The 117894-nt window shown below is 45.0% G+C and overlaps 2 protein-coding genes across 2 annotated transcripts; one reads left to right on the forward strand and one right to left on the reverse strand.

Annotated features, from left to right (window-relative positions):
- Nucleotides 1–8312: 8312 nt before the first annotated feature.
- DIPK1C (divergent protein kinase domain 1C) lies at nt 8313–32654 on the forward strand. The gene is made up of 5 exons (XM_044382828.3): nt 8313–8504; nt 8734–8997; nt 16829–17620; nt 21902–22066; nt 24682–32654. Exons 1-5 carry the CDS (start codon nt 8313–8315, stop codon nt 24898–24900), a joined length of 1632 nt encoding a protein of 543 aa, XP_044238763.2. The 3' UTR covers nt 24901–32654.
- On the reverse strand, nt 25654–108646 carry CUNH18orf63 (chromosome unknown C18orf63 homolog). Its single transcript, XM_026496559.2, has 16 exons — nt 108513–108646; nt 106694–106772; nt 103945–104001; nt 101133–101244; nt 100497–100538; nt 98879–98955; nt 93005–93114; nt 92089–92185; nt 91891–91976; nt 90266–90449; nt 80866–81885; nt 62811–62909; nt 62664–62692; nt 61273–61343; nt 27829–28020; nt 25654–25931 (listed from the first exon to the last, which is right to left on the reverse strand). The coding sequence occupies exons 1-16, from the start codon at nt 108644–108646 to the stop codon at nt 25654–25656; spliced, it is 2667 nt and encodes an 888-aa protein (XP_026352344.1).
- Between the last annotated feature and the right edge of the window lie 9248 nt (nt 108647–117894).

A 117894-nucleotide genomic window follows, 5' to 3' on the forward strand; every position in this document is an offset into this window, starting at 1 on the left:
GAATGCACAACACTGAGAGTGAACCCTCACGTGGACCACGGCTTTGGGTGACTTTGAAGTGTCCACATAGGTCCCTCCATTGTAACAAATGTACCGCTCAGGCCAGAGGTGGGATGTTGATGATGAGTGAGGTTGTGCACATGTGGGAAACCCCTGTACCTATCCCTCATTTCTGCTGTGAACTAAAGCTGTTCTAAAAAATAGTCTAGTTAAAAAAAAAAAAATCCAGTGCTGGGTGTGAGAGAGGGGCGGGACCAAGGATCGCCCTGGGCTTCTGGACCAGGGGGTCACAGGGTGGACTGTGACTCATTGGTGGATGGACTCAGGGCTCACAGAGGAGTGTCCTGAGCAGAGAAGGTGGAAGTTACCTGAGACGAGCAAGGCCATGAGAGGCCTTCTGGGGAGCCGGGCTCAGAGGGCATAACCTCTTCTATGTAATAATGCGAAAGCCACGGCTAGCTGTCAGTGGTACTTGGACAGTCAGGATTCATGGGGGTGAGGGGAAGTTAGGGTGATTTGACACCCAGGCTTCTCCTGTGCTGACATTTAGTGACGCTTGGTAAGAGAAATAACTCCAGGATTACAGTATTTTCAGGACACTTACTTGGCAAAGTAGCCGAAGCCTCGGCACTTCTCTGGTTTTAGCAACTCAGACCCATCGGGAAGCTGAGAGCCTTCTCCTTTCATCTGCAGTGAAAAAGACCTGCTTAATTAGGGGAGCAGTTGGAGCTACAGACCATTCCAGGCTTGCTTTGCAGCGAAGCACTGCTCTCTGAAAAGAGTTGCATGTCATTTGCCAAAAGGGAAATAACAAATTCTGGAATGTCCCCTTTTGCTAAGGACCCTTGTGTAAGAGTCTCCCTGCCAAATAGCATGATACATCTTTTCCCTGTGAGGTGCTTCCATGTAACAGAACGGTCTCGATAGGGATCGCTCACATGTGCTCGCATGAAGACAGCACCGTGTGGGAAGTGTCAGCTGGAAAAAGGGGATGGGGCAGGAGGGAGAAGGACCAGCATCCGCACGGTTCCTCCCATCCCTCTTCTTCCACGGGAGGGAAATCCCAACCAAGCAGCTGTGTCTTGAGTTGAAACGAAAATACGAGAAGAGAGGCCAAAAAAGGTTAGATATTTCCTAAAGTGTGTCCCGAACAATGTGGCGCAACCGTAGGTGGTTAGGGAACCCCAGAGGCTTATAAACCAAGGCGAGCCCTGTGAGGAGCACAGTGATTCATTTTGTGCGGAGATTTCTGGCCAGCCTCAATAAACAACAAAGACATCAGCAAAATAGCACAGTGAAGACTGCAGTGAGTGGTTCCGGGTGTATTACATTCAAAACGGTACAGGGAATAATGCTGAGTGTCTGTAGGTTATCAGTTCACTGACCTGGACCAGCATCGCTGGTGTTCGAAGACCAAAGAACAGCACAGCGTGCCTCTGTTCCCAGAGCTGAATTTCTGGAGCACCTGCAAAGGACTCGGTGCTCCATTTTCTCTTCAGCTCCGCTGACAAATCCACGACGAGCCACGGTTTCCCCTCTCAGGCAGCCTCTTTCCACAACCTCGAACCAAGCAGTGCCACAAAGAAGAGAGGACCTGGACTCCGGGTTCCAAAACGTGATTCTATCATCAAAGGACCTACTTGCAGGACCATGAAGACGTGGTCACCTGCATCGTAGGCCACTTCTGGTCCTTGACAATGAAAGTGAAGAGTCTCGATTAGGGAAACGCACTTTAAAATCACAACGAAATGCCGTGTTACCCTCACTGCAATGGCTATCACCGTGCAAGGACTGTTGGCCAGGATGGGGAGAAACTGGAACCCTCGTGCATTGATGATGGGAGTATAAAATGATGCAACCACTTTGAACAATTTGGCAGTTTCTTAAGCTAAACATAAGTTTACCCTAAAACCCACCAATGCCATGCCTAGGCGTTCAAGTAAAATGAAAACATATGTCCCCAAAAGGACATATACATAAATGTTCAAAATGGCATCACTCACAACAGCCAAAAAGTGGGAACAACCCAGCTGTCCAGCAACTGATGAAGATCTGCAGAAAGGACAACTACGCACGAATACAGGGGCATGAAGTACTGATACACACACGGCCTAGATGAACCTCAGAAGCAGCGAATTCAGTGAAAGCAGCTAGGTGGGAAAGACGCCTATTGTGCAAGCCTATTTATATGAAATGTTTGGAAAAAAACCTAATCCGTGGAGGCAGATTTGTGGTCGCCTGGGGCTGGGGATGGGAACAGGCAGTGAATGCAGACGGGCAAGAGAGATCTTTCTGGGGTGATAGGCATGTTCCGAACTGGATGTGGTAATGGTTGCACGACTGTAAATTTACCCGAAGTCATTGAATTATATACCGAAAACTCAGGGAATGTTATGGCATGTAAATTATGCTTCAATAAATCTGTTACATACTAATCATGCTGACCGGAACCCAGCAATCTGAGAACTCATGAGGTAGAGGGTGTCTGGTCTAGGAGGCTGCCTGCCCTTAGCATGGAGGAAAGTGTGTGCTCTCTTTATATGGGCAAGAGCCATTGTCCCGAGTTTCTGGGCAGATGATGGGAGATTTCCTCTGGCCCCTGGAAGATGACAAAAACGAAAGGGTGAAAACATAATCCCATGGCTTGGCCAGCTGCCCCTCCATCACTGTGGCTCACAATCAAGTCCTTTCAGAGACCCTGGGTACACTCGGAGTGCAACACCTAGCAGGTGCTCCTGGGATCAGCATAGGTTTGGCACCGACAGCTGTAGACCCGTCTTCTGAAGGGGGTCCCTCAGGGGGTCTTGGGGGGTCAGAGGGGCACGGGGGGGCAGAGATGCAGCATGTCCTCCTGCAGAGAATTCCATGTCGCAGAGTGATTGTTCCCGCCAAAGGAGGGCTGAGATCCTGTTCTTTCACCTCAGTATCTTTGACACCAAGGTAATGGTGCTTAATGGAAGGAATGAGTGAGTGAATGAATGAATGAATGAATGAACGCCTACCATGTTAAGCATTATTACAGAAAAATGAGCAAGGCTGCAGGATCACAGAAGACAAAGAACTAGCACTTATAAAGTGGTTCACGGCGGCCCAGGGCTGCGTATCTCAGATGCCTAGCACCACAGCAGCCGATGAGACCGGAAGCTATCGATACCAGAGCTCTGGGGTTTGGTTCTCCTCCAGGAATTCATCTCTTTAAATAACAGTGCTTTTTTACTATCTCTTTAAATAATGCCTCGTTGTCTAAAATCAAGTTAGAAATTTGACATAAAAAAATTAAATACAATCACCTGTCCTTCCTCTAATCTGGAGATAACACTGTAAACAATTTGATGTCTCTTTCCATAAGTTTTGGTGTACATGCAAAAATATATGGTATGCACTAAAAAAAAAAGCCTCAGATGGGACATAATGTTTTGAAACCTGCTTCTTCACTCAGTGATATATTGTGAGTGTCTGTACTGGTCAAGACTCTTTCTATTATAAATGACAGAAACCAACCCACACTGGCTGAGCCACAAAGGGAATTTATGTACTGGGTAAGTGAAAAGTCAGGTGCTCAAATGCAGCCCTCAGCCATCTGTCCTGGCGGCTGGCCTTATTCTCCTGCGTATTCTTCCTGCAGGGGTCCCTGGTGCCTGCATCTCAAGGAAAGAAGCCCACTCTTTCCCACCAGTTCCAGCAAGAACAGAGTCCCCTTGGCTCTCAGTGGCCTGTTGGAGCTTCACCCCTCTGGTTGGGGAAGGGGCTGCTGTCATCGGCAGGCTTTGTCTCAAGCCCACCCCCCACCGTAGGTGGAGATCAACCCCAGGGACTGAGTGGGAGAGGGTATGATTCCCCGAGGAAACGTGGGGCATGTGATGACAAGGGAGGGGAAAATGACAAGTTCTCCTGTGATCCCTCTCCTGGCAAAAAGACTTCACATCCCAGTTTCTGATGACGGCATACATCATCCACTTAAGGGTGGTGGAGGTCTATCTAAGCAATCCCTAATACACATCTAGATTACTTCCAACTTGTTGCTGTTCTGAAGTGTGTTGTAAGGGACGTCCTGACGCATCGGCTTTGCCCAGCTCCTTCATGAATGCTGGATTCTCCTAAGTCAGGGTAAAACGGTTATTGAGCTTTATAAACTAGACGACCTGAGGACTCTAGGCAAGACTGCAAAAGAAGCTATGCTTTCGTTTTTACCATCCTAACTTCCGTCCCCTCACACCCCAGAACCCTGGCCTCTGGTTGCAGAGGATTCTCAGAGAAACCTACACCCTGATCCCTGACCCAGGCTGGCCCAGACACAGGATTGCTTCTCCTTCCTCTCCAAACACAGCTCACCTTTGAAAACTAGGGCCGACCTCACTTCAGACAAGAGCAGGGTAAGTATGTGGATACAGTGTAATCCAAACGACAGTGTAGTTAACCTTTCTGAAGCGTAGAATGTGTTTGAAGGGAGATTTTTTTTCAGTGGGGTGGAAGTTTGACTATCTGTTCTTTTCTTTTCCTCCCTCACCCCACAACCAGATAACAAGTGACCGGAAACACACCACTTTCTAAAAGGTGGCCTCCCCTTTTCTGTAGTTTGCCATCGGGCAAACATGGCAGCCACTGCTGGGATGGAAAACAGAGACAGATCATAGGAAAGCATGAGTTAAAATCTTGTTCCGGTGATAACTTTTGCAAATGACTGGTAAAGGTGACAAATGTTTGATACGTTCTTGGCCTGTGGCAGGACACATCAACAAATGATTGTGACACATACGGAACATTTTACACTCTCCCTTCTGGAGTGGGCTAGTCCAACATCGAAACAGGAATTAGAAGATCAAGCCTAGAAGCCTCTAACACTGTCACCGCCACTAACAGACCCTCTGAAAGAGGTCATGGCCTTTTCTATGAGCTATTAAATAGTAACATTCACTCGATCCACCTGCCAAGTTGCTCGGAGAATCATATAGCTAATGTATGTGAGTATGTCAAGTAGTATACTAAAAATAGGCTTGCTTGTCGTTATCCAAGTCCTTTTAGGAAAGAAAATATTTTTATAAGCTCAATGTATGTGGAAATGTAGCAGAGTCGTGCACTTAGAAAGCTATTTATCTAGTATAATCAAAGTCGGAAAACGATAGAATTTTACCTCTTTTTCTCCGGTAAAGGCCTGTGAGTGAAATCTTCATGCTCTTTTCTTGGTGACAAGTTCAGCTGTCAATAGATGAGTTCAGAACCCAAAGGATGTGTTCAAACATATTCCCAACCCTGTGATTTGTATGGATTGCTCAGTTTAGCCTCAGGAAATCAGAAAGAAATACTTCTGTGTTAAAAGCACTTTCTCGAGAAAAATTCCGCAGGGGTCTCAAAGTTTTCTGACCTTTCACTCATTTCTTCAGCAGTTACTCCTTGTATCCGGAACCACATTAGGTGCTGGGGTTACAACACAAAATAAGGCAGTGCTTACCCTCAAGTAGCCTCCAGTCTGATGGAAGAAATAAATGAACAAACACAGTCTAGTCCGAGTGCTTAATTAAAACAAGCAAACCCAGATCACATGGTGTATCTCCTCCGCTCTGCGGGTGCCTGAGGCCTGGGCTCAGGGCATGGGTCCTGGACTCTAGAGCACGGGAGCCTCTCATCTGCTTGTGGACTTTTGCCCCAGCCGGGGTGGGGGGGGGGGTTATGCGGAGCAGAAATTTCATCTCCCTCAAGACAGAGGAAAACTACCCTGTGAATTTCTGCCTGAATGCAGCATGGCTGAAGGGGTCCCTGGGCCCAGCCATTTCTAATATTATGACTCGTTTTCAAAGTTTGGGTAAGGGAGTAGGGGGAAGTAGTTCTTGGGTTTCGTACAATTGTTTTTAAGGGGTCAAAGCCTATTGAAATCAACCTGATATAAAGCAGGCACTGGGCCAAGCCACTCCCCAGCTCTGCCCATCCCTTCCTCCGGACCCACGAAGGCTGCCAGTCATTCTGAATCACGCAGCTCGCTTGCAGAGCCCTGCTGATGGCACTCGGCATGCAGCAGGCAGGGCTCTGGGAGATGAGAACTAACTTGTTTTTCTTTGTTCGTGAAGCCAAAGCTTCACATTCTGTTGTTCATGCAATCATGTATTTGTTTATTTTTTGCAGCTCTGGGGGAATATCTTTAGTATCAAGGGTACAGCTGGCCTGTAAGTCACCTTCATGTGAATACCCAAAAAAGCCCCCTTTGGACAGGTAATTCAAAAAGCCCCCCTCTGTGGGGCCCACTGGGGAAAAGGGTTTGGTGAGCTGAGCTCTGGTGGACCTCAGCTCCATTCACCTCTCCACGGCTTTGTTCAGTGTGCAAACTGCACAGCGGGACGGCAGCCTGCATAGTCCTGCATTCTGAGGATTTTATTTTGGTCTACAGAGTACTGTAGCTTCTATGTTAAAACAATGCTGACTATTTAAAGGATCTCTTTATTGTGGGGTTATAATTTTGTTCTTCTGTTTTTTCTTTATAAAATGCCAAAAGAAGTGTGATTGACATTTTTAAAAACTTACAAAAGTAAAAGCTGCCTTGCAAATCCTAATGTTGTTAACTCTGATTTCAAGTTCTGTTTCCCTTCTGTGATTTTTATTCCTAGGTTGTAAAGAGTAAGTGTTGACACATCTTTACCTCATTCTTCTTCCTATTCCTGTCCCAGACACCCAAATTCTTGGGAAAAGGAATCAATTTTACACCATCAAGTCAAGACTTTAAAGCAAGATCCTCGGATGACGTCTGGGCTCCACAACTCTTTCGAAGTGAGACCACAAAGTTTCGATACAGCCAGCTTACCAAAATGTACCCAGCACTGCTTCTGTTTGGGGGTGCCCTGGGAAGTGGGAGAACAGGTCATTCAGAAGGGACCCCAGCAGGTATCACTGATATTAACGGAGCGACCCCAGATCCGAGGGTCTGCTGCATCAGGGAATACTGGCCCTGTACCTCAAGGGCTCCTCCAGCGGTATTTGTTAATTTGATGTTTCACAATTCCCTTCTCCCTCCCAGCCATGAAGGTTAAACAGAGAGTGGCAGAACAGGCAAGGTTAAGAAGCCAGTTCTCCAGGGATAATCACAGAACGCTTTATCAGGCTGGAGTAGTTCCTGTTATTCCTACACTCGGGAATGGAATTCAGGCAGAGAGCGGGCAGGAGGGCGAGGGCTATGGGCTGGCACTTGATAGGCGTGGAGTAAGTTTTTACAGTGAATGCATGAGCCACCCAGGCCGGGCGGCTTTCAGAGGCCCTCAGCTGTGACAGTTCACCTCCTAGGACACCACCCACCTCCTAGACTCTCCTTAGGGGAGAAAGGCTTTCAGGGAACGGAGGAGCAGCTCAGGGAGGGGTGGAGAGGGCTGGCAAGAACCAGAGACAGCTCTGTTGGCTGAGGCGCCCGCCTATTTTATGTAACGACTGGGATTTGAACATGGAAGCATGCTCCCCCAGACGATGTTACAAATATACATAAATATAGAGTTAGACACATTTAGTGAAGCTTGCTTTCTCCTAGCCAGGGGTAAGCGGAAACGTTTAAAGAGTGGGGCACTCTCTGTCCCTGGAAAGGACGCCCTGGCGTTTCTTGGCATCCTCGGCCACAGCGGAGCGATGTAGCATGCTGCCTGGGGAGGTGGGCTGGGGTGGCCAAGACATCCCGAGGGTCCCGACCCCTGGCTCGGCGCACGCTCAGTGGTCTCACCCCCGGGAGGGCACGGAGGAAACTCAAGTTGGTTTCAGGGGAGAGAGGAATTTAGCAGAGGGGGTAAATGCGCGGTGCGGGGGATCGACAGCAGCAGAGAGCAACCAGGGATTTGCCTGGGGGGGGGCGGTGTAGAAAGAGAGTGCCAGGCACTGAGCGGCCGCCCAGAGAAGGGGGGAGATCTCTTCTGAATTAAAGAGGTGTTAACAGAGGAACCAGGAGTCTGAATGGGGGGAGTTTGAATCCATGAAGGTTCTGCGGATTCTGTTTAAGAGGGGGAACTGGTCTTCTTGGGGGAAAAGGTGCAAAAAAAAAAAAAAAAAGTGGAAAAGGTAGCGGGGTGCGGCGGGTGGAGAGGGCGAGCATTGAGCGGTCCCCGGGAGCGGCGAGCGGACACCCTTTTCCCCCGTGCCCCGGCGGGCGCGCAGGATGTGGCCAGCGGCCACTCCACCCTACCCCACCCCCAGAACGGGCCGGGCGCGGGCAGTCGGGCCGCAGGGCCTCCCCCTCCCCTAGAGCGGCCTCTCCCCCGCGCCCCCTCCCCCGCTGAGCCGCGCCGAGCCGCGGAGCCGCCGGGAGAGCGCGGGGCGCGGGCGGCGGGTCGGGGCGCGGACGGCGGGTCATGGCGCGGAGCCGGCCCCGGCGGTGCTGGCGGCGCGGGCGGTGCGGTTGGTGCGGGCGGGGCGCGCTGCTGGCCTGCGCGGCGTGGACCGCGGGCTGGGTGCTGGCGGCCGCGCTGCTGCTCCGCGCGCACCCGGCCGTCCTCTCCGAGCGCTGCACAGATGAGAAGAGCCGGCGCATCCTGGCCGCGCTGGTAGGTCCCGCCGCCGCACTGCCCCGCGCCGCGCTCCCCGCGGGGCCTGGGGTGGGACACCGTCCGAGGACCCCGGGAGCGGGGGAGTCGGGCGCGGTCGTGGCACCCGGGGGGGGGTCCCGACACGGTGCGTGGAATGTCCGGTGCATACGACCCGTCTCTGCCCGGGAGTCTGTGGGCGTGCGGAGGCGTCTCTCCCCTTTCGCCAAAATTGGTCCTTTGTCCCAAGATAGTGGTCCTGCCCAACTGCTCTCCTGCCGCCCCTGAGCCCGTGCTCGGAAAGTTTGCAGGTCTGTTCCGAGTCTCCCGGCAGCCCCTCGGTGCCCGCGTCCCGAGTGGTGCGGCCGGGCTCGGGGCGCTGGCGAGGGCGAGGGCCGGTGGCGGGGCTCGGGACCGGCGGGGACCACGCCTCTACTTCTCCGGTGCTCTCGTTCAGCGGCTGTTCTACGATTCCAACCTGGGGGCATCTCGCCGAGCCCAACGCGGACGGCTGGTAGGGCCCCTGTCTCCCTGTGCCCCAAAGACGCGGCTCTCCCGGGCGCGGTTTGTGGGACCCCAGGCAGAGTGAGCTCAGGGGAGCGGATCCCCGCACACCCCGTCCTGGGCTCAAGACAGCGGTCTCCTAACAGGCGTGGGCCTGAGTGGTCCTAGCTGGGCTGGGCAGGCTGCTGTGTGCACTGGGCCCCAGATGCTCATCCATTCATTCCAATCGTCTCTGTTTGGTCCGGAAGATTATGGGCGTTAGGAAGACTTGGAAAAAGGTGGGAATCCCGGAAAGGAAAGGCGAAAAGGTGAAGACAGCGGGCAAAGACTGCCCCTTTGGTTTCTTACGCGACTATGCACTTCCTAAAACAGCGGCTGTCTATATAAGCATTTGCTGTGAAAGATGATCTGTTTTCTAAGAAATCTTCAAAAAACGCATGGGAAGTTTACAGTCCAATTGCTTACATATGGGTGGGTTTTTTGAGATTGTGGGTTTTCAAAATTTCATAGTCTAAAAGTTAAAAAAAATCAAGTGAGATTGGAAAAATTAAAGAAATGAATGAAACTCAAATCGTATTCCCTAATTGAGCCTGACGTGTCATCATGAATTGTTCATAATGCAAGTGAGACCCTCATCACTGATTCCCTCCATCCTATCTCTCAATCATCTACGGACTGTTCCACTGAAGTTCTATCAAGTTTTCTTTAACTTTCAACAACTCATCAACTTTCTCAGTAACTCATAAAAATTCCTTTTACAAGGCTTTTTTCACCTCTGTTTTTGGGGGAATGATTGACTAATTTTATACTTTTTTTTTTTAAAGATTTTATTTATTTATTCGACAGAGATAGAGACAGCCAGCGAGAGAGGGAACACAAGCAGGGGGAGTGGGAGAGGAAGAAGCAGGCTCATAGCGGAGGAGCCTGATGTGGGGCTCGATCCCATAACGCCGGGATCACGCCCTGAGCTGAAGGCAGACGCTTAACCGCTGTGCCACCCAGGCGCCCCTGACTAATTTTAATGAACAAAAAGTTTTTTTTTTTCCAGGATGGAATACCTGTTTACAAAAATAATATAATAATCTTTTACCTTAAAATAAAAACTGCTATTTTCATTTATTTATCTTTGGTTAAGTGGGAAAAGGATTAATGGAAATTATATGGCCTAATATAATTTAGGTAATTGCTAATCATAACTTTCCCAGCATTCCAGCTAATAAATTAAAACCGATTCTGGTTAGAGACTCTACCAATATATCTAACGGCAGCCAGCTGGGGTTGTTTTTAGTCTGACATGAAGCTGAAGACATGGGCTCTGCTTCTGAAGGCTCTCAGTCTTGCCTACTGCCAAAAGAACAATTTGAAATGCTGCCTCTCTCTGTCTTCCTGAAGTTCATCCAACATTGTCTCAGCGAACTGATTTTTTGGGGAGCATCATGTGGCACCCTGTTCGAGGCCCTTATTTCTCACCCGTGCTCAGGGCTTGGCTTTCCCTCCCTCTCTCCTTGCCTCGTTCCTGTTCCCTTCCACCTTCTCCGACCTGGATTTGTGGGTGTTAGCCCCACCCAGCAGCGTGGATCACTGTGCCCAGGACACAGGGTCAGAACGGCACGGACAGCACGGCAGTCTCCACAACTCAGACTCTGCTGGGCCCTGGCTGCCACGCGGAGTCTTTCATTGTGGCCGCCCAGGACTCAAGCTGAATCGACCCTCTGTCTCTAGGCTCCCAAGCACTTTCAATTCATTCTGCCTGGCTTTTGTCTTTAATAAGAAAACTGGCTGTTATTTTTCTGACTGCTCTCCAGACCCTCATTAGCTTTCCCTCTGAATACCCAGCACAGAAGGAGTGTACTACAGCTGAGCCAGAGGGAGCCCTCTCCCTCCCTGGCAGAGCCGGGGGGAGTCATGAACTCCTTCTGGTGTCCCAGGCCGCCAGTGTGGCAGGTGCCATTGCTGGCCTGCAGGGCTGTCTGCAGACAAAGGTACAGAGCTTCAGGAGCTGGGAGCCGGCCTGCTGGCACCCCCAGGCGGCACCCCTCCTGCCCAGGGAGCTCAGCGCACTTCATGGCCCTGGAAGAGGGGAGAGTTGGAAGAGCCAATTGGAATTGTTCCAAGGAGTCGAGCCCTGGAGTCCTCTAGCTTTGGAGTTTTTGAGTCAGGCTGCTGTGCTCCTCTGTGCCGTGGCTTTTCAGCACATCTCATAATCAAGACATCTGCAAGCCCTCTTCAACTTCTCTGTGAGCTTTCTAGAGCCCTTCTTTTCTGGTGAGCTGGGTCCTGGGCTATCCCAGGCTGGTGAGCGTCACCAAGCCTGGCGCCCCGTGCCGCGGGCAGAGAGAGGTGTGCTGCGGGTGCGCGCTGTGCTTGCTCTGGGCAGGCCCTGGGCTAAGTGGCTTTCTACGCATTAGTTCATTTCATCACTTCGATAATCTCTTCGAAGGTTGTGCTTATATTCTCCCCACTTCACAGATGGCAAAACTGAGCCCCAGAGACATAAGGTCACTTATCCTGATTCACACAGTTGGTGCATCGTGGAGACAGTATGGGACGCTGTGCAGCGTGATAGTAGAGGCTCTGTGACAATAGGTGGCTTCCCCAATAACGAAAACCTGAGTAACCACTGGGCATTCTTCATCCTTCCATTGCGTATCATTTTCAAGGCATTTCAAAAATATTCCCACAGGCTCTGTTATTCAGAAGGCTTAGCTCCCTTTTGGCTCTCTTGGTCTTGATGTGATTTAATTTGGCTGCCTACAGTAGAGATTGCTTTTTCATAGGGCAGGCTTACCTTTCTTTGCTGTGGTAGAACCATGGCCCCAGTGGGACTACGGCATCCAGAAAGATTTTATAGCAGGGAATGTCTCTATTTTCCAGAGTGCTCTGGCCATGTTTGTAATGTGTATCTTCTAAGCCATCCAGGGGTCAAGAGGGGTTGCACAGTGGGCAGGCTAAATGCTCTGAGATTCTCCAATGCACAGCTTACTGCTCAGGGAAGGAGTTCTGTCTTGTGCTCTGTTACTAGCCACGTAGAGACTTCATGCTCCTTAAAAACGAAAACAAATACACAAAAGAAAACCCAGCCGTAGGCATGACCTCTGAGACCCCATCAGCAGTTTAACAGACTCGAGCGGACAGGTTTTGTTTTTGCCTGAGAACCACGATAGGAGCTGGAGAGAGTCTAAGCAACGGCCGCTAAGACATCCCTACCAGAACTGAGAATTCTGGGAGCGAGCGTCTGTATGTGCGCACATAGTCTAGAAACACAAATCCACTGTGAGTTTAAGTAATTAAAAAATGCCCATCAATGACAAGGTGACTTTGTTAACTTGTTCTTTTTTTCAGTTTATTTTAAAATGTGATACCTGTGCATTTTGTATGTGCGCACATTTGGGCACAGAAGCGTACCCGTCTTCATGCTGGCAACACCCCCTCGTTCTCAGAGTAAAGTGACTTTAAACACTGAGCTCAAGTGAACAAACCACTTCTATTGAGTTAAAACATAGCTACTTCCGTAGGACATGCTGCTCATAAAATAATTTCACTATTGCCTCTCGCGTGATGGCAATTTTTAATTAGCTCGTAAACCTGTAATTTGTCCTTGAAGTTTCTGGTGCTTAAATGCTCTGTTAATTCCTCTCCGGTTTTAGGAGACACAGACATGCCAAAGGTCCTGCAGATCCCCCCAGCGCTAGTAGCCACGGTGCTTGGATTTTACAGTCTCTGTTAGAGAGTAGGAGCCGAAATGCCACAAGCACACCATCCTAAAGGATGATGACAAAGAGCCGCTTTGTAATAACCACACTGTGCACACCCGGCTCTAGTGTCAACCATCCCCTATGACGAACGCCGTGACGGGGGTACTGGAAGTTAGGTCATAAACTAAGACCTCCCCTGTGGTAGCTGAGGCCCTCTGGGGTCCTGGGCACCTCGCTCCACTTCCTGGCCTCTCTGATGCTCGACACAGCAGCCCCAGAAGCTGTCAGCCCTGCAGGAGTCACACTTCTGCGCCAATGTGGTAAACTTCAGAAAAACAGCCCCAAATAATGCTCCCCTCTGAAACTCATAGGCTCTATGCCCAATTCGATGATTATACCGTTGTTCAAATGTCTTACAACTCCTGTTTGGAATTGCCGTCGAAATCTGCAGGGGCAAAATTGTATAGATTGTAATTCGATTCGAACTTGAGTTCACCAATGCAGGATAGTTTTGTAGAAAACACTGTGCTGTGGGGAGCCAGTGGGAGAGATGATGGCTCAAGTGGGTCTGGTGGATTGGGAGCTGGGGGCAGAGGACAGAGATGACGATTCCCAGGGGCAGCCAGGCTGTCCCCCAACCCATGCCCCTGGGAAGGCTGATCTGGCCCTTGCAGGGTAGAGGCATTTTTGTCTGGCAGAGACATGGCATTTTTTCACAAGACAGCCCAGTCCGTCACATAGAGGTGCTTGGGCTAACTTTGCTTCCCACGCTCCGGAGCCGTATCTGGCTCTGTGAACCCACCACGCTACTTTGCACCTCAGGCTCTTTGCACAGGTTATCTCCGGCAGCGGAACTCTCCCTATCTGCTAGGCACGCTGCAGTTAGGCTTCCAAAATTAAGCTCAGGTGCGTCTCTCCACGAGGAAGCCTCCCCCAGCCTTCCGATGACCAGGGCTGGAGAGGGTGGGAGAGAAGTAGCATTCACTGAGACCACCTCTGCCCTGCGACTTTGGTTGACCTTCACGGGTCTCCCGTAACACTGTATCAGCACCCCAGGCTACAGACCTGGAAACAAGCCACCAGCTCGTAGGGGGCAGAGCTAGGAGGCAAACCCAGGCTGCCCCAGGGCCCCGCCTGGCTTCGTATCTATCCTGGACGGATCATACTCTCTCTCGTCACAGCTGCCTCTGTGACGTGACCTCCTCTAGTTGGGTAGTGGCTCAGCTCACGTACAGCCAGGGGAAGTCGGGAGAGTGGCAGTGTGGATTTAAAGGTGTCCAGGTGTGGCTGAAGCAGCAAGGCCTGGCCCGTGGCCGTTCCCAGGCCCAGAGGAGTGGAGCGGTCTCCTTGGCCCACAGGAGTCTCTCCTGGCCAGTGGCAGTTTCGGCCGCAGCTCGGGATGAAAGTAAAGGCCCTGGGCCATCGTAGGTGACGCCCTCCACACTTGCCACTCACAGTACAGCGGACTGACTCCCTCCGCCTCCTCCCTTCTCCCCGGCTTCTCCGGATTCTGAAGCTCTCAGCTCAGGATTCACCCCCTCCCACCAGACTGGTTCTGTCCCCTGCTTTTCTTTTCCTGTTCTGTACTTCATACAAAAGCACTTTTGATTAAATTCTAAATGTGACAACACTCCAAAAATGTTTATGGAATTGAAGCACATAATTTTGGGTATCATACTTAAGGGAATTTGGGGGCTTTATAAGGAAATTTAAAAAAAATAATTTTCTGATCAGGTTTACTAAAGAAATGTGAAACTCTGTAAATACCAGTGAGCATAGGGAAAAAGCCAGCAACAAGTAAAATGAATGGCCCACGTTATTTCTGTCACTCGTACATTTTTGCTCCTGGTTGTCCAAAACACCTCCCTTCTGAGGCTCTCCCGCCAGGTCTCGGGGATCTGTGTCTTACAGGGGGCGATGTGGAAGCGATTCTAAACAGAGCGTGAGTGACTCAAAGGGTCCCAATCCTTTCAACACCCATTTCTTGACCCCAAGCTGTGGAATTAAGAGGATGGTATTTTACCAGCATGTGTTACGTTAAACTGCAAGACGAAAACAGCATCAAGTGTGTTCGTTAACACAGTGTCATCACAGGTGTCAGCTTGGCACTCCCAAGCTCTGGGGTCGGGTTCATGACCACGCACATGTCTCTGTCATTGGCATCCTTGTGCTTGACGAGTGTGACACACTCACCACCCAACGTGATATACTAAGATCGAAAGCCCACGAAGGAGAAATGCTCCCAGGAGCCTCCTTCAGCAGAAAGCCCCAGGATCAGGTCAGATGGCGCGGCTGGGGTCTTTTGGGCTCTCGTCCAGGTACTGCCTGAAATGATCCCGAAAATCCAGACACTTGTTTTAAGAACTGGGACTATTTCTTTTTAATAAGCTTTCTGGTAATGTGTGCTTTGAACAATTACGCTAGAGTATTTATAAAGGTCCACAATCCTTTAGCACTTTGGGGCCAGGCATGCTTTTGAAGTCATACTTTTTTGGACATTAGAAAAATAATACAGATCATATACCTTATATTTTGCATATGAAGCAGAACGAGTAATCAAACCAAGAAATAATTCTGCAGCACAATGTACAGAAATTCACACCAAGTCGAGTACATTTAGACTATGAAGAGCCTCACAGCTCTTCAGTTGGGTTCTGGTACCATGTGAGGCCCACTGAGTCACGAAACAGTCGTAGTTTTCAGAGCTTTTGGGATTTTGGAATTGTTGCTATATCCAGGCATGGGAAGGACATTGTCTGACTTTGAGCTGCTTATAATACACAGCCGACCAGCATGAAACGACCAGAGTCTCTGAAGAACGTGTAATTACACACCTGGCCGTTATTGGAGGGCCATCGTGATGCCTTGCACTTCAATAGGTTAATGGTTTCCACACACTTTCTCACTCAGCCTGTCGGAAAAACGAGCAAGGGAGGCAGACAGGTGATGCAGGGAAGGAATCTGAGGCTCACAGCGGTGGGGTAGTCTGCTCAGGATGTCACGGCCCAGCCAGGCCGGGGTCCCAGCTTTGTGACCCTCGGCCCTGTCCTGTATTGTCTGCACTGTGCGGGTCACTCAAAGCATGTTGTACTGCACGAGCTAGACTGAAGCAAACAACACGGCGGTCCTACCCTTGTCTACCACCGGATGAGAACAACCCTCCCCACCCCAGTCTCCTGGGCAGAACTTCTAGGAAGAGAGGTCTGCACCTACGCACATGGAAGAAAGACGCATCTGTGGGGGAACAGCTGGTGGTAGTTCCTGATAAAGACGGGTCTAGGGGGTTAGGTTTCTTGAAAGATTAAAACGAAAGAACAGAGTAACAGCCCTCCATATTACTTTATTCTGTGCAAGTTCTGTCCTCCCTCTTCAACCGCGTCCCAGCAGGACCACCAGCCAGGGCCTGGCTGGACTATCTTCTTAGGGATGTTTGTGATGTGGTGGGGGGAGATCACTGGTCCCCTCCTGGGGAACCCATCCTAAGAGCCACTGAAGTGTTAGGAGAAACATCCATCCGAGGGCTCCTGGACCCTCGTGGCCACCGCCAGGAACCAGACGCCCTATGCTTCTGGAACGGCTCCTGTGTTTTGAAGTTGTCCCTGGTGCCTCTCTCCAGTCCTGCTGACACAACCAGCCACGAGGCCTCTTCTGACTCCTGTTTCCTATACAGGGCGCTCCCCTGAGCCCCTGGCATCCTCCCAGACCTGCTGGCCTTATAGGCCGCACCACTTGGTGTCAGAAACAGCAGGCTGAGGGATCAGGCCTGCTAGAAGGGTGCTTACTGTGGCTGGCCTGGAACCAGGGGGGCTCGCTGGGGAGCCCCCTTCCGAGATCTGACTTAGCCATTCTGGGATGGTGGCGTTCAGAGCTCCCCAGGGCAACCTGCACGTGTGGCCAGCATGCGAGCTGGCCAGCCCTGTCTCTGACAGCTGAGGGAAGTGTCACCAGCTGGTGAAAGGCTTTTCCCAGCATCACGTGGTGGGACGGGGGCGGGGAGATTCTGCATCTCCCCTCCAGAGTCATGATTCTGAAGACCTGAGCTGGCTGAATGTCATAAATTTGAGACACTCCTCTAAGTCTCTCACTGAGTTACCCACTGGCGCAAATAGCCTGCGTGATTCACGTTCGTGAGGTTTCTCTCAACAGCTGATTAAAGCATCCTGCGCACAGGAAGCAACCTGGCCCCTTTCCTGCCCCGGGCCAGGGTTGGCTCGGCCCCTCCCGCCTGGTGACCCATTGTCCCCTTCCTTCCAGTGCCGGGAGTACAAGGGCGGGGTGCTGGTGGGAGACCTGTGTGAGGACCTGTGTGTGGCGGGGAAGCTGCTGTACCAGCGCTGTCTCTACTACGAGAGGGGCAAGAAGGTGCTGCAGGCCGACTGGCGCGGCCGGCCCATCATCCTCAAGTCCAAGGAGGAGGCCTTCTCCAGCTTCCAGCCACTCAGCCTGCTGGAGGACGCAGCCGACGAGGGCGGCCAGGGCGTCCCCGAGGCAGAGCTGCTCCTGCTGGTGGCCGGCGAGGTCAAGAACGCCCTGGGCCTGGAGCTGTCCGGCGGCAGCCTGGGGCCGCTGTGGCCGGGCAGGCGCGGACCTCGCTGGCGGGGGCAGCTGGCCAGCCTGTGGTCCCTGCTGCAGCAGGAGGAGTTCGTCCTCTTCAGCCTGCTGCAGGACCTGAGCCGGCACGCCCTGCCTGTGCTGGGCTCCTGCGGCCACTTCTACGCGGTGGAGTACCTGGCCGCTGGCAGCCCCCGCCATAGGGCCCTCTTCCCCCTTGATGGGGCTGCAGGGGCGCCCCGGGGCAGCCGGGGCCAGGCCAAGGCCGTCAGCGACATGGCGCTCAGCTTCCTGGACATGGTGAGCCACTTCGAGGACGACTTCTCTCACCGCCTCCACCTCTGCGACGTCAAGCCCGAAAACTTTGCCATCAGGAGTGACTTCACGGTGAGTGGTATGGGGAGGGGGTGTGTGTCCTGTGGGGGGCAGAGAATCTAGGAGAGGGTTTCTGAAATCTGGGCGGGGGGCACTGCCACCTTATGCAGGCTTCCAGCCTGGACGAGCCAGACCTGCCAGCGCACCTCCTTTGGGGTGTGAATGAGAGAATTTGGGGAACACATGCACCCTGCACCTCCCCAGGATTGGGAATGAAAATGAAAGTTTGTCCTCCCTGACGGTGCTTCTGGTTTCTCCAAAGCAGCTTCTTAGACCTAATTTGAAAGCAAACTCCTGCTGCGTGCAGAAAACCATCTTTAGGAGATGAGGAGCCATGGAGGATGACACAGAAAGCTGGCCTTTGGGGGCTCTGGTACCACAGCTAGCTGGAGGTTGCCGTTTGCATACTGCCCGTGCTCTGTGACAGTGTCAGGCTTTTCCCGACACTTTCCTCCTGGAGAGGTTCTAGTTAGTTCCCTTCCACGGGTGAGACATCCAGAGGGACGGCTGGAGTTCTAGGGCCTTCTCCCAGGGGACAGAGCTGCCCACGTGCAAGTGTCTGTTTCTGTGCTGTTCTGTAGAGGGTGGTGGAGTCCATCTCCCGCTCTGGGCAGTGCAGCTGTACAAGGACTTAAACGTGCCAGAAAAGCAGCAGGAGGGATTTCAGTATTTTATTATAAGATGACCCCCTCCCGCTTCCCCCCAGCTGGGCGAAACCCGAGCATCAGATTAATGCTGTGGTGACCCGGGTGCCCTAACACAGGTGTCCTTCCCCTGTGCTGGGACAAGGGCTGGGACCGCCTAAGAACAAGTAGATGTGGGTGTGGGGTGGGCATTGGGGCGGGGGCTGTGTCCTGGTCCTTCCTTCCCAAGCTGCAACAAGTTAGCTCGTAACTGCGAGTGCTGGCCAGTGAGGCCGACTTGACTGCAGCCACCCCAAAGGGCTGGTCATTGAGGGTGCTGGCTCATGGCAGAACAGTGCTCTTCAACCCAGTTAAAAACATAAAGGAACAAAAAGAGGGTTCTCTTCTGCCAGCCAAGGGCTTTCATGGCAGGTAGCATAGGAATGCCTTTTTAAAACAGCCTGAAATCTAGAAAACGAAACTTGACCCCTGTATCAACCCCTTCTCCAATCAAGCCTTTGTTACCGTGAAGAGCATTGTGGCAACTTGCCCAAATTGCTTTGTCCTAATGCCTTCCTTGTCCCTGGCTGCCCCAGAGGGATTGATCAGCCGGGGGTGGCTCCAAGTGTGGAAGGTAAAGAGTTGAGAGGTTCCGGAAGGCTCTGGGAAGTTCCTGGAGGGTCTGCGCTCTGGGTGGTGAGCTCTGGAGGAGTTCAGCTCCATCTGCAGTATCCTGAGCTCCACAAGATCTCTAGACATGGTCCAAGCTGTGAAGGGGAGGGGCACTCCAGGACTCTGCCAGCATATTTTTTGGAGGTGAAATCCTGGCCAAGCTTCCCTAATTCATGAGCAGAAAGTTTATGTAATGGACGTGAAGGACCATCATTCTCTTTCTCAGAAAAGTCCTGGGAACTTGGGCACCCCAAGGCCCTGGGAAAGGAGGTGTGGCGCGTCCGCTCACACCACTGGCTTTGGCAGTCATGGGGCCAGTGCTCATCTGACACCCGTGTCTTTATCCAGCAAGTACTACGGAGTGTCAGCGAGTGGAACTCCACAGGGGCAGTAACGGTGGAGGGAACTGCGAAGCTGACTGGGCTGGGTTCCCAGGAAAGGCTGTAGGAAGGAGGCTGACTGGTCTTCCCCGGGAAAAGGGCAACATGGCATGTTGCTGGCTCGTGCACAGCACTAGGGTTGTGCCTTCTAGTGTCTCGTGCATGATAGGCACGGAATAGCTGTTCAATGAAATAATAGCTGCACTTTTTGACCTAGCCCCAGCCTGTGTGCCCTGTGGACTGTGCTGGGGCACACAGGCCCTTGCCTCTGCCTGAGCTCTTCTCCTCTTCTCGAGGGTCCCCCTGGCTAACCCTGGCATTATTGACCTTACAGACGCTGAGTTTGTTAACTTCACCTATGATTTCACAACTTTAAATGAAACCCAGCAGTGTCAGCATCGCCAGAGAACTTGTTAGAAATGCAGATTTTCTGCCTCCCCCCAAGACCTGCTGGGTCCGACACTCTGGGGGTGGGACGCGGCGACTTGCAGTCATTCCCTCGCTCCGGGACCCCAATTACAGGCCCTGAGAATTTATCCAGCGCTTGCAAAGGAACAACTGAGAAACACCATTGCTTCGAGCCCCCAAATCATGGCCAGCAAGAGCTCCTTTCAAACAGACATGTGTCCTACGTGAGAGCCACACTTCTCAGTGGGGAATGAAACAATTCTCATCAACCCTTTCTAGTCTGATGCCGGGATGAAGTCTGATGAAGATGTGAGTTATGTCATTTCATGCAGGAAGAGTGTTAGGATTCTCCTGATATGATTAAAGAAACCATATGCAGGTCTTTCTGTTAGCTTGGTTACTGTTCTTATTTTAGGTGCTTGGAGTTATGCTTACAATAGTTGTAATCCATTCTGCACTATACGCTAAAAATAAAAAAAAAATAAATCTGGCTCTCTCTGGGAGATGAGAAGGGAATAATCAGGAATGGGAGTGAGAAGTCACAAGGAGCTGAAAGTGTATGTAGGGGCCCAGGGGAGGTTGCGGAAATTGCCAGAAAGTATAGAAAGGAGGGAGGCTCTATAGTCCTGATAATAAATTATAAAGACGATAGATTCATGAGCACAGCCTAATATATTTTTAGTGTATTAGCTAAGGCTAAATAGCAAAATTAGTTATTTCTTTTGGCTAAATAATGAGAGATGAAAAATTGATTTAAATTGTAATTTCTGTTTGCTGTGCCTGAATTAGTAATTAGGCAAAGCTCTTAAGTAGGGAAAAGTTCCCTGTTCTTTATGTTCATTATTCTTCATATATTTTGAAAGAAACTATTTTTCCTCTTCTGTTTTACTGAATCATCCCCCAAGGAAGTTTACTGCCTCTGGCATCACTCCTCAGTGAACAGCAAAAACCCAAAGCGGGGACTATAGCTTCTAACACTGCCGAGTTGCGGAGGAAATGGACCCCAGCCAAGGAGGCCTTGTGGAGATGTTACCAAAGGCAGAAGGAAGGGCTCACGTTCAGAGAATGGCCTGTGAAGGCTTGTGAGACGCCCCAGACTCCATCAAATTCATCAAGTGTTCCAAAAGCTTTTTAATACCTCGAAGCTATGAACTGCTTGATTTGGGCAGACTCCAGGTTTTATCGTTTGAAATCATCTTTTCTTGTTTTTAAAATTCAGGTGGTGGAGGGAAATCTGCATAATGTAGATATTTTTCTTTTTTTCTGGTTTGGAAGCCTAGTTGGTTTGAAGCCAAGAAGATAAATCTTGAAATTCCAGGGGGTCAATTCTGGGCTCACGCTGACAGCGACAGTTAGTATTTGATGCTGTTGGATCAGGGTCCATATGCATCAGCCCTAATGCAAGAGGTCTGACGCTGCCTTTCGCAGCCACGTTTCCGTCCAGTAGTCCGTAGGAAACCAGTGGACTCAGGTCACCTCTCGGGCACAAGGAGACAGCGTAGGTCCTGCCCACCCACTTTCACTGTCACACCCACAGACCTGCCCCAGGAGGTCGGTTTCTTCATTGTTGATATTCATGGGGATAAACTACCTGGGTCTCACAGCTTTTATAATGCTGACCCTTGAAGGTTGGAGGCCAAAGTGATACAGCAATGGAGGGGGAATTAATTTATTTTTAAGACATTTCAGATATTCTACTTTTTGTTTTTTTAAAGATTCATTTGAGAGAGAGAGCAAGTGAGCATGGGGTGAGGGTCAGAGGGAGAGAGAATCCTCAAGCAGACTCTGCACTGAGTGTGGAGCCAACCCGGGGCTCGATCCCAGGACCCTGAGATCACCACCTGACCAAGCATCAGACCCTTAACTGACTGAGCCAGCCAGGTGCCCCTCAGAGATCCTACTTTCAGAGCTGAAAAAGTGTTGAAAGTTGAAAAGCGATACTTCTAGTTATGGTTCCAAATCCTAGGCTTTCCCCAGTGACAGCAAAAGTCCTTATTGCGGCAAAAGCCTTGCAATATGGTCAGTGCCGGGTGCTTGTGTGAATAAAGCACGTGCCCCCAGCACGGATGGGCTCCTGTTTCTGGCAGGCAGAGCTCTGTGACCCCACACCCTGCAGGTGCCTGCGCTGCCCACAGGGAACGGAGGCGCCCCGGCTCCCGCAGCGTTGAGCCTCAGCGCCCTGTGACGGCCATGTGCTGTGTTGGTTACAGGTGGTGGCCATCGACGTGGACATGGCCTTTTTTGAACCTAAAATGAGGGAAATTCTCGAGCAGAACTGCACGGGAGATGAAGACTGCAATTTCTTTGACTGTTTTTCAAAGTGTGATTTGCGCATCAACAAGTGTGGAGCAGAACGAGTCAACAGCAACCTGCAGGTAGGGGCCGCCCCGCTGGGCTGGGGACATCGCGTTCTCCGGGAGCGCGCGGCACTCCGCTCCTGGGGCCCAGGTCACCCCTTCCATGCCACCTGGGCTCCATGTGCTCAGCGGGTACAGGGACAGTAGGAGGCAGTGTCGTCTGCCCCACGGGGTTGTCGGCCAAATGACCCCATGGGGGTCTCCTGCATGCAGCAGCCAGCCGACCCCATTGCTGGGCTCCCCGTCTCCTAACGTATTCCTTTTCTAACTTAAAATTCTACTCAAAAAAAAATATCCCTGCCCCAATTGACAGAGCAAAAGAACAGAATTTTTTTAAATTTCAGAGACGGACATAACGACAGGTAGCTCTCGGGCCAGCAGAAGTTAGCTGGGTTATGCAGGAATGGTGCCGGTCAGCCCGGTAGCTCCAATTTCACTCCTGCCTAAACTAACTTCCAGAGGGCTCAAGTATTTACTCACAAAAAATAGGATGCTAAATGTACCAGAGAAAAACTGGGAGAATTTAAAATATTACCCGAGAGTAAGGAAGGCCTTTCTGAGTATGGAACGCAGCTCAAAGGCCACAGGAAGAACACGTGACCAATTTCACTATCTTGAAAATATCCATATAGTGGAAACAAAACAAAAGAAAATCCCCCCCCCGTAAATACGAGCAAAATTTAAAAGTTAAATGAGAAAATGGGCAAAATGCTTGCAATTGCTGGTACAGGTCAGGAGAGCAGGGGACAGAGGGGTCCTCATGCACCCGCTGCTGTCGAGGCTCAGAGAGTGTCCCCCAGCACTGTCCTTCCCCACCGGAGTTTCTGTGCCATGGCTACTCCATGTGCCAGGACCAGCGTCCAGGGACTGGGCAGTGGGAGCAGGGGCATACACAAAGCCCCGTCTCCAGCCTCAGTAAGGAGCACTGGAGGATTTCCTTCTCCCTCAGATCCGTGGAGGTGTGGTCCCCAGGAACGCACCTCAATAAATCCCTGCCTACAAACCTCCCTCTTAGAATCCACTCTCCTGGAAGCCAACCAAAGCAAGGGGATGTCCTGACAATATAAAAAGTGCCTGCGAATTAATATGAAAAAGGCCAACTATCTTATGGAAGTGTGAGCAAAGGACATCAACTTGACCATTCACTGGAAAGAAAGCACAAATAACTTTCACCCTGAATGCTAAGAACAATTCAAATCAAACCATTTTCACCCATCAGTTGGCAAAAGTGAAAGATAACGCACGTTCGGTAGGCAGTGGGGGAGGTGAGTGTTCTCGCCATACCTTGCTGTGGGAGTGTATCTCAGGACAACTTTCACAGGGTCGACTGGGCAACATCTACCAAAACAAGAAATGCACATACCTCTAGGCCCAGAAATTTCATTTCTAGAAATTTAGTCACATATGCAAAGTGAAAATGGCATACATGAAAGAGATATATTGCAGCATTGTTCATTATAGCAAAAGTTAGTAAACAGCCTCAACTTCCACCAACAGGGAATAGTTAAAAAATTTATGATCTATCCACACATTTGAGGTGCAGTCACGAAAGCAAACAGAAGATCCTTGTAAGAATCAACATGGAAGGCTCCCCCTGGTATTTGGTTAAGTGAGAGTGGAAGCTGTAGACCAGTGTGTAATAAACTGCCTTTTGTGCAAAGTGGAAGGAAAGAAGCAGCATGTACGGGCTTGTGTGCACGTACTCTGTCTAGAAGGATATTCAAGGAAGGGGTCACCTCCCAGAGCCAGGAGCAGAGTGTCTGATGGTCAGGAGCAGCTTGGAGACCCAGGACTTACATATGGTCTGTCCTTGGGGACATTTAACATTTTTGCACGTGGATTATCAATTCAAAACAGAACTAAGGTAATTTGTTTTTAAAAAGAATCGTCGCCATTGCAGGGAGTGGGAAACAGAAGTCGGTTGCTTGTCTTCTATGGAAAGTGGCTTCACAACACTGAGGCCTCTGTTCAGTGAATCCGAGACAGTGTGACTCAGAAAAGGAAAGCACATTAATTAGTCCTGCATGGCAGTCGCTCCCAGCAGGAGGGACCTGTGAAAGCTGTGGGAAAAGGGCCGTGCATTTAAGTGGAGGATTTAAGGAGACCTGCGGATTCGGGGGAGTTTCACACCCTCTTAGAATTCTAGGCTGTGAGATGGTGGCTTAATTTTTCACTTCAGCTCCTGAAATAAACGGGTTCAAAGTCCCTTCCAGGACAGTCTTTTCTCCACGCATCTCAACATGCGATCGTGTTTGCTGACAACTTCTCCCCACACGTCACCAGACCCTTGGAACAACCCTGTCAGGTGGTCATCGCACGTTCCGGTGACCCACTTATGGCCGAGCAAGTCCTCAGTGACGTGGTGACCCAGCCGAGGGGCCGCTCCTTACGCGGCACGTGCTGCCGTGCACTCCTGCTCCCCTCTCTCTTCAGAAGTGTATTCAGTGACCCAGGCCTCCCCGTCTGCTCCGGGGCTGGACGTGGGGCTTGATTCCTGGTGCTGAGCGGCTCGGGTTCTGCACGGGAAGGCCCCTTAGGGATGAGACCATCCCTGTGGGAAGAGGCCTCCCCGAAGGCACAGGGGTGTGGGGGGTTGCCGCCCTGCACTAACCGCGCTGTCTGCTGTCCCTCAGGTCATCTGTGACAAGATATTCCGCCACTGGTTCTCCTCGGGTCTCGGGAGCTCAGGCCTATCCTTCCCGCTGCAGCAACAGTTGCGGGAGGCGGTGCAGGAATGCGCCGACCCCCGGCGCACCGCACGCAGCCCCCCGAGAGCAGCCTCCGATGTGTTCTGGAAGCTTCGGCGCCTCCTTCGAGCCACGCAGAGAGAACTGCAGGAGGCGGAGAAGTAGTGGCTACTGTGGCCTCGGGCGGATTCCCTCCAGTTCACAGTTGCAAGGAGGAGACATTCCTCTAGGCAAACGACAGCCCCCGCCGGTGTCCCCGTGTCCCTGTGCTCTCCTGTGGAGCCAGAGGTTGATGCTCTGCGGACTCCACACCGGCGGCCATGACAGGCACTTCTTCTCTCTTCTCCTGGCCTCATTCACTCTTGTTTGGGGCTGCCACCCTGGCCTCGACCCGTCACCCCTATAAAGATGACACGAGGGAGGAGGGCGCAGAGTGGTTCACTTCTGGAGCCTTTCAGTCAGGAAACGGCACAGACCCTGTGTGCCGTTACTCTGAGGAACGTGCTGGGCTCCATGGCCAGAGCGGGAGCGTTGCAGCTGGCCTCCCTGCCATCATTCCCGCCTTCCAAAACATGCACGTGAGTGTGTGCACATGAGCAAGTGCAGGTGTTTGCATAGGTGCACTGGCACGAGTGCGTGTGCATGAGTGTGCACGAGTGTGAGTTGTACCAGCGTGTGCATGCCGACGGGAGTGTGAGCAGGTGAGTGTGGGAGGCTCTGGGGTAGGGGAAGGCGGTTTCCCCAGCTTGCCTTCTGGGTCAGCTTGCCTGGCTGCAATTTGAAATTATACATAATAAAAAACAAAAGTTCCATCTTTAGGACACATCACTTGTAATGAGAGGCTGTGTAAGGACAGCATATAGCAGTTTTCGTCTGGAGGAGCGCATTGATTTTATGGATTGTGTTTTAGGGAGCGCTTTACCGCTTGCCCCAGAGAATCTGAAATAGCTCGAGTGCCGAGGTCAGGCATCGACTTCGGGCGGGGTCAAAGGCCAGCACCTTCCTGTCTATGAAATGAATACCAAGTCCTAGGCGCCACGCCGGGCTGGCGATGCCGACAGCGGAGTCCTGGTAAAGCTCTCCTGCAGGGGCCGAGAATCGAGGAAGCCTCCTTGCGGTCTGTCCCCGGGCAGACGGATGAAGCCACGGGGAGCCAGCCAGGCGCCACTGGGAGGGAACTCGGTTGTACTGCGCACCTGGGGGCAGCAGGTGCACCACAAGTGACTGGCTGGTCTCCCTAAAAGTAAATTAAGAAAGACGCTAGGAGAGGAGAAGGAAGTTGTTGATGGCTTACAAATCAAAGAAGACAAAGTGATCTGAAGTTAAAAAAAATCACAGATTGACAAATTCCAAGTGATTTCTCTTGTCCTCGCCCAGCCCCTTCCCGTGGAGACAAAGGGGAATCCCGTACCTATGTTCATCTGGATGCATTTCTCCAGGCCCTGCCCCGAGCCCTCGCCTGGGCTCACTTGGACCGTCTGCGAGGGAGAGAAAACCGAAGGCCCCACCCCCTCTGAGTTCTGTGACTCCCGAGCACTCCTGTTTGAGTGCCCATGGCCACCTGCAGTCCCACCCTCACCTGTCACCACCGGCACTCTAATCGTGTGTATGAATGACTTGCTCTGCATTTGGTCTTTGGCGGGAAGAAAAAGCTGTGACAACCACTTTTGTGGCAGAAGGTATATTAAAACTAGTTTGATGCACAGCCCTTGGACTAGTAGATTCTACAAGAAGAGAACTGGCTCCTGTCTACTGGGTGGAGACCCCTGTGTGTCCAGGGCTGTGCTCTGTGCAGTGGTTTTCTGCAGTGGGGAGGGTCCCTGTGAACCCTGCGAACCTGCTGGTCAGCTTCTGTCTGGAGCGAGGTTTGCATGAAACGGGATGTGAAACGAAGGGTGAGCGAGCAAGCGAGGGGCAGGGGCTCTCCGTCTGTGTCCCTACGACAGTTGGCTTCTGCAGTGGGACAGCAAGCGGGTCTCCTGTGGGCTGACCCTGGGATTGCAGCCCTTCAGTAGCATTGGCTCTGAGCCAGCTGACCGGGCAGCAAAGCTGGGTCAGGAAAGGGAAAATGTTCCTTTTCATTTAGACCAAAATGGAAGCAAATGTTTTTGTTTATCATGGAGACTATGCAACATGTAATTACCCAACACAATGGTTTTCTTGTTGCTGAAAAGGAGCAGTTTTATCCCTTTCCCCTGTATTTGACCACCCGTGTCTCTCTGTCACACATACGCACACGCACACACGAGCTCCCCTTTCCCATCCACCTGGAGAATTCCGTGAAACAGCAGTCACTCCTAAACTATCTGTGGTGGGTTTTCTTTTTCTTTTTGAACAATCTCAAACCCTTGCAAAACCATGCTTTCATATAATACAATCAACAAACACGGCTGTGTCCGCATTTAATATTTTTAATGTGACAAGTGAGATTGTCTCTTGCTGATCTGATTGAGCAACTGCCCTACTTGCAGGGGAAAGGCCTACATCAATGATTCTGTGTTCTGTTTAGTGACACGCAGAGTGGAGAGAACTCTCCCGGGCTGTGTCCTCAGAGCAGGGAGCCCAGCAGGGGCGGGCTCCTCCTTTTTCAGTTTTACCCAAATTAATGCAAGTGGTGCTCCATCCATCTCCAGTCCCACATTATGAATCTGTTTTCACCATGTTTCTTGATAAAATATGCTTAAAATTTCTTTTGATGAAATGACTCCAGATTGTATGCCTGTTGGGTTACAGCTGAGACATATTGTAACTGCCCAGAAATTAAATTGTAGGGGCTGCTGACCACATGAAAAGACTGGTCAGGAAGGGGTTGGATGGCCCCTAATGTCACGTGGCTACAAACATTTCTAAACCATGCCAGTTCTCATCTTCTCACAGGGAGGGAGTAGCAAGCACTTCACAGATGTGCCACCTCCGAGAAGTCCCCCAAGTCTGCCCCGGCACCATGCTCAACAGCAGCCTGCCCGGCCGCCCAGGATGAATGCCCAGGATGAAACTTTGATTTGGAAGCTGTTCTTTGAGCAGCTGGGGGTGGGGGAGTTCGGCTGGAATTTTTGGAAGCTGAGGACCATATAAAGGGGCCGTCCCTCTTACCGTCCGGGCACTGCAGTGGGGAGACAGATGCCAATCTGATGGCAGCACTTATAAGCTGACCCAGCTTTCGGACTCTGGAGCTTGTGCCGTAGTCTTGGTCCTGATGTTGGTCCTGACCCTCCCGGTGTGTTTTTCCAGGGGAGTGCACCTCATTCTGCTGCAGAGCACTGAAGCCGAGCTTCATGAGAAATCCTACAGGAAGATGTGAAGCGTAGAGCAGATGCGTTTGCTGGGGTCCCCACTCTGTTTCTTGATGGGGCCCCTGACCTGGTCAGAAGTTCCAGGAGCTTTGCTTCCTGTCTTTAGGGTACGTCTCGGAGCTGTGGAACATGCTGGTCTTCCTCTCGAGGTGCCCTGGGTCCACCAGCGTCCCCTGTGTTCACTCGGCATGAACTCTGGGATCAGACCATCTGAAGTTCTCTCTGAGTAACACCATTTATCAGTGTGTGACATCGGGTAGGTTAGTTCACTCTCTCTGCCTCAATTTCCCGATCTGTGAATGTATTAAAGGTTGGAATCCCTCGTCTGGGGGGGTTGCTGAGGACCGAATGAGGCCCTGTGTGGGTGTGTGGGCATGCCTCAAGAGCTCTGTCACCCCTAGTTATTTTCAGCCACTCGAAGCCACAAGGCTGGCTTTGGGGGAGGGATATAATGTCTGCCGTTTCTCTCCCCACTTTTCCCTGTCTCCTTCCTCAGCAAAGGCTCCTCTCCCTCTTTGTCTAATGATCTGTGAGCTGTGAGGACAGTCCCTGGGTCCTGGTCACACAGGGTGGATCCTAACCCAGGGCTTCTTGGCCAAGGGGGCCTGGGCCCCCCTCACGTCCAGGGGAACCAGAACCTCAGGTGGGTGCGGGCGTATGGCCTTCCATAAAGGACGTCAGCAGACGCTGGTACACATGCCCCGGCTGGAGGCTGGTAGAGAGCTTGTGCGGCAGACTGTTTGTGCCCCACCCAGAATTCCTGTGCTGAAACCGAATTCCCCGTGGTGCTGGTGCTAGCAGGCAGGGCCTTTGGGAGATGATTAGGTCATGAGGGTGGAGCTCGAGTCATGGGATTAGTGGCCTTATAAGAAGAGATACCCGAGGGCCAGGCTCCCGGCCCTCCCCTCCCCATCTCGGTCCCCTCCCCTTCCCGTCCTCCCCCTTCCTGTCTGCCCTGTGTCTCCTCGATTGGCCCTATGAGGACGCAATGAGAAGGCAGCTGTCTGAGAACCATGAACAAAGCTCCCACCAGGAACCGAACTGGCTGGCACCTTGGTTTTGGACATTGAGCCCCCAGAACCATGAGAAACAGATGTGTGTTGTTCAGAAGACACCCCATCTGTGGCATTTAGTTACAGCAGCCCGAGCGGAACGGGACGGCCTCCCAGCTCTCGCTCCTGCCTGAAAGCTGTTCTCAGCAGTGCAGGTGTGCCTGCCAGGAGCCCTCCAGGCCATGAGCGGAGCAGAGCCACGGCTGCCAAGGGCGCTGCTCCCACTTAACCCTGGGCACAGGGGCAGCAGCAACTCAATGATCAACGGCCATGAAGAAAAGAGCTAGCTGCTCCCGGCCCATCTGAGCACGATGGGAGGGTTTGCATGCAGCACGGCTCCCCCTCACCTGCTTGGCCCCCCAAGAAGACAGCACATGACACCCAGCTAGCACCTGGCCACCACGTGTTGGGAGGCTCTGACCCTGCAAAGGATGCCATGTGTATACACTCCTTCTCCCAGAGGGTTTATTTGCTCTCAACCCCCTGAGCTTGTTAATGCTTCAAAAAGGCATTTCAGCCAGGGCTGCACGCAGGGACCAGGGAGGAGCCAGCCCTTGGCTGTGTGTTTAAAAACCACACTGGGGTACCGGGGCTCAGGGCCCCACCCTGATTTCGACGTCCTCTTTTTTCCCGTAATAGAAACAGGAGAGGGGCAACATGCTGCCGTAGCTATCAAGCAACTCTGCACAAACGAGCAGTTCTGATTTTTAAAGTTGATTAACATGAAAAGATCACAATTGTAGCATTTACGGAGTCAATTGTGAAAAGAAACACTGGAAATTACAACCGCATTGGCAAGTGCGAGGTGTTTGGTCATTACAGTTCTGGGTAACAATGAAACAAAACACATCTCAAGAACTTTCTGGAGAAAAGCACCGTGAGAAACACCCCGTCTTCCCCTTTATGTTGTTCCAAAGCAGCTGATGATCTGGGTCGGTTTTCACAAGAGGAGTGAATTCCCTCAGAGCCACCTTAAATTATTTTTTCTCTAGCCCTGCTTCCTTTTTTTGCTATGTGTCAGGACAAGCAAATGGACAGGCTTTTGAGTTGAAGTCAGTTGTGCTCATGGAAGCCTCTTGAGCCTGGAGCCAGACCTTGGGTTAAGGTTCTGCTTCTCGTGCTGGCTAGTTGTATAACTTTGGGAGCCAATTACCGGCTGCCTCCATCTTCTCTCTTGCGAAATGGAATACCAATGTTCTCCAGGGAACGAATGAGATAAATACGCTAAAAGAGTCTGGAACTTGGCAGGGGTTAATGCACAGATCAAAAGTTTCCCTCTGAAATGCATGATTTTTAATCCACATTAGCCATTTAAATCAGCCCCACATGGCCCATGCTGCTGAAGGGAGCTCCCTAAGACTAAGGACAGAGCAGAAGGGGGGCTGGCCAGGTCCGAGGGACGTGGCCCTGTATGGGGCGGACCAGAACAGAGCTCAGGGAGGCATTCCATGACAGGCATCGAAGGCACCCTTGACTTATTTGTAACTCCCCAAAGGCATTTTCTCTCTCATCGTTTCAGTCTACAGCTGAGGGAACCCTGTCTCTTATGTCAAGAACAATGTGCCTGGTCTGTAGAAAACACACCGAGAAGTTGAGCTGTTCACGACTTAGTTTATGATTATGATAAGGACTTCTACACAAGCAGCCTGGGCTGTAACTACTATGGGGAGTTGGGAAGAACGCTTGGGTCCACCCAGAGCAGGGTCTTAGTAACAACAGCAAGAGCCGCAGGGGTGATGTTGCAGCCCTGGCGTCAGCGTAGCTCTGTCTGAACAGGATTGCTTGATACCGAGAACCCTGCAACAGTGTTTTCCCTGAGTTGTCCAAACACCTGCTTCAGAATCCTCTGGAGACCTCTTCAAAATGCACATTCCAAGGTCTGCAATCACAGTCTCTGAGCCCCTAGTTAACAAATTCCCGACTGGTGGTCCCCTGGCATTGCTGCCCTGAGTCTCCAGCTGCCTGGCTTCGCAGAAAGTGCCATGTTGTCCCCATTTAGCTGGGCAGTGGCCCCTCTGACAGCTCCTTGCTCCCTCAGTCTGAGTCCAAGGAGAATGCCCCAAGCTGATGACAAGGACACGAGGTGTGTGATTTGGGGACCAGCTCTTTGACTCTCTCCCACTCCACCTTCGTTGCCAAAGCTGGAGTTACCCCGAAAGAAATCTCTGGTCTGGGCGAGCAGAATTCTCAGATATTTCCCGTGGTCACGTTTAAAAACACAGTGAAGCCGTGTGGCCATTTTCAGGAGCTGGAGAAGGTTCTCCCGTGCATGCTTCTGCTCCTCTTCTTACTTGCATGACCGCATCTCACCCCTCATGTTTCTGAAGATGTCGGTGTTTTGCTCTGGTTTTCCAGTGGCGATGATGAACGACTCGGAGGCTCTCGTGCCCTCCGGCCTGTGCTTCTGAGCAGGGCAGCCCCTGGGTGCTCTGGAAGCGTCGCTTGTCTGGAGAGGACCCAGCTGGCCTGGCTGAGACCCAGCCACCACCTCACCTTCCTTGAAACCGAGTCTCCAAGGCCTGCACCCCATCTTCTGGGAGCCTGAGCGCGCAGGCCAGGCTCTGTCCATCGACACGGCTCGGGAGACTTCAGCTCACCCGCTGGAGGGCAGGACAGTGACCTACAGCTAGAGGCCCTCTTTCTACAGCAAGGGTTGAGAAAAAAGAGGCAAAGAGCAGAAGAAATGGAGCTTGTACTTGAAGAGTGAGGTCGATGCAATCCAAGTTTTTTCCCTTGTGGTACAATATATCCGAGATTTACCATTTTAAGTGTACAGTTCAGTGGCATTATGCAGCTTGCCGTGTTGTATGGCCATCGCCACTGTCCGCCTCCAGACCTCTGGTAGCATCCCAAACGGACTCTCTGGACCCACCAAACACAATCCCCTGCCCCCAGCCTCTGGCGACCAGCCTCCTGTCTCCCAGATCTGCCTACGCTAGAGACCTCGCAGAAGTGGGATCCCACGCTTCTTTTTGTGTCTGGCCTATTTCACTCAGCGTCACGGCCTCGGGGTTCATCCCTGTCACAGCGCGTCAGGATGCTGTGACTTTTTACGGCACTGTAGTTTTCCGTTGTGGGGATGTGGCACCACCCACAAAGTTTTGTCTCCAGCCTGGTTGTGATTCACTTCACCAGGCTTGGGATCACGGATCTGAGCCGAAGTCTGATTCCACTGCGGGCCCAGTGCGTGTGAGCGAGGGCAAGTCCCCGAGCCTACGCTACCAACCCCGGATAATAGTCCCCACTCGGCATCAGGCAAGATGGAAGAACAAGGTCACAAAGGTCTCTCCCAGGGCCCCTTCCAGAACCCCAAGCTCAGTGCGGGCGCACCTCGTCTTACCGCACTTCACGGATGGTGTGTTTTCTACAAGGGCAGCGAGCAAATCTATTGGTACCATTTTTCCAGCAGCATTTGTTCACTTCCTGTCTCTGCATCACATTTTGGTAATTCTCCCAGAATTTCAAAATTTCTAATTATTATATTTGTTACAGTGACCTGTGACCAGTGCTTATCAGCTACTGAAAGCTCAGATGATGTTTAGCACTTTTTTAGCAATAAAATATGTTTAATTAAGGTTTGTACATTGTATTTTTAGACAAAATGCTGTTGCACACTTACTGAACTGCAGAGTGGTGTTAACATAAGTCTTATATGCACTGGGAAACCCCAAAATTCATTTGACCTGCTTCACTGTGATATTCGCGAGGTCACCGGGGTGGGCCTCTAGTTTGTCCCGGGGTTCCCCGCTCTCCTCGGGCCTGAGGCAGAACAAGGCAACATGTGGCAAAGCTGTCGTTCCCACTTTGCACAGGTACGTGGTGCTTCGTCTTTGAAGATGAGGGTGCAGGAGGAGCCGACCCTGGGCCTGGGGGCCTGACAGTGTGGCTGGGGGCCTGAGGGCTGAAACTCTGGGAGTCACCGCCGGGTCCAACTGTGTGAAAGCCCGCCGAACCGAGTCAGGATGAGACCGCGGGGGCCTGGGCCTGCACGGTAGCCTTGCAGGTGGAGGAAGGAGCGTGTGCTTGAGCCACAAGGAGTGGAAAATGGATGGGATTTGGTGGCCGGTTTGGTCAGGGCTGGGGCAGTGTCTGGGGACTCCCATACAAGTGGGCGAAGGTCCTGGGGTTCACGGCGGGGCAGGCAGGAGAGGAGCAGCTGTTGGCGGTGCCGGAGGGGCTGGAAGACTGAGCTCCGTGGGCTGAGCGCATCCAGGGGGAGTGGATCTACACGGCGCACGAGAGGAAAAGGGAAGAGCAGCATGAGTGTTCGATCATCCTGCAAGGGAAAGCTCAAGGAGTTGAGGGGGACGGAGTGTGCTCCAGAGGTGGGTAAGGCAGTCCTCTTCTAGGATGCCAAGCCTCCCTCACAGACGCATGCGTGCCAGGAGCAGGCAGGACTTGCAGAATCATGCCCTTTGTACCCTGTTGGGCTGCATCTCACTCCCAGCATCAAGCTCCTGGATGGAAGGAGAGCGCGGGAGCGACCGCAGGATCTAACAGGGTCTAGTGTTCCACTGACACCCGCACGTGTGATACCACCGAACCCCGACAGCAGCAGGGAGGGATCGCTAGTGTGCTCGTAACCTGAGCCATAGGCTGCAGCCCAGAGCGGCCCACAGCTTCCGCACCAGGGGCCGTCGGGCTGCTCTGCCTCCAGAGCCCGAGCGGATGGGGGCAACTTCTCACAAGCCAACAAAGGAATGATAGTTCTGAAAGTGCCCTGTGCATGCTGGCGGGGAGGCCTTGCAGAGCGCCCCTCAGAGACTGAGGATACTGTGCAAGATGAGTTCTCCCCCGTTTCCATTGGCAGGAAGAAACCAGGCAGCGTGGCCAATGGTAGTGACCCTGTCAAGCGACGTTCGTTCAACGTCCCCACCCACCGCGGCTGGGGTCCTGGGTGCCTCCCCACTCTCTCTGAAGGCTGCGGGCTCTCCTACTACACCCCCACCTGCCCCAGCCCCTCTCACTGCCCGCGTCCTCAGCTGCCCCCTCCCCGATGCCCTGGCCGGTATGGAAACACTGGGGACAGGAGGCTGCTTCGCACCAGAGTCTGGGCATCGGGCCACTATGACAGGGCTGAGGCCCCAGAGCTCATGGTGTGGGACAAAGCACAGGGCCAGGGGCTACAGCATCAGGGTCTGTGGCGGGGGTGCTCAGACCTGCCCCCAGTGCCGTGAGCGCGCAAAAGATGGGGGTGACGCCAGTTAGGGCGCCAGTTTGTCCCGCTGGGACCCTTCAAGCCGGTTTCAAAAGATGTTCCTAGACCAGTGAAGGGAACAGGAGAGCTTGGCCAGGAGGTAGCTGTGTGGGGGGGAATGCAGGGGAACACGCTGAAGGCCCCCTTCCTGTGACTATGGCCTCCCCCCCAGGCTCTGTTTGGAAGAGTGTCACAGAAATAGAGGAGGGGACACCCAGTGCCGGTGGGGTTCTAATTCTGGAGGAGATGCCTTCTTTGCAAGAAAAAAATCGATAACCTCCAACTCATTAGAGAGGGGCATCACAATCATTTAGAGCAGAGGTTTCAGCTACCACAGATAGCAGTGAAAGGGCAAAGAGGCAAAGCTATTTATAAGAACCCGAGGCATGGTTTACCTGAGTTGTAAGAGCTGCCAACAGCCCAGAAGCAGGAGCATGTTACAAATGCAACCTCTTCACTAAGAACATTTTGTAGCCGGGAAAACAAATTACAACATTTTGCTTTCCATAATAAATTTATGCAGCCTCTTGGATGGAAAATGGCCAAATTATCGTCTTTAATAGTGTAACGACACACAGCTTTAAAAGTAGAGCAATCTGGTCATTTCGGAGTATTTACCATCCAGTTTGCTAAGGACATGAGTGTGCACCTTGTTTGGTTGGTTCTCCTGGGATCCAGGAGCAGCGTGCTCGCCTCGGCTCTGACCTGGGGGAGGTTTTCTCCCTCCTTCAAGGAATGACAACTTCCAGAAGCATCTCTGTTAAGGGCATCCTCAGATCCGCATCTGCAGCAATGACTCTGGTCTCCCCACCCCCACTGCTCGACTCCCTTTGGGGTCAGAGCCCCAGATGCTCACCCTGCCCTTCATGGCATCAGTGTCTTGCACTCCACCACCCCCGAGAGATGTCCTTGATAAATCCTCAGTGAAAATGGCAAGCTACAGAACAAATGGTCTACTACAATTCAATTTGTTTCCATTTCTAAAAATCGAAGTATAATTGGCATGTAACATTGTGCAGTTTACGATAAACCATATGTCGATACGCTCCACATGTCTATTGAATGTGGTTACCATCCCAACCTCGCTGACACCCCTGTTGTAGTACATAATTACCATTTCTTTTTTGGGGTGGGAACAGTTAAGATCTAGTCTCCTAGCATACAATTCAATTTTTGTTAAAGGGAAAAAAACCCACATCTCTTGGGGTGTGTGTGTGTGTGTGTGTGTGTATATATACGCAAAGATATGTATTTAAACCTGAAAGTATATAAACAACTACTGATGGTGACTATCTCTGCAAGAGGGTGGGAAAGATGGGTACCTACTTCATAAACTATATTCTGCTACATTGTATATTTCTCCTTTTCCGTAATGATCATTTTGGCCATAGAAAACGAATGACAATGTATTTTAAAAGTAGAGGTTTTCAAAGTCTTCCAAGAGTCCGTTTTCAGTTTCCCAGGGAAACTTATTTTGAACTGTTAAATTTAATAAGATTATGGGCCAAGGCCTTGGGAAAAAATACAAGTCTATAAAAATCAAGGTTATTTTTGCTCAGATCCTTCGTTCAGTTCTGTGAGTTGGGAAGCAAAGCAATTCTGCTCTCACATTCCAAATGCATGCTACCTATCTTCAAATGACATCAGCGGTGCATTGCTATTTGTTTTCATGTAAGGGGGTTGATTTCATGTTTTCTGAAATTTAGAGTGTACTTGTAATTTTTTTTTTTTTAAAGATTTTATTTATTTATTCGACAGAGATAGAGACAGCCAGCGAGAGAGGGAACACAAGCAGGGGGAGTGGGAGAGGAAGAAGCAGGCTCACAGCAGAGGAGCCTGATGTGGGGCTCGATCCCGTAACGCCGGGATCACGCCCTGAGCCGAAGGCAGACGTTTAACCGCTGTGCCACCCAGGCGCCCCATAGAGTGTACTTGTAATTATGACCCCACACAGACACTGCTTCTATGACAGAATGCTCATCTGGAGAGAAAATTGCAGTACGGTGGACCCCTGAGCAACACAGGTTTGAACTGCCTGGGTCCACTTATATGTGGGTGTTTTCCTACATATAGAGACAGTGCTGTAAATGTATTTTCTCTTCCTTATGATATTTTTAATACTTTCTTTTCTCTGGTTGATTTTAATAATACGGTGTATGATACATATGACATACCAAATATGTGTCCATCAACTCTATGTCCGTGGGAAGGCCTCTGGTCAACAGTACGCTATTAGTAGTTAAGTTTCAGGGGGGTCAAAAGTAAAACACGAATTTTCAACTGCACAGGATGTTGGCATCTGTAACCCCTGCATGGTTCAAGAGCCAACTGTGTTTGAACCTAATGCTCATTCTTGAAATGCTTTAAAAATTCAAGGCACTCTTTACTTCAAGTTGACTAGGTGAAATTTGACTTTACTCTTGATAATGCTTCTTTTTTTAATGTTTGGTAGCTTTCTGAAGTATTTAATCTATTTTATTTTTTAAATAAGTAAGCTATAAACCTAAATATAAATAGAGACAAATTATGTGTCTTTAAAATCCCTCTCTCCACAAAGATGGGGCAAGTTTCTGGCTGTTATTAGAGAGTCATTGATCAAGGGCATTCAAGTTGTTAAGTCTTTTCTTAACACTTTCAAGATACAGTTAGAAAAAAGCAGGAAGGAAAGTACGCTTGTAAGATTTGTGACAGTAATTCACCAAAAGTATCTCTGGGGGTCTTTGATACTTTATGTTGCTTTGGTTTGGTTTTTGATTTTTCTGCTTGAGGATACGTGAGAATTATATTAACTCAAACTACAGGCAAAGGCTGTGGTGACAGATCTGCAATCCTTTTTGGACGGAGGAGAGGTTATGACTAAGCACAGGAGTTCTGGTCCAACATTAGCTTGTGTGCAGGAGTCTCCTGGAAATGTACATATGCACATCTGTGTCTCAGCCATACCATTGTTCTTGGATCCATCTTCGCAACTCTGTTCTCCAGAGTTTCCTGGGACTGTAACCTCCCCACAGGGGAACCACAATGGGAGGGGCTCACAAGAGGACAGGAAGCACCATATGGCCACTTGGAAAGTTCATGGTAGGGTGGGTGAAGAACTTTCTACGTGAGGTCAATGGTGCAACTAATTTTCAGGTCCATCAGCAAGGGCGTCAGAAGACAGCTGTTCCTGCTGCTGCTTCCCAGGGTCCATGTGGGCTCATAATAAAGTCTAATGTGGGCTTTCCTTGGAACATCCAGCCCTAAATCCCTGACCAAGTTGTCAATGTGGCTTGATTGAACGGCTGAGTCTGAAGATTAAAACAGGAGGTTCATCTTTAACTAAAAAACCAGAAGGTTTAGGTGCTCGCTGTAAGGAAATAGCTAGAACGTGTTTGGTTTTGAGAAGGAAGCTATATCTTAGCTATTCATTTATCCATCAATCGATGCATCTATCATCTATCCCTATCTATGAATGATAGTGGTTTCTTACAAAAGAAGTAGCTTGCGTAGAGTTTGAGAAGACAATATTAAGATGGTATTATTTTTGGGAAACGACATCCATGGAGGTGTTGCGAGTATAAATGACACTGGCTAGTTTGGGAATTGGGGGGGGAGAACCATTCACAGTGGGGTGCCAAGTCCGCATAGCCACACCGGTGGGGCCCATCAGCCAAAACTTGCAGAACATTCGGTGCTGGGAATGACACAGTTAAGAGTCAGGGAACAGGCGTGGAATCCTCCCTGACCCCTCCACCCATTACGGGAGCTCCCTTTGAAAACTCAGACTTTTTGTGTGGATTTGAAAGGACAAATCACATTCCCCCACGTCCCCCCAACCCTTCCTCCCACCCCCAAGCTGAAGAGGATGGCCCAGCCTCCTAGGCCTTTGTAAGCACCATTTTGAAGCTTTACTGGGGTCTTTGTGAAGTCAAGACAGCCATCCTTAGGAGGGAGATGCCTCAGAAACGGGTCCAGTTCTTGTTCTTGGCAGGCCCACGGAAGCAGAATCTGGAAACGTTCGAGGTGGTGGTGGAGCTGAGCAGATGCAGGCGCCCATGGTGCCATGATGCACTCACAGCTTCCTAGGCATTGTGACCTGTGCCTTCCTAGGCATTGTTCTTGGGAAAATGTTAGCATTCCTCCACTTGGCTTTGACAGCTACTCCTTGTCAAGGTTGAAATGGGAGTGTGTGTGCACACACATGTACGTTGGTACCAGCTCGATGTCTGGGGGAAAAGGATGAGGAGGCGCTGAGGGGGCCACTGGGGGGAGCCCATATCCACCTAGTCTGTTCTCGAATATCCTCAGGGCATATCTGGAAGGCAAACTCCAGCAGGGGGACAGGAACCAACCACTGGGGTGAGAAGCCATCCTGCTGCCCAGCAGCTTTGTGATGGGAGGAGTGGCGATCTTAGTGGTTTTTGGGTGCTCTCTTCCCCTTGGACTTATGGCGGCTGTGTTATCTTGCACTGTTGACAAATCTCGCTCGCTACCTGGTAATTCCCCTTAGTCATTGTTCTAAAACCTTGGGGGACTCTACTTCACTTTCACGAGGTGGCAGCGTGAAAAATGGAGGGCTGGGGCAGAAAGGCAGGGAAGCAGGCCTGGGAGAGGAGTGCCTGGAGTTCTAGGGAGAATCCTGATGGGGACAGGGGACCAAGAGAGGGGCAGCTGCCGAGGGAGCAGGGCAGCCCCTGGCGGGTGAACGGAATTTCACATAATGAGTGGAACCACCTGGGATGCCTGCGTGGCTTCGTTGGATGAGCATCTGACTCTTGATTTTGGCTCAGGTCTTGATCTCCGGGTCATGAGATTGAGCCCTGCCCTGGGCTCCACGCTCAGCACAGAGTCTGCTTGAGCTTCTCTCTCCCTCTCCCTCTGCCCTTCCCCTCCTCAAATAGATAAGTAAATAAAATCTTTAAAAAAAAAAAAGAGTGGAACCACCTGAAAACCTTTTGTCGACTAGGAGGGGACCCCTACCGTCAACTAATGGTCACAAATAGCTTATAATACTGGGTAAATTGTTGAAGGCCAGAAAAATCCCCCATGTGAAATCACAGAGAAGAAAGTGAGTATTCATGCATTGTTGGTAGAATGAGCCATTGAAGGGATTCTCACAGAAAGGACCCAATTTCTAGTGACGTGATAATAAGCTCAGTGGATAATGGGAATGCAGTGAGCTAGAGTATCTCTCTGCTTCTTTTGAGCACTTGTGGCTTTTCTCTCAGAGAAAAGCAGCTAGTTTTATAGCCACGTATTATAGTTCTATTGGCTTCTATTTTTTTCCCACTGAAATCATATGCCAAGTAATTATTAATAGCTCAGTGTCAAGACGGGAGGAAGTATTGATCCGAAGAAAGCACTTTTCTCAATTGCTACCCGCTTTGGAAATTGAAATTGACAGTAAGCCTTCTGGTTCCTTGCAAGAAATACACGGGAATCAATAAAAGAAGGCTCATCCGGGGCTAAACAAAGAAACTGGTTGGGAAAGAAAAGCTAAACCAGGAAATGAAAAGTGGTGCAGACGGATGTTGGGTGGACAAGAACACGTCCAGGAGAGAGGCTCCCCGAGCTGGGAGAACCTGTCGGGATGCATGCTGTAACGCGGCTGGAGCGTATCAGCTGTTCATCAGGGATGGCAAAGTAGCCTTCACGTGTGGGTGCCGTGGGCTCTATCCTGAAGACCTGTCTGCAGATTCCCTGCCTCCTGGGTGGAGCTGGTGCACTGGTGAGCTGCGCCCTCCACTCCCAGAAGGAGGGAGCCTGGAATCTGTTACAGCAAAACTCAGTGATAAGGGAAGGTGGACGGGTGCTTCCCGCAGGTCTGTGAGGGAATTCTGCTGGTCCCACATGATGCTCGGTGGATGATGTGCGAGCCGTGAGGCCAGAGGGGCTGTTTCCACACAGTCCTAATAGGTCCCACAATTCCATGCTGGCTCAAGTAAGCCCCGTGCAGCCATCTTCCTAACACCCACCAATGATCCCTCCATCTTTTTCTGCTTTAAAATCCCCACTGTCTATAGAAGAAGTTAGTGTGAGCTTTTAGAGCTAGTCTGGGTTGAATGGAATCATCCTAGCTCTGCACCAAGCCATGTCATTAAAAAAAAAAAAAAAAAAAGACTCTTCTTTAGAGCGATTTTACGTTCACAGCAAAGCTGAGCATAGTCCAGAGTTTCCATAGACTCCCTGCCCCACACACGCACAGCCTGCACCACTATTTGCCCCAGACGGTACACTTGTTACAACGGAGGGACCGACACTCATGTCACCATCATCAAAGTCTGTAGCTTGCATTAGGGTCCCTCCCCACTGTCAGTTTGGACAGGTGTACAATGAGCACCCACAGAGCAGTTTTATTTCGTCCCTGTACAGCCTGTTCGCGTGGGAAGAAGGCAGCTTGCAGGGAATGCAGAGGAGGGTCAGGGTCAGGGATGTGTTAGAAATGACCACAGAAGAGGGTAGATTCGAGTTTCCCACCCCTGAGGGAGCCTTGTAAAAAGACTGGTGGGTGACAGGACGGCATGGCCAAATGTAGATTCAAAGATCAGGGTTCTATGTCTGTTTACTTCTATATTCCCAGTACCTGGCACATACTAGGTGCTCAATAAACGCATGTCAGGTGACCGAGCCAGACTCAACCCAGAGAAGAGGGAATTTAAGTTGAGTCTGATGAAGGCTTCCCCAGCTGTGATTGTTATCAGCCTCTGGAACTGATCACAAAATCCTGTATCCGGAGTAAATCAAGTCTCTGGAGCTGAGCCCAATTCAACACAGATTTCGTGAGTGTTAGAAATGCGGGGCATTTGGGAGTAAACAACCGGTATACTTATATTATCTTATCCAATCTAGGAAAGCAGCAGATACACAGTTCGCTTTAAAGCAGAAGGAAGCAGCGCGGCTGGAAGTGAGTAACCGCGGAGGTGTGCCCCGCAGGGCTGCCACGGGCTGGCGGAGAGGAGGCATCCCAGGAGAGCACGTGGGCAGGCCCCACCCCAAACCTTCCAAAGCAGATCCCTCCACAATCTGCTTTTTAAAAACAAACCTTCCCCATGTGATTCTGAAGATCAGCCGGTTGGTTGCCAAAGGCCAGCATAGAAAATACTCGAGTAGGACGCCGTAACAACGGAAGAAAGCTCATCAGTTTACAGCGGTGTTGATGTTCTTTAGAGGCTGGGGCCAACTTCACGCTGGTAAACTGAGGCGGGTCTGCTGGAGTGGGTGAGGTACGCCCTGCACTCACAAGTACACCCTGCACTCTCCCATCCTCCGCCACCTGAGGATTAATTCCCAGTCCCGAGCACTGCCCTCCAGAGAAGCCAACACCCATTTCAGGGAGATTACGCTATCCCCTAATCCGCCTGCTTGGTCTCCTGCAGCCTCTGAACCAAGTACCACCAACTGAGTGGCTTTAAACAACACACATGGATCTCCTTACATTTCTGGAGGCCAGAAGCCCGACACCAGTCTCACAGGGCTGGAGTCAAGGTGTTGGCAGGGCTGGTTCCGAGGGAAAACCCCCTTCCTCACCACCTCCTGCTTGTAGTGGCCGCCACATTCCTAGGCTGTGGCCGCTCCACTCTCACCTCTGTCCACCTGGTCACACCCCCTCCTCTTCCTCAGGCCGATCGCCCTCTGCCTACCTTATAAGGAAAGACACGTTTGCTGCTGTGTAGGGCCGCAGGCCCAGGGTCATCTCTCCTCTCACGGCCCTGAGTCTGCTCCCATCTTCGAAGTCCCTTCTGTCATATGCGGAAGCGTTCACAGGTTCCAGGAGTTAGGACGTGGACATCTGAGGAAGTCACCAGCCAGCCCGCCACCACGCCAGCCTAAATGAACCAACAGATGCAGGCATTTAACAAGCTCGCTCACCTCCCAAGCAGAACTAAAATCAGCTGCCCTGAGTGATGAGCATTTTGTTTGCTGGGAATGTGAGCCGCAGCGCCCAGGATGGGACTGGGAACATAAGCAAACGCCACCGGTCGGAGGACGCAAAGCCCAGGGTGGGCAGTGTGGGGGGAAAGGGGCAGAAAAGCGTGGGGGGCCTGTGTCACCTGCTTGTGCAGGGAGGTGTCCGAAGGAGAGGCGAGCATGCTGAACTTCTCTGCCCCCCTCTGCGTGTGACCGTGAGGCTGGCGGGCATGCACGCGAGTGCTGTGGGCGCACAGGCACGCAGCCAGCGTTAGCTACGATCATCACCATCATGCTTCAGCCCTTCCACAGAAGTCGGCTCTCTGCTCAGCTCCCAAGCTCCCAGAAGGAAATCCTCGATTTTCACTTTCTGTGTTTTGTCCTTTTAACCTAAAGCCACGTTGCTCTGAGAAACTGCATTCTTCTGCAAAGATTTCACGAAGGTGAAAAGGAAAGTTCGTGAGACTAGCAGATTACAAATCACCAAGAGCCTTTCGACAAGGCCTTGTTGGTGAGGTTGAAAGGAAGGCAGTGTTTTTAAAAAATACCTCAAGATTATGAACAGAAAGTCTTTAACCTTAAGTAACTATTTAAAAAGAGACATTTTTCCCTTAAAGCAATAAGTGAATAATATTTTTGTCTTGGAGACCAAATAAAGTCACTTAAGATGAAAAACTCCTCTGAGCTGCTAATGCTTGGAACTGACTTAAAAATGGGTGTCTGCAGCCCCTACCCTGAGTGTGTGGGAATGTGTTCTTTCTCTGCGAGCTTTCCAAAGGGAGAATGATCTGTGGGACCGGCATGAAGCCAAGAGGAGAACCCGAGGGAGGTTATAGCCACCAGGGCCTCTGGAGAGCACGGCAGAATCTCAAGGAGCCACTTGTGTCTGTGTCAGAAGGGAAATGCAGGAGGATGACATGTGTAGCTGGGCCCCTGGATGGCCCCCTGCCCTCACAGGCTCAATCCCAGCTCCTCCAGCGCTCTGAGAGAAGATTCACCCTACAGTACACGGAAAACTTAACGGGCGTGCCAACTTGGGGGCTGGGCCATGCACTGGTGTCCACATGAGAGGCCCATGCCGCAGACTAGGACTCACACTACTGTGGTTAACCTTGAGCCACACTGACTGAATCTCGTGTTCCCGGACGTCACTGGGACCTGAAGGCAGCACAGCACCAGGCTGCACTGACAGGTGGACTCAGATCCCATCACCACTCCTGCACGCGAGCCTCAGCCTCCCCTCCTGGGATCAGATGCTATTCCCCCCTGCCCCCCGGTGCTCGCACAGAGCCTGCCACACAGTCCGGGCCCCCAGGGCTTGCACCATCTACACTGCAGGGCTTCACAGAGCCTGGCATGGAGGTGGTGGCTTGAATGATGCCGAGTGGCTTCACGGAACAGCGTTTTCCAGACCAGAGCCTCCGTGCATACAGATGGTGTCGATGTGAGGCCACAGTGGGGTAGCCGCCAGCATCCCTAGGACCTGACTTTGCCTTTAGGAACAACTGCTCCAGCTTGTTTCCAGGCGACATGGATGAGTGTTGTCTCTACACAACATGGCAACCCGGTCAGTGTGTCAGATAAACCCCCAACTGATACCAGCTCTGAAACTGGGGAGCTGGGCCCGGCCCCTTCCTCTAGTTGCCGGGCCGCTGCCTGGTGCTGGGGTTCAGATCTGGCCCATGCAGCTGCCACACGGAAGGCAGGAGGAAAAGCTGCTCTGGCCCCATGGCCGACATAGCCCAGATTCTTGTGTCCGGAGCATTCCACGTCCTGGCTCTGGGCTCCGGAGGTTTTATCTAGAGTGGTCCTGTGGCTGGACACCAATGACAACAGTGGAGAGACACTCTGGGGTCTGGTCCTCATCCAACTCAAACAGCAGAAATCAGGGGAAAGTAGAGCCCAGGCGGCAGGGTCAAATAGAAGCCAGGCTGGGGGCCATGAGGACCCGACTGAGAAAACACGTGAGGGCAGATGAGCCCGTCTGCATGGTCTCCCTCAGTCGCAGCTGTCGGGCGGTCTGCAGAGCTTTGGGGGAGGCCTGGCTCAGCTGACAAATGAGTCTCACCCCCGCACATGCACGGCTGTGCCCGGAGCGTGTTGTGAGCAGTTCATATTACTGTGTCTGTCTGAGGGGAGTCTGTCTGATGATCGCCCAGCCAGGTCCCCCGAGCGGGGGCCCCACACCGTCCGGGATGCCCTATGCGGGCACGTGCAAACCGGACACCAGCACTCACGGGGAGCCCCAGCTCCTAATGCCATCGCCTTGGGTCAGGTTTCAAGTTATGAATTTTGAGGGGACACAAACATTCGGATAGTAGCAATATCCTCTTGAAAATGCTAATCCTTGCAGCTTCGCTCCTGTGCAGGTCTCCTTCCTGAGACAGACACCACGGCATCATTTACCACCTTCCCCACGCAGCAGGTGCATCTTCCTGTTTGAATACTGGGCTGTGCTGGGAGGCTGGGCGGCTGCAGGGCTGCTGCGGGATCTCCAGCAGCTTCTGAGCCTTCCCCAAAGGCTTGTAGGATGAATGCAGGTGCTTTCCAGCTCTGCCAGGGCGATGGGATGATAGTGAGAACAACAATAGCAACAGATCTTTATTAGTCATTCGACATCTTCTCTCTCCCTTTACAGATAACCAGCAAAAGATGCCTTTTTGGTGCTGTTTGTTACCTGTTAGTGGCTGTTACAGCTTTTTGCTTGTTCTTCATCTACTGTCCTCTGGGGGCAGGGCAAGGTGCCCAAGTCTTGGGCTATGAAGCTGGGGATTCTAGAGAGGGCAGGAAAAGTGCATTCCCAGTATCAAGGCCCCTTGGTGGGTGTGGTGTGGACAGAGACCGGGGCCTCTGGGAAGGCAGGGCTGTTGGGGTGAAGGCACTGCATGGAGAGCCGTGATGGCACCAGCCAGCACAGGATGATGGGTGCAGTGGGGGGCTGGTTCGTCGTTCCCACTAGGGCTCTGTCCCCTGGGGCTCAGCCTTAGGCTCCTGTATGTCACAGACCCGGGGAACAGAGATCTGTGGAGGGCTGAAAGGGGCTGCTGGATCTGATGTAGCAACCTACTCACTGATGAGCCCTGAGGACGTTCACACTCTTGGCTTTGCCCCCACTCATCCTGGCGACTCATGTCCTGCCTTGCGGACCCCAGAGCAGGGAGCTAATCAGTCTCCTTGGATTGGGGAAGGAGTGGGCATCCATCCTGTGGCCTGAGCCCCTGAGTCAGCACGTGCATAATGAGCTCCCTTCTGCAGTAGTGAAGGCGGAAGATAATCAAAATCAATTGCTGGAAAACATTTCAAAAGACTCTGTCTCTCCCTCCTTCTGCACTCCCCGCCCCCCGTACCCAACACCTCTCTCCTTTCTTCTCCTTTCTCCCCTTCTCAGTTCTGCTCCCCTCTGCTCCGTAGCGAGAGGCCATGTGACTGTCAACAGTGTGTGGGGGGGCAGGCTGGGGGCCCACCCGCCAGAGAGCTCCTTTATCCTGGCTTGGGGGGGCTGCCCTGCAGTGCAGTGGTGGAGAGAAGACACACCCAGGGTACGCTCTGGGAACCGGATACTCAGCACAGGGATGGGCCACCAGCGGAGAGCCCTCTAAGCTATTTGGGTCATCAATGAGATCAAACGATGCATTATAGTCTAGTGAATAGCAGGCTCTGAATAGATGTGAAAGTAGCTTTTGCTGGAGTCCCAGCGTCCCAGAATCCAGGGGTCCGAAAGGACCTAAAGCCATCTGTCTAATCGCTCAAATCAGCTAATTGCTGGAATTCCCTCTGGCAGGTTTCCTGCCTGCTAGCTCTGTCAATACCTGAGCTTTTCTAGAACCCGGGAACTCAATCCCGTGCAGAGGGGCCTCGTAGCATGTTCTAAGTTGTATAAAATTTCTCAGCCGGTATCCTGTGAGTCTTTTTTAACATATGAAAGTTCTTTCGAAACATTCCTTTTTCCTTACCTCCCCCAACCCCATAGTATATAATCAGCCACCCCTCACAACCCCGGCGCAGCAGCTCTTTCTGCCCACGGGTGCTGTTTCCGTGCTTTAATAAATCATCATTTTGCAGCCCCCCCCCAAAAAAATCTCAGATGAGTCAAAATCAGTTTCCCTTTAGCTTCTACCCGTGAATCTTATTTTACCCCTGAGGCCATGCAGAATAATTCTCCTTCCACTTCCATACTCCTTTGTTCAGCAAACATTCGGGAGTTTCCAGAGTGCCCTAGTGGCCAAGAACAGGGACTTTGGACTCAGGTGGACCTCACACAGAATTCCCAGCTTTGCCATTTTCCAGTGAGTGACCCTGGGCAAGCAACTTAATGTCACTGGTGCAAGGCTATGTATGCATTTTCAAGTGGGGGTTAGAGACACACCTCCTACCAGAAACCATGAGAACTGCAGGAGACGTCTGTGCGGCATATGCGAGGAGCAGCTGCCTGTTGCTTGAGCGCCCAGGTGGGGCCTGGCACAGTGCTGGATCCTGAGATCCACAGGAGGCACAGAGGCTGCCCCTCCTCCCCACCCAGCAGAGCACTGAAGCTTAGAGCCTTGACGAGTGCACTGCTAGCCCTTGGACAGCATCTTTGGGTTTTGTTTTTCGAGCTGGACTTGGCTTTTTTATCAGTTGAAAATTTCACCTCTGCCCTGTGACCTCAGACTTCTGGTCAACACGACATGGTGGGTGGAGCTGATATGGGAGACACTCCCCCCTCCGCCCTCCTGCCCACCAAGTCACGGGATGACACTGCTCCAAACACAGAAAAATGCTTGATAAAATAACAACACATTTAGAAATGCACATCCAGGCTGAAAATTCTCCAGGGCCAAGGAGAAGGGAACTCAAAGCCACAGCTGAGAACCAGAATGGAAATTCAGTAGGCTGACAGGCTCTCAGAACTCTGGCTCACCTGCAGGAAGGAAGGAGATGAGGCCATAGGCGCCCTCTCACCGCTGTCCTGTCCCCCACACTCAGCGCAGAGTTGGAATTTGACATTCATGGGGAGCCAGGGAAGGCTGTCCCATCTGTGAGCAGGTTTAAGAAAATTCTGCCCATCTGCCTGGGGATATCGCTCAGAAGCATGCCTCTCCCTCTGGGTCATAAGTGGAAACAGAGCCAGCAGAGAGGTCTGGGACACTTGCAGGTGCAGGGTCTGAATCACACCACCTGTGAGGTGTGGAAACCCTGAGCTGAGAAATTCACCAGTGAACCTGGTCCAGCAATGGTGAAACCCAGGGAGCCCTGCAGGATGTCCCCACATCCCAGGGCAGGATCAGGGACTGTGTGTGGAAACCGCTCATACTGACATTGACGTCACGGCCAAGTCGTGTGCATCCCACAAAGAAACAAGGTGCTGTGTGAGAGCAAGCAGGCGCAGGGGCGAGGACAGAGAACCTCCCCGGAAGCACTGGGAGAGAGCAGTCTGGAAGAGACGTCGATGTGCCGTGTGCTCAGAATCTCAAAGCTGAGGAGGCAACGAGCAAACACAGCAAGACCCAGGAGGGAATGAGTAGGAGTCTAGGATAGGAAGTATGGGTATTCTAAAGAAAACGCAGTAGACAGCAGCATGGCAGCTAGAAGCCACTGGAGAGAGCGCCGAAGAATGGAAGAACGTGGTGCAGAAGCCCCCTTTCCGCACAGACGGCCAAAGAGGGAAAACATGGTAGAGAAACACAGCAACGTGTCGACCAAATGAAGACCTTCAACGCACGCCTACGGGATATGTCGACGGGCTCCTTCAGAAGGGGGGAGCTCAAAGAGTGCGGAAAGAAATGAAGAAATGAAGGCTGAAGTGTTCAGAGTTTAAGGAAGAGAAGTCTTCAGGGTGAAGAAGCACACAACGTCCCAGCAGGAAAAATGAGAACAACTCCACTTTTAGATTCACCATAATGAAATGGAGGAATATTAAGAATATCCCTTACAAAGGGATGACAATTCAACTAAAAACAAATTTCTCATCAGTAATACTAATTGCCAGTAAATAATGTTGAGAGAAAATAATTATCAGCTTGGAGTTCTGTCCTCAGCTACCTTATCAGTCAAGAATGATGGTGAAATAACACTTTCAGTCTAAGACATTTGCCAGGCTAAGCCCTTTCTGAAATAATTACTACAGGGTGTATCCAGCAAGAAGGGAATGGGATTCCTGCAAAAAAATGGGACAATTTGTTAAAAAGGACAAATTTGGGGAAACTTAAAAACAAGGTGGGATTAAAATAATAAATTAGGAATAATGTGGAAAATGGCAGGCAATGAGGAATGAACACATTCTGAGGGAGTGGTTTTGTTCCAGAAAATAATAGGAATTTAAGTTAAATTTTGAATGTGAAAAATGAATTGCAAGAAGATTTCACGAAGAACTCTACTGTGCAAAGAGAGAGAGAGAGAGAGAGAGAGAGAGAGGCATTTACCGTAGATACTGAAATTTAAAGGACTTAAACCAGGAAGTTCAAGTCGACCAGACTTTCTGGGGAGAAGAGCCAAGCTTCACCCTGTTATTAAAATGAGAATTCCAGTCTTCTGTCTGGGTAATAAATATTCGAATGGCTGCCGACCACCTGGAAGCAACTCGAGGCAAGTGTGGGTTGTGTCTGTTTAGCTCAGCTAAGGAGGATGGCAGCGCCGGGGTTCATGCTCATCAGGATTTTCGTGGGAGACTGGGGATGTGTCATGGACTTTTTGGTGGAGGCCACTGGAAACTGGGAGTCTCGCAGCGGCTCACCAGAGGCCAATCCATGCTAACCACTTTCCGGAAGAGGCTGTGACCACTAAGCAAGAAAAGGAGAGGCAGCCGCCATCAATGATTTGGGTGGAATCAGTGTTAGATCATCAATCCATGTGCTACAACTCCGCACTGCCTTATTTGCCTTTCTAGCATTCCTACTTGGAAAACTCCCTGAAGCCAGAATCCCCTGGATGAGAACAGGCTGAAGCTCCTCCTGATGGCTCGCCCTTCGGAACAGTTTGCTTCAGAGCAATCCGAGCAGAGTTCTGTGGAGTGTGGAGCCTCTCCCGCATAGTTGCTACTGCTGTGTAAAAAATTCCTTGAACTTAGTGGCATGAAAACCAGACGTTTTTCTATGCTCGCAGACTCTGTGCATTAGGGTCTGGAAAGGCCACAGCAGGCACTGCCCTCCTTCTATGAGGCAGGAAGACCCACTTCCAAGTTGGTTCCTTCCCTTGAGGTCTGGCACCTGGCCTGAGCGTGGCCCTGAACCCCGGCACGTGGTCTGGTCGCAGCCTGGCCTTCTCAAGGCTGTGCTAGGTTCTTTGCAGGAGTGGTGCAGACAGTATTTGATCCCAATAGAAAGTTCTTGGTCTTCACGGTGCAAGAACGTTCTTCTCACTGATATCCCTTCCATACTTTTCAAAGAAAAATGAAGTGGTCTTAGATAGCAAAAGAGATTGTCCTGTTTATAACACACTCACGTGCACAGTGATGAGGGTTGGTACATTGGGGATCAGGTGCTGTCTGCAATCTCTCCATTGCTTGGTTTCATTTTTCGCTCTCACTCTTCAGCATGAGTAGATGTCTGTGTGTTGTAAACCTAAGCAGTCTATTTATCTTCTTGATTTGCTCAATTTTTATTTAAGATAAAATTGTGTATTTATTGCCTGCCTTGGAAAACAGACAACATGCATGGATGGCATGAAGCCACCGGAGGGAAAATGATGGTGGCATTTCTAGAATGAGAGTGACAACTTCCATGCATGCTAATTATAGGTTTATGGGTCTCCTGATTGCTATCTTGGAGGGGAAGGTACTAAACAGAACAAGGCTGGAAAACATGCAGATAGAAGCAAGTCTTTCCACTCATTTTCTGGAAATTGAGAAAAGGCGTAGTTGTTTGTGTCATAAAGTGTCCTGAGTTACTGCAAAATTGACTATTTCTCAGTGGAGGTCATTCTCTGACCATTCCTTCATGGTTACAATAAGTATGTATTTGATGTGAGAAAAAGTCCTCAACATGAGAGAACTTAACTTCCTATCGTTTAAAAAAAAACAGAGAAAAGAGAAAGTGGCACAAATTAAATTAATTCTCCTCCAGTTGACTTGAAAGTGATGACACAGCAACTTTTAAAAATTGCTGATACAAACGGCCAAACAGCTGAGGAGATGTTGACCATCCCTGGCCATGAGCAAATGCGCGTCAAAATCACGATGCGGGACGCCCAGCTGGTTCAGCCAGTGGAGAACGCGACTCAGTCTCAGGGATGTGAGTTTGAGCCCCATGTTGGGCATGAAGCCTCCTTAAAATACAAAAGCCATGCGGTGAGACACCACTCTACAGCCACTAGGATGTGCGTCGTAAAGCACAACGGAAACTGACCAGTGTTGGCGGGGATGTGGAAGCCCTGGCCCGGCTCACACGCCGCTGGGGGGCGTGCAGACGAGCAGCTGCTGTGGAAAACGGTTTGGCGGCTTCTCAATACGTGAGACAGAGTGACCAGATGCCCCGGCAAGTCCATTCCGCTTACATACTGAAAAGAACTGGAAACAGGTGTTCAAACAAATGCTTGGCCACGGATGTTTACAGCAGCGAGATTCACAACTGCCATGAGGAGAACCAACCAAAATGTCCATCAGCAGGTGAACAGATAAACACAGTGTGGGCTCTCCACACAATGCAGAGTCACTCAGCCATCAGAGGAAATGAGGCACTGGCACACGCTACCACGTGGGTGAACCTTGAAAACGTGCTAATGAAAGCAGCTAGATACCAAAGGTTGCGTGTTGTAAAGATGCCTCTTACAGGTCATGTCCAGGGCTGGCAAATCCAGGGGGACAGCAAGCACATCAGTGGGTGGGGGGGGAGAGAGAGAGGAGGAGTGACTGCTGAATGGGTAGGAGTTTTACTTGGGGGCGATGAAAAAGTTCTGGAACGAGGCAGCGGTGAGGCACAACATTGTGAGTATACTGAATGCCAATGAATTGTACACTCTAAGTGGCTCAAAGGGTAAATTTTATGTCTTGTGTATTTTACTACAATAAAAGAATTGCAGACCAGAAAGCAGAGATGCAGTATTTTTCCATCACGCAACTCAGGGTAGACAAGCTTCTCAGTTCCCTGGATGGGCTTCTCCTGGAGACAGTTGCCTTCCAGCTGGGCTTGGGACACTGGACTACGTCTGAATCAGAGTGCAGACATACTGCTGCTGTGCCTCGTGCCAAACAAAACAGAAAATACAACCCCAAAACTCAAAAACAAAGATTTATTTCATACACACAGAGCCTAATTTTTGGACGTGAGAGTCCTTTGGTAGCCACGGTCCATGGCCTCCACTGAGAAGGCTGGTTTGAATCCTTGATCACTTGGACACAGACTTTCCAGATGTGGTTATGAGTGAAAAATGGGAGTTATCCCCTTTTCAGAAGAAGAGCGGCAGCAGTGATGGAGGTGGGGAGAAGATGCGGGGCAGGCAGCGAGGGCTCTGGATCCTGCAAAGCTGGGCGGAGAAGCCTGCTGGTCACTTCTGACAGCCTTGGTGCGGGCTGTGGGGATGGGTCTCCCCTTCTAGAAATGTGCCCAGGAGGAATTAGAGCCTGCGGGGTGTGACTCTGAACAGTGTGGTTGCCCTGTTTTTCTCTGCTGCAATGATCCCCCTTTCATCTGCAGACTTTTGCTCATGCTTGAAGACTCAATTCCAATGGGAGATCCTTGGGAACCCCTCAGCACTTGCCCAGCCAGCATCCACTCCACTTGCCTCTATGGCTCATAGAACTTTCTGTATCTCCTCACTGCAGTTTTGTTAGGTTAGTAACTCACAGTGATGTTTGCTTTCACTCTTCTCCATCAGAGATCGCTCAGCTGGTCTGCAATGGCCATTCTCTTCTTCCTTAATTATAGATTCCTGATTTTATTAAAAGAGTGGTGCACTTTTTTGGCCCTTCTTGCCTTCCTAGTTCCAGCTGCCTGGAAAGCTTATGTGATGACTGGAGCTCCAGCAGCTATTTTGGATAATAAGGTGTTCTTGAATATGAAAGCCACTGCTTGGTTAGCGAAGCCGAAAACTTCAAGGTCCCTGGATCTTATCATCATGGACCTATTATTATTTTGGATATTTCCACTGTGTGCAGCCCGAACTGAACATTAAGTGGTACACTTGCACATCCTTGCACCCAAAATTCTCCCACAAATTCCAGAAGCATGGATGAATAATCATCATTTTACTGAACACCGGAGAAGGATGTTATACTGCAAATCACATGAATTCCTAAAATTCCCTTTAAAACACTTCTGTTCTTTCTCCAAGATTCTCTTCCCTATAGCAGTGGTTTCATCCCTATTCTTCACCACTCCTTCCAAATCTCCTCTTATGCTTAACCAACACTTCTCTTCCCCAACCTACCTTCAAAGTTTTGTCAACCTGCACACTCTAGCCTAGTTATCTGCTGAGTAAGACAAGACCACTAATTGCTCACCAAGTATGTTCCCTGGGGCCTCGAGTCATTCTCCCATATTTGAGATTATAATTACTTACTTCTATCTTTGCAGCCACTTCACTTCCTACCCCCTGCTCACATGGTGGGGTTCATCAGTGTGCAGAACCCCGCATGCATCTGTTATCCCCACCGCCCAGCACAGCACTCTGTGGGCAGAGCTCTCAATCCACCTGGTCCCCTTTCTTGCGGCCACACCTGCAGCACAGCTTCCAGAGTAAATAAGTCTGTATGTGTTTGCCACATAAAGATTCGGCTGTACCAAGGTTATACCCTGAGCCACTGGGAGTTCTTCACTCCTCTTGACCTACATTTGGGGCGCTGTATATCACCTTCTTTTTGGTTTCTTTCTAAATCGGGTGCAGGACAGGAGGACCAACTTCAATTGGTCTGTAAGCCACAAATTTTGAAGCTAACGTACGTCTAGGCTTCATGTGTTTCTTGTGGGTTCTGCTCTGTGCTTTCATTGGCTTTATCCCAAGCCTCTTGGGCAATTATTTTTGGCTCATTCAGTGAATGGCTTTAAATCAACTTTTTCTGTTCCAAATATAGGGCTTGTCCACATGTAGTGTTCATAGTATTATCGTAAAGTGTCTCTTGTACGTAAATCTTTCTGTACCTGATTAGTTACCTCTATGTGGGTGCAGTATACACCCTATTTGACTAGCCCAACAGAGAATTCTTTTTTTTAAAAAAAATATTTATTTTAGAGAGGTGGTGGGGGGGAGAGGCAGAGGGAGAGAGAGACTCTCAAGCAGACTCCCTGATGAGTGGGAAGCCTGATGCAGGGCCCAATCTTACCACCCATGAGATCATGACCTGACCCAAAACCAAGAGTTGGACGCTTAACTGACTGAGCCACCAAGGCATCCCCTTCCCCCCCACAACAGAGAATTCTAAGTGGGTTCTCCACCGGAGGAGCTGTTTCTCACATCCCATTTCTACAGAGCGGGGAAGGACTGAAAAAACTGTACTAGGATTTCCACAATATTCAATCTATCCAGACTAGCATAAGGCCTTTTGAGTCCCTAAAGATTTGTGGTCAACAATGGAAGTGAAGGGGCCAACCACATGTCTCGGGGGTAAAGAAAACCCTTGGGTGGGGCTGTTCACACTGCAAAGAGGAACCAGGTCAGTGACTCCTGCTACAGGTAAGGAGAGATTATTGTGCCCAGGCCCTAATCAGGGTGTGGGTATGGAGGACTCAGGCTGGTGCCCTGGTCAGGGGCTGGGTATGAGGGTCTCAGACTGGTGCCCTGGTTGGGGGCTGGGTGGGGGAGACTCAGACTGTTTCACATTTTCTGATTTCTTCTTTCTGTATAATTTCCTACTGCTGCTACAGCACATAACCACACACTTAATGGCTTACCACACACATACACACTTAAGACAACTCAGATTTATTGTCTTACAGTTGTGGAGAAGTCTGATATGGGTCTAGTCAAGGTGCCAGCAGGATCGTGTTCCTGCCAGAGGCTCTAGGGAAGAATCCGTTTCCTTGCTTTCTCCAGCATCTAGAGGCCACTCAATTCCTTGGCTCATGGCTCCTTCCTCTTTCTTAAGCCAGAAACATTCCATCTTCAAATCTTTCTTTCCCTTCTGCCCCATCCTCCCTCTCACTCTCCTGCCTCCCTCTTCCCCTTAGAAGGGCCCTTGCATGGGGACCCACCCAAATATTCCAAGATAATGTCCCCACCTAAGATTCTTAACTCAATCACATCTGCAAAGTACGCCATATAAGGTAACGTATCATAGTTTCTGGGACTTTGGACTGTGGGGCCAGCATTCTGTCTCTCACCCCTCCCTGCGCACCATGAGACCCTGGAAGCAAGTTCTGTGTTGCTGCTTCTAATTTCTGTCCCTCCCACCCCCAAATTCAATACAGGTACTACACCTAGTGGCTAGATGACTGCTCAGGAGTTGATTGACTAAGTCTGATAAAAAGCATCTCTTGCCCATTGACTTTCCCCTTACAGAAGGATGGCTGCATTGTCTGACAGTGCCCACATCCCTCTCTCCCCCTTCTTTGTTTTTTTATCTCCATTTCTCTATTATCAACTTCCACCTCATTTTTATGTTTTTTGATTGCATGAGAAAGCTCCAGAGCTTACAGAGGAAAAGGAGGAGAAGGGCTGGTCACCGAGGAGCCCCGTTTCTTCTGATTCTGTTCCCCAAATACAGCTGTGGAAAGGGAGTAAGGAGGTGGTTCCATGGCAAGTGGGGCAATCTGGAACTGGATTATTTTAAGCACAGAAATGTGCTAGAACTTCAAATCATTGCTGCATCTGATGGCTTTTCCCCCTTCTAGGCTGGCTTCTTTAATAGTTCTCTGCTCTTCCCTTGAAAAATAATAGACTTTACATAACTCTGTGGCTGGAAACACAAGATAAGCCCACTGGTTGTTTAGGAAATGTGAATTTTAAGATTAGGAAGCAAAAAAAAAAAAAAAATAGAACACATTGCTTGGGTAGCTGGAAATTCTCAACGGGACTGCATGTGGACACTATTCTGTCGTAAAGGTGACAGTTTTAAAGCCTAGGAATTTTCTTTAAAAACAAAATCCAAAGTGGTTCATAGTCTCTCTTTTTTAACTTTAAAAGCTTTTTTCCCCCCACTTTCAAATGATTCTGCTTAATCACTTTAAATACAGTGAACAGAAATATGGGGGTGGGGGTGGGAAATGCCACACACACTGTGGTTCAAACCCTGAGCTTGATAATAGCAGCAGTAAGGACAGAAGCCAGCCTCCGATGCTTCTACAACTGCCTGAGGTTACTGAGAAAGATACTGCCTGCCCAGTGAGCGCCGTGGTCCCTGCACCAGCCCCATGGCATCACCGGGGGACCTGAGAGAGGGGTGGTCCCAGCCCCAGCAGACAAGTCCTCGTAGGACACTCAGGGGGTCTGGCCTGCAGGAGCCCATGTCCTCTCCAGGGCCACCTCCCAGGGCTGAGCTGGGAGATTCAAGAACAGGATCCTTCTTTCTGCCTTTCCCCACCCGTGTGTAGACATTAAATTCCACAATTAGCAATGCATTCCTTTTATATTAAGCATTACCTCCCCTTTTTAAAATAGAAGAGACTGAGAAACACTGTTGCTTATGTTGTGCTCTTTTGGGGACCTGCCAGGGCATCCCTCAGACCAGCAGCGACTCCTCACAGCTGAGGACACAGCGTCAGAGCTCCAGCGCAGGACACTCTGCATCATTTGAAAGAATACGACCTTCTGAACAATACTGTTCTAATGTTACGGAATGAGATGTAAAGTATGAGGAAGATGGGATTTACCATGTCAGGGGAAAATAATACAAGAGATTTGCACATTCTACCTGTGAAAGTCTACCAGAGTGAAGGGCTTCCTTCTTCTGTTGCTAATGGTGTGGATAGTTGATACTGGGTGGTGTGACCACTTGATACCGGGTTACAACTCAGCTTTGTGCTGAGAAAGTGCCCCCTAAATTTTACACACACAGACGAACGGGATGGAAGGTCGCGAGAATTCCACTCTCCCTCACATATTCCTTGTGATTTGTGGGAATCACCTAGCTTAACTTGTCTGAAGCAGAGCCACCTTCTCACGGAGAGGTGCTGAGAAATAAATACCCTAAAAGCACTTAAAAGTGCTTTTTGCAATTGCAGGGTGATCTAAGTCACAAATGCTTGCTAATCATTATTTTCCCCAGGTTCTTAATTTCTCCAGGTGCCAGAGAAATGCAAGATTAAATTAAACATTAGCAGATACCTTGAGTGCTGCATTTTTAATGTTGACACATTAACTGTGGTATTTCAAGTTGGGAAACATGAGGCCATAATATATAAATTGGAATCCTAAGTACTCAACCACGCTCTCCCTGGGAACTCTTATAATAGATATAAGTAGCAATGTTTCTTGAGAATATGCCCAGAGATCTGGAACTGTGCAAATGTTTTCCAAGTCTAACAGAGAATATGGTGTATGTTAGAGACTTGAAGCATTTTTCTTTCCTTTGTGTTCTCAGGGTGTTGGGATCTGTCCCTCATTGTCTCCCAGTGGGGCTAGAGCCCCACAGTGATCTAGAGGCGAGTGCATGCTAGCCTGGGATTTAACAGTGCACTTGACCAGGGACCTCCCTCCCCAATACCGACCTAGCGTGATATTGTTTAGGTCAGTGTGTAATATTCACATTATTACGACTAAAGAATATTTACTCATCAATGAGCCATGAGCAATTTGCTGTCCAAAGTTCTGTTTTCCTTGAACTTTATAATCATCTTTTTTTTTTTAACTTATTTGGCTTTCATGTTTTTGTAATGAATTCAGCCTCAAACTGTTCTGCATCTGTCCAAATCTCCTCTAGACACATGTGGAAGCACTTACTTCATTTTCTGAGCATGTCTGAGACCCCTTTACTCTGCCAGGTCTGATGGGTGCCTGAGGGCCAGGTGAACACACCTGGGACCACCCTTTGCTGGCACGCTGCAGACTTTCTTCATCACCTTTCTGTCCTGGGTCTCTTACTACCTGTGTCCCCTATCTTCCACTTTCTCATTTGGGGGAAGCACATTTTCTAGTAGCTTTCCAAGAAGGGGAACATGGGAATTAAGTTATTTTACACCTTGCATGTCTAAAATATCTGATCTCTCTGACGCATGGTTGACAATTTGACTGGACATAGACTTCTAAACTGGAAATTTAATTTTCCTTCAGAATACTGGAGAATTGAATTCATTGCCTTCCAGCTTCCACCACTGAACTGTGATGCTTTTCTGATTCCTGCTTGTGTGTATGCCACCTATTTTTTCTCTCTGGACATTTGTAGGATTTTTTTTTTTCCTTCCAATGTTGCAAAATTTCAATCATCATGTTGGGTGCTCGGTGCATTCTTCTAGTCAGGAAACTCATGTCTTGTACTTCCAGAAATTTTCTTGAATTATTTCTTTGATGATTTCCTCTCTTACACATATTCTTTGCATTTTCTTTTCAGTTACTAGATCTCCTGAACTTATTTACTCTTTTCTTACCTTTTCTCTCCTTTTTCCCATATTTTTCATTTTTCTCTATTTCCTGGAGATTTCCTGACTTTTACCTCCTAATACTTCTACTGAGTTTTCCATCTTGCTGTCATATTTTAATATCCAAGAGTTCTTTTGTTGTTGTTATTCTCTGAGTTTTCCTTTTTTGAAAAATAGTATCTTGTTCAATCATCTCCCTGAGGATACCAACAAGAGTTCCTCTGAAGTTTTCTTCTTCCTCAGAGTCTCTGTTCCTTCCACCTGGTTGTCTCTTGTGTGGGTCTCTCTTTCGTGTCTGAGGGAAGATGTCTGGGGACCCTCAGATTTAAGGATTGCAGATTGAGAAGCTAATGGTAAGTTCTGAGGATCTGGGTGGGTTCTATGGATGTAGGGTTCATTGTGGGGAGACCTGCTGAGCTCTATAATGGGGGAACCTGTGATGCTAGTGTAATTCCCTCTTGAGCTGGTCAGCTTCTCCAGAAAAGTATTTTTCAATCTCTTGCCTGAGGGACTTAGTTGTAGAAGCAATGTGGAGGAGCAGGGCTGAGGATCTCTGTGCCCGTTGGGGTTCTCCAGAGAACCAGAACCAATGGGATTAACATATATATTCAGAGATTTATTCTAAGGAATTGGCCTACGTGATTGTGGGGCTGGAGGGTCTGAAATCCATGGGGCAGGCTGGCAGGCTGCAAATGCAGGCAGGGTTGATGTTACCATCTTCAGGCAGGATTTCTGTTTCTGGGAAACCTCAGTCTTGCTCTTAAGGCCTCCAACTGATTGGGTGAGGCCCATGGACTTTATCAAGGCTAATCTGCTGTGCTGAAAGTCAACTGATTGTAGGGTTAACCACATCTACAAAATACCTTCACAGCAACACAGTGTTTGATTAAGTAACTGGAGACTATGGCCTAGCCAAGTGGACACCTAAGAGGAATCACCAGTCTTCTTATCTGATTAAGTTATAACTAATTCATCAATAAATAACAATTAATTCAATAAATAGTAATTGAGCAGCTAGTCTATGGTCTTGGCCTTTCATCCTCTCTCTGGTGTGTATCCGGCTCTCAGCTGTGCATGCCTCACAGGAGAGTCTGTTCACACCCTGCAGAGCAGAGAACCTCAGCTCTCAGGGGAGCAGGGGGTCAGCACATCTGGATGGCAGAACAGGGAAGGATATGGGTTTGCTTGTAGACAAACGTTTCTATTTTATTGGCTCACTTCACCCCACTCCATCCAGGCAGGTAAAAGTCACCTGTCACCTGTGCTTTCCAGATTTTAAAACCACATGGCTACTTGAGTAAATCAACTACTTTGTAAACACTTTATTAGGAGCCACTTGATGTCAATTTGAAAATCATAAATGATGTTCCTGAATAGAGAGGCAAATATGTCCCCGCAATTGCTTTTCTGGCAGACTGGTGGTCTGAGCTCCCCAAACCCCGTGGCAAAGAGCTCCACCCGCACATTGGCATCTTCAGACTGAAAGTCAGAGTCAGTCATTATATTCCGTTGGGGAGTCTCCAACCGCATCTGACTGAAGAAGAGCAAACACTGAGGTTTGGGAAATGGCCATCGTGAAGGGTGTGCTAGCGCTTCGATGACCATTCCCTAGGCTGACATCGTTCATGAGCAGTAACCGAAAGGCATTTTCTGGGCTCTTCTGTCTGGACCCACAGTAAGTCTACACATCTGAGTTTTGTGCATCCAGCCTCTCGGCCACCTGGGATAGAGCGGTACAGCGGGAATGCCCCTCAGCTCACATAGACATGGTGTGTCCTGTAAAGTCACGTGTAAACGCCATTTCCCTAGACCACGCTCAGATTTCCCAGTCTCTGAATCTGCTTTCGCATCCACACTCCCATTTTTCAAAACCGGAGCCATTCTCCCGGGTATGGCTGCCACCTCAAGCAGCACGTCCCCTCGGTCCAAACTGGTCCCAGGCAGGCCCAAGGGTGGATGACATTTAAGGGGCTTTCATCCAGATATTTGAATGCCTCCCTAAGCTCTTTGTATCTGGCCATCAATAACCATTTTATTGGCACGGCCTTGTGCATGCGCACGCCGACATATTTATATCTAACATCTTATCTGCAATCTTGATTAATAAGAAAGATACGAACACAGGGCACAGGCAACACAGAGAAGTGACTGTAGGACTGGGATGGCCCTGCAGTTCCTTCATCTGACACACCTCTAGCTCCTGTCACCTAGGCCACATTATGGTCCCTTTCCATGTTCCTTCGTTCTGTGGCTGGGCCTGTGCTGGCTGCAAAGCTAACAATGGGAGGAGAGTGTCTGGTAGTTTGCGTAGCCAGTGGAATGAACACAAATAGGAAACGACATATCTAAAGGCAATTCGTTACAAGATTTCTGAAGTTCTTCTAGTATTTCCTCAGGTGCTGGGGGCAAAAACGATCGCGCATGAGCAGCATCAGCCCTCGAGGAGCTGACGGCCTGGGAGGGACAGTGCATCACATTCCACGGAAGTGAGAGGACACGCAGGAGGAAAAGGGGGAGGCATCAGGGCCGGATTTTACTGATGCCACGTAGAGAAACACATTTCTGGTGAAGAGGAAAGATTCTCAAAGGTACAGGAGTGAAGAGGCAAGTATCTATGATATAGTTATATAACCATATAAAGCTGTATGTTTGTGTATTAGATTATATGCAATATACTTCATATATAATCTATGTAATATCATATGCTGGCCTGAGGCCCCAGTTCCTAAAGGCAGGGATGGCGGGGCTGGAGAAAGCTGCAGGTTTCCCTGGACCTGTCACACCAGGCATCAAAGGGGCGACCTTATATGGAGGCAGGGTCTCAGCAGGCTCTGCTAGACACACAGGGTTGCTGGCCAGTAGCCTGCACATTAGCCCCCCAGGAGGGGCTGCAGCTGCCATTCTAACCAGCCAAGGTGGGCAGGCATGAGGCATGGGCTTTGTCTCTATGCCTCTTTGTCCTTGACCCCCTCTCAGAGGGTAAGCCAGGAAGGGTAGAGGTGGGGGAAGGGCAGAACCTGCCCCCCACTTTCCTCACCACCCCTCCCCAATACACACACACACACACACACACACACACGCACGCACACCCCCTGCACCCTCCTCAGGCCGTGATGCTAGCCTGCACTGTGGGAGGATGGGGCTGCCAATCAAACAGGAGATTTATGTCTTCAAACGGATTTGACTGCATCTTAACCCAAATGAAAGTTTCCAAAAACTTGTGGTGACCTAAGAGCTGTGGAGCTGGATGAGGTGTCAGTAGAGGGCCTGCTAAGCCGTGGGGAGGGGAGCAGACAACACCGTCAGTAACAGTTTGAGGCACATTTGTGTCTAAAGCAACAAGCCCAATCTGCTTGCCAGCCTGGCTCCAGAAGCCAAAGGATAAGCTAGTATTTCTGATCACCAGTGGCTCCTACCCCAGCACACCTGTGGGGGGATGGCCTCCCCCCATCTGCAAGTGCCCCTCCCCAAACTGGCTGGAGCCCTGGTACCTCCTGGTACTTTATTCCCAGGAGCCGAACCTGCAGCTTTCATGACCCTTTGGGCAGCATTTATTCTTTTTTCCTTCTTCCCTGGGTTAGATCCCCCGAAATAAGGAAGGCGGCACTCCTCAACTTATATCGTGACCCCGCGTAAGAAGCTAGTGCTTGTGTGAACACGGTTCCAAAACAGGAGCTCACACTCACCGTGCACTGCTGGTGTGGTCTGATTCTCTGTCAGGAGGGCCATCCGTTGTGAGTCTTCGGGGGCTGGGGCTCTGCAGTCAAACGGCTGTCAGGACAGACTGATGGGAGCGCAGATGGGCTGTGGTTGAGATTCAGGCTTTGGAATTACTTGGAGCCCACGTCTGAACAAACACCAGGAGTTCCATTCGGTGCTGTTTCTGGGGTTGGAAAACACAAAGGAAGATAGTCACACCAGCACAGCGACCACCTTCCCGTCCCCAGACACCACCAGCATGGACGTGGCTTCGAAGCCTGTCCTCACTGGCCCCTGGCCTCTGACAGCGGGCTCGTCTGTGTTCCCCGGCCACGGGCAGGCGACACCAGACTTGGTCTGTTCTTCTGGTGGCTTTGGGAGCTCACTCGAGTCGTGGGTTCATTGAGGGCCTTGGTTTGAGGTCCCGGACTGCACCTCAGCTTCATTCTTACCTGAGATTTGATTCCCTAAGGAACCAGTGTTCGGAGCACCTTGTACACAGAAGGTCCTTGATCAGTGACTTGTTGAATGAATGAGTATGGGATACTGGGGACAAGGTGGCTCCCACTATTGAAAACATCTTTATTTTCCTGCACTGCTGTCTCTTACGGGCAGAGGGATCAAGTCTACTACTCAGTGGCCAGAGGGAAAGCTGCGGACTGTGAACTGATGTCCCGAGAGGCCTCACGACTGTGGGGGAGGAGGATTTGAGGTGCATGTCTTCCTTCTTCCCTTGCCGTTTACTTCACAAAGTTACCAAGTACCCGCAAATATGCATCCGGCCTCGAGTGAAGTCTGGAGCCCCTTTAGGGCCCTCTAATTGGACTCCAACCCTCCTTCACACCTTCTCTCTCACAGCGTCTCCTCACCAGCCCCACTTGGGTCAGCCTGGGACTGTCTGTGCCCAAAGAGACCTGTCAGCTTCCAGCATCCTTCCTTGACCTGTCTCTCAGGTCTCCCTCAACCAGCCCAGGGAGAACGCCCATCCCCTCCCCTCCCCGAGTGCTGCTGTCTGCACCCACTCACGAGGTTCTACTAGGTGTGCTGAGTCAAAGCTGTTTTCCCCACGTAAACACACTCTGCAGAAGTGACCCCGCTTTCTTGTGACTGGGTTACAGAACCCCTAACTCTTGCTGTGCTGTCTGCACCGGAAGCCAATGGTCGGGAAGCCACCATAGTCTCGCACTGGCTCAGGGTCCCTCAGTCTCAACACTGCCAGCATTTGGGGTGGACACCTCTGCTGCAGGGGCTGAGGGAACAGCCTCTATGGCATACCTCTCCAGAAATTTCCATCGCTGCTTTCTTAAAAACACATTCTTTTCTGGACTTCCTCTACATAATCATCTTAGAAGAAATTGTGCAGGCTTCCACATCTTACCTTGCGCCAATGCAAACTGCCGGATCCACCTGGGGAACAGAGATGCGGGCTGCTCAACAGGCCAGTAGAAGCTTCTGGTGTACAAACGCAGACTACAGTGAAGAAGTCTGCACTGTGATGTGTGAACAGTGACATTCAGAGCATGACCGTACTGTAGAAGTCCCCTGTGATGATGGTTGGGGCCCTGATGACCGTGGGCAGCTGCCAACTGCTGGATCCTGATGTGACAGGAGCAGGGCCGGGGGCCTAAGGACAGGGACAGTCAGTCACTTGCAGAGAAGCTGAGCTGTTGTCCTGGCATGGCAGCCTCATGGGACATGGAAGCTCCCAATACTCCTTAGGGACACTCAAGAATATATGACATCTTCTCTCATTAGAGCTGTGGTTGAGTCAGGACTTGTGGAATTCAAAACCGGAGCCTGATGGAGAAATAAAATAAAATGTGAGTGTTCGAACAGAGCTTCTCAAGATGTCCACAGAAGCACATGTGATCTTCTCAGATCTGGGACACATGTGGCTAGATATTTCTAGTTAAGGAGTGTGGGTAGACTTCATGGTTTTTAAGTCCCCCAAGAAGAAATAACCTTCAACAGAAAATAAAAAGTGCCCTCAAGCTGGTCTCTATTAAAGTTGCTGCAGGCTACTGCATGATTTCTTAACCCACTTTATAGTCCCTGTTCTATCCCACTTCCTCTTTCCAAGGACAACATTCTGAATGACAGGGAAAAAACCCCAAACAACTCCTTGTTTTCTTACCTTTAAATACTATAAATTCCCTAAAATTCGTGACTTTAAGGACTTAGAGGAATTTCAACTGCCAACTCCAGAATTTCTTCACTTAGTTTTATTAGTTGCCCCTTTGTTAGGTCACAAGACAGGAACCTGTACCGTGTTCCCTGAGGACAACTTTGATGTGATCAAAGAGGATCTCATCTCTGCAACGAGTTCTCTGCAAAGACCAGTGTCTCAAAACTTAGCAGAATTACAGTGTTGTAAGAACTAAGCTGAACAAGCACTTTTCAGGCTCCACTGTGGTTAGAGAAGAGCAGAAGGTACAGGGGCTAGGAGCTGGCATTAGACATCAATAGGTACCCATGTGCATTCAGAGGCTGTGTTTATGTTCTAGCTACTCATGGCAGGTAAAGCAGAATCCACAACTCCTAGCTCATGTTCCCAGCCCAACACATGATTCTCTTCCTTGCTTAACAATGGCAAAAAAGGCAATGCCACTGGGGGAGACCAGATATCAAGTTATATGTATATATCCTTATTGAAGAGAGAATGGTAATTAAAATTCTAAAGTCCCTGCAATATCTTAAGAGACAGGAGATTGAACTGGTCTTTGAAGCCGAATATCTTTTTCTTCTGGGAAGCCACCCCAATGGGGAGAGACCCTCTTCTGGGAAGGAGATGTTTGCAACCGTGTGGCTCTGGCTCCAGGGAGGCTAAAGTCTACATAATAAAGTAAAGGTTGTAATTATTGTGGTCAGTGTCTCATTTCTGCAGACTGTCATTCTTTAGAGTAATTTTCTTTTCCAAATATGGATTTAGACTACAATGTGCCAATATTTTATTGCTTATTTTTGTGGAATTGGTGCATAATTCTTCACAGGCAGTGTCGAGAAAAAATTTGCAGACTGCAGGAAATGTATGCAGGCCTGACCTCTTCACTCCTATGTACTGGAGAGAGGTCGTTGAAAAAGAAAAAGACAAAGAAGTCAGGTAAGGCAAGGTGAGGTCAGATAAAAAAGGGAAGGGAATCAACTGGGCTTGTGGTGGCACAGTACACAGACTATATCCTGGACTATAAAACAAGTCTAGTAAATAAATTAAAATGAATGACCACAGTAGCATTAGACTAGAAAACAATGACAGACATCTGCAAAAGCCACAAATATTTAGAAATTAAACAACAAGCTTCTGAATACAATTTGTAAGTATTTTAAGCTGAATGAAAATGAAAACACAACACGTCACAACTGTGGGATGCAGCTAAAGCAGTGTTCAGAGGGACATGCATTGCACTGAATGCTTATATTAGAAAAGAGAAAGATCTGCCACCCATGATCCAAGCTTCTATTGTATCAGTTAACTACCAAGTCCTGGCGGCTCTACTTCCTGGATATTTCTTAACCAGTTTATTTCTCCACATCACGCGACTGCAGTCCCCTAAGTGATCCCCCGTCTCCAGTCTTGCCTTCCTCCAACCTAAGTCTTGAGTCCCTGCTGTCCAGCTGCTTTCACTGCTCTTTCTGCCTTGCATTCATGCCCTGCTGATCTCCTCTGGCTTCTTGGAGTTCTCATGTCTTCCTCTGGGTCTTCTCACACACGTTATTCCACCCACACCCCCCTCACCTCCAGTTTACACCATTAATTCCCACCCATAGAAATATCCCAGCTTAAACTTCCCTTCTTTCTGGAAGCCATGCTCCTGCTATGGCTTCTGTGATAGCTCAGAGTGTTTCCTTTGTGGTAGCATTTAACGCATCCTCAAAACATGCTGCACTGTGTGTGTCTCTTCCCCACTGGATGGGGGGATAGCAACCAGGCCTTTTATATTTGAAATTGCATATCTGGCTCCTAGCATAACATCTGTGCCTTGTAGGTGCTAAATAAATATTTGAAAATGAATGAAAGCCTATTTTAGTGGAAATATGACCACTACGTTTGTGATTACAGGTCAACGAGGTCAGGATTTTTGGATCACAGCTTGTGGTCAACATCAGTTGTTTCCTGGCATCCACCGGCTCTTCCAGTAGACAACAGCCCTGAATTCTACTTGGGAAGCTGTGTGCTTCCTGGATGCATATACTTTCTCTGACTGTAGCAGTTACTTAAATATTCACCATTGAGAAAGCTGCTCTGCTTGTGGCTTCAACTGCCTGAAGCTGCAATTTCTCAGTTAAATGAGTTATTGGGATTCCCTAAAAGGCTCCAGGGCCCTCCTGTTTCGTCATCTTCCCATCACGAAGGTGCCGGGTGACTTCTTTGGCAGTATTCCTGTCATGTTTCCTGGCAGGAAGTGACTGGGCGATTGCCCAGCGCTCTAGAAAGAGCATAAGCAACAATTTGGCACGTGTCAGAGTGAAAAATGCCTAATACCATGAGGAGATGCAACAGATAAGAATAAAAAAGGAAAACCAATGTGGAATTAATCTAAATTTAAACAGTATCACTTCTTCAATATTTTTGCATGTATCAAAAGGAAATAGCTGTCTGGCCAAAAGAGAAAATGCTGTGTCTTGCTCCATCTATTTTTCAAAATAACATGAATTGTCTTCTTCCTGATAATACAAAGAGTTCATGCTCATTACAAACACTTGGGACATTTGAGAAAGATCACCCAAAACAGGACACAAAGTAATGACTGGTAATGTTCTGATGCATTTCCTTTCAGAAGTTTTCATACATGTGATACAGATGTATATTTTCCTTTTCAAAATTCAAACGTATGGTTTTGTATATCATTTGTGTCTATACACATGACTCCAAGAAGCAATCTGTATAACCTGCCATTTTGCAGATATGCTATAACTTACAAGACACTATTCTCCTATTGTTGAATATGTGGGTTTTTAAGTTTTTACTGTTTTAAATTACTTGGTGGTGAGCACACTGAATATTAATCTTCATGAGCATCCCTGCTCAAATCACAGGTCAGCTTCTCCTCTTGTGTTTGGATCCGCTCTTCCTTTCTCAAGGACACTCCTGCTACCTCAGTGTTCCCTGCTTGAAAATCTTGCCATCAGTGTGAAAACATTCTCTATCTTCCATCTTGCACAGAGCAAAGCCCCTGTCACCCCATGCCTTCTCCAGCAGCCAGTCCCTCTCTGCTCCAGTTGCTGACCGCTTTCCTTTTATCCAATCCTGGGTTCAGCTCTACTGCCTTACCTCATATTCACTTGCATCTGCTCTGGTTGGGTATGGCCCCACCCCTCAGGGAAAGCAGCTTTTTCCATCTCTGCTTCTCCATGAATTTCTCTGTCCTCACTGTCCCTGAGCTGTTGGCACCATTCAGTAGAGCATGCCTTTCTTCCAGAGACAGTCCCAGCTCCTGGCTCCCATGATACCATCCTTTTTGGTTCTCTGACTTACACATTCTTTGCTGGCTCTTCTCCTTTGGCTTGTCCAAAACTGTTGGGGGTTCCTTAGGGTCAGATCTTGGACCTCTTCCCTTCTACACCTTGTCTGGGTAATCTTATTTTCTCCCAGGACTTCAACTATCAGTGATATGCTAATGACTGCAAATGTGTCTCTCCAGGCCAGACCTTCCTCCAGATTCACAGATTAATTGCCTACACGATACTTTCCCTGGATGTCCATTAGGCATCTCAAGCCTAACACTGCTAAAACAAACACATTTATTTTCTCCACCTCTTCAAAATGCCTCCATCCTTCCCCTCACCTTCTGCAACTCAAGAACTCCCAGGATGAGTCACTGGTTTTTCAAGGCAAAAACGTAGGACTCAAGCTGATTTCTCTCTTTTTCTCACCTTCACATCCAACCATGAAGTTCATTTGTCTATGTCCATAATATTTTTGAGTTCAGTCTGTCTTTCCATCTCCACTGGTTCTCTTCTTATCTAAAGCCTTCACTGTGTCTTGCCTGGATGACCCGGCAGCCCCTTAACTGCTCTCTAGGCTTTATGTCTTGTCCAAGTGTGACCCATTCTCCATGTATCCCCCAGAGTGGCCTCTTTACCAGCCTCCCACTGCACCTACCATCTGGCCTCTGCTGCCTGCTCCATCTCACCTCCTACCGCTCTATGGGCTCTAACGCCCTAGCCACCTGGGCCATCTTACTCTTCCTCACGCACTCCACCATTTCTCACCCTAGAGGCTTTGTGTTTGTTGTTCCTCCTCCTCAGAACATTCTGCTCCCAATCTTTACATGACTGCCTCCTTCCTACCACCCAGGACTCATCTCAAATGTCACTTTACAATTTAAAGTTGGCTCTCCTTTCATGTATCAATTCCAGAGTCTGAGAAACTTGCACATAAGCAAGTCACACACGAAACAAGTGGAAAACAAAGAAAAATGCCAACTGGAAATAATCCAAAGTTCATCAACAGTGCAATGGATAAACTGTGGTATATTCATACAATGGGATAGTACAGCAGAAGGACAAGGAATGAACAACAACGACGGCACCAGCATGGTTGGACCTCAAGTCATGACGATGAATGAAGAGAAAGAAGTCACAGAAGAATGCATGTGGTGTTGAGCTAATCTACACAACCTTCAAATATATTGTGTGGGGATGTAGCCACATATGTGGTAAAACTATGAAGAAAAGCAAGAGAATGATTAACAAATTATTCAGGGGGATGGTGACTTCACTTCAGTGGGGAGCTTCTGAAGTTCGGTAAGGCTGTCCCTTAACTTGGACAGTAGGATAAGATATTGGTTTCATTTTTAATCTTTAAGTTGCACATGTATACTTTGTAAGTGCTTTTGAATTCATGGTATTTTTTACAATAAAAAGTTTTTTTAAAAAGATGGGACTGTAAAGCAACAGAATTATTTTTCCTTAGAATAATAATGATAATAATGTGAACTATGCTTACTCTGTGTATCTTGTCCCCTCACTGTTGAGTTGAAGGAACTGGACTCCTCAGCCAAGAGCTCTTTCTGTTCTTACTTTCTGTCATTCAGCACAGAGTAGGCTGGTTTGAAGGGACCTTGAGAGGACATCTGGTCTATCTCTGTGCTTTCCAGAAGAATTGCCAGTTAATTAAAACCAGTCCAGACAAAAGTGAACCAGTCTGATTTGGAAATCCCACTCTCTGTCTCCCCAGAAAAAAATTACACAGCCTTGTTATATAATTAACTTTAAATGTCCGAAAATTCTTCTTTTTGACTTACATAGCTGGTTTATACTTCGGGGCCTCTTTTCAAACAATGGGACAATACATTCAAAGTTGGAAGGTTTGGGGAGACTAAGTGTAAATGGGGCTGCCCGTCGGAAATGTCATGGCTCCCCACACCCAGACGGAGCTCTATACCTGTTCCTAGAACACAACAGGATGGAGATGCAACAGGTAGCATGCGTGTGTGGAGAGGAACGCTGGGCAAATGTGCTCTTGGGCCAAATCAAACCTCTGCCAAGTTGATGGCAGAAACACAATGTTCAGTAATGTCTCAAAGGAGAACCTGCCTGATGTGTGTCTACATTCCTAAATGGCAGGGACACGTAAAACCGTGTTTCAACAGAACTCTTTTCTGACACTGTGGAAGAAGCGTTCTGTTTCCCACAGCCCCCAAGATTGAACCGCACTGGAAATCACGGTCACGAGAGCTAAATTTAATCATTGTGTGACCTAACTGTGTATAGGCAACCTGGCATATCAAATATCCTACTTTATGTTGTTTTTATTCTCAATTTCATCTAGTTATTTCCTTAGGGACCACAGAGCAATAGTAGGCAGCAAAGTAATGAAATGTGGTAAATGTGGTTAAAGAGAAATAGGACTAAAAATACTTTCCTTTGTTTCATCTTAGCAGCCCCATTTATAGCGTGGCTTACTTTAGTTTACAAAGTCCCAAAACTAGTTCTTAGGAGGAAAAAGGCAAGCTGAATTTATTGCTGTGGGAAACACAGAGCTTGCTCAATTTTATAACATAGAAGTTCTTTGTTTTACAGATATGCCATGAAAGTCTGGGTCATAATCATTAACTGCCATTTACACCGGGTGCCCAAGCAAGCTCGCTGACGTTCACGGGCACCATCTGAGCTGGAACGCTGTGTGGGCAGCACTGGCATTGATGGCTGCACCAGCCCTGTGGCATCCTCATTAGCTACAAGGCCATCACGTGGCCTGGGTGAGGTTAGCACAGAAATATGTTTCATGCCAGATGGACTCTGGAAGCCTTAGTAATTATCTCTGAGGGGACAGGCCTTTCTGCTGAGAGAAACCTACACTGGCTTCTCAAATAGGTCTCAATGCTGTTAGCTGGGAGGACTCTTGGGCACCTGCCTAATCTAAGAGTGAGTCTCAAGGGAAACAGAGGAGAAAGGGGAACGATTCCCCTCCTATACTCCTCTGTTCTTGATGGGCTTTTTCCAACGTCTAAGCTCCAGGCACCAACCACCAAACCCTCCCTCCATCTAGAGATTCAGTGAGAAGTGTCTAAAGGGAGTGAGTTTATAGGGGGGCAGTGAAGCAGAGAAAAGATGAAGAACTGCTTATCTGAAGAAAGGTTTTGAAGGGTTGTATGTGTTTGGAGGTCACCAATACCCATGAAAATGATCACATGAATATGTCTTCAAATCCTTCTCTGAAATATCACACATTTAAAAATTCTTAAAAATCATGAAGCAAAGCGTTTTGGCAGAACAAGATGTTGGATTCAGTGTTCCGTTTGTCACTGGCCAGTTGATCCGGTCCCTCTGCATCGCCTGCTTCCCCCTGCCCCCAAACGTGTTTCCAAGGCAGAGGCAAGAATTGCCACGTAGGGGGTGCCTGGGTGGCACAGCGGTTAAGCGTCTGCCTTTGGCTCAGGGCATGATCCTGGTGTTATGGGATCGAGCCCCACATCAGGCTCTTCTGCTATGAGCCTGCTTCTTCCTCTCCCACTCCCCCTGCTTGTGTTCCCTCTCTCGCTGGCTGTCTGTCGAATAAATAAATAAAATCTTTAAAAAAAAAAAAAAAAAAGAATTGCCACGTGGCCCTCACAGATGGCAAGGAGAGAAGGAGAAGGGCCATTAGGACACTGACAAGACCCCTGAGAGGGAAACGTGGGGTGCATGGGAGGGGTACCAACCCTGGTGTAGGGGGTCAGCAGGCTTTCCAGAGGAACTAGCATCTGTGGGAAACACTCACGAGCACTAACCAGGGGCAAGACCTGATGCTCTGTCACCTCCCAGCACAGGTAGATCAGTATTTCCCACCGTGCAGTAGACTGGGAAACACAGATGTCCTGACGTCACAGGGCATCGGACTCCGGTGGCGAGGCCTCCGAGCTCCACTTTGAACGGCTGTCCACCTACACAAATGGAGAGCACGCCAGTGAGCCCGACAGCACGGCCCCGTTTTTCACACTCATGTTCTCAGAGCTTGCCTGGCAGTGCTGCTTGTGGGCCCTGGTCTTTGTCCTCGTTTCTACACTGTGCATTGTACTGGTCATCTATTGCTGTGTAACACATTAACCCCGAAACTCAGTCACTTAAACAACTGTGAATATTTCTCTGTAATGTCTGGGATGTGAGAGTGGCTTGGCTGTGGAAAGTGACCACATCGCCATAAATAGCAAAAGGGGAGCGTCGCAGGGAGGCATCCTGCAAGTTCCTAATAATGCTCCTGAAATTTTGAATGAAGTCTGTATCCCACTGACTCTCCCCCTCCAACTTGCAATACTGACAGTAACTGTGAATTCTGTGCCCCCAAACCCCATTCCCAAACAATTTAGCTTCTTGGTAACTATGTATTTCCTGTTTCTCTGGGTCTTCTTCTTTTTGGGGATATGTAGGGGCAAAGGTGGGGGCATTTCCCTCCTGTCTTTAAATTTTACGTGATGAGCTAGGCTTGGCTGTTTTTAATAACACTTCCTATTCCACAGTATGATTACTTATATTTGCTTTTCAAGTTAATAAAGGAATGGCTTTCTAATGCACTGTTGTTATTTATATTGAACCCTGAAGCAAATTATAAGATAAAAATAAATAATACCTTAGACTCATACTGGTCGCACGTGGCTGCCACAGGACTTCCCTCCCCACTTTTTCTTCAGGACAATTCCTCAGCATCCTCATTACGTGGATAAGGGTTGAATAAAACTAAGTTGGAAGCAGAGATTATACTTTTTTTTTTCAGAACTCACATGAATTGATCTTAAAACTGAGGTCCACAAAGTAGAAACCGTGCAATATGATGACTATAGACCTACGCTCAATTCACTCTTTTCACACTAACCATTTCTAGTTAAAACTCCTCAAAGCATCTGACCTGATTCGACCACTTAGGTCCATGCTATAGTGCTGCATTTTTGTTGCCCTCTGCCCTTACCACTCAACCCACACACTTCTGTTGGGATTTTTTTGAGCCTAGTGTCTTCCCACTCTGCTTCCATCTTGCAACCTCCCATCCTTACATTTCTGTAAAGCAGCTCATTCTGAGAGTCCTGGGCACCCACCATCCTTTAGAGAATGGTCAGAACACAATCCTTATGACCTACAGCCCCAATTTACTATTGTATGGTCCCAAAGGAAAGCCCCTTCAGTATTCTACATTATGCAAAGGTCATTTTTTTTTCCATTTTTTCTCTTCAAAAAACAAATATAACATACAAATATAATTCCTATGTAATATAACACACACATTGAAAAGTACATAAACATATAGGTACGGTTTGAGTAATAATAAAATCAATGGCTGTAGAACTTCCACCCAGGACAAGAAATACAACAGATATTACGAGTATTCCAGAAGGACCGGCCTACCATCTACCTGCCTCAACCATACTACTTTCTCTCCCTTATAATGCACCACTATGCTGAATTTTTAAATAATTCCCTTGACTTCCTTCATAATTTTTACACGGTTCCTTTGCTTGATCTGACTTGAGTTCACTGCTCTGATGATAAGTTCATTTACTATAAAGTTTGGTAAGAAAACCATTTTTTTAAAGGTCCAATTAAATTGTCAATACATTGCTTTTTCTTTTTTCCCAAAAGAGGCATATGTAGGTTGCAGAAACCTTAATCTTGTTTATGTGATTTAAAGGATTATATGGTTGTCTGCGAAGAATTAACACTTATATTAGCAAAAGATTTGTCTAATTTCTTGCAGCCTTTAAACAACACTGAACGGAAGAATAAAATATTAATTATAGCAAAAAAATCCTTAAACAATATGGTTGAATTTTTCCTGTTTTTGGACTTCACATGAATGGAAGCTCATTCACATCTCACTTACATTAGGAAGATTCATAATGGCCATTTAGATTGCCTTTGAGCCATCATGAGCAGTAATAGTATGAAATCTTATTTATATACAGTCTACTGGGCTCTTCTGTTTCAGTGGTTTGTCAATCTGGACACCAATACCATATTGTTATAATTATCATAGCTTTGTATAAATCTTGCTATCTGGAGAGCAAGTTATCTCTCTTGTTTTCTGTTAAGAGTCTTTATTTGTGACTTCTGCGTGCCCGTATCAATTGTAGAATAAGCTTATCAAGTTCTAAAAACAAACATGATGAAGTGTGGCTCAAAATCACAACTGAATCCTTCCATTATCCAGTTTCCAGTCTATGAACGTGGCACAGTCCTCCATTTACTTTGATATTCTTTAATATCATTCAAAAGCATTGTTTTTTCCCTAAAGTTTTTTATATTTCTGGCACTTTTATAGTTGTTATTTTAAATTCTTGGTTTGAGTTTTCTTGGATCACCTTGGTGAATTTGGGCAGAGATCCACCGGGGCCCATGCTTTTCCCCTATTCTTCTCACACTAAGGAGGTGCACCCCTACAGTCTCTTGGGGGTGGTAGCTGATGGTACCTTCACCTTGGGCACAGTCTTCAGGGTCCCAGCAAAACATGTCTACTGCAGAGTGAGGTGGGCATCTCCAGTAGGCTTTCCGCCTTTGGCAGGCGCTCAAGAGTTTACATTTCTGTTCCCCTCACTCTTCAACATCATCAAAACACAGCTCCATTTCCAGTCTGGGTTATCAAATATCTTAAGAGCAAAAGTGATTTTGAATTCTGTTTGCCTTTCTGGTTTTCTCTTAGCATTTATACTGGTAATTCCTTCTGTCATTATGGTTCTTGAACGTTTCTATGAACTTTAAAAAATGTATCCAGCATTATTGGTTGTTTTCCGTGACAGGTTTAGTTTAAATAACCTAGCCTGTCATTATCGAAAACAGGAACTCAAGGAAGCTAGTTTTCAAATTCTGACTCAGACCCTTTCAAGTTCACCAAGTCCAGAGCTGAAAGGAGAAGAGAATAGGGGAGGCTCTCTGCTTCATACAAGTCCCATGTTTATTTATCTCAGTATGGCAACACTGGTATGGAGCAAAACTAGGAATGGATTTGGGAAAACATTTTTTTAAATAAAACTTTTAATGGTTTAAGCAGTATGTTTATAAAATTCCATTGTATTACTCATTTTAGCTAACATGTTAATGAATGTTACCTCTAAGTGTAGACCCAGGATTTTAAGCTTAACTCATAGTTTTTTGGTTTTTTTTTAGAGATTTAAGTATTTTATTCCTAAATTATTTTAGTGGTGAGATAAATAGATACATACTAAACTACAGAACCAATTACGTTTTGCCAAGTTTCCCCTTAATTATAACTGCAGATTTCTACTACTTTTATATAGGAATACAGGCTACCAACTAGAAATAATTCCCACAGACGCTCTGGAAAAAAGCCAGTGTAACAAAATTTTAAAATATTAAGCACATACTATATGTAATTTCTTTCGTGGCTAAATGTCAATAACAAAACATTCTCTGAATATTTAAATTCAGAAATTCAATAATATAATGAATATATAGCACTCAGGATGATCTTTGTAGAATACAATAAAATATTGATGCTTTTTTTGTGGGAACTAGGAAAATTTTCTCTGGCAGCAAACAGAATGAAAGATACATGCAATATTAAGAAAATCAATCACGAACATTCCTCTTAAACACAAAGCTAATAAACTCAGATGATCAACTGTTCATGAATTTTTCTGTTAATATTGGCAGTAGGTTCCAGAATTTTAAAAAAATCATAGAAGAAAAACTTAAGATGGAAAAATCTTATCCATTTGATACATTTTCACCAGGTATTTGTTCCTGGTTGAAGTGTTTTATCCTTTTGTTTCAGTTTCCAAATGTCTCTTTGATCTTGCCATCTCTTCAAACCATGGTGCATGGGTCCTCCCTTCACAGCCAGACTTCCTGCAGGGACCCAACACTTGCTTCCTGTGCACCTGACCATCTCCCCTTTGAACTGTAGACCAAAGCCTGCTGTCTTCTCAGGTCTCCTGCTGGCCAGTGCACTGATGTTGACCCTGCCATCTCCACACTCTCCTTTCCTTTGGCTCTGGGACTCCTCAACCTCTCTTTCTGACCTTATCCTGACTGCTCTTCTCTGTATCTTCTCCCTTTTCCTATTCCTTACACACCAATATTGTGTACTCAAAATTGTCATTCGTGTTCTTCTCTTCACTCTCTACACTCACAGGCGTCTTCAATAGTTCTATGTGGATGATACCCCAAACTCCATTTCCCTGAGCTTCAATATAGTTGGTCTATTGTCTGTCTCTAGGGTCTGTCTTTATCTTCTGCTAATGCCACTAACTCAGTTCACAATGGACTGAATCAGCCACCTTCTAATTTCCCCACCACGCCTCCAGTTTCTGTATTTTTAAAAGGTGACATTCTTTTTACAATTGTTCAAGACTGAAAATCCAGCTTCACCTGTGGCCCTACCTCCCCAGCCAGTCTCCCTGATGACCACCTATAGGTCTGTCAGTACTGTCTTATTTTCTATTCTCTGCTGCCTGCACTAGGTTTCTGGAACAGCCTCTAGATGATTTCACTACGCAGCCTAAAACTCTTCTTTTACCACTGTGGCCTGGTTTGCAGTCATTCTGGTCCCCATACAAAGCACATGCTAACCACACAAGAACCAGTATTCACTGTTCCTAAACATGTATACCTCTTCATGCCTTTTCTCATTTGATTTCTCTTTGAAATGCCCTTCCTCACATTCATCCTGTGTCCCAAATGTGTCTGGCATAACTACTGTTCATCCTTCAAAGTCCTTGGGTACTCAATGCCAGTCAGTAAGAGAAACGGAAAATTTATGCCCAGAGATATACGATTATGGAGTCTATGGGAAAATACGGTTTCAAGAAGGGGATAATCAAAGGATAATATTGTTAAGGGTAATTAACAAGGAATCAGAGAAGTCCACTGATGACACTTCTCGAAAGAGCTGTTTACACTCATGATTTCCAATTCTCCCTTCTCCCTTCAGTCAGGCTTTTGCCTCCATCACTCCATAGAGTTGCTCGTCATCAACGGCCTCCACATTGTGAATGCGATGGTCAATCCCCAGTCCTGCTCCTTTTCATCTCAAGTGAGATGTGATCAAACCAAACACCTTCGAGTCACCCTCAGCACCTCTTTCTCTCAATCCCTAATCCAGCGTACGGTATCCTTCACGTCATGCGCAGAATCAACCACTCCTCATCTCTTCCGCAGCTGCCATGGTGGTACACCACTTCCACCTTTGCCTGGATGACTGCACAGCATCTGGGCTGGTCCCCCCATTCTTCTCTCGTGCTCTCCTCTAGCCTCAGTCTGTTCTCAATGCAGCAGTAAGAATGAGCCTGTTGAAACCCAAGTCAGACCATGTCACCCCTCTGATCCCAAGCCCATCTCACTCAGTGTAAAAGTAACTGTCTTTGCCATGGCTGACAGACCCAATATCACCAGATCTGATCTTCTGGTCTCCCCACTCTGGCTCATTTTACTCTAGCCACTCTGGGCTCCCTGATGTCTCTTGAACAGAAACAGTCTGTTCCTTATGCCTGGAGAGCTCACCTCCTTCACATCTTTGCTCAAGGAAGCCTACCTTAACCATCTCCCTTACTTTTCTCTATTTTTCTTTTTCATATACTTGTCACTTTCTAATACATTATATTACCTATTTGTCATGTTTATCGTCTGTCTCTCTCAGTGTTCACTGATAACATCCCAAGGTTAGTGTTCACTGATATATATAGTGCACAGCACATAGTAGATAATAAATATCTGTTGAATGAATGATGAAGAAACTTTTGAGAATACAAGTTCTGGGAAGTGGTGACGACCTAACTAGTTTACATGGATCCAGGAGCATGTGAAGAAATGGAACCATAAATGTAAAATAGTTTGGAATTTATCCAAGCCTTTCTATTCCTATATGTAGTCACTCCGAAACATGAAAACACACCTATCTCAATACCTTTATTTTCTTATTTAAAATAAGACACTATGTAGGATACAACAACATGGACACTTTAAGCATCAATAAATAATGACCATGACATCTTTAAACAGTTATAAATACTGACCGTTCCTAAGTATGAGTAAATACAATATAATGTCAATTCCAGCATAACAGCAGATGATGTGCAATTTGAAAAAGAGAGCAAAAACTGGTTAGTGAACGGGTTAGTCAATCATTGACAAACCCATATATTTTACCTATTTGATATGGTAAGCAACAAATACAAAGAAAATAATATATAATATAATTTTAGTAATATATAAAATGTAAATAGAAAAAATTCAAATACAGTAAGCAAAAAATAGTGTGAAATTGAAAATATAAATAGTACACGAAAAGCATTTTTACATTTCTATGAAGATGATTCTTAGCATTAATTCTGGCATATTGCCATATGTTTTTAAATGAAATGGCTAATCTTTTAAGGTTCTGCATATAGGCAAACATAAAATTATTTATGGTTTAAAACTGCAATGGTTCTAAAACTAACATACAATTGGAATATGAAGAATGATTTGAGGGCTGGGGCAGTGGTGTCCACAATGCATATAAATCAACAAAAATTTAAACAAGGAAGTGCAACTTAGTTTTCCCTAATTAGATTTGGAATTATCCTGGCTTTCAAAATTATAATCTTTAAAATGAACCAAAATCTTCATTAAAATCTTCATTAATTTCTTCAGTGAGTCTGAGCACAGCAATTTGGCCTGGAACCTCTTCTCTGAACATGAAATAGTAAATAATCAATCAATCTGTTCATGTATCTCTATAATAAATCATATATATACATATATATAATATGTGCGTACATATTATATGTACACACATATCATATATACATATATATCAAATATACATGTATTACATATATTTTGTGTGTTAAGTTTTCATTAAAATAAATATCGTAAAATGAAAAATAAACCTACTTTACACCAGAAAATAGACTGATCCTAACATAAGCAGGCTTTACCGTGTAGATTAACATTTATCTAAATGAAACAACATCCTATAAATTAGTTTTAGACACTAATGGAGTGGAGGAGGAGCTAGCAAGATTATTTATATAGAGTTGGAAGATACTACACACTGAGCAGTGGATTTATCTTTTTAATTATTTTGCTTAGTCTTATAATAAAGTAAGTCTTTTATTACCTAAGGCATGATGACTGGACAGTAGCAGGAAGGCAGCTAGGAATACATGGAGCAGAGGGAAAGACTGGTTGCAAGCAAGTACACGCTGTGATGACTGAGTGACCAAATATATATCCTTATTCACAGTATTTTCATTAACAAATGTCACCACAGCCTCACAAACACAATGACATACCATTTTTTAACCGCAGTCTACTAGTTATCCATCATACTAGTTTTAGAATGAGCAAAGGGCCACTCAAAATGGGCTTTAAACCAGCTGTGTTTCCTTACGAAAATGACAAAATAATATTTTAAAATAGAATTACTCTGGGAAAAAGAAATGCTTACAGTAAAAGACATACAGTAAATTAATCAACCAGGTGCAACTTCAAGAGCAAGAATTATATTTACAGTTTTGAAGCAGAGTTTGTACTCACTTTTGCCTTTAATTGCAATGATTTAGTGAAGTAGCAAAAACAGTGAATCACATTTAAAAAAATCAAAGTTCAACTTACACTCAGCTCTCTCCTGGGTTTTTAAAAATTTAATGAAGAATTATTTCAGTAGCATATTAATGAGGATTTTGTATTTCTTTTAAATATCTTATCACAACAATTATATCACATTTTGCAAATTAAACATCTAAAATGTTTGAAAGCCAGAATAATACTAATTAGGTAAGAAGCTCTATTTCTCTTTCTCCCTTTTTATAAGCTCAATAATTTATTTGTAATACAGACCAAAACGTCACTGTTGGCCTTTGCTTCACTGCACATACACTCCTATGTCTTTGCTAGGAACCCAGAATGGGTTGGCTGGAGACCAGACTACACGGCTGACGGGAGCTGTTTTTTCAGTAACACAGTGCTTGGTCCACTGCCTGGCACAGAGCACATACGTATGGCTGAACAAAGAAATCTTCACAGCAATATTTTGGTTGTATGACTGAAGGCTCTAGCTGCTCTGAGAAATAGGTTTTATGTTTATTGAGGTGTTTCTGTCAGTTTGCATATTAGACTAAAGTAAAATTTAGTGAGTTAGTAAAGATACCATAGATAGGCCAAAAATGTAATGTATATACATACGCATATTCTTTTTTTTCTTTAAAAATATGTTATCCCTTGTCTGGTAGAGAGCCATACTAAAGTGTTTATTTACTGAATTTGCTTTAAAATAGTATAGTAAAAAAGTGGATCTGTGAGAAACAGGTGAAATAGAGTGGTAAAATATCAGTAATTGTTAAGGCTGGGTGATGGCTACTTAGAGAATCTTTACACTATTGTTTATACTTTGTAAAGCTTGAAATCTTCAATAATAAAAATAATATATTCAAATACATCTCGATAAAAAGAGTAAGGGCAAAATAAAGATATTTTCAACTAACAAAACTACCATGTACTTGCATATTTTAAAAATATCTGTTCAAAACCATTTATACAATATTGTCGCCACAGTGAAAAGTTGGGAACAACTTAAGTGTCAATCAGTAGTGACAGTTAATATGATATACCCACAAGCCACGGAATAAATACTCTGCACCCATGAAAATACCAATTGTCAAGTGATAAAGGAGGTTCCACAGCAGTGTACGGAGCCTGAGTCCACGCTCACAGGAGTGTGTCAATGTCCATCCATGTTCAGAGTGGTTATCTCTGCAAGAGGAATTACAGGTGGTTTTGTTGTTGTTGTTGTTGGGTGTTTTCGTTTTTTTTACTTTTCTCCTGAAACTGTTTTGTAATCTCAAATTTTTTACAGGGGTATATATTAACTTTATATTTGACTGAAATTATTTTCTATAATGATATCTGTAATTTTTCTCATTATGCTATTCCTTCTAGGTGATAGAATATTTTTTAATTTAAAAATTGTCTTAGGTCTTAAGTTATTCAAAGTGGGAAAGTGCTATACTTCTAAATATTATGAAATCTGGAATAGATTTTTTAAAATGAAAATTAAATTTTAAGGCATTCTAGCACATACACTTTTTTCCTTAACCACCTACTGATTGCATTAAGATGTAAGTCAAAAACTACATGAAACACAAGATGATTAAAAAAATAGGAATAGAATTAAGTACCTTCTGGTTAATTGACATCAGGCTGAAATTCTATTACAGAAAGAAACAGCATTTATAAGAGAAAAGACAAAAATGTTTTTTAGTTTGTTCACAAGGAATTTGAATTGAAAATATTCCAGTAATTCTATGCAAAGAAAGTATTTGTGGATATTTTAGTAATATGTTTGTTCTTAGAATAAAACAGATGGCAGAACAGAATAAAATGCAATTTCCAGATGTATGGTTTGTGAATTCAGTGCCTTGGACTCAGCATTATCAGCTAAATCTCAAGTTTCACTTTAGCCAGCACTGCAATTTTGTGGAGTAAATTTTAACTTAATGATTAACCTTTGAAATATCATATAAGGTTAATTATCTTGGGTAAAAGTCCCAAAGGTACATGCTCTAGTGGTTGTGGAACCTTTCATCTTTAGGCGGTCTGTTACTGCTATGCCCCCTTTTTAGTCTGCAAAGACCACAGAGCAGTGTGGGAGACAGCCAGCAGTGGGACCTCTCTCCACCTCATCATTCTATGGGGGCCTTTAGTATAGCAACAGATTCTGTGTACAGTCCTTCCTTATTTAAGGGCTGCACTGTTCCCAGTACTTCCTATTTCCTTGCTGATTATAAGGCTTCAAGGAATTTAAAAGTAGCTCCTTCTTACCAAGAGGCTGGGGATCCTTAAACATGGCAAGACCAATTCAGATAATGTAACAAAAAAATAAAAATGTATCACTTAAGTTACCTGGTGGACATTTCCTTCCTTTGCATCCATGTTCTAAGCTTTAGGGGTGATGGGAGATTTCCGAGCTTTTGATTTGCCCACATCATGTATCTGTAATCAGATTGAAGAATCACACTCGGTTAAAATTATCTGTATTTACTTGCAGTTGTGTTAGGGTAGATACTCTTTCTCATTATGTTGTTTCTAGATGATCTGGGGCAAATCATTTAAACCTTTATTTAGGGGTCTGAAAGGCCTACCATATGATAAATACTCCAGATTTTTTTTACCTTGTTCCTAGAGAAACTGGACTGTCCATAATGGATAGTACTGGAATGAGGTCTCTTTGAAGTTTTTGAAGATTCCTGACACAATTTTCTTTTAGACCTGTAGGCTGTTTTGCTTATCAATTTGTAGTCATTTACATCAACTTTTATAGTTTGATTTATTGATTGTTGCTGTAGTAGTTGGGGATCTTCCATTTCTGTGTCTGATTCAAAAATGTGTGGTTGTTTTTTTATTTTTAGTGACTCGTGGCCTTTCCCTAAAATTTGCGTTATATATTTGCTTGTTAAACGTTCTTTTCCATTCACTTGGAAGTCAACAGCACTGTTTATTACACCTAAACTGTTATTTGACATCTGAAACGTTAAACTATTAGACAGGTGTTTGCTTTCATTTAAACTCACAGTTGATGATTCTCCATTAGAAGAGGGATATTTTATCATATTTTCACAGCACCCAGTGTTTTTTTCTTGCAGTCTAGAAGTCTTCTGATTTAAATTTCTCGCATTCATCTGAATGTTATGATTAGGTCTCTTTCTAATAGCTGGAGCTAAATTCAGTCTGTCATTTTGCATCATGCTAGTTTTAAGTGAAAACAATTTAGATTCTGTAACAACATGCTGTTTTCCTTTCAGGTTGCCAGGTTCTAAGATATTTTTGTTCATTTGTAATGACTGATTTTTGAAAACTGGTATGAACTTAGGGGCCATATTATTCTGGGAGCTAAAATTTGTGCCTTGAACTCGCATCTTTTCTCTGTTGGGCTTTGGTACTTCCAAATGTACTTGGGGTGCCTTGTCAGACAGGGATTTCTTTCTGTTCTGAACAGCTTCCTGCTGGAGGTGCAGAGTTGAGGACACCCAGGGCTTCTTCAGATGGCTGTCTGGAAGCTCCACCTTGTGGTCCATGACTACTGACCACGGTAGAAGACGCTCAGCCAGAGCAGGTCTTGTGGAAGGGGCCTGAGTCGGAGAGAACCTGAACATTTGTTTAGTGGTCAGATTAGGTGCCTTGACTTTGTTTTCCTGAAAGGATAGAGATTAGAAAATTCTTAAAATGTAAAAATGTTCTTAATGGAAAAGAAATAACATATAAAAATATCAAAATAAGAATATAAAGTAACACTACAATATATAAAACAGAATAGAAAAACAAAAAACCCATGAGCCTTCTTGAGGAAATATGTACACTTCTAATGGTTTGCATCCTTTTTAAGATGCCAACCATTCAAGATATTGTAAGATGAAGATATGTTCTACATTCTATATAAATCAACTATGAAAACTACAATTAGCTACCCATTGTCCTCCACATAGGTCCATGCTGCTCTTGCTCAGAATGTCCTTCCCTATTCTTTACATTCTTTCAACTTCCTAAGAATATGCTATCAGTATTTGTCACCAAAAAAATAGTAGTAAAAGGTGGTGTTCTTATCTTTCAGCACGCATGTTCCATCACCTTATATAGATACTAGATTCTTTGAGGGTAGGAACCATGATGTATTTATTCTCATATACTTCACATTTCTTTTTTTTTTTTAAGATTTTATTTGACAGAGAGACAGCCAGTGAGAGAGGGAACATAAGCAGGGGGAGTGCAAGAAGAAGAAGCAGCCTCATAGCAGAGGAGCCTGATGTGGGGCTCGATCCCAGAACCCTGGGATCACGCCCTGAGCCGAAGGCAGACACTTAACGATTGCGTCACCCAGGCGCCCCATACTTCACATTTCTTAAAAGATTTTATTTATTTTAGAGAGAGCTCACAAGTGCATAAGTGGGGGGGGGGGCAGAGGAAGAGGGAGAGTCTTCCAAGCAGACTCCCTGCTGCCCAAGGCAGGGCTCCATCTCAGACCCTGAGATCATGACCTGAGCTGAAACCAAGAGCTGGATGCTCAACTGACTGAGCCACCCAGGCACCCCTATACTTCACATTCTTAAATCATTCACAGTTACTATAACATACTTGTTCCAGGAAACTAAATGAATGGAAGAGGTGGTTGCATCTATACCAGGCCTTTAAGAATAAGTAGGATTTTGACTATAGGGCACTGGCTGGCTGTGTCTTGATCATTTCGTATTCTCACTGCCTAAAAGAGTGCTGGTACCTGGTAGCAATTCAACAAGAATCTGCCAGACTGACTCAAAGAGTCAGACAGCTCAAAGACAGCCAAGCATTTAGTCCTTTTAAAAAAATTGTGGTAATATAAATAAAATATAAAGTTACCACTTTGACCATTTTTCAGTATACAATTCAGTGGTATTGAGTACATTCTTTATTGTACTCCTGTTGTGTAACCATCACCATTATCATTTCCTTTTCTTCATTCCAAACAGAAACTCTGTAGTCTTCAACAACAATTCCAGTTTTCTCTCCTTGCAGCCCCTGGGAACCTCTATTTTACTCTCTAGGTCTATGAATTTGCCCTCTCCAGGTATCTTATGTAAGTAGAATTACACAATATTTGTCTTTTTGTGCCTAGTTTATTTCACTCAGCATGTTTTCAAGGTTCATCCATGTTGTAGCAGGGGTCAAAATTTCCTTTCTTTCTATGCCTGAATAATATTCCACTGTATAGAAATCCCACATTTTGCTGATCCATTCACCTGTTGATGGGAAGTGTTTATAGTCTGTTAAATTACATTATCTTTTGAGCCCTAGAGTCCATAAAAAAGTGACATGTGACAATAATCTGAAACATGGGATGGGGAGTTCTTTTCTCACCCTCCAGCATCAAAAACAAGAGTTACAACTTGAAATAAAATTTTAAAAATTGCTAGGAATAATGTGCAAACCAGAACAACTGGTTTGCCTCTCTCTACTACTGGAGATACAGTTGTTGAGTGGAGTTGAGAGGAAAGTTGGGAGAGAATTTTGGGAAATAAGAGTTGTAAATAGGCAAAGAAAAAGTGAGTGATCCAGTTATTAAGCAGAATAAATCACACTAAAACTTAGTGGTTCAAAACAATTAATTAGGTCTGCTCTCTCACGATTCTGAGGGCTGATATGGTTTAGTTCCGATTTTTTCATGGAGCTGCAGTGAGATGACCCTGGGGCTGGTGTCACTTCCTCATGTGTGATACTAGATGCTGGCTATAAACTGGACTAACTTTAGACAGTCCCTCATGTGGTCTGGGATCCCAGAGCAGGTGTCCCGAAAGAGACAGCTTCCACCTGACCCAGCCTTGGAAGTCACGCAGGATCACCTCTGTCACAGTTCTGCCCAGACCCAGGAGGAGGGAACCAGACTCCCTACCTCCCAATAGCATGAGTATTATCACTGGTCGTAAGGGCATGTGGATGGACAATCTTGTGGCCATCTTGAAAAATGGGAGTACATGTCAGAAAGCATGCTGTCTCTAGTCCGAACTCCTGTCACCTCTTACCATCTTCAAGCCTCCAATGTCACAGTACAGGTGGCCTACCAAAGGGCTGGGACGCTGTGCAATGAAGCTGCACAAAAACCTGATGGAGGCTTTAGAGAGACTTAAAGAGGAGATATAGCGGGAGATGAAGAAACCACAGTCCAATTCCTACCCAACACCAACTAACAAGGTGCCATAGCAGCATATCCCCAGGGGTCCGAGTTGTCTTACAGGCCTCATATAGACTTTCCAAGTATAAACATGGCTCTTGCTTCACTTCCACCTTTCCAATCTGTGCCACCCAAAGCCTGAACTATGCAGAGAAAGGAATTCAGAAAAATATACTTCTAGCATACTTAAGCTGACCTAATACAAAGTCACCTTAGAGAACAATATTCCTTCTCCCACCCTGGCTATTCTTGGGAGAAGTGGGAAGATTCCAAGAAAAATCTTGGATGAGGTTTGAGTTGATGCTGAAAACAGATGAGGAGGGCTCACTTCTTGTCTGTAGATTTTTCAGGTTGGAGGCTTGTCCATGACAGTAGAGTAAGAAGTCGCCTTTCTTTACTTCCCCATAATTTTCAGAGGGCACAGAAGACCCTGCCAGGTTTCATGACCCTGAGTGAAGGGATACAGAGGTGGACTAATGAATAAGAGCTGGCTTATAACCCCTGGAGATTTGCTAGCCTGAATGAAAAAGCATGCATCAAAAAGGGGTTTGTATTAGTTTGATAGGGCTACTGTAACAAGTACCATAACTGAGGGGCTTAAGAAACAGAAATATATTGTCTCAAAGTTCTGGAGGCTACAAGTCCAAAATCAAGGTGTTGTTAGGATTATGGCCATGAAGAAAGTTATCTGTTTCAAGCCTCTCCTCTTGGCTTGTAGACGGTCATCTTCATATTCACAGGACGGTACTCCTGCACATTTGTCTGTCTCTAAATTTCCCCTTTATATAATACCAGTCATAATGGATTAGAGGCCCACTCTATTCCAGTATGACCTGATCTTAACAAATTATATATGCAATGATCCTATTTCAAACAAGGTCAAATCCTGAGATACTGGGAGTTAGGGCTTCCACACATGAATATGGGGCAAGGAGGACACAATTCAACTCAAAACAGGGTTTGACATGTACTTCTGAAGACAATGAAGAGGGAATGCAGCTGTTCTTCTGAAGGCTCTCTGAACAAGGGAGCTTAGAAGAAAACCTTATATGTCATCTTCATCAAGATACCACATGAGCAGAGACCACCAACATCAGACCAAACCAGGTCAAGAAACAAATGCCTCTCTCTCCCCTGCATTACCCAGCTGTGATGGATATTGGTAGACTGAAGTTCCAACATCCATTCTTCCCCCCATCTAGTGTTCCTTCCTAAACTGGTGCTTGGAAATCTAAAATGGACATTTTCTCCTTTGCAGTTAGGGTTCAGGATGCAATTTAGGATCAACTAACCAGACATACTTATACATTATTTGGAAGAAGTAAGGTAAAGCCACACTTCTGCAGTTTCTGCTGAAAAGTTCAATTATGAATGCCTTCAGTTTTTCAGTTGCAGAGTTAGCAGAAACCAAGTATCCAACTCACCATCTTTGTAGGTGTCCAGAAACAGCTTAGGGCATTCATTCTTCTGGACCATATTAGGTAAATACACCAAATGCCCTCACTCTATACAATCTTTTCCTGCACACAGATGCTATCATGGGGAGAAGAACAATTCTTGAATTTGAATGAAATTCTACCTCAAAGAGATGTTTTATCAGACGTGACTAGATCATAAAATATTTAGATAGATTTTTTTTTCCATTTGATGAAAAAAGCGTTCAAGAACTAAGCCATTTTTTTGACTCCTGCATTTTATAAACTGTAGTTACTTTTAAACAACATATTTACTACCTGATATTCCAAAAGAAAAACTCATTCTAGGTATATTCATATGAGAATAGAATTACTTGCATTCTGACGTAAAACTTAATGTAGAATATGTGTCTGAAATATGTTTATATTCACATCCTGTTTCATCTTCATCTGTTTCAGAAACATGCATCTGATGAAAATAACTTCCAAGGGCTTGTTTTGCCCCATAGCCTGTTGATGTATTATTTACTCATTCTTACAACTTCTAAGATACAGTAAATAGCCCAAAGGGTGAAACCTCTAGGTTTATATTTAAAATTTATAAAAAGACTACAAAAAGAACAATGTAAACAGCAGATGAGATCATAAATAATTCATGGAACTTAAAATACTTAAATGGTCAACAAACCAAAGCTTTATGATGTCATAACGCAACAAAAATCTTATGTTTTACTACATTATTTCCATTATTCTGCCAGGTGTCGCTGGCAAATGTGGCTAAGCTGACTTAGACCTATTAAAATCTGGTTCTGTGTATTGCACCACCTGAGTGTTTCTTGATTAAAGTTGAACCAGAATTCAGTTAAGCTTAGATCTAACCACAGGCTTGCAGGAAATAGGTTTAGAATATGTTAACTGCAAATGACATGACACAAGAAAGCAAAAGTCAGATCTAGAATATGGGACATTCTCCAGGACAAATGGTCCAGTTTTTCCAGCAAATAACTGACATCAAAAAAAAAAAAAAAAAAAAAAAAAAAAAAAAAAGGGGCGCCTGGGTGGCACAGCGGTTGAGTGTCTGCCTTCAGCTCAGGGCGTGATCCCGGCGTTACGGGATCGAGCCCCACGTCAGGCTCCTCCACTATGAGCCTGCTTCTTCCTCTCCCACTCCCCCTGCTTGTGTTCCCTCTCTCGCTGGCTGTCTCTATCTCTGTCAAATAAATAAATAAAATCTTAAAAAAAAAAAAAAAAGGGAAGGGGGTTTGGAATGTTATAAAATAAAAGAGACCTAAAAGATATAACAATCAAATGAAAATATGTGGACCTTGCTTGGATTATGATTTAAACAAAGCCCCTAAAATAAATCTTTGAGATAAACAGGAAATTGGAATATGGACTGGTATTAGATGATATTAAGGAATTAATGTAAATAATTCTTAAAAGTTCCTGTCAGATAGAGATGCATACTAAAGTCTACAGACGAAAGAACATCATATCTCGGGTTTCTTTTAAATACTCCAGTTTGGGGCGCCTGGGTGGCACAGCGGTTAAGCGTCTGCCTTCGGCTCAGGGCGTGATCCCGGCATTCTGGGATCGAGCCCCACATCAGGCTCCTCCGCTATGAGCCTGCTTCTTCCTCTCCCATTCCCCCTGCTTGTGTTCCCTCTCTCACTGGCTGTCTCTATCTCTGTCAAATAAAATCTTTAAAAAAAAAAAAATAATAAAATAAAATACTCCAGTTTACTCCCCACCCAAAACTACATCAAAGAAGAGCTAGATGATAGGCATATGAGTTTGTTATACTAATTTCTTTTATTTATCTTTGAGAACTTCCATCAATTAAAAAAGAAAACTAGTTTGGTGAAGCACTCCTGATAATATAATTTTTTTAGAGTTGGTTGAGTTTTATCAAATAGTCTGATCAATTTGTTTTTCACTTTATAAACTTATGCTTTTTAGACTGCATGAATCTTAGAGCTAACATGTGGTGTAGCAATAATAGGAATTAACATTTACTGAGAGCTAAGTACAAAAAACTGTTCTGGGTATTATCTAATCCTAAAACCAAAGCCAAAACACCCTGTGAAGTACCGTGAAGGATGTGCTGACATGCTGCTCAGATCCCCTTCACAAAAAGGTTGCTGCCCCCACTGCTGGGAGCTGGCCCCTGCAGGGACACCCTAGCTCCAGAAACCTACCTCACCTAAGGACATGCCTGTCCTGGGTGGCCCAAATCCAATGACAGATGAAGGAGGAGGTATAAAGGCCTGGCTATTTGGACAATGCAAAACCACCACGATAGGCTGTTTCAGCCTTAGAACTCCTGAAAATTGGCCAAAGCTAGCTGGTACCTGCCTTACTAATGACTTCTCCCTTTACCCCGTCTTCTTCCACCCTCACCTTCCACAGGTGTTCCAAGTTCAGTCCCTAATAAAGATCATGCGCGCTAGTCTCCAGGGTCAGCTTCTTAGAGACCCCAATTTGTGACAAATGTTATTATTACCACCACTACCATACCCTGTTTTACAAGGCAACTGAGGCACAAGATCAAATAACTTGCCTAAGATTATACACTTAGTAAGGGTTCCTAGAACCAGAGCTCTTAAACACAGATCTTAACTTTTTCAATTTCATGACTAAGAATCTTCCTCTGGGTTTCAGTTCTAATTCTGCCATATTTAACTGTGTGGCTTTGGTTAAATTACTTGGATGCTCTGAGCTTTGGTTTCTTCTGCCAAAAGTTGGAAGATAATTCTTTATTCTAAAATGATTAAGATGATTAAGATGAAATAATACACATAAAAGAAGCTGGCAAAAAACTGAGTAGGATAAATTCTTATTGTCAGGAGCAATACAAAGACCAGAATTTCCAATTAAGTGTTATTTCACCTTTAAGAAGCAAATGTGCACAAGTAATATTGTCCAGATTCACTATTTCTAAAACAGACATGGGCTGGAAATATAAGTATTCAATAAATATATCCAATAAAAACGCATTATATAATGACATATTTACTTCTGAATTCCTCAGATTCGGACTTGGCCAGTAACTACTAAATATGTTATGTCTGGGCAAAACTTTAAGATTCATTATCATAAGGATGTCAACTGGAATTTGTCCACTCACGTCTTCCCCCTCCCCCTTCCTTCCTTTCTCTCTCTCTCTCTTTTTTTTTAAAGATTCATTTATTCCAGAGAGACAGAGAGAGAGAGCAAGGGTGAGGGGTGGAGGGAGAGAGAATCTTAAGCAGACTCCTTGCTGGGTGCCAAACCTGATGTGGGGCTCGATCTCATGACTTTGAGATCATGACCTGAGCCGAAATCAAGAGTCAGATGCTTAACCGACTGAGCCACCCAGGCACCCCTCACATTCTCTTAGGAAATGGCCTTGCTACTGGCCCTGATGTCTATCTAGGCTGCCATGTTTTTATACTATTTATATGAGGTGTCCTTGCCTCAAGGATCCCAAATCCAGACACTAGCTGGTGACAGACCATATAGCCTGGCCTGGAAAGATGAATGGGGCCTATCAGATCCAGGCTCTGGTAAATTTTAATTGAGGATCATAAAGACAATGAAAGAATTAGCACAGAAGCAAAAGCTGAAAAAATGCCATGAGCCATAGCAAGTCAACACCATGTGAAAGCTGAAATCACTGGAGCAGTGGAAACTACAATAAACAGAGGACCCTGTCAAGGAAAAAAGATTAAACAGACACAGAATTATTCATAGAATTCATATTACAATTCAAACTGCTCAAATTGTTCAAACTTTGGTCCTTCCCTTTTATGAAAACACACAATTGTCATTTGTAAGAAAGGTCACTGCTGAAAATTTTGAATTAAATGCCTTATATTTGTTTCTCAAAAATTTCCCTTCCAATTTTATTATCCGTTGACAAAGAAATCTTATTCTAGTGAGTGTGAAGATAGGCCGGCATATTTTCTTCATCAGTATTGCTTCATTGCTACTTCTTTTTTTTTTTTTTTTTGGTAAGATTCTACTTAACATATCATCTTACAAGGAAAATGTCATTAAATTAATTAAGCAGACTCAAACGAAGTGGCAGTTCAAAGTAAACTTGGATTTGTATGAGACAAATGTTCCCAAACTACCCTATAAGATCATTTATCCATTGAAAAAAACTTTTAATGAACACCTATTTTGTATCAGGCACTTGGCATAAGAAAATGAATATGATCCCTGCCCTCCAGGAGCTCATGCTAAATTAGAAAAGACCAGTAAACAACTACTGATACAATGCCACATTAAATACAAAAAAGACAACAAATGGCAGTGATAAATGGTCAAGTACAAAAACAAATAGAATTAGGGAAACTGAACTGAGAGAAAAGAATTCTAGTACAATGGGTTAGATAGTCCCTCACAGAAAGCAAGAAATCCAAGATAGGTGCATACTATGTCTTAGAGAGCTCAGTAGGACATGAAATCTCTTACCTGTACATGAGGTTTCATTAGATCTTGTGTGTAGTAGCATGGTTTAGTTGTCATCTTTATGGGAAAGCCACAGATATGAGGCAGTTTAGATTTTAAGTCTGAAATGAAACTTTTCAACACACCTTCCAAATCTACCCTTGGAAAGAATTGTATGGGCTGACTTCTGATGCAGCTGAGAGGGTATCTGAACAATGTTAAAGAACAGTAGAACAGTTTTTGTACTTAAGAGACAAAAATTTCTTTTTTTCTTCTGAAGATTTACTTATTTATTTTAGAGAGAGAGAGAGAGAGAGCAAGCACACACACACAAGCAGAAGGAGCAGAGGGAGCGAGAATCTCAAGCAGACTCCATGCTGAGTGCAAAGCCTGACTCCGGGCTTGATCTCACGACACAGATCACGACCTGAGCTGAAACCCAAGAGTCAGACACAACCAACTGCACCATCCAGGCACCCCAAGAGATATCAATTTCTATGGAATTAAAAAAGTATTACAGTATTAACTGTTAAAAAGGCACACATAACTAAATCCTAACTATTTCATATATTGCTTATTTCATATTTTCCAAACTAAAAGTGTTTTATCACAGGGATCTTGATTCATTCCATTTTAACACTCAAAATCAAGACTGCTCATTGTGTCCTTATTATAGAGCTTTCTCTATACACTTGCAGACTAAGATATTCCAAAAACGATTTATACTAAAGACACTATGACCTTTACAGATTACAAAAGTAAGTGTTGATAGTAAACAATAAAGAGGTTGCACCTCCAAAAGCTGTAAAAATTCAGTACAAAGAAACAACACATATAGAGTGTATTCAAGCTTCAAAAGCAATTCTTTGAGAAGAGCAGTTACTTTTTCTGATGAAAAATATTCTGAGGATTTGGAATAATGTCTTTGCATGTAATGAAAGAGAGCAGTTGATCCCCGTCAACCTCAGTTTTATATTAAGATTTGGGTTAGGAAGTGTAGAATGGAGAAAGAGAATACTACGTATGGCTCTTCCTTCTTCCCATTTGAAACTCCAGCAGGTCAGAATACAGAGACAGGAATGTGAAATCAGTACCAATTACAACTGAAGGGTTTCACCTGAACACTCATAATTATTATTAACTTATTTTAAATAATGGTAAGACAGATATTTTCTTAAATCATTGGGGTGCATTCAGTGCAAGTCAGATCCTCTAAATTTTGCCTGTAAAATTAAATAATCTTCCAAAGACAAAAATCTTCCTTAAAAGATTAATTCTTTTGATTTTACCCTTTCAATAATATCCAAAATACCACTGGAGGGAGCCCTTGGATAAGGAGAATCCTAAGACTGTCTTACTGTTAGGAATCATGTGAACATTTTTCTATCTATAGTTCCTTTTGTTGCCTAAATTGTTGCAATAGTGCTTAAAAGAAAAAAAAATAATCATTATTAAGTTCATTCTCAAATAAAAATAGAAAAATTCTATGGAAAAAAAAAAACATTCAAGTAGGGGGAAAAAAGTAGAGGGGAACGCAGTTTCATTTAGGCATAGAGAAGACTGAAAATGACAACATCAGAGCCAGAAGTAAGACTGGATCATGAGATCAGCAGGGGGCTTTTGTCGTAAGTCAGTGTGTAAAAGGATATGTGAAGAGCCTTCCTTCTATCATTCTGAAGTAGACGCTGCAGTATATTTTAGTATTTCCACAATCTTCTGGAAGTTTATAGCCATACTAAAAATTAAGAACAAAGCTGAAATTCTCTTAAGAGAAAGCTAAATCGAGGTAAATTATAAGAAGCAAAAACCAAATAGCTTCTAACATAATATACATTTCTATCCCTTACCAGGCTATCCCAGTGCATCTGGAAATCTTCATATGAGTGAAAAGGACAGTCAGGGGGTGTGGTGTGAAGAATACTTACTATTTGTCCCCTTTTCATACTATGAAAGATAAAAGTTGATAAAATATTATGAGACAGTGCTTGGATATAATTTTATTTAACTATGTAATTTAATTTAGAAAATACTCAAAGAGATTTAGCCACTATCAATACATAAGTAATAAACTAATCATTTGCTCCTAGTTCCAAGTACACCATTGTATTAAATCTTAACCAGAATTATTAGGAAAAACTAAATTGAATTTATGCAAACAATATGCCAGTTAGAAACACAAAATAATGTTTAGTAAATATTGCCATACAGAAGTATGCCTAGTAACTGTTAGACTCTAAGGAAAGGTCTGTTAAGAGTTAAATGAATCAGACTCAAATCTGTGTTCCCTATCTACCTCTTCCTGTTTTGATGATTAAATTATTATGCATATTCCGTTAGTTAATTAAAGTTCTTTTTCCTAAGCAGGTTAAAATTTCATCCCAATAGTCCTATTTATATTAATAACAAGCCATTTTTTTCCCCTAAAGACAGTACAAACTTAAAACAGTTCCTATCAAATGATAATGAATCATTAATTATGTGCACAGTTTATAAGGTTTTACTGATATTATTATAATAGTTGTAATTTCATAATGAGATATCTGGAAATTTTACTTTTGTAAAGACTATGTTTAACAAAAATATAAGTGTATAATACAATTTAGTAATTGGATACCAGAAATTGATGGCTTCTGTACAAATCGCTTTAAAAAATTCAGCTTCAAAAATCCCTTTATACTTTTACACACATTGTTGCTGAAGCAAAATGAAAGAGAACTAACTATAACTTGGACCCATCCCAGATGATACAAATTGAAATCTCACCTTGGCAAAACATAGCACCAGTTGCTTAAAATTGAATGTCCTTCAATGACAGCATTCTTGTTAGTATCAAAATCCTTTATAATACTCTGAGAAATACCAAATTCTCTTAGCTTTTAATAGAAATAAGATTTAATGCGTAAGTCCTCAAAAGAATGTGCCAAACAAAAAGAAACACAGTCAATTACAAAATGGTTTTAAAGGCTTAGTTTAAGATGGAGGTGCATAACACTTTACATAATGTGATCGATATTTCGGCTTTCCCTATTTCTCTCTGTGCAATATATCAAGTATTTCATGCTCTCTCATTTTCCAATCTTGAACCTCTCTCATACTTATTTCAACTGGTTTTCAACTTTTTGATTATGTTTATAGGAAGCTGAATTCCTTCTAAAGGAAGATAGTTACATTTTGTAAGAATAGTGTCTTTTTTTTTTTTTTTTTTAACTGGAGGATGAGTTAGGGAGTTGTTCCTCTATTTGGTCTTTGCAAGGGAGAGCACAGAGCCAATACTCTTCTTCTGTATCCCTTTTCCATCTCTCGGAATGCTTTTCCTCTGGTCCTCAGGTGCCCTATCTGCAGGGTATTTAAGCTTATAGTTTACCAGTCCTTTTCCACTTACAGTTTCCTTACCCAGTGGGGCATTTTAATACAGTGAATCAAAGATAAGGAGAGATTTAAGTGAAGTATTAATGTCCTCCTAAGAGGACACTGTGTTAAGACAGAATGGTTCATAATCCCTCCCCCCCATTTAACCTATCATCATACAGCTTTCAGGAAATAATGTTCTAACTTCATTCTCTACTACTGCTTTTCAACAAACTCCAACTAAACTGGCCATTTTTTTAAATTGCCTAGACAAGTCATAAGTAACAATACACTTGCTTAAAGCACTGCCCTTATTCTGATTTATCTGAGTTCTACAATGAGAGCCTTACAGGCCTAGAGCTAGACCTAAACTCCTCTACGTTCAGCGACCGATCCTTCCCTGAATTATAGCATTTACTAAGACTAATGGAAATGAGGGAGCAGGGCAGAGCTGAGAAACATGAAAGCAGGAATAAGAAGATAAGAACTGCTGGTTATGTTGTGACGTAAGACAGCAAAGACAGTAAGAATGAATAAGGATTCATATTGTCCTGTGCACTGGAGATAAATCTTGCCCTGTGATGTATTGTGCTTAAGAGCTAAGTTGTCTAATCTGTGACCTAAGAAAAGGATGGTCATGGGGTGCCTGGGTGGCTCAGCCAGCCGGTTAAGCGTCTGCCTTTGGCTGGGGTCATGATCCCAGGGTCTTGGGATCCAGCCCCACGTTGGGCTCTCTGCTCAGCGGGAGCCTGCTTCTCCCTCTCCTTCTGCCTGCTGCTCCCCCTGCTTGTGTGCACATGTGCACTCTGTCAAATAAAGACAGAAAATCTAAAAAAAAAAAAAAAAATGATGGTCAGTGCTGGGATGGCTGTGAATGTCAGGAAAGACTGACTGCAGGTGAATAAATAGATTATCTGAGGGAAAACAGAACCTAAAATCGAATTCAGAGAGGGTAGGTATCCCGTCCAAATAGTCACAGTATATGGGTTCTCATATACACCCACTTACATAGCTTGAGTTTATATATCCTTCTGGCTATTTTCAACACTAGTCGGAGATTCAAGCAAATTACTGCTGAGATCTCCATGGTACCAGCACTTAATGTCTATATTGGCTTTTCTCAACATAGATTTTTCTGAAGACTGGCTAACTACCCAAGTGTTCACCATATGCCCCAAGAGAAAGTTAACCTCTTATCTGTATTAACTTAAAAAATATTTATAATGTGTCCTTTTCTGAACAGACCTGCACTTACAAGATACTCAGTAAGTATCCCTTCTTCCTTATAATGCCAAGCTAAAGAATTTGGACTTTATTTGCTCTAGGCGATGCTGGGATACTAGAGATATTTAGTTTGGGGCCATCTGTTTTAGAAAGAGAACTCTACTGATACTGTGAAGAAGAATTAGAGAATAAATAAGGGGAAGGCTGGAAAAAAGAAAGCCAATATAGAAACCATTTTAATGGTTCAGGCAAAGAAGAGAGTTTAATTAGAGCAGCAGAAATGGAGAGAGACAAAGAAATTTCAGAGACCTAGGCTATTAATGGCTGATTGGATATAGGAAGTGAGATCCAAGGATAACTCTGAAATTTGTAGCTGGTTAACTTATTGGCTATTGATGCCAGTAACCAAGAGCAAATACAAGGAAGGAGAGAGTTAGGGCTAGGGAGGGTGACAAATAATTCAGTCTCAGGCATAACCGAGATTGCGCATCATTAGTACATTCATGTGAAAATATCTGAGAAAGCACAAATTGCAACTATACAAGAATATTTGGGAGGTAAGTGTATAGGCTTACCACTGAAAGAGTTGAACCTGCTAAGGAAAAGAAAGGTGGACTGAAAATGGAACCCTAGGGAATAGCAACATTTAAAGTGCAATAAGAGAAGAAAGAACCATGAATGAATGGTAGAAAATTCTGGATAAAAGAAGTTTCAGAGAAATCAAAAAAGGATATGATTTCAAGAAGGAAACTGTATGGTGTACTGGGTGTTATACGCAAATAATGAATCATGGAACATTACAACAAAAACTAAGGATATACTGTATGGTGACTATCATAACATAATAAAAATTATTATTAAAAAAAAAAAAAGGAAAGGGTAGAAAAAAATGTCAGAGTTCCAAGGTTTCAAATATGAATTCCCTCAAACATCTTTTTCTCTGAACTCCTAAAGTCATGTAAGTTCTTATGACGCTTAGTCTGGTACTATAGTGTCAAACCCTGTTATTTGTTATTTTTTTTCAATACATAATAAATATCTATTCCTGTCAGGCTCTATGGGTCGTACAAATTTGAGTCAAGAAACCTAACGCTAAGTGAAGGAAGTATAATGTAGTGTAGCAGAAAGAACAGAGTCAAAAGAAAAACTCTTAAATCCTAAATCACTTTCTTACCACCTTCATGACTTAGAGAAAATTACTTAACCTCTGTTTCAGCTTACCTACTTAAGGGGAATGAAAGTGTAGAAGATAAACTGGAAAGAAGAGAAAGAGTAAACATCCTGCTCCTCACCTTTATTCCCCTCACCAGACCTATAACCAATACTAGATTTTGACAAAAGGAAAATTCAATGCAATTATCTTTTAGTCTATATGGGGAACAAAGGTAAATAAGGCAAAAACCTAGACTCTCAAAGAGATCACAACTTAGTAGGAACATAGACATGTATGAAACTAATTTTTGTAACAGTCAGAATATGAAAAATGCCATATCAAAAATTTAGGTAAAGTGAGATTTGGAGGAGCTGATGATCAATTATAATTTAGGGAATCAATTTAAATGAATAGAACAAGTGTGTATTGAGTATATAATGTTGAGTAGAAGAGAGGCATACATCTTCCCCATTTCTGGTGTTTGCTCCCATGTTGAGAAAGCGTTAATACATATTCCCCATGTCTCTTTGCCCTTCCATTCATTCCTCTCTAGGGCAGGCCAGGTGACTTACCTAGTTGATAAAACTGGGACAATTCCTTCTTCTTCCTCTTGGGAACTGGCCTGCTGGCAGAAAGTAGTGTACTGCATTCTGTCATATGGGGAATGGTGCCTGATCTCCCAAGGGAGCCTGTGGGTTTCCATTACTCCACAAGTAGGTGGGGAATCTACCTAATTCTAGGGTTCAGATAGGCCACATTCTCTAATAACTGTTTTTTTTTTTTTCAATAATAAACAGTGTGACCATATATCCATTAAAATAAATAAAATGGAGACCAAACTTGAAGATTCCTTAAGCAGACAAAACCAGTTAAACCACAGAAGTAAAACCTAATCTAGCTCATTCTATAACACAACTGAAATTTAATTATTTCTTGTAAATGCCTCTAAAAATCATAAGTAAAACTTAAATTGTTTCCCAAAACAGAGTAAGATAATCACTTTTAACCAATCCCCTGTCATTTGGAAAACCCCATTACTATAACCAATCATTATAAAGATAAAACAGCTTCCACATTTTCATTATATAAGTTGTCCTGCAACAACACCGTTCTGAGTTTCATTACACTGTTAGTCTGAAGACTCTTGGTTCACAAACTATTCTTTTACGTACAATAAACTCAATAAATACAATTTTAGTTGATCTGATTTTATTTTTAACATATCCTAGTTCATATATGTTGGGCCAGTATCCCCTTAGGTTAGTGTCCCTTTCATTCTCAAAAGTATCCATTTGGGATCATAAATTGTATTCTCATCCTAGTAATAAAGATGGTATTCTCATCTCTATATGTCTTATTCTTCTTTGTCAATCTCTAATTGATTCAAAACTCTAGATATATAAAGTACAAGTCTCATCCATAGAAAATTCAAAGGGCAGTAAGACATGATATTAGTCCTTAAGAAGCTTATTATAAAGTAAATTGGGGATATAAAAATGAGTATAATTCTAAACATACAACTAACTATGTGAGCATGGTGCAGAATAGAATGAAGGTTTGTAAGAGGCTGGGAGGTCACAGTGGCTCCAAGCCTTGGAAATGTTCCTCATCAGTACAAGATATTCATGTCATGCTGCCCATTCCATTTGTTTTTACGCAGGTTGTTTCCCTACTGGCTTACATAATTCCTGAGGGCCAGATACTAGATCCTATTTATTTTTGACTTGTCTATTGCCTCAACATAGCAGGTAATCAAAAGTTAAGAGGAGTATGAATGGAATAGCACTGGAGCTGACCCTTAAAGGATGGGCAGGAGGTATAGCTAATGAGAGGGTCACTCTAAGCAAAGGAGGAGTCATCTGTCTCAGCGTAGACACTACTGACAATTCGGGTTAGGTAACTCTTTGCTGGGGTAGAGACGGGGTTGCTGCTATGTGCACTGTAGGATTTTTTAGCAGCATCGCTAGCCTTAAACCACTAAACACCCCTCCCCCTTTGTCATAACCAAATTTTTGTTCAGACATTACCAAATGGTTCATGGGGAACAAAGTCATTCATTTCCTTCTCCACCCCCCTCTACTGAGATCCACTGTCACAGAAGAAGGAAAACAATATTTATTGAGTTACTATTAATGTGTAAGTTTCTATGCCTGGTGCTATGGGAATTAGTAAAATAAAAGACATATTCTTCTAAGAAGGCAAACAGCGTTACGTATATATTTTTTACAAATTTAAAAAGTGCTACCAGAATGCTAATGAGAGGATATTACATTTAGTATGAGCTGAAACAGTGTTTTTAATATTTGGAGGTGAAAAAAGAGGCAAGAAGTGAGTGCTGAGGCAGGACAGGGTGGTGGAGAGTGTGGACTGCCATCTAAAAAGATTTTTGAGCAAGAGAATAATATGATTAAATCTGTGTCAGGGGTGCCTGGGTGGTTCAGTCGGCTAAGCAGCTGCCTTCAGCTCAGGTCATGACCTCTGGGTCCTGGGATGGAGCCGCAGGTCAGGCTCCCTGCTCAGTGGGGAGTCTGCTTCTCCCTCTCCCTCTGCCCCACCCCTATGCTTGTGCTCTGTCTCTCTCAAATAAATAAAATCTTTAAAAAATTTTTTAAATATCTATGTTAAATTGACAGAATGATGTTTTCTTTTTTATAATAATTTTTTATTATGTTATGTTAGTCACCATAGAGTATATCCTTAGTTTTTGACGTAATGTTCCATGATTAGAATGATGTTTTCTTTGAGTAAATAGATTTAGAACAGTATCAACATATCAAGCATTTAATAATGGACTTTGATAAAAAAAACCATTATTACTCTTCTTGTTAAAAATTAAAACCTACTAGCATATTGGTAATAAAGTATACAGTAAACACAGCAAAGTTAATTATAGAAATCAAAATATGTGGTACCTCAGGTAGTGGCAGTCTGATTGTGTAAGCTTCTATACTTATGCAAACTTGAGTTTCGGTTACATTGATGTTTAATACTGAAAATAAAATATTAAACGGTGAACTTTCTGGACTTATTACTCCATTTTATTAAGTTAAATATTTTAAGTAACAAAAAAGAACTTTATTCACGTTAGAAACTCAATTAAGAATATGTATTTTTTTCCACACATGGTAAAAATCCAAAAAAATCACCATATAATGTTTGAGAGTCTGCAGATGAGACAGAGGCCTGAAACAACACAGATATATGGGCATGTATGTATTGGGGGGGGTCACAGGGCAGGGTTACAATAAGAACAATGAGACATCCCACAGTTAGAAAAATTCAACAAGTACCTTTTACAAGCTTGATTTCTATTATATGTGAAAAATGGACACTGTCTTCTTAAATCGGGAGAGGTGCCATGCCAAGCTTCTAACTTTATAGTCTCTTCCTAACAAATGCCTATCAATATACCAGCATATATAATACAGATCTCATAGAGCCCCAAAGCTTCTACCTTGCTTTCTCATAATTAGAATTACTTATATAAGGCAGAGAGTGGTTGTCTTGGGTAGGGGTAGTACCTGAAAGAAAGCATGAGGGGATTCCTGGAGAACAGGTAATGTTCTGTATCTTGATTCAAGAAATGGTTATGAGGATATGTTTAGTCTGTGAAAATCCAATGAGCTATACACTCACAATTTGTCAGTTCTGCTACAGAATATTACATTTGGTAAAACTGAAAGCAAAATTCTAACACAAGAGTGAGGAATTTTGCTCTTCTAAACTTTTATCTTTAACCTCTGACAGCTATAGCCTCTTACAGTGTCTGGGGATGAAACTGAATCTCTATAATGAACCCATCTGTCCGGAGCTGGAGCACAGTGACTGCCGCTGTCCAACCTGAACATAAAACTAGGGCAAGGAGGGCAAATAGGCTTCAGCCCGAAAGTCAACTCAAATTAAATAGCTGTGGATTATAGGTGCTAGCTCAGGATTTAAGGCTATGCCCAAATTGTGGTGAAAGCTACCATGATTGATTAATGTTTACTTGGGTTTAGGATTGCCACCTGTCTGCTCTTTGTGGAGTACTGTTTAGGAACAGGTCTACTTGAACAGCCATGCTTATCAATGAAAAGAATTAAACCATACTATAAACTGTGTATTTTAGATCACCTTTGTCTCTTTAAGCAATCTTTTTTTCTCTTTTAAGGAAAAGAAGAATTATGTTCTCATAAGAAATACATCTTTTACTTACAACAGTACTAAAGAATTTTCAATGATATGACTCTGGAAACTATACATTACAAATGTCTGCAGAATTTAACTTCTTCAGAGAAATAATTTTAATTAAGTATAGAAATCAAAAATATAGATTTTATTTCAATTAAGAGAAGTGAATTTTTTCTCTTATAAGTAAAAACATATATAGTGACCCAGAGATGATGTCCTGGGTAAAACTGTGCTTATAATAATACCGGATTATATTCTGATATTCATCAAGATTGCAATAACCCAACAATCTGTAACACTGTTTTAATGACTGTTAGCCATATTAATGTTTTATCTATTGACTTATGCATTTTTACTTACCAATAGCATTTTGCTTTCCCATCCGAGAAAGAAATCCTTTTCCTTAAAAAATTCATAGGGTATGTCATATTATTATATCATACAAATCATGCTTAATAAATACAACCTTTTTATGTTTAATTATCAAAGCTAAGGAAAATACCTTAAACTGCAGTTTTACACAAAGGAATATCGAAAGTTCAGAGAAAAAAATACAACCACTCGAAAAGTATCTTTTCAATTAAAAGGAGAGAAATACCCAATTCTTCCTTCTAACATTTATTTCCTGGCATCAGATACTTAGAAAATGGTCAGACCTCAACACAAAATCCAGAATAGCCTTTTGGTTCCAACAATTTTTGGTAATTTGTATTCATTTTATTATAATCCTCCATAACTTATATTTATTCCTTTCTAAACATCAAGTATGACATAATTTTTAAAAATTTTTTGAAAAAACATCAGCAGGCCTCTGGATATCATCCTAAGTAAGAAGATGACATTTATGCTGTTGTGGACTTGCCTGAGAAGGCTTAGCTGGGCTTATGCTTTAAAAACTGTTCCCTAAAAATAAAATATCTTGAAATTTAAAACAGATGCACAGAATAGAGGTACTCTAGTTCAGAAACCCCCAATGACTGAAAGAGATAAAGTCACCTTGCACCAAGAGATGGCCAGTTTTATTCCAGGCTGGAGCAAGTCTAGCCGTGAGTGAATATGAAAGGCAGTTTTGAAGAATTACAGGAATTACTCTTTGTGGAGCCTCTACCTAAACATATTAAAGAACAAAACACAGGCAAATTTACAGAAATCGGTATGTCCTATAAACTCAAAAAAAATGTGTGTTTAGATCCACTCGAGAACCTGGGTTTTTGATATGAGTTACAGTCATCACTACAGCTAATCCTATCTGGTTCTAAAGTTGAATTAGTGTTAAAACATATTCGCTTTGAAACCATGAAGACTATCATGCTACAGTGGCCAGATTCTTCCTCCTCATCCTGGCCCAAAGTTTTAGAGTTCCTGTGCTAGGATCCTAGATTATACTTTGTATTCTGCTCTGCACAGAGGAAACCAGCCCAGGACTATATTATAATTTTCATTGTTGTTCACTCTAGATCAACATCAGAAAACAATTACTTACATGGGCACACATGAAACCAGCAGACTATCTCTACCTGTAGAGAATTTTTTAAAATCAAGACTTTTACTTCTGACTAATAAAAAGTAATAGGATCCAGATTTATCCTCCCACTTGAGGTAACTAAAAAACTGAGTAAGTTCTATGAAACAGTGGTTCACAAGACACTGGACATCTAGGAACAAAGAAGAGCAATCCTTAAGAGATGGGACACCTACAATTACCCCCCACCCCCAGCATATTGATTAAAGAGGGTTTCTAGGTTGTGATGCAGGGACGCAGAACCCTGGAAGAGCCAGGCCAAGAGGCTTAAGGGAGCTAGTTTTGGGGGCAAAGTATTAGAGGGGAGATAGCTGCACAGAGAGCAAACTCTGAGATCAGCAGAGTCCCTCTTAAGTCATCAGCTGAGTATGGATTAGCCACATGCATGTAAGGAAAACACCCAGGGCTAGGGAAAGAACCAAAGTTTTCTTCTATATAAACATCCTTGCAAATATAGTCCAAAAGAAAATACTGCCATTGCCACTCTTAGCAAGATATGCAGAAAAATGAGAGAACCAAGGAGAATTTCCCAATATTATTCACCCCTCATTTCTGTACTATTTTGGTTTCTGGTGAATTTTCCCAGGGTACAAGTGACTAATTTGTTGGCAGTGAAGCCCAAATCTGTTCAATTTGTTTCACAGATATTTTAATTAAGGATACTATTAACAGGACTTCAAACAGCAGGATGAAGCCAACATGCAACATTTATCTCAAATATGAAACCAGGCACTCAGGCCTAAACAGCTGAACAAATCCCATAAACTATCAGGATCTTCCTTAGAAAGCCAAATGGCTTTCTCCTTGATTCTGTACTGACTTTCTGCTTGGACTGAGGCATTAGCCCAGATACAGTAGAATGTATCAGCGTACATTCAGACTTGGCATACAAGGAGGAAATGGAGGGCAGTTCTGTCATCCATAACCATCCTGATTCATGACCTGGATGCCTCCCAGGGCAAAGATAGTGTCATTGACTACTGCAGCTAAAGTCAAGGCCAAATTTTATACCATGTTTTCTCAATAATTGATACAAAAGGTAGATAGAAAATAAGAAGACTATAGTAACTTAACAACACCATCAACTGCTGTGACCCAATTAGCATTTATAGACTACTTGACACAACAGCAGAGTACACATTTTTTTTTTTAAACATTTTATTTATTTGACAGAGATAGAGACAGCCAGCGAGAGAGGGAACACAAGCAGGGGGAGTGGGAGAGGAAGAAGCAGGCTCATATCGGAGGAGCCTGATGTGGGGCTCGATCGCATAACGCTGGGCTCACGCCCTGAGCCGAAGGCAGATGCTTAACCACTGTGCCACCCAGCCCCAGAGTACACATTGTTTTTAAGTAGACAAGGAATATTTACGAAGGAAGACCATATTCTGGGCCATAAAACAAGTTTCAATAAATTAAAAAATGTTCAAATTACATAAAACATGTTCTCTAGCCACAATTAAATTAGAAAACAATAATAGAAGGATCCTTGAAAAATCCCTGGATATGTGGAAACTACATAACACACTCCTAACTAACCCACAGTTTGAACAGGAAATCAAAGGGGAATTAGCATTTTGAGCTGAGGAAAATCAAAGCAAAACACATACATAGGAGGAAATTTATAGCACTAAATGTCTCTGTATTAGAAAGGAACGTTCTCAAAACAATGGCCTCAGTTTCCACCTTAAGAAACTAAAAGAAGAAGAGCAAAGTAAACCAGAAGTAAGCATAAGAAAGTAAATAATAAAGACAAAAATGAAAAGCAATGAGATACAAAACAGTAAAACAACAGAGAAAATCTATCAAACCAAAAGCTTGTTTTTTGCAATCAATAAGCTTGGTAAGTCTCTGGCAAGACTGATTAGGGAAGAAAAAAAGAGACAAGACATATTACCAGTATCAGGAATGAGACAGGTGACATAACTACAGATTCTACAGCAAAAGAAATTAAGTGAATATTATAAACAACTTTATGTCAATAAATTTAACAAGCTAGGTGAAATGGACACATTCTCGGAAATAGATAATTTGAATAGTTCTATCATGTAGTCAAAAACCTTCCCACAAGGAAAATGCCAGGCACAGATAATTTGGTGAATTTTCCTAAGTACTTTCGAAAGAAATAAAAATTCTATACAAACTCTAAAGACTAAAAAGGTGGTTCTTTCTTGCAAAGCAATAACATATGAGAAAGATATTTTAATTTTTGTTTTCTGACAAAAGAAGTTGAGCACAAAATCAATATAAATAGTTTTTGGAATTATTATCCTTTTAAAAACTTACTTTTGCTCCATATTTTTCAATATAGGCATTAAGTTTTCCAGCTTTATAAAATGGTATCTATAACAAAAAACAACAAAAACCCACATTTATAATAATTGCTTACTACAAATATATTATTAAATAATGCAATACATAAAGAATTTAAACATTATACAACAGCCTACCTATCATCAGGCTATCATCCTAACAGCTTCTATGCCTTGGAGAAGCAAGTGATAATAAATAGAACCTAAAATAGAATCTGGGGGTACATTCTCTAAATGAGGAAAAGCCTTTCTGAGAGAGACATGAACCTGGAAAAGGAAAAGGCTAATAAATTTCATATAATATTTAACACCTTTCTTTTTTTTTTTTTTTTAAAGATTTTTTATTTATTTATTTGATAGAGATAGCCAGAGAGAGGGAACACAGCAGGGGGAGTGGGAGAGGAAGAAGCAGGCTCCCAGCGGAGGAGCCCGAAGTGGGACTCGATCCCGGCCACGCCCTGAGCCGAAGGCAGATGTCCAACGACTGCGCTACCCAGGCACCCCAACACCTTTCTTAATAATAAGTTTCTAGGCATAAATAAGGAAAATGGACACAAATGTAAGCTCAAGGAAAAGTTCAAAAGGCCAAGGTGCTTCAACTAACCAATGAAAAAAACAGAAATCTAAAGAAGATATTATTTTTAACCTGACAGATTGGCAGATATGTAAAGGGTGTTAATACCTGGTGTTTATGAGAATGTGGGAATATAGATTCTCTCAATATACTATTAAAATGCCATCTAGTACAAGCTTTTCAGAGAATAATTTAGCATTACCTAGATTTTAGTTTAAAATGTACTGCAATCACACTTCTAGGAATTTAACCCACAGAAACTACCAAATAAAAATGATATAATCTCAATGATGTCTTCTGAAGCACTGTAGCTGTGCAACTAGAAACTCAGATATGCATTAGAAAATATTAACCAAATTATTACACACCCATACAACGAAATATTTGACATCCTTAACAATGAATAAGATGTATGTACTGAAACAGAACAACATCCAGGAGAGTCTGTTCAAGGAGAAATCAAAGGCAAATTTCAAAATAGTATGTATAAAAACCCAATTTTGTACTTTAAATATTTTCAAAAAATTTATAGTGTATCTTTGCAAGAAAGCAAAACACATTTTTAGATGGCTACTTTTCTTTAAATATTCTTGGTAAGATTAATATTCTTGGTAAGATTTCTTTTAATATTCTTTAACATTCTTGTTAAGATTAGGATGCTTGAATATACAAGAACTCTGAAACAATGTCGTCCTTGTTCCATTAAGATTTTCAGGTAGAGAAGAACACCATAAGAGGTAGTAGTGTTTACTTGTCTATCAACAGTTTATCTTTCTTAAAAATGATATCAAGAATGAGAAAATAAAAGATGAATACATAACCATGTAACTTGGAAGAAAAATTAAGGAACTAAAGATTTTTTTATGGCTTGTTAATATTAATGAATGTTCACTGGATTCTGAAGAACTAAATTCTCAGAATATGAGGATTTTCAGAAAGATTTTTTTTTTTTAAAGATTTTATTTATTTATTCGACAAAGAGAGAGACAGCCAGCGAGAGAGGGAACACAAGCAGGGGAGTGGGAGAGGAAGAAGCAGGCTCACAGCGGAGGAGCCTGATGTGGGGCTTGATCCCATAACGCCGGGATCACGCCCTGAGCTGAAGGCAGACGCTTAACCACTGTGCCACCCAGGCGCCCCTTCAGAAAGATTTTTGATAAAAATCTCAGAATAATATAATTTTTATAAAGATTTTTGGCATTTTCATTATCACTCCCAGTGACATACCGCACTGGGAAATGTTTCTTATTCAGGGTTTATTATGTGTAAATTTTTGTGTTTTTTAATTTTTTCTTTTTTTTTAAAAGACTATTTATTTGTCAGAGAAAGAGGTGGAGCAAGCACAAGCAGGGGGAGCAGCAGGCAGAGGGAGAAGCAGGTTCCCTGCTGAGCAAGGAGCCCGATGTGGGACTCGATCCCAGGACCCTAGGATCATGACCTGGGCTGAAGGTAGACACTTAACTGACTGAGCCACCTGGGTGGCCCTAATTTTTTTTTTTTTTTAATTTCCAAATTAAAAAAAAAAAAACAAAACCCAAACTGTCAGGGGTCCTGGGTAGCTCAGTCGGTTAAACATCTGCTTTCGGCTCAGGTCATGATCCCACGGTCCTGGGATCAAGCCCTATGTCAGGCTCCCTGCTTAGTGGGGAGTCTGCTTCTCCCTCTCCCTCTGTATGTGTGCGCACGCTCTCTCTCTCAAATAAGTAAATAAATAAATATTTGGGGGGAAAAAAAGAAGAAAAGACATATCAAGTTTAAAATAAACTCTCAATCTAAGTTCTTTAAAAACAACTGGAGATACATTGGAATAGGAAACTTCTTCCTTTATATTAAGTGGAATTCTAAAGAAAATATTAAGAAAAGATTAAGCCAATGCTATCTTAAAACTATGCTATAATATTTTATTCATCAATAGTCTTTATCTTAGCATTTGTGACAAAAAACTAGATATTAAATTAGAACCACAAAAATGAATTTTAAACATCAGATATATCAAAGTCTATAAGTGGTTCAATCAAACTACAACACAGGGTAATTTGGCTTCATAAACAACCTTCAATTTGAGCTAAAATTAATAGCTGAATTATTGCTTATCAATACTGCTCCCAATAATTAGTAATAATACTTCGTAAAATTTTAAAATACTAACCGCCATCACTACCCAAATTTGGCTTAATATTCCAGGCACAGGTGATGTAAGAATATCTTGGTGCAAATACAGCAATTGCCTGTGGAGATAAAATATGTAATTTTAAAGTGGACTTTCCCTCTGTCTGATTTTACTTTATCATAACATTTTGAAAATTGCTTAGTTCTATTCAAAAGTTTATATTATTTTCTAGGGGATGATTGTGTTATAGACTTCTGTATCTTTACCCATGATTAACATGGTAACTTGAACATTTAGCCACTCAGCCAGGATTTAAGAATGTTACAAGCTTTCATATATTGATATGAATATTGTCCCTGCCTCTAAGTTTCCCAATCTCTTTCATCCGTGAACCTAAATTCCCCATTTAAAACTCCATTTCTGTCCAAATAGAGATTTGAAGATGTCTAAATATTGTTAAGAATCCAGCTCTTCTAACTTTCGTTTTCTTTTTTAAGTGGTAGTCAGGAGGTACTGGAGGCAAAAGTCTAAGGATTTCATCTATCAGTGAAGTTATCAACTACTTCAATGTTAGAACTACTGACTACATGCTTTTCCTTCAAAACGGAAATTTTTTCCAAGCCTAAAAGAAGTGGGTAGTGGTTTCATTTTAGCATTCAACAGCCAAATGAACTCACAAAAATCACAATTCAAATTATCATCAAGCATTTTGTTTCAAAGGCCAAGGAAAAGGTGGATAAAACACATGAAAATTTTCAAAATTAATATCAAGAAATATCACGAAAACAAACTTTAAAAAATAAGAGAGTGTGTGTGGCGAGGAAGGGTTACCTCAAAAAGAAAGATGGGCCAGTCTGTTTCTGGCCAGAACCCTGGTGCAGAACCAGGCGCGGCGGGTACTTGGTTTTGCAGGCCTGCCTTTGTCTGACATAGCTAAGTCTCTCCTCAATCTGTTCCAGCCTCTTTGTCAGTTACTGGGACAGTGAATCAAGACACCTCACTTTGTGGGCATGGCCACCTTCAATTTGAGGGTAAACAGCAGAAAATCTCAGGTTTTCCACCCATTTGTTTCCAAAATGAGTCAGAGGTAATCGTTCAATAAGTATCAAATTATACCTTAGCACAAAGGGTACAGGCTCCTGGATGTACTTTAGTGGGAAAATATACAATGGGGAGAAGAAAACTTTTGTAAATAAAGGCAAAATGGGAGGACACCCCAAGAATGTCTTATTTCTAGCTCCTAGCAATCTTGTGTTTGTTCCTCTCCAAGAACTTCAGTTACAGATATAATCTGTATTCTAAGAGTCCTTCTTTGAGTGACTCAAACAATTTAAGGGACTAATACATGGCGGGTTCTTAGCAATAATGGGGTTATACTTTAGGCTTCAACCAAGCTCTTTTTCAAAAACTATCTTGGGACATTTCAAAAGTTCCTGGAGAAATACTCTTCAGAAATCATCTTATGTTGACCTGCAAATCAAGAAACTATATTAACCTAAAATGTTTACAGTATCTCCTAAAGTGTCCATAAACCGTAGGTACTCAGTAAGTATTTATTAATTTCTACCTCTAAGTCTTGGGAACATGATTTATCAATGTCCATAAAAAATTTAAATTAAAAAGATCACACGAGAAGTCACAAACATAAAAACTCAATAATATGACATTCAATCTCAAATATTTTAAGTCCTTCCAAAATGTAATCCAATATACCTGGTCAGAACAAAACTGAATTCCTTTATTTAAAATTATACACACGGATTAAATGAAAGAGTATTTTGTTTTAAAGGAGATACTTCTAAAACAGCTCTTACAGGTCTCAAAAACTTTAGAAAGCCTTGTAGAATGGATTTTTTACCTGCACATCTTCATTTGTGTACTCCTGATCTCAGTATCTGCCACCTCATTACTCAATATTATTCTGACAGCACAGAGTTTGTGTAAATCTGGAGGTGTGACAAAGAACAGTGATTGCTGCCTAGAATCATTCATATTTTCCTGTTGACTGAATGTCTCAGCTATCAGGCCTTTAAAAATAAACAAACAGCAACAAAAGTATAGTAAACCATCTTATCAAAAGGGTGTTAATACCAACCCATCACAGAATATTTGATATTGTGTTGGAATAAGACAATAAAAACAAATTAACAGACTTTAGCATTTAAATATCACTAAGATTTTGCCCTCATAGGGGGGCGTGGTTTGGGGGCACCTGGGTGGCTCCATTGGTTGAGAGACTTTTTTTTTTCCTAAGGATTTTATTTATTTATTTGACAGAGAGAGACAGACAGCGAGAGGGGAAACACAAGCAGGGGGAGTGGGAGAGGAAGAAGCAGGCTCCCAGCAGAGCAGGGAGACCGATGATGCAGGTTCAATCCCAGGATGCTGGGATCATGACCGGAAACTAAGGCAGACACTTAACGACTGAGCCCCCCAGGCGCCCCAGAGCGACAGACTCTTGATTTGGGCTCAGGTCCATGACCTCAGGGTTGTGAGACAGAGCCCAAGCTGGGCTCCACACTCAGTTGGGACTCTGCTTGAGATGCTCTCTCCCCCTGCTCCCCACCCCACCCCCTGCAATGCACAGACTCTCTCTAAATAAATAAAAACTTTAATAAAAAATTGTTCAACCTGCTAGAACTTTGTTCAAATTTCATTAAGATGTAATACAAATAACCTCCAATTTACTTTTTATGTTATCAAATTCAGTGGTTTTTAGTATCACAGTTTTGTAACCATCACAATACATATTAGGAAATTTTCATCATTCCAAAAAGGTAATGTAGAGTTACAAGCCTGAAGTTCTAGATCATAAGTAAAATAATTTGAGTACAATAATACAAAAATGAGCTACTATTTATTAAAAGCATACTTTGATCTAGATACTAGATATATCTCTATACCATTGTCTTTATTTAATAAACTTCTTTTAAAGTTCCTGGCTATTCTTAATTTTCATTTTGTTTTCAGGAAAAAAAAGTATTTCCTATAACAATAATTTTTTTTTAAAATCTTAATGTATAGCAAAGTCTTCCGTTGTTTCAGGTTATCTCTGTAAAGCACTTCAAGGTTGAATATATTTTTCATCTTTTTACATGAAAAGAAGTATTTACTAAGGTCTCTAATTTTTGTTATCTAGTTTCCTTTTCCAAAATTACTTAGCTTTAAAGCTTCTATTTGGGACATATTTTATAGTTGATAATTAACAGAGCATACCTTTGAAGTCTATCATGTGTATTAGAGAAAACTGGAATGTTAAAGTCGCTAAGTTAAGCTCGACTTCTCTCACGTGCACACATCCAGCAGGGGGAAGGTAACTTGAGAGTCTAGTACTTCAAACTTTAATCAATATATTTTCTCCCTTTAGTTAGAAAAGTAATCACATATCAGCCCAGGAATCTGGAGTAGGACCAGCCTTAGGCGTGATCTCTGGAACCAAACCAAATGTGTTGCGGTATAAGACGATGGCAGACAGTGCCCTTCTGGCTAGCTCCCACGCAGCTTCCACACATTCAAAAACGAGTTTGAAATTCCACATCCGCAGGACCACTTGGTTCTTTTAAAATGGGAAATACCCTTACAGAAAGGTTAGCACAAATTCCCACAAGGTGTTAATGACCTCATCCGTGGGATTTCTGACATCATTAAAAACAAAAATATTCCTTCCTTCTGCTTTTCTGCTCTCCTATTTCAACATTTACTGTCATGAAAATGTTTTTTAAAAAGTACAAGTTCCAAGGCAAAGACAACCTACTTCCCAATTTTGCCAAAAATCCACTTTTCTCTAAAGCATTACAATAAAGGCATCAAAAGTGAATGAGGCAGAACATAAAGCAAGGAACTAATTAGGGCGCGGGCCCAGAGAAATGATTGCGCATACTCGGAAGCACACAGGTCAGAGACGCAGGCCCAAGGCTGTGATTCCTTAGTTGCACTTTTTTTTTTTTTAATAAAAATTTTTTATTATATTATGTTAGTCACCATACAGTACACCCCTAGTTTTTGATGTAAAGTTCCATGATTCATTAGTTGCGTATAACACCCAGTACACCATGCAATACGTGCCCTCCTTACTACCCATCACCGGCCTATCCCATACCCCCACCCCCTCCGGTCTGAAGCCCTCAGTTTGTTTCCCAGAGTCCACAGTCTCTCATGGTTCATTCCCCCTTCTTTTTACCTATTTCCCACTAAAATGACTGTCGTTTTCCCTTCCAGCACCTTCCGGCGGAGGCACCTCGAAATGGCTGCCGGCCTTCAAAGGCCGCTCAGAAAGCTGCAGGGGACCCCCCGCCCCCGCTCAGCAGGAGGCCAGAACTGTTCCCGTTATTCGGCATGACCGTGGGTGCCTTCTGAGCTCAGGAGCCTTAACGGGCAGCTGTCAGAGCCTGTCCCCCTTCCCCGGGTCACCCCGGAACCCGCCTGGGCCTCAGGCTCACTGACGCGCCGCGCGGGGGACGGCGGCCCCGTGCGCTGTGCTGGCGACAAGGGCGGTCAGCGAGCGAGCCGCAGGGTCAGCGCAGCCTCCCCCTCCCCCCACCCCCCCCGCGGCCTCGTGTTCTCCAGGCGGTGACGGACCGCTTAGGAAACACCTCCCAGATCTTTCTTCAGCGTGAAGGCGCTGTCTGAGCGCTGCCTCTAGGCGTTGGCCGAGCACGCTGGAACCCCGGGCCCCGTCCCACCCTACTCCACCAGCACAACTGCCCCGCAGAGATGCGCCGCGCTAGTGGGGGCGCTGGCACCAGGCCCCCACGCGCACCGCCCCCTCACGGTTACCGAGAACCAGCAACGCCTTCAAAGCCGTCCCCTCTTGAGGCCCTGGCGTGAGGAAGGGGTGCGGCAGCCGGCAGGGCCTGCAAGCCCCTCAGTGCCGCCTCTCTGGATCCTTCACCCAGAAGTCTCCCAAGGGACGTTTGCCCTGTGCTGTGAGGACCCACGCTCCTCACCTGCCGCCTCTGCTACCTGCTCGCTGCTCTTGGACGGTGCTCCCAGCACGCCCCGCGCGCCCCCCTGGGTTATCCACGTTCCTCAGCCGCCTCCTTCGCGCTCTCTTAGCTGTTCTCGGCGCTGCTTCCTGTGAGCCCCACCCACGTGCGGCACGTGCACTCTCCCGGCATGCCCCACAGAGCCCCGACACGCCCCCATGTACCACGTGCTCCCCCGGCATGCCCTGCGCGCCTCAGCACTTCCTGCCCACGCTGCTGACGCCAGTTCGCGCCCGACGGCCCCTGCCATTCCTTTGGAGAAGGGCCGGGGTTGGCAGGAGCGGTATCCAGTGTGCGAGGCCCTGCAGCTGTGGAGGGAGAGGGCAGCCGCATCCACGAAGTGCATCAGCGTGGGAGCCGTAGGCGCCGTTCCCCGCGCTGGCCGGCTTCCCTGGCTCAGAGAGGCAAGTGCGCCCTTTGCCTCCCATGAAAGGCCCGCGGAGGCCGAATCGTCCCTGACTGGAAGGTGGTGCAGCGCTCTGTGGAGAAGCAGCTGGGTGCAAGCACCTTCGGGACACCTCTCCTTCTTTTGGCAGGTATTTATGAAGCGCCTGTTGTGTGCCTGGAGCTTTTCTAGGAGTTCGTGATGGACCATAAAGCAAATAACATTTCCTGTTCTCGAGGACCTTGTATTTTATTTGGGAGTTGAGGGATAGAAAATGGGATAAATGAGAAAAATAGGAGTATGGTAGATGGTGGTAGGTGCATTGCAGAAAAATAAAGGGGGATGGAAAGCCAGGGAGTGTTGGGAAAGCCTGTGACAGAGGCCAGGAGGTCTCATGAAGACATGAAGGCGATGGAGTGGGTGGCCACAGGGATGTCAGGGGACAAGGTTGCAGGAGAGGGAGTAGCGAGTCCAAAGTACTGAGGCAGGAGGGTGGCCAGCTGGCCGCAGTGGAGCCCAGAGAGGTTGAAGTGGGATACACAGCACTAGCCCTAAACCATGCACTTTGCGGTTCCTGCACCCAGGCTGCTCTGCTGAGAATGGACAGACAGGGACAGAGAGACGGGAGGGGGAGCCCTTAGGAGGCGATGGGGGTGATCTAGGAGAGCAGTGGTGTGGCTTGGATCAGGGGAGGGCTGGGGAGGTGGGATTGGGTTGTGAACATGCTTTGAAGTTAAATACGTTTCCGTCGTGGATTGACATGGGGCTCAGAGGAGCCAAGTATAATTCCAAGGTGTTTGTACTAAGGACTTAGAAGGACAGGGTTGCCATTAACTGAGAAGGGGAAAGCGGTAGGAGGAAGGAGGATTCGGGGATGAAGATCAGGAGGGGTGCAGTTCTGGACATGTCAATACTGGGAAGTGAAGAGGATCTGTTTGTAATAGACAGAATTTAAAACCACGAGGCTAGATCACCAAGAGACTGAGTGTAGGAAGAACAGAAGTCCTTACACTGAGTCCTGGGAGTCGCCAATGTAAGTTCCTGGAGATGAGGAGCAACCTCATGGGTGGAGTGCCAGGATATTATTAAGAGAAGAGCCAAAATTTTTCAACCTCATATTTTGCCAGGTTCCAAAAGGTATATCGTGAAAAGATGAGATTTTGTATTGTGTTTAACTTTGATCCATTAATTTACTTATTTTGTATTTGCGAAATAAACTTTGTTAAAGAGGAGTGCTTTTAGGTGTCTTTGTAACTCAGTAAGAAAGTGCTCAATACTTGTTTGGTTACTTATAACCAGCTGGGAGATGATATTAAGTGATTATCACAAGATCGATGACCAAAATGAGCCTCCTATGACAGTTTGCAACGTTAAGTGAACAAAATACAATCCTCTGGAACAGATATACCAACAAATAAACTTTTTGTCCTTTTTTTTTTTTTTTAAGATTTGCTTATTTGAAAAACAGAGAGAGTGGAGCTCCTGTGTGCCCAAGGTGAGGAGGGGGAAGCAGACTCCCTGCTGAATGTGGAGCCCAAGGCAAGGGTAGATCTCTTGACCCTGAGATCATGACCTGAGCCAAAATCAGGAGTTCCTCACTTATCCAACTGAGCCACCCAGGCACCCCTGTTCTATGTCTGGTTTTATGTCAGCAGTCATTGGAATTATTTAAACAAATCTTTGAAGACTACAGAAAAGTTCTTAATCCTACCTGTTATATACACATAGGAAGAAAAAACTGCATTAGGACAAGGTGAAAAATAAATATAGATTCAGTTTTAGTAAATGTATATGTTCACTAGCTTTTCTTATCTGTTTAAGCACAGATAAAGTGGAGTGTTCTTCATTCTGAAAAACACACCTGTCAGCACTTTGTGTTCTTAATACCTCTGCTATTGAACTTATGTCCTCTGGCTTCAACAATTTTAACAAGGCAGAATTAAAAATATTTGAAATTTTCAATTATGCCCACATCACCAAACACCCAAGTACTAAATGTCCAGTTATAGTCTGTTAAAATGAAACATTGCCTTATGGAACAACATAGATAAATCTTTTAAAATTAAAATGTGAATAAATCATACTTAGACAGTTTTATGGTTTTTCAAAGAGGACCATTCTTGTTTACCCACCAGTCAGACCTAAAAGTAGAACATTACCTGCATCTCCAGTATTCCCCTTCATGCCCTCTCCCAGCCACTTCCCCACTTGCCCCAAGGTAATCACTGTTGGAATTGCTAATATCATAAATTAATCTTGGTTCTTTTGAAAATTTATATTAATGGAAGCATACATGAATTGTGTCTAGCTTCTTTTGTAAACATTATGATTGTGAGATCCATATTGTTGAGGGTAGCAATATCATCATTACTGGATACGTTCCATTACATTCCATTGTGTGTATATACTTCAGTTTACCCTTTCAGAGGTTAAATGGACAATTACATTGCTGCCAGTTTGGGATTATTATGAAGAATGCTGCGAAGAGCATTCTTGTATAGAAAAAAGTCCTAGAAGGCCATATAGTTGTGTAATTCTGTTTTTATAAAGCTCAGTAGTTCTCCAAGAAAACCTGAACAGTGAATTGTTTCTTGATGTATTTTTATGTGCATAAATATTTTTTATAAGCAAGGAAACAATAAACACAATTCAGGATAATAATGATTTTTGGGTGGCAGAAGGATAGGATGTAGGAGGAGCCTATAGTCCCCAAGTCAAGTCAAGTATTCATTGGTGTTCATGTATATTATTCTTCTTCAAAATATATATGTGCATTCACTTACATGAACATTACATCATTATTTTTAATTAATAAAACACAAAATGTCATAGGGCCAGCCAGAATTTTTATCCAGGGAAAAACTTTAATGACAGGATACATTTTGATGAAAATCTTTTGGACAGGCTTGTTCAATTTACTAGGTATATGAGTTACTTATGTTTGTTTCCCTTTATCTCACTTGTAGGCGTTCAAGATGGGAAAGAATCTTCTTAAAGATTCCCCCCACCAGGGGCGCCGGGGTGGCTTAGTCCTTAAGCGTCTGCCATTGGCCGGGGGCCTGATCCAGGGCGTAATCCCAGAGCCCTGGGATGGAGCCCAGCATTGGGCTCCCTGCTCTGCTGGGAGCCTGCTTCTTCCTCTCCCACTCCCCCTGCTTGTGTTCCCTCTCACTGGCTGTCTCTCTCTCTGTCAAATAAATAAATAAAATCTTAAAAAAAAAAAAAAAAGATTTCCCCCTACCAGTTTGTATGTATCTCTTTTATGAAGATCAGGGTTGTTGCATTATGTTAAATCGTGTTTAAACTGTCTGGGCACACAAAGATTGGGCCATATTTTGTGGTTAGGCAAGTACCACATGAAATTGAAGGTCATTTCTGAGAAAGATTACCTGGGAAAGTCAACTCTTCAGTCAGGGAGCTGAAACTAGGATGATAAGCCCCAGGTGGGGGCTGAGGCTTTGTTTAGCATGCACCTTGACTGGGAATTTGAAGAGTTTGGATGTCTAAGATTGTATTTGTGGGTAAAGCATAATCAGCTGTCCTCAAACATAACAGAGGGAGACTGGGACTCAGCATGACGTGTCCCTAGAAAGGATTCCCATTGGGTGTGTGTGCCTCATAGTCACTTAAGGAGAATTGAGAATCTAACGAACTGATTCAGTTGACCTCACTGCTTCATTTATTAAAGATGAATAGACTCAGGCTCTAAGATCATTGTATGTGGTGGAAAGTTATTTTTTGCTTCCTTTAGCAAAGTTCATTTGAATATTCTGGCCCTGCTGTAAGAAAGCAAAGAGAGAGCTATTTCTTCATACTTATGCCAGAGTGCCACGGAGGAGAGTAGGGTGGTGGTGGGTGGCAGGGAGTGATATCAGTAATCAATAAGAGAATCAGGGAAATAAGGATATGCAGAGACTAATATTTACTTCTTTCTAGCATCAGCCTTAGAGGTCCTAAGTGGTATTTTTATTCAGGTAGGTAACTGTTCCTGACATGGGGCTTCCAGCTTACAAGAACACCACTGCCCTCTTCATCATTCACATCACTTTTACACTTACATGGATACATAGAGCACTTTGGATTGCTCCTAGGTGTGCACATTGTTAATTTTAAACTATTTTCATGCTGCTGCTGCATTTAGCCTCTCTTTTTTTGCTTCCTAGGCTGGGAAAGAAAGAAAACAGCTTTATCTTTGGTAGATGTTTGGGAAAAGTTAGAAAACTTGGCTAGTCCTCTTCCTAGTGACAGATAAATAAATTAGTCCACATTTTTCAGTATGGTTAAAGTAAAATTATGACATTTCCAGGTACTTACATGCCATCTTCTATATCAGTTTATACCCTTACTCATCCAAAAATATTTATTGAGCACACACTGAGTGCTAGGCACTGTGCTGAAGATACAGCTGTGACCAACTGTCCCTGTCCTTGAGGAACTTTTGGCCCAGTGAGAAGGGAAGATGTGTAGACTGATGACTTAGTGAGTGTGTGATAGAGATAATCAGAGAATCAAGGAATATTGAGTGGGCATTAGTGGGAGGGAAAGAGTGTGATCAGCACGTGCCTCCTCCAGCATTGACTCCTAAGCTGAGTTAAAAAGGGTCCTGAGTTCTAGACCAAGAAAAAGAAAGTAGGAGAAGGGAGTGAGGAGAGTACTCTGTCAGAGAAGGGGACTTGAGCAAGGGTATGGAAGTGAGGATAGGATGCTGTGTCTCCAGAGATCTAAAAATAGCTCACTGTCACTAGGCTGTAGGTTTGAGGTGGAAACGACAAAGGATGGAGCTGGAGACAGGCAGATTTTGATTGATCTCGGATGCTTTGGTAAGGAATGGGAACTTCAGTTATTGGGAGACATTGGAAAGTCTTAGGCAAGTAGTGATGTGATCAGATTTTAATTTAGATTCATTCTTCTATGGAAGGTGGACCTGAGGAATTGAAGACCAGAAGGAGAATCTGCTAAGTTATTGTAAGCAGGTAGGCAGGTAATCATGAAAGGCAGATCTGGCAGAATGGTCCTAGGGATAAAAGAGAAGAACACTCATCAGATGTTTAAGAGGGAAAATCTCTGGGTCTTGGTGATGGAATAAATTTTGAGGGTGACTTGGATGATTTGTAAGCTTCTGACTTGGGAAATACACCATTAACTGTATTTCATAGAACTGTCTGGAATTCTAAACCCTTTACAAAATTAAATAGGATATCTGGAATTTTCCTTATGTATACCATTTTCCTCTTATTCTATTTACTTGTGTTGGAGACAAAAAGAGATTTTAAAAACTAAATGTAATTTTGCAGCCATGTCCTTCTATCAAACATTCTCCTTAGGAAAATGTGCCTAAGAATGTATTTACAATAAGATATATAGTTAACTTGTCATTGTTTGAAGTTAGTGAGGATAACTGCCCTACCTCAGCAATGAACTTCGGACATTCAATGAGCTTTGTGGTCAGATAATATCCATTGCTCTGTACTCCTCATTTCTGCTTCTGCAGTTCAATTGAACAGAGATTCTCAAATAACATTTGGTGTTATATGTGGTTAAAAACAACCTCAAGCCATAATGCTTTATTTGAAAATGAACAAAAATGTAAAATATTTAGAAAATTTTGAAAATTGTTGCTAATAAGAAATTATTTAGAAATCAACCGAATAAGCTATATAGATGAGAGCTTTAGATATTTTTTGAAGGAAAAAGTTAACTTATGCTAATATAGTATTTGAAAGACCTGGATATAATGCAAATTATCTGTGTAGATATTTGAATTGGGAGTCCCATCTTTGTAGAAGTGCCCATTTGTTTGAGGGAACCAGTTCTCCATGGTTATATCTATATAATGGAGAATTTAACTATCAATGGGCAGGAAAAGGATG

Source organism: Ursus arctos, unplaced genomic scaffold (genome assembly GCF_023065955.2).
Source record: "Ursus arctos isolate Adak ecotype North America unplaced genomic scaffold, UrsArc2.0 scaffold_17, whole genome shotgun sequence".
Lineage (NCBI taxonomy): Eukaryota > Metazoa > Chordata > Mammalia > Carnivora > Ursidae > Ursus > Ursus arctos.

Coding starts and splice junctions, on each gene's coding strand:
- CUNH18orf63 (XM_026496559.2), bottom strand. CDS start 108,646: ATGAATGATTCTAGGCAGCAATCACTGTTCTTTGTCACACCTCCAGAT. Junction 92,186..93,004: donor TGGTGCTATGTTTTGCCAAG/GTGAGATTTCAA, acceptor TATCTTTCATAG/TATGAAAAGGGGACAAATAG. Junction 62,693..62,810: donor CAGGGGACTTCTACAGTACG/GTCATGCTCTGA, acceptor TCTGTTCCCCAG/GTGGATCCGGCAGTTTGCAT.
- DIPK1C (XM_044382828.3), top strand. CDS start 8,313: ATGGCGCGGAGCCGGCCCCGGCGGTGCTGGCGGCGCGGGCGGTGCGGT. Junction 8,998..16,828: donor GAGCCCAACGCGGACGGCTG/GTAGGGCCCCTG, acceptor TTCTCTCAACAG/CTGATTAAAGCATCCTGCGC. Junction 22,067..24,681: donor GAGTCAACAGCAACCTGCAG/GTAGGGGCCGCC, acceptor GCTGTCCCTCAG/GTCATCTGTGACAAGATATT.